This window comes from Hypomesus nipponensis, chromosome 28 (genome assembly GCF_054491055.1).
Source record: "Hypomesus nipponensis isolate SF chromosome 28, ASM5449105v1, whole genome shotgun sequence".
Taxonomy (NCBI): Eukaryota; Metazoa; Chordata; class Actinopteri; order Osmeriformes; family Osmeridae; genus Hypomesus; species Hypomesus nipponensis.
The window spans coordinates 9,740,282-9,862,177 of record NC_140388.1 but is presented as its reverse complement, the minus strand read 5'-3'; the positions used below and the strand labels follow the sequence as shown (position 1 = coordinate 9,862,177).

Here is a 121,896-nt window from a genome sequence, read left to right as displayed (position 1 = left end):
TTTGCATGAAGGGATGAGATGAAATACTAACATCACTGTAGGCTACCCAATGGCGTTTCTAGATTGAGTAATGCAGTCAATGCAGTACTCCATGGGTTGTTTACTTGTGTTTGCATGGACCAAAAACAAGAGCTGCAGTTGTTGTAAACTGTTATCTTGATGATACACGTCACGTTCTCCTCGTAGCCGTGACAGAGCTAATTAGGCTGGGTTACATTCAGGTTTCGCTTCATTCTCACTCTTTCCTGCCAATCATTACACTTATAAGAACTTGTTGCTCTCCGGATATTGTTCAGTAGTCTAACTGGGTTAGGCTAATTATTGACAGGTGTTGGGAAAAAGCCCGTATTTATGCCCCAGGTGATGTCTTTGATTGGACCATTGCTCTAAACGGATGTGTACAGTCTGCATTGCCATAATAGAGGGGGAGGAAGCGGGAGCGCGAGGTGCCTCAGCGAGTCAAAAGCATTCCTTCTCGAGCGTCTGCTTCATTTGGTTAGAGAAGACAACCTCGGATGGAGGCAATGAAAGCGCATTCCGGAGAGAAGCAGTGAAGAGACTCGTCGAACGAGGGTATGAATGAGTATTTTATGCACTTTTACTTTTACGATTGTGGCTGTAATTGTTATAATGTAGACTTCAATGGCTATAGGTGATTCTCGTTTAATTAGTCTTTATATTGTGTGAATTATGTTTTCTTCTCTTTTTGTGTGTAATCTGGATCGCCATGCGTGTCATGTTTTATGACAAATCTTCTCAGTCACGTAGCAGCTCGTTGTTTCTAAATTGTTCCCCTCAAAATCTGAACTCATCTTCAGTTAGCTTATCTTTCATTAAGTTGTGCCAGTAAGACAATGAATGGTGGATTGCATTCAAAAGTGTGAGTCTAATGTTAAAAATTATATTCAAATATTTAATACTAACTATACCCATTTCCACTTGTATAAACCTCTTGATGGACCTTCTCATTAAGAACGCGTCATTTAGGGTGTGTTTGAGCGTGCTCATAAATTTTCACCCTTGGGGTTTCTACGGGGTGTAATATAAAAACATATCACTGAGAATGTAGAAAACATCAATTTAGGCTTCATAATTTGATCATAGCTCTGAGCAACAACTCAGAACTGGTCCATGAATAAATAACTAGCAGTGGCAGCATAATAATAATGTGGCTGCAAAACCATCGTTCACTTCAGGGTAAGTAGCAGCGTTTGAATTAAACTTGTGATCCCTTCAAGGCATGGACGCAAAACAACGCTATCCAGAGAAGGATAAGTCATAATTAAAAAAGCAATAGACAGAATGTTTTTTTGTTGTTGCAATCAATAAATCCTAATTGGAAAAGAATAAATCTGTTATATTACAGCTTGCACTACACAGAACACATAAAGCCACCATCTGGTAGACAGATAATCCTTAAAGGTGTAAGTTTTTCTGTTGTAAATATGTTCCTTGTAACAATACTTACACATGTTGAATATAATTGTAGATACTCTGACTGACATTGTTAGAATACGGTTTGCTTGCAGGCCTAGAATGACTTTAGGGGCCTTTCCTGAATTGCTTGTTCATTAAACCAATTGTTCTCAAAAGCAATTGCAGAGCCTTGATTTCTACAACCGGGTTAATCAGTTCTCCATCTGAACTCCTGCCTTCCTCCCTCTCATCCTGCATGTAGAATCTGGTCAGCCAGTCGCTGTAACGATGTAGTGTTTCCCCCGGAGCTCTGCCCTCCTCTGGGACCGCACTAACCCTAAGGGATCCATGAGGACCAGGGTTTGATTTGCGTTATAAACGCAAGTTACACCGTGTTTTTAAAACAGAGTCTGCAGAGTTCAACACGGTCGACGCGTGGGGGAATGAAGGGGGGAATTAGCTTGGAGCGGCCATGGTGTTGGTGGTGGTAGTAAATAAGATATATCATGTACGCATCCCCCGAGAAAGGGGGAAGAAGAGAGTGAGGGAAATCTTTAGCATACTGTAATGAATGTTAGGACTTTTGACTGATGGGGCCCCTTGCCATGATTACAGTCACTGGCATGGTGGTTTGGCTGCCATTGGCATTGGCCACCATAGGACTTCTTTTATTCTTATACTGTATCTTGACCTACAGTCCAGTCTAAAGTCCAGTCTAAAATATTTTTTCCAGGTTTGATTTCAGACGGGTAACTGTATAACAGTTTGATGGCACATACTTGTTCTAAGACAGCTTATGATATCATTAAGCATTTTTACAACCTTGGAATGTGAAGTGTTTTTACTGTCAAATCCAATGGGAACAGATTTACAGTGTTGTTCATAATTCTCCCCCATCTAAAAATTGACTTTTGTTCTGTTTTCTCTTTCAGAAAGTAAACAAAGGCTAGAATCCATGTGGTTCCAATAAGCGTATGATGAAAAAATAAAATACACAACAGAGACTGAGAAAGTAGTTCCCTGGAGAGCTGAAACCACAGGCGACTCATTTATATTCCAGCCTATGACATCACAGTTGATGCTTCTCTAGCATGGAGTTAACCAATCACAACCTGTCCTTGATGAAGGAGGCGCCATGGGAAGACAAATGTTCCGCCTCAGTAGGCGGAACCACCTTCCTCATCATCACCTACAGCACCATGATGGCAGTGGGCGTCATCGGCAACGCAAGCCTGGTGTTTGTCATCACGCGGCAGAAGGAGATGCGAAACGTCACCAACATTTTCATCGCCAACCTCTCCTGCTCCGATATCCTGATGTGCATAGTGTGTCTGCCCACCACGATCGTCTACACCTTGATGGATCGCTGGATCCTGGGGGAGGCTCTCTGTAAAATCACCAACTTCGTCCAGTGTTTATCCATCACCGTGTCCATTTCCTCTCTGGTCCTGATAGCCTTGGAGCGCCACCAACTCATCATTCACCCCACTGGATGGAAGCCTGTGGTGGGACACTCCTACCTGGCTGTGGCCATCACCTGGATCTTGGCCAGCCTCATCTCTGTCCCTTTCCTCTCTTACACAATCCTTCATACGCCTTTCAATAACCTGAGCATTCCTTTTAACCCCTTCACTGACTACCACATTTGTATGGAGGATTGGCCCTCCCAGCACAATAGACTGGCCTACACCACATCTCTCCTGCTCTTTCAGTACTGCCTTCCTGTCCTCCTCATCATGGTTTGCTACCTGCGCATCTTCCTGCGTCTGAGGAGGAGGAGAGACATGGTGGAGCGGGCCAGGGACCCCAGTCAGAGGAAGATCAAGGGTTCCAAGAGGATCAACGCCGTACTGGGCTCCATCGTGTTCGTGTTCACGCTGTGCTGGCTACCGCTCATGGTCTTCAACACCGTGTTCGATTGGAAGCACGATGCCATCCCGGTCTGCGGGCACAACGTCTTGTTCTCCGCCTGCCACCTCACGGCCATGGCTTCCACCTGCGTCAACCCCGTCATCTACGGGTTCCTCAACAGCAATTTCCAGAAGGAGCTCAAGTCCACCCTGTATCACTGCCGTTGTTGGAGGATGACCGAGCGGTACGAGACCTTCCCCCTATCCGTTGTCAGCACCGAGGTGACCAAAGGGTCCCTCCTCAGCAAAGGATCCATCAGCATCAACACTTAAGACGCGATCGATACGATTTCTCTGACATGTGGTGTCGGTCACCCGCTGAAGCTTGTGTTTCCGTCAAGGCTCGAAGAAAGATTGATCTCCAGTTGTGCTGTTCAGTGATAACTAGCAGGGAGAACGCACAGCCCTAAGACGTGTGTGTCACAGGCTTCTATTCGCGGTTTTAGAGCTCGACCAAGAGGAAGTTGATAACAGAATTATGGTGCAAAGGTCTTAGTATTGTAAAGGATTCTAGAAAATGGCTTTGCAGAGGCATGCTATCGTTGTGTTATTATGTATATTACTAAATGTGTGCTGGTCAAACTTTTGTTACACAATGGTATTTAAAGGATTATCCCAGAGATCCACTGTATTGCCTTTTATCTTCTGTGGACTCGTTTTTAAGGGTCCGTAAAAATAATGACCTTGAGTTAAAGCTGAAGACAGTTACATGAATATGAATCTATATTTTAAATGTTTTATTCTGTCATTTTCACTGTAGAGCTCCTCTGGTAGGGAACACGTAGCACTGTAATACTGTCTAAAATTCACATTATGCACATATTATCCTTGCAACATGATTGTTTGTTCCTATTCATGACATTTTTGTGAGCAACCTTTTTTGTTGCTGTAAGTGGTTGTGGTATCTATCCAATTCTAACCAATTGCGTCCAGAGGCATTTTGGTCTGCGTCCGTTAATAACACCCCTTGGAAATCGAACATGAACTGAGAGGTTCCAGACAAATACACAGTGGCAAATTGGTTTGGCCAAGCCAGTTTGTCTATTCATCCTTTAAAAGAAAAATCCAATGTGCCAATCCATTTCAATGGGTAAACTCATAGGGGGTGAAGCAGTAGTTCACTGATAGTATTTAGAGTGTATTATTTACTACCTTGTCTCTATCCAGTACCTCAACTACCTACAACATAAATTACCTATTTTCCATTCAAAATATTCATGCATGATTTAGTGGTAGATAACATAAAGTCGATTTATGTTCAAAATAGGTTCATATATTAATAACTTTTTACAGAGAAAAACCTTGCCAAGGACAGACATTGAGAAATATTAGCACAGGCCACCATTGCTGCCGCAAACCATTACTGCCATTTTTCTTTCTATCCGCTAAGGTTTACAGTCAAATATATCACTGTGTTGGGAAGGTTGCTGTAATAAAACCTATGCGCCACAACACAACTATACATCAGTGCCTGAGACAAAACAAGAAGCAATGAATGTATGTGTACCCACTGTAAATAATCACCTTTTAGAAGACCCAGTGTAGACCTGGAGTCCAGTCAGACACAATGTGAACCATATTTCATGTAACTTGTACAAAAAGGTCTCAGAATAATAATGAAACAGTTCTCTAAATGTTCTTCTATCCTGCTGCTTTACATGTGAGGTTCATCTCTTCCTCTGGTCATCCCACAGGAAGGGTATAGCTCACCCACACCCCCGAGGCTTAAGCATGGATATGTTTTAACATGTTTGAATATGGTCCATTAATATGGTGTTAATGAATCACGTCAAATTGAAATTGGTGAAATACATTTAAAGTGTTATGCATTTTCTCTGCCTGCACACTTGTGTACTGACATTGTGTAGACATGCATGACCTTATATCATCACCCATTCATTAGTCCCACTCAAACACATTCAACAGTGTTGTCAAGATACCACAATTGTTTGTTAAGATATTCAACCTCTTCAAACTTAAACCTCATTAATTTTAATGGGAAACTGGCTCATAAGTTATTCCTGGTTCTAAAATAAGACAGATCACTTTGTGCTATTTTAAGAAAGATTGCTGAGTACACCTTTGATATTTTCTGAGTTTGCCATGCAAAGAAGGTTTATCATTTTTCTAATTACGTTACCTGGTGGGGTATGTACATACAGCTCTTCAAAGATTGTTATAATGTACTTATGGTTTATGATGGCTTATGAAAGATATGTTTTATGAAAGTGATATTCAAAGCTTATTTTTGTTATGTTTAATGAACTGCCGTTAAATGTTTGGGCACTTGTGGTGTATGCTATTGATCGTCATAAACATGATGTAACTTTTAAGTAAAGTAATACAACAAAACAAGACTGTGTGTTTATTCTTTAAGTTCAATTTAAGTTTAACAACTACATATAAGCATATACCCTGTTGCCAATCACTTTTTTTGTGTGTCAAACAGCAGGGAACCTCCTGTAAAGGATATGAGTTCAAATGTTAATGAATTTTCTTTGCAGCCTCCTGTGGTCTCACAAACTCACAACAACCTCTGTAACTTTGACTCCTTCAAAAAGACGGACAGGAACACCCGATGTGTTGTTCTGGCTCACCAGTAAAACAAATCACGTAGAACAAGCTTAACTTCTGAAACTCTAATCTAAAGTACTGTATGTGCAATAATGCAAAATCCACCTCAAGCTAGTGACTCCAGGGTCAAACTCGCTTACGACCTTGGGTCAGACTTTGTCAGTAATCTCTAGTTCCTGTATTGTGTTTATAAAATTGCCCTAATTGGTTAAGTGTTGACCACTCTGATGCCCTTCAGCTTAAATATGTTTTGTTTACTTCGGATGTTGAGTTTGGATCAGTACCTCTTAAGGACGTGCTTTTCTGAATTATCTGCGTCCATTCATCATGCATCATCAAGATTCATTGCAGACACTGCCCACTAATATTACCTATCATAGTATAGAGTCTGTGCCTGCTGAAACATCTCATGAATGTATTTCAGCACAACCTTTTCAAGTAAAATTCTACAGTGTGTAGAGTATTATTTGGTGGTAATATCATCTTAAATGCGAATGGAAAGTCAATTGAGACAAGGGCATCAAACAGTCATGGCAGGAGGGTGCTTTGTCCTACTGTGATTGTGTATTGAAGTACAGCATGTCTTTGTCTCCAGTCACGTACCCCAGGGGATCTCCCAAGGCAAGAGAAAGGAATCTAAACAGAATCTCCTCATGGGAAAATGACACATATAAAGAGGTTGGGCTACAGTTTACTCAGAAGGAGGTTGTTTCTATTTAGTACATTGGACTTTGATGATAAAATGTGACTGGCTTGTATATGCGTTGCATTGAAGAGAGCCCAGTACTACCATATATTTCAAATTGCTGAACTCAACTTAGCTGAAAACTCAACGAGCCAAACAATGATATGTAGCTTACATCACATATGATACAGTCCCATGTCATATGAAAAGAAGAAAATTGAATGTAAAGGATATATAAACTTTATTACAGGCTCTAGAGCCAGTAGCAAGACATATACCATAAATGAAAAAAGAAGAAGAAAGAAAACAGATACATAAACACATACAAACATACTCTTATTCATGAGAGTGTTAAAAGGCACCCATACCAATGTTTCCACAGATATGATTGATATCTGACTGAGCTACACCTGGGACTGGTGAGCATCATTATAATACAGTTTTGTGACTCATCAAGTCGAGACATAAACTTAAACATCAGGTTCCTCAAGAGAACCTGTAAAGTGCTTAGCCCCTGAGTCACAAAAGAGCGTACTAGCACTGCTACACCTGGGCTTTTTCAGCAGTATTCTCAGACAGTCATTGCATGCTACCTGAAGTTTGCACAGGGTTTCCTTTTTGTAGCTGCACCATAATGGGTCTGCATACATGGGGATGCAGTAAGCACGAAACAAGCTCACTTTCACATCATCAGAACAGTAGTGGAATTTCCTGACTAGCATGTTTGCTTGGACATACCCAAATCAGAACCAGAATGGGTTTTATTTGCCATGAAAGTTTGCACAGACAAGGAATCTGCTTTGGCAGGAAGGTGCATACATTAAACATATAGGAATCTTAAAAATTAAATATGAGGTCTAACTATACTAAGGATACACAAACTAGCAATACTGAGTGGATTTAGAATTAAAATAAAATATACAATAAAATACCAACATTCGTCCATGCCTGTACATGTCAGCATCATCTTCCATCTTGTCAGTGATGATGTGCCCAAGACAGGTAAAATATTGGAAAGTGGATAATCGAGACAATAATGTTTTAAATATCCTGGCATGGTTGAGGAAAAGATAACCATGACCATGTGCTAAATATCAATTGTTTTAGATTCTTGTTGTCAGACACAGAATAAATCATTTAATTATGACCAACTATTTTTGCATACAGTCCTTGATCAAAGCCTTGCCACTCTATGCATTAATTTATGTATGTGACTATGTTCTGCATAGGTGATGCTTAATCACAATAGTTGGCTTGATGGTACTAGTGCTGGGTACCACCTGTGCTTTAAACACACACAGACACACATTTGTGTCTGCAAATATCTATTCTTGTCCTCGCGTGTGACAGAAAGTCGAGTTACAATATTAGTATCATTCTACTTCTTTTTAATGAGATCTTATTCATTTTGTGTTTAGTCCATGGTATAATCAATGTCTACTTTAGCTGTGTTCATTACTTCGCTTTATCCTGAAGTATGGCTACAGAGTTAATAGACCTTGGACTGGTTGCCTGGTTACAGCTTCCACAGGTCCACCAGTAGGTAACCTTGTAGCTACGGAGCAAAATCTATCAAGCAGTCTTATTGGACTCTGCATCAGAAGAAGTAGCCCAAGCAGATGGCCTATCAAGAAGCACCCAATCTGATAACAACAATGTGTTTTCAGATATAGGAGGGGGGGTTTCAGTCATCACGACTGAACAGTGTTATGTGAAAAACAACCCTCTACCTAAGCTGTACCCCTTTGTCCTCCTAAAAAAACGAAAAAGAAATTTCTCTGCCAGGTTCTTAGCAATTGAGAAGCGATATTCAAGTGAGAGTCCTTAATTTCGATGGTTATCCGGTCTTTCCTCACCAGGTGTGTTGTTGTAGAGCTCTAGATCTCTTTCTCTCCAGATATTCCCAGCTTCTTTCCCCCATCTAATGTCACACCACTGTGGGAAACCAATTAGAGCAACCCGGAAAGACCTTGCAGCTTTCAGAAAGCTTACCAAGTGCCTGTCCCTGGAACATGTGATGTGTTTGAGGTAGGCTTTCCTGGCAGATCCTGAGGAAATCCATTGTCTTCTCATAATGAACAGTTAGTTATCATCTTGACTAAATAGAGTCATTACTAATGAGTTGATTTATTGATGTTCTCACTATCACAAATTGACTGTGTGACTTTCCACGTATCAAATCACTTTCAATAAAGGAGAATACTCCATCTACATGGTTCACAGTCTTCGATGCTAGTGGGTCACATTTCATCAACAGAAACTGATAATCTGGCTTTTGTGTTTGCCCAGAATCAGCTGGGTGAGAGATAGACTGAAACACTTTGAACAGCACCATTTATTTTGGTAGATAAGACTATATCCCCCCAACCTGTTCAATAGTCAACAGGATATTACATGGCATTGTTTCATTGTCAAATGTATTTTATGCATACAAGTGTAGTCTTGTGTTTGACTTCCATGTGCTATAAGATAATAACAGAACAACCTTGGCATAATAGATTAGTCTTTTCATTAATCTTGAGACACTGTCCAACGTCATCCCCAGAACCCCCATTTAAAATAACTTATAACAGTCCTGTATTTCTTCCGTTTGAGCAATAAACCTCCCTTGTATCGTGCTTTACTGTGTGCTGTGTGCAATACGAGGAGTTGCACTTGACGGATACTGCTGAGTGAGGTCGAGGTTTGACGACACTGCAAAAGCGGATGGTGTGCTCTGTGCTGTGCCTAATTATCGATGTCACATCTCCATTCGCTGTAACGAGTCCCATCAGATGTTTCGCAGTGTCCTCTAGTGGTCAAAAGCTGTAAGTACACCAGTCCCATCCCTTAACATGCTAGCTATGTCTTCTCCACCTTATGATGCAAATATCTCTCGCGTTGATTTTTTTTAAACGTATTTATCCGTTGTGTGGCAGTAGTAAGTGGACTGCTGGGTGTGGGAACGTACTCTGCTTTTATATGTCGGACACGGGCGTCAAGATCCCCACCATAGAGATAGCGCAGATAGATATAGAACAAATAGAACGCATCATGGAAACTTGCCGCAGTCAAATTCGATGTAGCTACAGCGTTTAGAATAGTATGTTTCTACATCCTGACCAGGCAGGTCTGGAGTGGAAGGGTGTATCGAGTCTAGTAGAGAGTGGAAGGGTGTTGCTAGCAAGTTCACAATGGAGTCCTACGATATTATAGCAAATCAGCCGGTCGTGATTGATAATGTAAGTTAATAACGTCAATTAAAAAGAACAATTCACGCTATGCATGTTGCTAGGCTAGTTTAGCTAACGCCAAGCGATATCAATGTACATATTAGCTCTAGCTATTGAATGCTGCTGAAACGCCAGTCCTGAACAATCAAAACGTAGCGGTGGCTAGCTAGCTAGCTTAGTTTTGTTGACATACTAGCTAGCTCGGTGGCTAAAGTTGGTTAGCTAGATTACGCCGGTAGCTAGCTAGTCAACGTTCCTTACTGGTGGTGCTGGACTATTGAACTAGCACCACCATATTCTACGCTGTGACTAAGCTTATTCGTGTGGCTGGCTAGCTACATTAGCCCATTCTCACCAATTAACATTATTTGGGGATGGTTGCTAGCTAGCCAGACAGCAACGTAACGTGAGTGTTAAGTCTAGTTAAGTTGACAATCGTGTGTCACTAAGATATGCATCGGCTTTTAAATTCACAAGGCGTTTTTAATGAACTGTATGCTGTATAACACTGTCCCCTATTTTGTGTCGTCTTATTTTTTTCAGGGCTCTGGTGTTGTTAAAGCTGGATTTGCAGGGGACCAGATCCCTAAGTACTGCTTCCCCAACTAGTAAGCCATCTCCATCTCAAGCATCTGCAGGCCCCACCTTTAATGAACCCAAACCCCACAAGACCCAAGATCCTTTCACAATAAGATATTAAATGAATTGTTTTTGTTTTAGTGTGGGTCGACCCAAGCATGTTCGGGTGATGGCTGGAGCACTAGAAGGAGATCTCTTCATTGGCCCTAAAGCTGAGGTAACTCGACCCATGACTCTACTGATCTGTTATGTTCCTGACGGTGAGAAGTGACAAGTGCTGTTATATTGGTATTCATGTCGGACAATCCCTTTCTGTCTGTGGTTCTAGGAGCACCGGGGACTGCTGTCTGTGCGTTACCCCATGGAGCATGGCATTGTGAAGGACTGGAATGACATGGAGAGGATCTGGCAGTACGTCTACTCCAAGGAGCAACTACAGACCTTCTCTGAAGAGGTAGGCCTATATATATATATATATATATATATATATATATATATATATATAGGATGCATAAGTATCCTTGCACCTCGCTGATTCACATACAGTAACCTTTGGATGTCCTGTCTCCCTGACATGTTTGGAATGTTCTACTTCATCCAGCATCCTGTGCTGCTGACAGAAGCCCCCTTGAACCCGAGTAAAAACCGGGAGCGGGCTGCAGAGGTGTTCTTTGAGACCTTCAACGTACCGGCCCTCTTCATCTCCATGCAGGCAGTGTTGAGCCTGTATGTTTACATGTTCCCCTTCAACCTTTACAATACACAACATGCCAATCGTGAGTCAGAAATAGCCACGTATCTGTGACCTACACCAACGCGCGGGTGTGGGTGTCCTGTGTTATAGCTATGCCACAGGAAGGACCACAGGAGTGGTGCTGGATTCTGGGGACGGGGTGACCCATGCCGTGCCCATCTACGAGGGCTTCGCCATTCCTCACTCCATCATGCGGGTGGATATCGCTGGGCGTGATGTCTCGCGTTACCTGCGCCTGCTCCTACGTAAGGAGGGCTATGACTTCCACACATCCGCAGAGTTCGAGGTGGTTCGCACCATCAAAGAGGTACTTACTTTGCAGTGACATTCTGTCGAACGATGCATGGCACATTTGAATTCCACACAGTTGTTCTTACAGTTCACATAGTACATTAAATCGTATATTTCGCTTATTTTTGTTGTTGTCTTTGGATAAAAAGTCTTACATAAACAGCAAAGGATCAAGAAGCTGAAGTGCCTAATTCTGACAGAATTTCAGTAGTCCCCTTAACCCTTGTCACATTTTCTTCTGTCTTTCTCCAGAGAGCATGCTACCTTTCGTTGAACCCACAGAAAGATGAGACCTTAGAGACCGAGAAGGCGCAGTACACCCTCCCTGATGGCAGCACCTTGGATGTGAGTCATGTCTGTGCTTGTTGCCGTCACCGTTTCAGTATTGCAGGGGGGGTGCTATGTTTCCTTTCGGAATCCGGAATCACATGACTGTTATGCCCCTGCCTAGATTGGTCCTGCCAGGTTCCGAGCACCTGAGCTTCTCTTCCGTCCAGACCTAATAGGAGACGAGAGCGAAGGAATCCATGAGGTTCTGGCTTTTGCCATCCAGAAATCGGACATGGATCTGAGACGAACTCTATTCTCCAACATTGTCCTCTCCGGAGGTTCTACACTTCTCAAAGGTATTTGCTGAATTTCAGTGTTTTATTTATTTCTGTGACTGCAGCCCACGTCACAAACATTGAAGGCCAAACTCCAAAGCATTGGGTCGTAGTTCATAACTCTATTGTTTTCTTTCTATTCAATAGGTTTTGGAGATCGTTTGTTAAGTGAAGTAAAGAAATTGGCGCCGAAAGATGTAAAGATCAAGGTACATACTTAGATTCATACGTATTCATGTTTTATTACATTACCCTTGGGAGTTTCGAGACAGAAAATACATTGTAATTCATGAAGTATGAAACAGAATCCCTAACAGCACTAAACAAATCAAATTGCTTTGATTTGTTCACTGGAAATCACAATGTGGAATTTAAGCTAAATAATAGATTTAGATTTATTTCCATCCTGAGTTCTCTCTGATGTCGTGTCTACTGTGTTTTTCCTCCATTGTAGATATCTGCGCCTCAAGAGAGACTCTACTCCACTTGGATAGGGTAAGTAAGGTCCTGTTTCTCCATTTAAGGTTTACAAAAAAAATAAACACATTTTAATTCCACATTTGTTCTTTTTTTGTTGTTCTAGGGGCTCCATCCTGGCTTCCCTTGACACCTTTAAGAAAATGTGGGTATCAAAGAAAGAATATGAAGAAGACAGAGCGCGTGCCATCCATCGGAAAACCTTTTGAGGGAGGGAGAGAGAGGGAGAGAGTTCTGTCTACAAGCCTCTGAATTGAGTCCACCAACTACTCTACACTGTAATACCCCTTCCTCTTCATCTGTGAGGAGAGGGGTGGCATGCCTTCAACAGAACCCCCTACACACATCCTAAACTGGGGAGACTGGACAGGACTGACGATGTTGGGCAGAAAGATGGACATAGTTTCTGTCCCAAATGACAGCTTTAAGCGGCATCTCTTGATTTTATTTTATTATTTTTTTAACGTTTATTGTTTAATGCAGTGCTGCATCATTTGAATGCAAAAGTATCATATTTATTGTGCTTCTGGTTTACTCCATTTGAAGTAGAAGATTCACCATTTGACATTGCTGTAAAGGTAAACGAGCTGCTTTACTTTAATGAATGGATTCCGTTAAGAGAAACCCAGTTTTTACCTATTTGGCTTTGTTACTATGGCACTGTGTATATACAGTAGGTCCCTAAAGAGCTTGTTATCGCTTCTCGTTTCACACTAAGACTTGACACAGTTACAGTGAATTGAAATTATACAATTATCAGTCACTCTCTGTTCCCTTGTCATTGTATGTAGTATCCAATGAACGGAAAAGAGAAATGACTGAGCAGAAGCCATGGCAGCTTGGATGATGGTGGTGGTATTATTAGATGTTTAGAAGTACAAGCCAAGCGTATGAAACATTTCCTGTATTTAGGTGATCATCATATAACCTTGTTGATAACAGTAGTATGGTAACAAATTCCTGAGGGTACCATAAAAAAGGCACTTTATAGACAGCAAATCAAAATAAAATGTAAAGTTGCTCCACACTGTTGTATACTAGATGACAAGATGCACCTCAATGATGGTATTTTACAGTGTAATTGAAAATAAGTGTTGGACCTTGGAATTAATAATTGGGCCTTGAAACATTTTGAACATGTTCTTGTTAGTGCTCTTTAGTTTAAGATTTAAGTTTGAAGTTGATGACCGCTCTAAGTGATGGTTATTCATGATTATGTTTTGTAAAATGGCAAATAAAGGTAAATTCACGTGTTATTGTGTTGTGGTTATTTTAATTGTACGCGTTCATGAATTAGACTATTATATATACGGTGTTGTGAACATTATCGAAAAAACTATAAACCGTTCTCTGACTGGATGCCACGGAACACTTAGCAATGCCCAGGCGTATTAAACGAGTATACGTTCATTCACTCGGGCCAGTGATTGGTTCACACAGTTTCTGATTCAAGATTCTATTGGTCCGTGATTGAGAATGAAAGTGTACTTCGTTTGTTATCCCTGACCATTCCGTGGTGCAAATGTCTTGAAATAAATAGCCAAAGAAATGTTATGAGATGTTTAAAGGACATGTTTACCTAGCATGGGCATACATAACTTCTTTTGAAATTTTACATCTATTTTAAATCTATACAACTTTTTAGGCCACATTAACAATACCTTTCCGAAATATTTATATCCTTCTGTACGTGACCGGATCGCACCGTATCATTACCCAGTTACACAAAACGAATAAACCTTAAAGAGGTGACTACTGTCATGTCTTGTCTGTGGCGTCTGTATTACTGACTGCGTTCAAATTAAAGACTCGATAGTTTTGAACTAGCTAGCTTCTAGAGCTACATTTGTTCACACGTTGCATTTGATAATCAGGACTTGGTATAAAGAATGAGAAGAGTTACCTTATTTGCTAACGGTACATCCAAAAATGGCAAGGTACGTAGCTTCTAGCAAGTAGGTATCTAGCTTGCTACACACTAGCCTACAGTACTGCTGCTGTCAGCTAGCTAGGTGGTTTGCTAACGCGGCCCATTAATAACGCATAGTCTATATCCATGTTATGTGTACCCAGAGTTTATATTTGAGCCCAAACTTAACAGCATGATCACTGTGCCTTCTCCAACAGGTTGTAGCTGTATATGGGACCTTGTCCGACTTGCTATCTGTAGCCAGCAATAAGTTGGGAATCAGAGCTTCCAATTTTTACAATGGAAAAGGTGGTCATATAGATGATATAACTCTTATCAGGTAAGGCTAGGCATCCTTTCTTGCTCTGCCCAGGACTTAATAATATTAGCGAGTTGGCATACATATAGTCTTAAATGTCTGTAGTTTGAGCAATTAACTTTAGCGCGTTGCCTTGGAAGCTCAACTTGCTTCCAAGAAAGTGATGATTACAGCGATATTGACCTGACACGTGAGTGTGTGTTTGCTTTTGATGTGATCTGTCACTCTTAAACAGGGATGATGACGTGTTGTATGTCTCAGAGGGAGATCCCTTTGTCGGTGAGTTTAGGTGTCTTTAATCATGCATATTCTCTCATCCTTGCAAACCACCTCATCGAAAAACGAATAACTCCTGTATACGTGTGTATCGTAGACCCACAGAGTGATATTAAGACGATTAGCTCACAGCCTGGGGCACAGACTGATTGGTTGACTTTAAATATTGGTGGACGTATTTTTACTACCACACGGTAAGATAAAAACCTTGTTCCGCGATTACCCACACCAGTAGTGTTGGTTCACCCTGGTGTTCATGAGATCTCACCCTTCACAGGAGCACCTTAGTCAGCAAAGAGCCAGAGAGTATGCTTGCACACATGTTCCAGGAGAAGGGTGAGTTAGACGTCAAAGATGAACACGGTTAGTGTTTCTTCTGTTGTGTTATTCATATTACTAAGTCCAGCTGTATCTTTGTGTCCACTGTAGATGTGTGGGGAAACAAGCAGGACGAACATGGGGCATACCTAATTGACCGCAGTCCAGAATACTTTGAACCTATTCTCAATTATCTGCGTCATGGCCAGCTCATTATAAATGAAGGAATTAATTTACTTGGTAAGTGTGGGATGCAGATTTGGGGGATATTTTTACTCATTGAAAGACTACTGGAATTTTACCATCAGCAATAAACTTGCTATATCTTCCAGGGGTATTAGAGGAGGCACGATTTTTTGGAATTGAACAGCTTGCAGAGCAGTTGGAAGTAGCAATAAAGGTGTGTGAACTGCAAACATGCCATGTTTATGTGCCGTTATAATTTCCCAAACCATATTCAAGGTACTTGACCTATTTCCACTGTGTCACTTAGAACATCCAGCCGGCTGATGACCACTCCCCCATTTCTCGCAAGGAGTTTGTTCGGTTCCTATTGGCCACGCCCACCAAATCGGAGCTTCGATGTCAGGTATAGGACAGGACAATTGCTCTAAAACGACTCCACTATTTAATACATATTCCTGTCCATAAGGTAATAACAAGTGCCTTTCTCCGATAAGGGTCTGAATTTCAGTGGGGCAGATTTTTCTCGGTTGGATCTACGCTACATCAATTTTAAGATGGCCAACCTCAGTCGCTGCAACTTGGCACACGCCAACCTGTGCTGTTCTAACCTGGAGCGGGCGGACTTGTCAGGGGCCAACTTGGATGTAAGTTCCTCCTATCGTGGTCCAGCAGAAGATCGCTATCGAAGAATACAACACAGATTCACTGTCCGCTGTACTCTCTTCTTGCTGTTATAGGGTGCTAACTTACAGGGGGTGAAGATGCTCTGTTCCAATGCTGAGGGGGCCTCGCTGAAAGGATGCAACTTTGAGGATCCGTCAGGATTGAAGGCCAATCTCGAGGGTAACCTGTTGTATTTACATTCCTATTGAGAGGCTATTTGGGATTGGTAGCAACACTGTTAAAACTGGATGATAGGTACATTATAGCCCAGTGGTAGAGCGATAGACTGCAGATCAAGAGGTCGCAGGTACAAATCCCCCCTGGGTTTTGAATGAGGGCATCTGCTGAATGTTAGAATGAATATGACATGACATAACCACCGCTTGTGGATGTCTGACTCCTCAGGTGCTAATCTGAAAGGTGTTGACATGGAAGGAAGTCAAATGACGGGAATTAACCTTCGTGTGGCCACTCTGAAAAATGCTAAGCTGAAAAACTGTAACCTGCGGGGTGCCACGTTAGCAGGGACAGATTTAGAGGTAAGGAACATGAAAGGGCTGTTGGAGGGGTGAAGGATTAATGGATGGTCGGTCCTCGCAACCCATATCTGCTTTTTAATCTTTGATTTAATATATTCGGCGGGCACCGTTTCCAGTTTCCAGTCTTACGGTGCCATCGTTGTGTTTGCTGACTTAATTCCAGAATTGTGACCTGTCTGGTTGTGACCTACAAGAAGCCAACCTGAGAGGCTCCAATGTGAAAGGAGCCATCTTTGAAGAGATGCTGACTGCATTGCACATGTCTCAGAGCGTCAGATAAGTCTGCTCATTAACCCCTTCCGATACATTCCACCTGGGCTCAGCCCAAACCGCCAGCCCTGCCCCGCCCAGTCACACCTCGACGCTGTACCATGGAACGTCCTGTTCCTCTACTTGATGCACGTCCATGGCATTCCACCCCATTCTTTTTTAGCTTTAAATCTCTTGCACTGTAGCACTCTCCATGGTTCTCAACCCTTAGTTGTCCCCAAAAACCAAAAATATCTAATATTGGAACGTGTGTTTACTCCTCTGTCTACCTTGCAATCCCTAGCAGTGACATATTTCATAGTTTATGCTTTGTACATAAATATCCATTTTGTAACTTGACAGCATTTCTGTAAGTAAAAAATGATGTTGAGAATGGGATTCCACCTTCCAAAGCCTGGCTTTATGGGACATAAAGCCAGGCTGGAAAGGCCAAAGACTGATGTGATGAGTAACTGTCGCTGTGCAACTACATTTATATCAAAGAACTTATTGTTCAGGTAGCCTATGCTTTAAGATGAACGTTTTTTTTTATGAACAAACAAGCCATAATAAAACATGGTCAACTTGGCCAAATATTTTATCAGAGTGCACCACACAAATACTATGCTATGGAATATTCTGGAAAGAGGCTCTAAACAAACTTATGCAATGTACTCTTTCCAGTATTCTCTTGTCGGCTTGTGATTCTCTTGAATAGTATAGTCTGTCTTTTGTTTTTTGTGTTCTGTGAATCTACCTCCTGTTTAGCCTGCCAGACTGATGTGTATTTGCATGCATTTCACTGTGGTTCTGCTTATCGTTGACGTGTTACATTGCATCTGCCATTCTCTATATTCAAATGTTAAGCAAATAATTCACCTGTAATGTGGTTTGATTGAAGGAAGAGTTTATGTTATTATATACTGTCTGTGTCATGTTCTAGCCCTGTTAAGAGGATAGTTGTGGAACCACAGTCCTCCAGTGTGGATCAACTAATGGACTGGGCATATCATTCAATCATGTTTTGAACTTAACGCTTTGCACAAATATGTACAAAATGGTCAAACTATTATGTCACACTTAATCAAAAACACCAAAAATGTGTATGGTGCTTGTAGATGGTAACCTAATGCTTTTCAAAACCAGGGCTTCCAAGCAATCAACGTCAGCAGGATAAATGTTATTACTGCTGGACTGTGTTAGTCACAGAAACAATCGTATCTTAGTTCTTTAAAGACAGCATCTGCATTTTTAAAGACTGAGTGTAATTATCTTTGATGAGTGAAGTTTTCTCTTGCATAAAGCTCTTCAGATGCAACATTTGCTCTGTTCTAAAGTAGGTACCCTGCCTATGCAGATAATGAAGGCAATCATGTGGAATACTGCACCTTGAGTGTGCAGTTCACACCAGGAGAATGTTATTAAACGAGCCATGGAATTTGTTTTGACACATACTGTATTCAATATGGCGAAAAGACAGTGGATCTATGAAGACTGTGGGATCCTCTCTGTCTATAATTATTGCACTCAACACGGAAATGTATTTCCATAAATAAAATGACTGTTATGAGTAAGGAATGTGTCAAGCTCCTTTAATTTTTTTGTATTTTTTTCCGCTAATTTTCGAGTCATTTTGCGTGCGGTTAATGTCAGTCTACTTCACTGTGTAGCTGTTCATTTGTATTGTTTAATGAAGAAAAGGCATTTATATTGAAGAGCACTGTCATACACAAGTAAACTTTAATCCTCATCTTTAATCTTTTATAATCTTTTGAAAGTCTCTTCGGGGTGCCAGTCCAGGGTTTAGGACCTTGTGGGTAAACGTGTCTGTAATCCCACTTTGTTTTCACCTGCACTGGTGAAAGGTGAAGCTAGGAGGATCCTATAAAACCTCAGAGGGAACCAGATGCTGTATCACTCACCCAGGACAGGTTAGAGAAGAACCTGTCAGGTACAGTATCATACTACCTTGCTGTTCTGCCTTTTTAGTCTATGTTTAGCCTGTCTAAAACAGGTGATGTCATCTCTGTTGTAGGATGGGAGAGAGGAACTTGGTGTTGTGGTTGCTGCTGTTGGGAGCATTGATGCCCCATGCCTGCTGTCAACACTGGTCTTTTGGCCTGAGCCCAGGGGGGAAGAGAGCTGCTGAGAGTTTATCAGAAACACTGGAAAGTGTAAGTACCGAACCTTGATGTTGGAGCACAATGCATTAATGCTGATAAGTGGTTTAGTTCCGCTGCCTCCGATTCTGATGATGCATTTCTGCAGATTGTCGAGGACCTTCCCAAGATGGATGGACCCTGCAGTCTTTATGACTGTACTAAAATCTGGCCTAATGTCAGACTGTACAGGCTGAGGACATTGCTTGTGAGTTACAAATGATCTGATATATATTTTAAAGGAAAGTATTTGCCTTAGATTCCTACAGAACATCATGACCTGATCTGCAATTGATGCATTTTTGTTTAGGCTGGCCTCACGGAAAAAAACAGTGGACGCCAAAATATTTAGCAAATGTATGCATTCTGCCAAAACATTTCTCCAATAAACTTTCACCGAATCCTTAGTGTGTCTATAATTTTTGCATCCAGGAAGGATCTGTAGTTCTGAATATAGATCATTCTTAAGCAAGTAATTCATGTAGTACTTTACGTGTTACGCTGGACTTTTATTTTGAAAGGTGAACACTAGGCAGGCAGGCAGGCAGCTAGGTAGGCTCGCAAATGCATGCTCTCAGACTTTTGTCCTGAAGTAGGCCTACGTGAGTGAGTAGTTTTGCTTAGTTCATTAAATACCGTGGATGTTGCTGCAGTTAAAATCCGTAATTAGTTTGTCTTGCTCAAGCCCAAGGGGTTTCCAAGAAAGTCATATGGCCAATTTACATATGTAGTGTTTATTCAAGCTAACGCTGCAGAGCTAACCTCCTTCCTCACAAAGTCTACTCGTTTTATACGCCGGGTTTGCCCGAATACGCCGATGATATAGGAGTCGCATGTTCTGTTCTCAGGATGGAGTCTACTCCGCATTGTGCGCATTGTAGCCTCCAAGCTGCGTCCGCAAGTACACACCAAACACTAGATGAGATGGATTTTGAAAGAGGTTAGTTTTCAGTCTAGGCAACTATTTTATTTGACACAAACTGAGGCCCTTAGTTATAATATTTCTGTAATTTAAAAAACATGCAGGCATATGGTCAGCTGCAATGAATGGCGACTTGGGGAGGACACAAGCACTTCTCCTGAAGGGAACAGAGCCAAACCAAAGAGACTCCTCCAATTACACCGCCTTGGTGAGGATAATTTAGTCAAGCCGTTAAATAATAACACAATTGTTTCTTTCGGGCAGGAAAAGAAAAGCGTTCTAACTGCGAGTGGGTTTGTGATTTGTTTCAGCACTATGCCAGTCGTAGTGGTCATGAGGCGGTTTGCAGATTGCTCCTTGACAGTGGAGCATGTGTCAACGCCTTGACGTTAGGTCGCGCTACTCCGCTCCATCGCTCTGCCTACTGTGGGCATCATGCCGTGGTGAGGATGCTGCTTCACCGCGGGGCTGACCCTCAACTGTGTGATGACGATGGATCTTCTGCCTTACACAAGGTACAGCAACGAATCCAATTGCTGAAAAAAAAGCCATGTCATTGGCAGCAATTTATACAAACTTAAAACAATTACGGTGTTGCACTGAGCATAATGTTTTTTTTGTGATCTCTGTTTTCATGAGCAGGCTGCCGCGCAGGGTCATCAAGAGGTGTGTGACCTTTTGATCCAGCGCTGTCCAAATCTACGGAATTTAAAAAACAACAAAGGACATTTACCTTACCAACTTGCACCAGAAGGACACCCATTGCAGGAACTTATAAGACCGCCTCTTTAAGTACATGAAACATCTGATGACAGTCACAACATATAGTTATGACATTTTATATTAACTGCGACAGCCACTGATTCAAGGGCACCTGTTTGGCCAATGTCATAAACGACGGAGACTTCTGTTTAGTGTCATTGTAGCCAGCAGGGGGAGCTCGTATACCAGCTATTGTTTTTCACAAAGTCCGATGTCATTGGAAGAAACTTGTTTCTGTGAATAAAGAAATGTAGCTATGAAAAAGGTGGACTAAGTCAAAGACAAAAAGTGAATGAGCTATCTCGTGAGAGCATTCTGTCAATTAACAGATGGTGTCAGACCAACCCACAAAATAAACAGTTTAATACATAATTTTATTATATTATTTATTATACTAATATGGTCTGAGGAGATTGTTTAGTATCTGTGTATGGTGTATTGAGTGTTACCTTGAACGGTCTGTAATGCTACAGTAGTTTATGTCTCACAGGCCCTGGATGTATTTGTTTACCAGTTGGCCGGATGTCTTTGGGTGCTTTTGCTGCTTTTGCTTGAATGGCTGGAGGCACAACATTAGACCCTGTCTGATGACTTTTCAGAATAGTCTCCTCATTGCTTCATTCATGTAAAACTGAGAATCCTGTTCTCTCTCTTTCTACGTCTCTCTCCCTTTTTTTCCTTCCCCCCCCCCCCTCCCCCCTTATTTTCATTTAGGGCCTCCTCCATCCAGTCTGACTCCTCCATCCAGCGTCCCACCTCACCCTCATCCCCTCCTTCCCCTCATCCAGTCCTTACCTTCCCTCTTGCCCGTCCTCCTCCTTAGCCACCGCGCCTCCCTCTGCACTCCCAGCAGACGCCGTGAATGTGGACACATGACAGAAACCACACGCTGGATTCGGGGGAACTTTCATTGGGCCCGCTGGTGGGTGGTGTTTCCACTGCGGCCGGCTAACCACATCCAGCGCCGTGACTGGAGGGGTGCCAGGCCACATCTGGAGCTCATTGCAGCTGACGCCACGCTGCATAGGGCAGGGGGGAGGGGGAAGGGAGGGGGAAGGGGGGAGGGGGAAGGGGCTGAGGGGGGGGGGGGGGGGGGGTTAGGGTTGGGGACTTAGCAAAAGGGGTTCTTTAACCTCAGTGGCAAGGAAGTCCTTCCATGTGGCTGTGGAATATAGGCAGAATGTATGGGCTATGGACTCGTGTCATTTCATTCTGTTGTCCATTTACGGTACATAGCGAGATATGGTGTATGCACGCTTACTGCGTGCCGTACAGGAATAATCTGCGTTTGTTCTTTGAGGATTCCATAGAAAGCATCATGTGCCACATGAAATGGCTGACTTCAGATGGCACACAGATTATCATAGCCATTCATATTTGATTGTTCCTTTGCCAGATTCTGTGAGAGTTAACCAATCACACTCAAGAGCTTGTGCTGTCTGAGGTTGGCCAATAAGAAAACTAATGAAAACCCCATGTGGAATCGGGAAACCGGAGGAATGTTAAAAAGCTTTTCTTTCTGAAATTGACTTGTTTTCATGGGCTGGTTTGAACGGTAGAATTTCTCTCTTTGATGTGTGAAAGTGGTGGATGGAAACTGGCTTGTGTTTAGCCCAATCTACTCCCTGTTTTACATGGATATGGCAAACTGTGTATACTGTACATTTCAGCGAATGCTGTTCACTTGCTTTCAAAGCCATAATAAGCCTCGTCGCCACAAACTGTGCTCATGGTTTTCCTGAAACCATCAACCAATCGGAACATTAGATGGGGAGTTCACCACAAGGAATGGGTATATGTCTCTTAAAGACATTTATTTGGAAAGATTTGAAACCTCCTGGCTGAAGATCACTCTTACTTGACAATGAGCCAGAGTTAAACCAGAACTGGAGGTCAGTCCTCATCGAGGTAGGCCTGAGAGCTTTGGTTGAGACGTATTTAGTTAGACCTGGAGAACTTACAAACAGACCACTGGGTGGTGAATAACAGCTGTGATTCCTGGACTTGACATAACAAAAAGTTGTATATGTTCTTCTGTTGTATCTAAATGACCTGTAATACGTTTTAGAACGTACACCTTTTTTCCAGTTTTTCTTCAAAAAAAGTTTAGAATTTTTGTGTTTTGAAATTAAAGTGGAGTTTATAAACACTGGTGACACTTCTGAAACCAGAGCTTGCCACGAATATGTTGCACTTGTGGGTTGGTTTGCTTTCACCTTTTTGTCCAGTACATCAGCTCAATGGGGTTAAAGTCTGGAAATTGCTGTCTGACTGCGTCCCATAATTTGAAGCCAAACGTTTTGTTCTTTTCTTCTAAGGTAGCTCTGACATAGCCTGGAGGTGTGACTTGGGTCATTATCTTGCTGTCGGATGAACCTTTGACCAACTAGAAGTATACCAGAGGGTATTACATGGCACTGCAAAATGCTTCCACAGGTGTTTTGGTTCAAGGTGCCACTCGCATGGTGCCCCTTGTTTACCATTTCAGTTCATCCACTGAATCGGACCTGCTGAAATGTAAACAAAAACAGGGGTGTTCTTAAACGTTTGACCAATAGTGTATATGTGTGAATAAAAGCGGTCTCACGTGTATCGGTCTAGCAGTTGTGAATGAAAAGAGCCACCTGGTTTAGATACAACTTACTCCAGGGCCTGGTCTCTGTCATCTCGACTGCGGGAAGCGTTCTTCTTCCACCTGTTCAGTTCCGGAGCCCGATCCAGGTCATGCAGCTGCGGAGCGGGGCAGAGCAGAGCACAGTAGGGCCTGTGTGACAGGCTGAGGTAATCAGGTAAATAGCTGGCAGATGGGCAAACGTTTAAAAAAGAGAGTGGAGTTCCAGACACTGGCACAGAGTATTTCCCCCATATTATCTGATGTACATTGTGAGGAGGCTGAGGTGGGCTGGAGGGGCATAATCAAATCTAAAGACAGCTGCTGCTTAGAGATCCAACTTAATCTAATTGTGCCCCCACTCTCGCTTCAAAGCAGTATGTTTTCTGATGATTGAAGTGATGTGGGAGATCTTCCCTTCCTTCTGTCCAGGTTAGCTGGGGATGGAAGACATGGGTCCAGAGGCAGATGGGTAACTAGGGGATCCTGGTTGCCACCCGGGTGCCTGTGGGGGTGTTCAGATAGTCATTTCAAATACACCTCAGGTTGAAAACTAAACCCAGTGTTACCCTGCCTCATCATGCCTGCTCATTAACATGATGAGAGCATACAAAATTACCAGGATTTTCCTAAATTGGTTGATAGCATTGACAATAAGGATGGAGAGACACACATTCTACTCATTTGAATAATAATTACACCTGAACAGAAAATGATGTGTAAACTATTACAACACCCCGTAGTTTCCAAATGTCGGGAATAAGACTAGTTAACATGTTGATATACAGACTACTGTAGTCTGTATTCTACAAGTCTGTAGTCTATAAGTTTGCTATGTACTGTAACAGAACATGGCAAACTTACATTCCAAAGCTATCAGAAATGTTTCTGAAACTCATTTTGTTTGTTCACCCTGTTTTCAAATTTTCACACTGTGAAACCTCTCGAGACTTGTTGTCAGTTGAAGTTTCACAGAGGATAAATAAACGTAGTTTCCAGACATACAGAGGGAGGGAGTACGTTTCACTGTATTGATTATGGAGATGCAATCTCCTCAAAAGCATGCCTATACAAGTAAACCCTATCCTCTTTGCCATCACTCTGAGGACAGCTTCGGAGTTCCTGTTGCATCACATGGATCATACATCTCCTTTTCCATCATGCAAAAGTAATTGACAATCGATCATCCCCTTATATAAACATTGGGGATGTCATGTGAAAATGAGACCCAGCTTAGCAACTAACCCAGGTTGTTGTCATGTTTAAGACAGTGGAAGAACACTAGTGTGGGACTGGACTGAGCATGCTTCAGCATCTTTATCTAAAAACACAACTTATTTGGGGGCGTAATTGTTAAATTCATTGTTGTTTGTTTGTTTATGTAAATATGTCTGGGGACAGGGAATAAAAAACTTTTGTTTTCACAGGTGTCTTTTTACAACTCACTGTCAAGCTGGCTCTACATATTGTATGAAAATTAGAAAGGCACAATGGTTGACTACATGTGTGGGCAAGATACTGTCAAAGAGAACTTCAGCAACACCCTACTCTTGTCCTCCTCCTCACCTCGGATTTACCAAGCAGGTGTCCTTTCACAGTCATGTACTGCCCAGAGCCTAAAGACAGATAAGGGACGGTAAAGGAAATCTGGGGGAAATAGGCTTGTTGAAAAAGGACGATCTGTTGCGTCAAGTGACATTGACCCCAGTTAGGACAATGAAGCTCATAGGCTTCTACTGCTACAACCAGCTGCATCCAGCACGGCAAGATCGAAAAACAAAACAATATGCGTGTAAACAATAGGGCCGCCTTTCACCCTGCGTACATAACAATTCCATGCTACACATGTAATTGAAAAAGATAATTGTGCTGATGAACTGAGAAGAGAAGGCACACAGGCTCTCTGTCAGCAGGTGCGGAGCACACACTAGGCCATTCATATGCGCATTCCTGTCCCTCCATTCTCTCTGTCCCAGGCCCAGCAGGTTCCCCCTGACCACTCAGGACAGGGGCTGACACACAAAAGGGTCTTCAATCTGTCTTAGACAACAGCCTGCATAAAGGCCCGGAAAAGCCACAACAGCGTGATGTCAAAGACCAAGCGTGGGGGTGGGTGGTTGGTTGGAGTTGGGGAGCTGCATGCGGGATGGGGGTGCTGCTGATGGATGGATGCTGGGCGCGTTTGGTCTGGGCGTAGTGGCAGGACTGACGGGGGGGGGGGGGCTTTTTGTTGTGCATAAAAAGGATATTTGTACATGCCTAGTGACAAGGGAATGCAAACAGGGAAGGGAAGGCATGGACGATTAAACACCCCTCCTGGATGTGAGGAGCTAGGTAAATCAGTATGCAAACCTACTCTGGGCAGATATTGTTCAATAAGTACTCCAGGAATCCCCTGCTTGTTCTCATGCTGATGAGTAGTTTTCCATCTCTTTAGGTTTCTTTAGTGGACAGCATTCGTGTATCAAACTGTCTCCTGGGTATTTTCTTACGCTGAAAAGTGGAGAGGGGTTGAAAGTAATGTGGTGCTCCACCTTGTCAAACAAACTGATTATCAGTCCCATTGTGATATAATGAAAGTTCAACTGACTTCTAGACTGACTCAGTCGAGGCCCACCTCGAATGGAGATTAGACTAGATCCCCGCGTGTGGGTAAACGCACGCTCATAAACCAGTCGAGACTTTTATGTTTCTATGACCACGGCGACATGAAAGCATTAGAAGAGAGAGTGGTTAATAATTTGTTAAAGGTGCATTTCAATAAACCTCCGATAACACAGGGTTTGGATTTTAATGGCCCCCTTGCATCAGTCTTGGGCTTCTTGTCTTTGTTCTGTCTCCCTGTGCTGTAGTTAACCAACATGCCGGTCAGATAAATCTATCACCATTCAACTCACATCACCATTCCAACCCCCACCCCAGACTTCAGTTACCATCATAATTCCTCATTAACTCATACTGTGTGCTACCCTCCTTTAAATAATGCAGAGGGAGAAGAGGCAAAAACAAAAAAAATCGAAATGAAAAGTTAGGCCTACTTCTCTGCTCTTACATTTACATTTATTAGACACTCTTATCCAGAGCGACTTACAGTAAGTACAGGGACATTCCCCCCGAGGCAAGTAGGGTGAAGTGCCTTGCCCAAGGACACAACGTCATTTGGCACGGCGGGGAATCGATCCGTCAATCTTCTGATTACAAGCCCGACTCCCTACTTCTCTGCTCTTACGACAAACTGGGTAATTGCCTAGCTTTACGGGGTGCATATCTGTCTCTTTACGTATTTTGCTGTCGCACGAATAGGTGGTGGTCTTTCATGTAATAAACACAGACAATCGTAATGATTCCCATTGCGTTCCTTTAAATCAAGTGACTGGAATAAAAAGACAAATAAAAAATAATGACAAGACCCACCAGCAGATGTGGTGGCTTTGAATCTGTCTCTCATGTCTCTGGTCGTAATATATTTATTTAGAAGTAAAGGAAATCATGCAAGATTGAGGGGTCCTTGGAATGAATAAGAACAAACAGAAAAGCATATCTGGTTTGAAAGCATCCTGTTTCCATAAGCTTTATGTTCTAAACCAAACGTTTGACACTGTGGATGGTTGTGAAATAGTCTGGAGATTTAAACTCCCCACTACTCTGCATTCTAGTTTTTTTTTTTTAACACAACCATCAGCTCAGCTTTCTGTTTATGATCTGCTCCCAGGTCTTCCTCCTCCTCCTGTTTGTGTGTGGACACTGAAAGAAAAGATATCAGGGTTTTGAGGAAATGGATCTGTCCAAAAGAAACTGTGTGTGCTTGCCTGGAGCTGTAACCAGTTCAGAATCCGAGAGAGATTTTGTTTGTTCACTCTCTCATTAAGCGTAAGGGGAGCACAATGCCATTGTTTGAGGTCTGTGAGATGGCTGGGGGCTGTTTCCACTTGTGAAGCTCCACACCCACGTTTCTCAGTGTCAAGTCATTCTTAATCTTCAGCCATAGGGTCTCAACTCCCTAACACGCACATGAAAACAGCATTATCCACATAAGGATGCCTATAAGTTGTGTTGAATGGTGAAATTATGATTGGGAATATAGTGAATGAACCCCCTCTTGTTTTAGCTGAACTGGGATCCAAGTCAGATGAAAATAATTAAATAATTGCAAAGTTAAAGAATAGAACATCAAAAAGAGAGAACACATGCTATCCAGTATAAAGTATGTGTTTGATCAGACAGCACTGGTTAGCGTTAGTGAGTAACAGGATCATAGGCCAATATTCTGATGATATTTGAAATGGTGCCAATCTTCATATGATGTGTTTTTTTTTATTACTTTAAAGATGCCATATGTTCATTACTGTCAATGCACATTGGGGATGAATGGATTTGTTTCATATTCAACATCTTGTTCCCTCAGAGATCCATTAAGTACTGCTCTGCTCCACGTTATGGAATGATATTCTGTTCTATTCTCCTCAACTCTATATATAGTTTAATGTGATTTCCTACAGACCAACATTCTTCATGCCGCACGGCCCTTCTCTCCTGACCTGTCTGACTGTGCTCCTCATTAGTCTCTGTTGGACTGGTTCACACCTCATTGCCACCTCCATTCACTGCTACATTTGGTGATAAGCTCTCTTTAGTAGGTCAATAGGGGTCTTTAAGATCCACATGTATGCTCTCAATAAGAGTAGGCTGGGATGGAGTGTGGGGGACAACTCCACAGATCTAATCTTTCTTTTACTTAGGAACTGTCCTGATCTACTCTTCTTCCAGAGAAGAGCAAGATCTGGAAGGCGATTATTGAGTTGTCTTCATTACAAAAGTATTCCTTGTCTGGTGTGTTAATGTTGTGATAGGCCTTCATTATAACCACACTCAGCATGGAAATATTTAACACATAAAGGAATTTCTTATTTAACAGTCTGACTTCCACAGACAGGCACTTCCCCTCCCAACTAGTTTTATTCTTGATTCTTTTTCCTTAAAAAAAAAGAAGTTTATTTTATGTTTCTAAATAATTTTTACCAAAATCAAGACAGTAAGAAATCCATGGGTTTCTGTACCTGTTATACAGATTTGGGGATTTAAGATTTGTAAGCACAACTACAATCCCATAATGCAAAGAGGGTAAAATGTAATGTCTGCACGATTTGTATACCAGCTCTTGCCTAATGAAAAGTGGTTTCCAGCGGGCAGATTGACTGATAAAGGTGAAAGGGGCACGGACAGTGTTAATATGGGATGGCAGAAAAGGAAAACATTACGTTTGATAAACGAAAATGATTTCCTTCAGTAAAAAGATAAATCATGATTCATCTATGATCCTAGATTTAAAAACTAAGGTCAATAGGATGCCTTCCCGGTGACAAGTTGGCTGTCTCCGGGATACAAAACGTGTACACCCTCTTCTACAGAGGTGTTGCGGATGGCAGGGGTTCCTTCCATCTGCTGCGAGATGCAACCAGGCTGTGCGATATTAGTGGGGGAGGCATCCGCGAGTACGGAATCTTGTTGTTTGAAAACAGTAATTTACCCCAACGACGGAAACAAACTATTATTGGAAAAAGTTACAATTGAACATCAAAGAAAGAAATGATCAATTTTTGCGTATATCGTTAACGGATAGTTGATGCACTTTTTAACTTCTGGAGGACCGATTTACTTTTTGTCAGGACGCATGAAACGACCGACTGTGCTCTGCCGTGGGTCATATACAACACTGTTAGCTGCTGCGGGATTTTCATCTTCGGAAAGACAGCCAGTAGGTCGATGCATTTATTAGTGGGCAATTCTGAAAAGTCTGTCTGTGCTTTCATGTCCCTATTATGTTTGCGGTCAAGTAGTATACTTTTTCCCCCCAAGCCAAGGGAATCAAGTATTTTGATAGTAAGCTAGCTAGCAGTTCTTCTTGCGCTTCTTTTTGTCGTTCTTCCGAACTAGTAGGTTAAAGATGCATAGAGGTTTTGAGTTATCTTAAATGTTTAATGTGTAGGTACATCGCCATTCACACTACTTTACTGTGGGAGATATACGGTTGGATATCTGTTATCTTTTTGTGAAAAGTTTACCATCAAATCTCAGACTCGGAGTCCGACATTTTTCTACGCTGGCTGTTCCGTCGCCCTCAGACAAGGTAAATTCGTTTCAAGGTGCAGGCATGGCTATCTTTACTGAACATGTTTTTTTCTTTTTCTTTACATATGTTGTTTACAGTTTTGGGAAGAAAAAAAATCATATAGACATACTCAGGATGTAATGTAGTTTAAATGAATCTTGTTTAGTAAGGACTACAGAGGGTAAAACAAGTTTTTTTTACGCGGCTTTTAATTATTCGAGACCCAGTGTTTGGGAAACCGAGATTTGTTGTATCAATTATTTACATTACAAACGTTGTTTTAATTTAACTGGTGTTTATTGGCATTCATTCACAAAACAATGTTTGGAGACCACGTCAACGCACATAACTTCCGATCAACATTGTATTCCGTTTCTTTGCTTGCTGGTCTTTATCAACCTCATCACACAACACTTAATGAATCTTTCTGCTCTGATAATTCAAGATAACAGAGGTTTTGTGAAATTAGACCAACCATTTGCCGTTATTGTTTACAATGATTAGGGGATCCCGGATCTTTATCAGTCGGTCAGAAGATGAAATGTGGAGTTTAGCGCCTCTCCACCGAGAGTTCATCAGGAAAAAGTCCTTTTAAATTAGTCTGCAGAAGAGGAAGTGAGGAATTTTCCTTCCCTCTAATTTACTAGACGTCTGGATTGGCAGACTTATTGTTGCTTAAGTTAATGATAGTCTGTATTATGTAGTGAAATATGACATTAGCTCTGTATGTCTCATCTTAGTAGACTTTATGTGCAATTAGAAAGTTTTGTGACAGGTCTTAAAACATGATGTAGTCCTAGACCAGTTTATTTCATAACAATACATTACATGTAAACATTACCAGTTGGAACTTTCAAACTTTCCCTGAAACAGTGGTGACATATCTTAGGTGGAATAGAAAGACAGTAAGTATTCTAAAAAGTATTCTAGTAAGTGGAAGCACTAAAAGAGCAGAGCTTAGTACTCTAGGCACAGACAGACTGCTTAGGGAGTGGAGGAATGACTGGGGTTGTGCCACAGAATCAAACGGGGAGCTGAGGAATTTTATGCATGGATGGCAGCGAACAGTAATTATGGGGCCATGCTTGAATCTCTTTGTAGTCCCAAGGAGGGGGAAAAAAGTGTCTTAATCCTTATCAACCAACAGGACTCTGCCCATCCCCGTTTTCTAGATCTGTACGAGGCTCCAGCAATCTGCTGTATGAGCCCCGCAGGCTGGGTCTCTTTACGGAAGGCTTGGTGCCTTTAGCTCAAACACGGTGCTGTTTAATCAGCCCTTATGGCTGGACTGTTGTCTCAGCGGCTGTGTTGTTATGGGAGCCCGGGGAACGTGGTTGTGGCTGCATGCTTTTCGGCTCGTCTTCTGTCTGGCAGCAGAAGTGGATTCCTGGAGCCTGACCAGGCGCTGAGTCTCTGTGATGACCGCTCGTCTTCTGCCCCGAGGACGCTCCTGAGGACCCTCCTGATTCATCTCAGCTGCCGGAAAACAAGTCGTCTTTCTTGGAAAAAGTGAAATTCAATTTGTTTTTGTTTTTATGAGGGCACACTCATCAAGGTTATCCGACGGTGTCTCTTGTTTGTAAATGAATCTCTTGAGACATTTCCTTCAGGTTTGTCACAGGTTTTTTTTTCGTTTTTTTACCCTGGGCTCTAGACCTTAGCAGCTACAACTTTCAAGTAGATGGCAATCAGTGACTCAACCAACTCAAGTGTTGTGACTCATTGTGGGAACATCGTAGCTTATTCATCCCAAACTACTATATCTAATTTGGTGCATGACCAGGCATTTGTTTAGTTTTTTTTGCTGTTTCTCAGATTAAGTGGTTTTAAAGTTGATTCTTTGTATTTTTTGTTCCCCTTCAGTGATGATGTGTTCTCTGAAACAACCCCCTTACAACAAGCATTTGTTCCACCCCAACTTGACAGGCATGAGAGCAAATGGTGGTTGGGGGTCGGGTCACGTCGGGGTTGGGTCCAAAACCAACTGTTAGGTGATAGATCTCAGAGTGTGGAAATGATGTCTTGGCGGCCAACATACAAGGGTGTCGTGTAACAGGCCTTCGTTTGGGGTCCTTTAAAAATTCCTCAGGGGGGATTATGAGGGTTACTGGCAAAGTGTTAATCTCGGAGGCCAGATGCAACAGGAGTGATGGTGCAAGCAGATGTGCACGGGAGGGTCAACCACAGCGGCGTGCCCCTCAGTGGTCTCTGCACCACAGGAGGAGGGTCCTACCCCAGTGATCCGGACAGGAAAACGTCACAAGAAACATCCATACTCATAGCCTACAGTAGTGCTTCCTCTAGGAATGTATGACTGTGTCAACCCGAAGGGCAAACGATCCGGTGCCGTTAATGGGACACATTCATCGATGGATCCGTGTTTGTTTTCAAAATCAACATGGCCTGCGGGTTTCACTGTCTGTACACTCCTGCCGCGTAAGCTTGTTGCTGTCCGCCAGTCAAAGCATTGCTCGCTCTCTGGGGTTTACATCTAAGCTCCTCACGATGAAGCAGCGTTTCTCGCCGCAGCCAAGAAAAAGGAGGTTTTTACACTTTCCCCATTGCATTACGGATCATTTTGTGTTATCGGGTATCATCGGATTGTTGGCTAATACCGTTGGCTACTGGTGTGTAGGATCGCATCATGAGGAAACTTGCGATTTACACCCCCTTGCTCCCCCGCTCTCTAAATCCCTGGTGTGACCTTGTCCTGCCCTCATGCCTCCTCCAGGCCCTCTGGGAATTCCTCCTCGTCACTTTATCATTTTGAGATGGAAGCGTTCTGCTACAGCATAGATGGGCCTTCCATGCAAGCTGTTACGGCTTCTTAAGTCGTAAAGACAAATGATCTACAAAGTTCTTTGTGGATTAACGAGAACCCACACATGCCAATTGTAGTGGCTCAGTGTCTGTTAGATTCTTAATTAAAGTTGGACTTCCCCAGTTTCTTTCATTCCGTGTCTTAAAAGAAGGTGCTCCTCCTACAAGTGTTCAAATGTATAGGAAATAAACCGCTATTTTATTTAATTTAAATACAAATTACCCATTAAAGGTTGGTGTCTGTGTCCCCCCCCCCCTCCAGGTTGTCATAGTGAGCGGCCCAGTGCTGAGGCCCCACAAGTCGTCATGGAGTTCCTGTCTCAGAGTGGTGAGCAGCTGTAGCTCCGTCAGCAGCATGCTGATGTGGGCTCCTCTGCTGGCCCTCGGCCTGCTCGCCCAGATCCAGCCGGCACAGGCCCGCCCTGCCGTCATCAACGAGGGTAAGACCCCCCGAGCCTTCCCCCCGGACCTCTCTGTCTTCCACGTAGACTCGCTCCTTTCCTGTACGTCAATCCCTCTTCTAGACGTTTTGAAAAGGAATCAGCTGTGTATGATGATTTTTTTCCCCTGCAGTGCGTGAATTTAGAGATGAGACATAGTTAGGGACATAAACTGTGGCCCACGTATATGACTTCACGTCTAGAGAGCTCCATCTCAGTACACTGCTGAAATTCATCTTGTGGCATCTTGTGGAGTAATGAGAGGCAGTGTCTTTGTGAGTCTATACTCTGTGTCTCTGGTCTCTGTGTGTCTGGTCTCTGTGTGTCTGTACTCTGCCTCTCCAGACCAGCATCCTACATTGAATGTTGGATTAGCTGAGCCTGCCTAAAATCCGTTACACTAGGACAGTTCCTTGAGCAAAAAGAAACAGTGTTTTCACTGGGCTGTTGTTAAAGTTATGATCGAGATTTTGGCTGGTGGACTTCTTTATGTTGGAAGCAGGTTGACTTTGGCTGTCTGGTGTTGGTTTACTGGTAGTGCACGGGAAACTGAAGAACTACTTCATCTTTTGGAAGAACTACATCTTGTATAGTTGGAAGCAAGAGGGGTATTTCAACCAAAACAGTAATTTACCTGTTTATTAACAACAACCCTCCCCCTCCCTAACTTAGACACAGTCTCTGTGTTCTCGAAAAAGGCTCAACTGGATTGCCTGCAAAAAAGACACCCAAATGGTTAAAGTTCATTGGGGGAGGAGGGGGGGAACCTTCCCCCCCTCACCCACCCAAGAAAAGGCAGTGAAATTGAATCCTGAAAAATGTATCCGTTGGCCGTGTTCCAGTAGTGTAGCCCGATGGCTGCCTGGACCTGTGGCTCGGAGCCTCGGGATGTTTACACCCAGCCAGTCGGAAGTGGAACGCTACAAAAGGAATATGATAAAGCCCCGGTATTATAATGACTGTAATTATGAAAAGGGGGGGTCTCTCTTGGGCAGAAAGGCCTGCCTAGTTTATTTTAAGACTGTGTTTATCCCTGAACCGAGGCGAGCTGGGAGGAAATGGCTACCATCTGTGGCTGAAGGGACGCTCTACCTGGCAGCCCCTGCTCGTCTCCTTGCCCCCCCTTTTGTAATGAAGAGGTTTTTGTTGTCATTGAGAGAAAGGGGAACTGACAGGGAAACTATAAATTATATAGGAAAAAAGAAGAAGAAGAAGAAGAAGAAGAAAAAAAGATCTTTAGTTGGAACCCTCCTCCCCACACCTCAGAGATAGGGTTTCGCAGAAGTGGATTGGTTTACGGACGAATCTCTTGGATATATTGCAGGGTGGGAAGTGTGATGCATTGTCTCTCCAGCCCAGTTTTCAATCACCAAATGGCCAGGTACTATCCATGCGCTCCCCTGATTATCCCCTAACGCCCCCCCCCCCTCCCCCCGGTCCACCCCACCCCCAACACTGCTTGGGTATGCATCACTTTTCCTCCGCACCCCCGTTGGGTGACTGATGGCTTCAGCTGTCGACAGACAACCACAGCAGAAGCATTTGGTCACATTCCTTTTGTGTTGGGGCGGGGAAACAGAACTGCTAAATGACGTGGAAAAAAACATGTTTTATGCATGTCTCTTTGGTGGGTTTCTCTGTTTGTCACTACGTTCACTTGAGAAAATATTTAAACGCTTGTCTAGTTACCATGTGCTGCAAATTTTTTTAAATCGGATATCTATTCAAGGATCATATCATGAGCTAGCATTTGTTTTATCATTTTCTTTTTTACTTGGCCAGTGACCATGCGAACAGTTTGACAAGCACTCTTAAGTCAATTAAATACCATTCAATTTTTAATTGCGGGATATTCTGACTGCGACCTATGTCGAGTCCCCCCCCCCCCCCCTCGACATATTCATTTATTGTAATCCCCATGAAAGAGTGAACTCTCTAAAGAAGAGGAGTCCTTCAGAGGTTCCCCCATGGGAGCTATGCTCATCCAGAGTCCCTCTGGCTCCCTGCTCCACTTCCTGCCCGGAGCCCTGCAGCTCTGTCAGTCACAGGAGAAGTGACCCTGCCTCTTCACTGAAGGGCTCTGGGAGCCAGGGAGCCGGTTCTGGGCCTTGAGAACGAGCTTGGGGGGGGGGGGGGGGCCTCTCCTCGCCTGAATATCACATAGCATGAGGCTAATGAAGTGGACTGAAGGGCCGGGCTTGTCGCCATCCTGTTCTATGGAACACCTGTAACCATGGCATTCTTACGAGGCTGAGGACTCTATGGTAGCCGTGAAGGACTGTTCTAAAGAACAGTGTGCTTTTGTTTTTTGTTTTTCTGTAGGACTTGTGGCTCTGCCTTGCAGTGGTTTTCAACAGAGGGAGTCGCCTCATTGACAATGCTAATGCGAGATAGAAAAGGCCATGTGGCTATTGTGGCTCTAGAAGACCCTCTTCTTGCCCCTCCACCCACTCATCTTGAGAATGTTCTTTCTGCCAGGGATGTGCTAATGTGAGAAAGTAGTTTTAGGGCTATTTTCATTCATTCCTTTTTTTTCTTTTTTTTTTTTAAGAATTCAGCCTTACAAAAAGAGAACATGGTTTTAAACAGCTTGAAAACGCCATGAAATATTATGTCTGGGTTTCCCTTAAAAAAATAAAATACAAGGAAGTTGTACGTTTTATAGTAAATGTTATTTCAATATGGTTGCTGATTTAATGCGCATCCTTAGTACTTAGTCATGTGCCGTGTCTGTGCTGTGTCTGTCGCAGTGTGCAGCAGTCCACCATTACTCCAACCAGAGCAGGAAATCTCTACGGTCGTTCACACAGTGTATTACTTCCTATTCTGAAGCCTAAGCAGGTTCTAGAAACTGCCGCCAACACACACACACACACACACACATACACACGCACACACTAAGCCCCACTCCTCCATCCATGCAAAATCTGGGGTTGCAAGTTTACTTCTTAAAACAAAATCTCTTTCATGGTTTGTGTGATTAGGATGATTTTCAGGGATGTCAATCACATTATTTTTTTTCTCAATTGCTTGGAAAGGATGCATGAGAGCCAAACTATTCCAGCTGGGTTGCTCTCCTTAATCCCATCATAGAATAAGAAGAACTTACAAAAACAAACTTCCTCATAGATAGACTGGAACTTCACCTAATTGTTCATTTGTACACACCTTGTGATATTATAGCAGGAAATGGTGAGGGAGCAATAGTTTAAGTGTTGTAAGATAGTGCTCTTTCACTTGTATGATCACACACACCCAACTGGAAGTATCATATATTCATGAGTAGGAAGTGTTGGGTGTGGAGTGACTCCGGTAATAAGTGTTGGACCTCATACACAAAGAAGACGGCCTTTGTCCAAGCACCAGCTCCATCTTTACAGCTCTTCATGGGATGTCTGTGGCTAGATAAATAGCTGGGATGTTGACATAGCCTTATCAGTGACATCAACATTTAGAGGGTGAGGAGGGGAAAACAAACTGCAAGGCCCCCCCCCCACACACCACCGAGTGGAGGGCTTCAGTTTGAAGCCGCGTGTCTCTTCTGGATGGTCGCCTTAATGGCTCCCCTGCTCTCCTGTCCCCCTTCTCTTTGGTTTTGTTTTTGAGGAGAAAGTTGATCCTACCCCCTGGCCTCCTTCCTGCTGGGATTAAGGGGCTGTCAGACATATGGGATCCAGGAAATACCTTTACTAGGCCCAACTGGGGTCACCATGGCAACTGGCACTGGAACCTGCCGCTGCAGGCTCTCTCGCCCTCGCTTGCTCTCTCTCTCTCTCTCTCTCTCTCTTTCTCTCTCTCTCTCTGTGTCTCTCTCTCACTTTCTGTCTTTCACTTTTCATTCAAAGTCAGTCTCTCTGTCCGTCTCTCTTTCTCTCTATACGTCTCTAGAATAGAGATATCTATACTGGAGACTCCATATCAGCTCTCACTATCCAGTTCTCTGTCTCTCTCGCTCTCCTGCACACGCTCTCGCCCCCCCCCCCCCCCATGCCCCGCTCTCCCCTTCATTGTTTGGAACCCTTTGTTGCGACGGGAGGGAGGGATTATTGTGATCAGGTTTGCTCATGTTGTCCCTGAGGGGACGCCGTCAGGGCTGCGCTCTCTGTTTGGACGGACGGCCCGGTTTATGTTCCAGACACGCACACACAAACAGTGCATACCCGGCCTTCGGGACATTAGATGCCGTCCGTAGATTTTTCCGAACGCGCGTCGGCACCCGTAGCGACGTGGCCCTCCGCCCGCCTTCACAATCTACCGTCTCAAAGCCCTCCTTGGTGATTATGGGCTGTCAGTGTGGGCTACTCTGCGTGTGGTCATCGATCCTGTGGCACGCCTAAGCAGGGAGGTTGGAGGCAGGACGCCCGCCCCCCCCGCACGCACGGAGGAAGAATCTCTGGACAAGGTGGCCCGCGACGCGCTCGGCCTCCGTAAACAGAAAGACGACACCTGATGGACATTGTGTCAGCGTAATCGGGTTACACCCCTTTCCCCCTCCACCCCCCCACCCCCACCCCCCTCTCCCTGCCTTTCCCAGACTCAGTAGCTGAAGAAGGGACTCAGGTGTCTAGCTACGTGAAGCCGCCCCCTATCCATTCCGCTAATCTAATTCCACCTTCCTCTCACAAGGAGCTCCCTGCCAGCCTGGCGATTGGTCCCTGACTAATTCAGGAAGCGATTTAATTTGGGGAGAGATGGGTGAGGAGGGAACGGACGGAGGTTGGGGGGGGGGTTGGGGGAAGTGGGAAAGGGGAGCTGGTGGCGCCGCTTTGGTGTTCTGCTCAGCGTGAGGCCACCCAGGGGTGGGATTCGATAAGGCTGGTGTGACGGGGGGGATTGGAGAGGGAGAGACGGCCGTCCGTCTGACCCCGTCTCTGGGATGGGAAGGCGACGTGCCTGTCGGTCCGTGTGATCATGTAAAACAGACGTCGTCGGCGTTTGACTTGGCACGGCGTGGTGTCAAAGTTGTGCTCTCTTTTTTTACTTTTGGCTCCCTGGATCTTCTAACGCGGGAAGGCCCGCCCCTTAAACTGTGTGTCGCAGTCAAGTTATGGCTTAGTGACGTCGCCGTGTAATTCAACTCACTTCCGACTCCCGCCACCCCGGGAAGCAGATTGTTTTTGACCTCCATGCTCCACCTCCCTCCACCCTCCCCCTCTCGGTGTCCTGCCCTGACGTTTGCCCCTTTGCCCTGCTGCTGCTCCCCAGTGCCCCCAGAGGCCCAGGCGGAGCAGTACACCCTGTACCCCGGGGACCGCCTGGAGCTGAGCTGCACGGCCAAGACGGAGTCGCCCCCCCAGGCGGCCAACTGGACCAAGGACCACGCGGCCGTGCTGGACGGCGAGCACACGCGCCTGCGCAACGGAGCGCTGGAGATCAAGGGGGTGGAGCAGGCCGACTCGGGCCTGTACGTCTGCACCACCTACGGAAACCACAGCCTCTACTTCTCCGTCAACGTTTCAGGTGACTGACCCGCACCGACGCATTGTGAACGTATTGTGTATTCGCTTTTTTGGGGGGGGGGGAGCTTTTGGTCTTTGTTCATACGTTCCTTGTTTGGGTGTGAAGAGTTTTCGTGTCTTCTCGTCCGTCCCCCCCCTCTTCGTCCCCCCTAGTTGACGTCCATGTCTCGTCTGAGGACGAGGAGGAGGAGGAGGAGTCCTCCTCAGAGGAAGCCAAGCTGTCCAGCAGTCAGCTGTTACGTGAGTACCTCACCTGACGCCGCCCAGCCATAACATTAGCATAGCCGCTTAGCGTTTTCCCCCCTGGGGGTGCTGAGGAAGGAGCACATCTCCATCGACCCTGTTAATGTCGCTCCGACAGCGGGCAGGAATGTCCGGACGGCGGTGACTAAGCTCTCGGTGCTGGAGTCTGCAGGGCGTTCTAAAGGCAGCCAGGCGTGCTCGTCTGACTGGCCGTCATGCCTGCGCCCGAGGGGGGTGTCACGGGAGCCCATTACCCCTGACCGTGACCTTCAACGAGGGACTCTTTAGCTGCCGCTCATGTACCCTCCCTCCTTTTCTAACTCCTTTCTTCCGTCTTTCCACTTTTTTGTTTGTGTTTTTTTCTCTCTCTCTCTCTCTCTCTCTCTCTCTCTCTCTCTCTCTCTCTCTCTCTCTCTCTCTCTCTCTCTCTCTCTCTCTCTCTCTCTCTCTCTCTCTCTCTCTCTCTCTCTCTCTCTCTCTCCTCTCTCTCTCTCTCTCCCCCTCTCTCTCTCTCTCTCCCCTCTCTCTCTCTCTCCCCCCTCTCTCTCTCTCTCTCCCCCTCTCTCTCTCTCTCCCCCTCTCTCTCTCTCTCTCCCCTCTCTCTCTCTCTCTCTCTCTCCCCCCTCTCTCTCTCTCTCTCTCTCTCTCTCCCCCCCCCCTCTCTCTCTCTCCCCCCCCCCCCTCTCTCTCTCTCTCTCTCCCTCCCTCCTCCTCTATCTCGGTACCCTCCCTGTCTCTGTCCCAGCGATGGCCCCTCAGTGGGCTCAGCCAGAGAAGATGGAGAAGAAGCTCCACGCCGTTCCTGCCAGTAAGACCGTCAAGTTCCGCTGTCAGGCCAGCGGGAACCCCACCCCCACCCTCAAGTGGTTCAAGAACGGCAAAGAGTTCAAGAGAGACCAGCGCATTGGAGGTTTCAAGGTAAACGGGGATGGGGAGAGCACAGTGGTTGAGCCTGCACCTTGCCTTTGGATAAAAGCAACTGCTGAATCAGTATGGTTTCGTAAGTGTGTCGCATTGGCAACAAACTATTGTGCCTCTGGAAGCTTTGTATCACAATACACGCATTAAGTTTTCCTTGAATATATTTTGATTGTAACTTTTCACATTTATTTTGGAAGTCATATTTGACTGTTTGACATAAAAAAAAATAGACAGACGACTCACTTCCCATCATATCACCACTGTCTCGCTTCATGAGAGGGCCCTTTCTTCCTCCCCTACCCAAGAGATACGAAGGGGATCGTAACAGCCCTCCTCTCCTCTCTAGGGACCCCCAGACGGTCCATTGAGTTCCCCTTGACCCCGTGTGAATCAGACCCCTGACCGTGGACGGAGATATGCTGGAGATCTCATCTCCACGCTAGCTCTCCCCCTATCCTCGCCAAGTTAGCCAGTGGAAACCAAGAGGCAAAACTCACACCACACTGGGGGAACAATGCAAGATGAAACCTTACTCCACGAAGGGAGGGGTCGGGCGAGAATAATAAACCCTGGAGCAGGGCTGTTCAGCCAGCCTGTGCAGGTGAAACACCCCTGGATGTCCTCATTACCTGGGCTGGGTGTCTGTTGTTGCCAACCGGGATCAGTTCGCTGTCCTGAAACAGAAGCCTGCAAACATGTCCGAAAGCAATGAGTCCTCTTACATATTATACCAGGGCCTGGGTGGCTACTCGATTCTGATTGGCTGGAAGGCTGTGCATTCTTTTGCTGCATGGTTGGAACCTCTTCATGGTTCAAAACGAATGAGTCTGTTTCGCTGTCACAGCTTGATAATGTATCACTGTTTAATAATGTCAATGATGCCACGACTGACAGTGATATAGCCACCACATATATTTGACATGGAAAAGTTCTTGATTTTGGGACACAGGGATGTTTGGTTGACAAGCCAGCGTTTTGATCAAACATACCGTCAGATCCTATTCACTGTTAAACATTAGACAAAGTTACTGACAGGTTTGCTGTCATAAAGTTCGTTTTTTTTTTTTTTTGGGGGGGGGGGGGTCAGAGTCACAGGCATCAGTGAAGATTTCAACCGTTTGTTGGTTGTGAGCGTGGAGAAGAACCACTATGATCCTCTGGAGACGCATGGGGTCTGCATGCTGAGTCCTTGGCTTCACCCTGCACCTCATCTGATACCTGCTGACAATACCGCCTCCTGTGGTAACGTTTGGGCCAGGGTATTTTCAGGGGGCTTGTCTCCCCCCAAACCCCCCCACCCCCCCCCCCCAGCACTCTCCTGCATCTGCTCTCCCCATCAAGGTGTTGGCCAGCCTTGCCCCCCCCCCCCCCCCCCCCCCCCCCATCCTCCAGCTGGGACACATTAAGGCATTTCCTCCCTGCTCTCCCTTGCTCGGCCAGCACACTCCACCATCTGGCTGCTGTTTATTCAGTCAAGGTGCAAAGGTCCGAGTTGGCGGCCAGGGAACGTCTACCGACACCACCCCCCCCCCCCCCTACACACACACACACACCTCACTTTTACAAACACGGTTCTATTGTTCATACGGTCAGAACTTAGGGAGACGGGACGGGAGCGACGGAGGGCAAAGACCACTTCCTTGTTTTAGCCGAGCTCCCCCCCCCACATCTGGGCGCGGCTCCTCCCACCTTCTCGGCTCCTCCCACCTTCTCGGGTCTCTCCGGAGCTGAATGAGGGGCGCTGCACGCCAGGGCCCCGTGTGGCCGTTTGATGTTTCCTCTGGGCCCGAGCGGTCTCTGGGAGTTTAATCACTCACTGCCGGTCTTGGCAGATTTATGTCGAAAAAAAAAATCATAACGTAAATACAAAGAGCCGAGCTCGCGGCACGTTAGCGGAGGGGGTAACAAGGCAGGCCCCCGCAGGAAACTTCAGTCTCTGTCTGCAGTCGTACAACCCGCCTCTCGGGATCGACAGAACGAGCTGTTAGAGAGGTCAGACCGGCTACAGGGAAGCCTTCACTCCAGAACCAACGCTGTGGATTCATATCATGACACAGCACAAGACATTTCTACACATCAGTCCCAAATTCACAACCAGGATAAATGTAATCCGGTCAGGGGAAGTTAAAATGCTGTAGATTGTGATGAGATATAACTGGTCCAGATGGTCTTCTCTGACCTGCTACCTGTATTACATCCCGGGTGGGGTAACCATACCCCTATATGAAGGGCCTCACATGGCCTTTTTGTGGTGCCGCACCTCCTCATACCCCCTCTCTCTCTGACCTCTGACCTTCGCAGGTTCGAGAGCACATGTGGACCATCATCATGGACTCCGTGGTGCCCTCCGACAAGGGCAACTACACGTGCGTGGTGGAGAACAAGCATGGCAGCATCAACCACACCTACCAGCTGGATGTCGTGGGTAAGCCTGCTCCTCCTCCTCCTCCTCCACTTCCTGTTCTTCCTCCTCCACTTCCTGCTCCTCCTCATCCACTTCCTGCTCCTATACTTCCTGATCTTCCTCCTCCACTTCCTGCTCTTCCTCCTCCACTTCCTGCTCCTCCACTTCCTGATCTTCCTCCTCCACTTCCTGCTCTTCCTCCTCCACTTCCTGCTCCTCCACTTCCTGATCTTCCTCCTCCACTTCCCGCTCTTCCTCCTCCACTTCCTGCTCCTGCTCCTCCACTTCTTGCTCCTGTCCTTACGAAATACTCAGAAAAATAATACTAATATGGTTCTAGTGCAAACCGTGTTAATTCTAGAATGGTGTGACAGCACTGGGGTTGGTTCAGGATGTCTGAGCATAGTGGAGACCCAAACCAAACTGATTAGCTTCAAGACGTCCTTCAAACCAGAGGACCAGAAGAGAACTCCATTTGGGAGATTGTTTACTTGCAGCCTGATGGATGAAGGGATTTAGAGGAGTGATTATCCCCACCGGGATGTTCCCTGTGAGGCTCTCGCGCACCAGCGGTTCTGTAAATCAAAGTTCCACTTCCAAAGACGGCAGAGTTCTCTGGGGCTGTTCCTGCCCCCCCCCCCCCCCCCCCCAGGTCCTGCTTACCTATCACACTGCATAACTTATTTGAGCTTTTACAGCTTATTTTATATTGTATAGTATTGTTTAGAGTAATTTAGAACTGTTGTACATTTTATATTTAGACTCTTGTATGTTTATCTTCTGCACCTTCCTGCCACAGTAAATTCCTTGTTTGTGTAAACTTACCTGGCGAATAAAGCTGATTCTGATTGTGAGTCAGAGAGCCGGTGAATGGGTGCTAGATTGTGCCAGGTGCCAATTTGAGCTGTAAAGTAAACAGGCTCACCGCATGTGTAGCTCTGCCAAATGCAGCTTTCTCAAACGTGGTTTTGTCGAGTTATCAGTCATCAGAACGGCGCCGGCACAACATTCTTTTCTCATGCCAGCAGTGTAATTCCTACATTTTAGTCCTAATGGCAGCAATTAGACTGAAAGACCCATTACCCTGGCTGTGACATCGCTCTCTGAAAGTTGTAATGTATTTTTTCCACAAAGTCAATTGTCTTTCAATGACTTTAGGCATCATCTAGTATCAAACTGATCTGTGTATGCATATATGTGTGGGTGTGTATCTGTGTGTGTGTATGTATCTGTGAATGTGTGGGTGTGTTTCAGAGCGATCACCACACAGGCCCATCCTCCAGGCTGGCCTTCCAGCCAACCGCACGGCAGTGGTGGGCAGCGACGTGGAGTTTGAGTGCAAGGTGTTCAGCGACCCCCAGCCTCATATCCAGTGGCTGAAACACATCGAGGTGAACGGCAGCCGCTTGGGAACCGATGGCCACCCCTACGTCCGTGTCCTTAAGGTACGAGCTAGCCCCGCCTCCGCCCTCAGCCCCGCCTTCGCCCTCAGCCCCGCCTCCGCCCTGACTCCGCCCTCAGCCCTGACTCCGCCCTGACTCCACCCTCAGCCCCGCCTCTGCCCTGACTCCGCCCTCAGCCCTGACTCCGCCCCTCCACCCTTACTCCACCCTCAGCCCCGCCTGCGCCCTGACTCCGCCCTCAGCCCTGACTCCGCCCTCAACCCTGACTCCGCCCTTCCACCCTTACTCCGCCCTCAGCCCCGACACGTAGCTTTTTAGCATGACGTATGTCGTCAAAAAGACGTAGTCAGTAATGCAACCGAGTAGTGTCGGATGTCAACTAAACAGTTTAGTTCTTTAACTCTTAAGTTAAGCTCTTTGTTGGGTTAGTCTGGATAATTTTCACTTCCTGTTATGCCATCCTCACTTCTCTCCTGAGGACAGGCTGCCAGTAGAGGGTGAGCACCATCACTCTGGAGAGACTTGATCTGGCCTCTCCTCCGCCCTGTCATTTCTACCCTTCTCGAAAGGAAAATAGACCCAGTGCTGACAATCAAAAAGTCTTATTCACTACCGTGCTCCTCCCCCCCGCCCCTCCCCCCCCTCTCCCCCCACCCTCTCCTCCCCCCACTTCATTTAGTTAATGTGACTAACAGATTTTGGTGTTCTTGTGCGTGACCTGTTTTTGTTTCCAGCACTCTGGGGTCAATAGCTCGGACACTCAGGTGCTGACCCTCTACAATGTGACCGAGGAGGAGAGCGGGGAGTATATATGTAAAGTGTCCAATTATATAGGGGAGGCCAATCAGTCGGCCTGGCTGACCGTCACCAGATATGAGCCCCAAGGTAACTGCCCGGCAGCGGCCCAGCACCCTACACCCACCCTCAGGCAGACTGGGCCCCTAGGAGCCCCCTGGAGAGCTAGGGCCCGATGTAGGGACCATCTCAGCAGCTCCTCTTCTCCCTCCCTCTCTCTCTGTCTCTCTCTCTCTCTGTCCCTCCTCGGTGATCCTGACTGTAAATGACGCGATGGAAAATTCTCCGCAGAGCGCTTGAAAGTGTTTGGGGCTAAGGTTTTTGTTGGACTCCTTCTGCATTCCTGCCCCTGTGCCTCTCCTCGCTCCCCTCCCTAACAAGGGCCCCTCCTGCCATCCGCTCCTGTTACTTTCACTCCTTTGCCCTTCACAGTCCTGTACTCCCTCTTAACTGCACCACACACACACACACACACACACACACACACGCTTCTTTTCCAGCTGTCTTACGCTTGCCTCTGTTTCTCCCTCTTTCTGTGTTTTGTGGCCAGACTGTGTGTGTGTGTGTGTGTGTGTGTGAGCTCTGCTGGGGACTTCTCCATGCATCCTGCATGTCATGATGTGAGGAGGAGACGGGGAAGTGTGTCATGTCTGGTGTGGGTCCGCCACAGGCTAACCGGTGCGGCCTCTACCTAACCAGCACCACCGCTAACCAGGCCTGAACGGTCCTTTCTTTCAGCGCCCGCCTGTTCTCTGGGGTTTATATGGTGTTGGACTGAAAGGTGTAAGGGGGGCATGGACCCCCCCCCCCCCCCAAACCACCTGCCTTCGTCCCCTCTTTCTATCTCCAGTCTGTCCCTGTCGGAACTCTCTTATACTCATGGCTGTCTCTCTCTCTCTCTCTTCCGGGCCATCTGTTGGTTCTCCTTCCATTGTTCTGTTCTAGACTGCGGGCCTTAACACCACGGACAAGGAAATGGAAGTTCTTCAGCTGAGAAATGTGTCTCTGGATGATGCTGGGGAGTATACGTGCTTGGCGGGCAATTCTATCGGGTTCTCTCATCATACTGCATGGTTGACCGTGTTCGAAGGTATTAGTGGTTCTCTCTCTCTCTCTCTCTCTCCCCCCCGTCTATCTAATATATCTAACTGTCCTTACTCCCCCCCCCCCTCCTCTGTCTCCTTGCTGTTCATCGCCCACATTGGTCAGAATGGGGTTCTTCACCCCAGGCTCTAATGTGAGAGAAAGCTACTAACCCCCCCCCCCTCCTCCTCCTCCCTTTCTTTCTTTCAACATGGCTTCTGACCCATCCAGTCTCAGTGGATGGGGTAGCACAACCCATGAATACAACTACCTCTGCGTATATTGAAATCTCAGCACATGCCAAACAACCTCCCAGACTCCTAATCTCCTAGCACGTTGTTTATCGACGACCTTTAAATCCAAAAAGGCGAAAGCCAGACTGTGGCCTATGTGTCTGAGGTAGTGAGCAATGGAAGCCTGGAGCTGGTTGTTTGGCTACGCTGATTGCGTTTCTCTCTTATCTGTGTCTCCCATTCTGGTTTCCAACTGGTGTTTACATTTGATTTCGTGCAAAGTTTTCTGACAAGCATGACGGATGACATGTATTCGTGATGTCATTTCCTGCTGTGAAGACAGCGCCTCGCTTTGATAATTGGGCTGGTCTCAGCGGATGCCTCATTCACCACGGTGGGAATGGGCATCTGGCCAATTATCCTGCTGCTTGTCATTAAACCTCTGAACACAAGGTCAGTTGACTTGTGTTGGCGGTGTTGGTACTATTGATTGTTGGTGTTTTCACCCAAGGGAAGAAAAGCATCTGAATTGGATTGATGAAGGTTGTGTTAGGGTATTTCAGATCAAAACAATTCCACCTTCCCTAATTTCCCTAAAATTAAGGAGACTCCATGTCAATTTACTAAATGTATATTATCACGCAGTTGCTGGAAGGCCTAGGTAAATGTATTGCTGAATTATAGACAGCCTATTACCAACAACCAACACAGTGATGACTAATCCTTACAAAACACAGTTCAGACCTCAACAGAGCTCAGAATGGGAGAACTCCACTAAGAGGAGCAGTGATTACTGAAACAGATTGAACACATACTATTGTATACCTTGTGGCATGCCATGTGAATGACAAGATCTGTGTTTGTGTTTGAATCGATGTGCAGTAGTTGTGTTTCAAGCGTGGTTTGTGTGTGAGCGATGTTCCGTATAAAGACCAGAGCCTTTGCACACCACTACTACCCCACTCCGCCTTTCCACCACGCGATTTCACCACCAAATTCCTCTGGAACTCTTCTAAATGATCTGGACCTCGGACTCACTTCTAGACGACCTCAAATCGTTAAAGCCTTTATGCATGTCTTGTGGGTCCCAGCCTTTTAAGCCAGCAGGTTGTAGCATGTGTCTAGACGGCAGCTTACCGACACCAGGGTCAAGGAGTGCCGACAGTCGCACTGAAGGAGAACGTGGAGTGAAACCTGGTGCTTGAGAGGAGGGGATGAGAGATTAGGAGAGAGGGGAGGAGAATAAGAGAGGGGAGGAGGATAGGAGAGGGGAGGAGGAGGAGAGGGGAAGAGGAGCAGGGAGGGGGGAGGAGAGAGGGGATGAGAGGGGAGGAGGAGGGGAGGGAAAGAAGGAGCAGGGAGGGGAGGAGAGGAGAGGGGATGAGAGGGGAGGAGAGAGGGGAGGAGAGAGGGGAGGAGAGAGGGGAGGAGGAGAGGGGAGGAGGAGAGGAGGAGGGGAGGGGAGGGGAGGGGAGGGGAGGAGGAGGGGAGGGGAGGAGAGGGGATGAGAGGGGATGAGAGGGGAGGAGAGAGGGGGAGAGGGGAGGAGAGAGGGGAGGAGGAGGGGAGGAGAGGGGATGAGAGGGGAGGAGGAGGGGAGGAGAGAGGGGGAGAGAGGGGGAGAGGGGAGGAGGAGGGGAGGAGAGAGGGGAGGAGGGGTGGAGAGAGGGGAGGGGAGGCCGCCACCACCAGAGTTTTTGCTCCCTCCTCCACGCCAGACGTGTCCCAGGCTCTGCTTTTCATACCGCGACCGAGTGCTCTTTGTGAACGCGTCTGAATGCCGTGTTTTGTAGCGTCCTTGACAGAGTCCCTACGAGGGAGTGCCGTGTCGTACAGTGTGTGTGTGTGTTTTGCTGCGTGGCGTGATTGCTGAATGTGTGGCTGTACTTGGGGGGGGCTGGAATGCACAGACCTCCCAGCGTTTTTTCATTTGACCCCGTGTGCCTGACCTCCCCACCCCCCCCTCCCCCTATCGCCCCTGGTTACCCCTCACCCAGCCGTGCCTCGCTTCACGCAACCCAGCCACGTGTACCTGGAGGTGGTCATCTACTGTGTGGGCTTCTTCTTCATCGCCGTCATGGTTGCCGTGGCGATCCTCTTCAAGATGCGCAGCACGTCCCGGAAGAGCGACTTCCACAGCCAGCTGGCCGTGCACAAGCTGGCCAAGCGCATCCCGCTGCGCAGACAGGTAACAGAAAGTAGATAGGGGGTTTGAAAATCTTTTTACACCCTTTCCCCCTCCCCCCTTTTTCTGTCCTTCTATAACCTCCCTCGTTTTCGTCTAGTGAATTCTAACACGCACGCAGAAAATGTGTATTGCAATGAGGTGATGCCGTTTTAACACACTGAGCTTCTAACCCCTCCCCCCCTCCCCGCCCAGAGAGTCCATGAGGTGAGTCAGGTGGGTATGTTTAAACAGCACATAGTCCTGTCCTGTCTTGAAACCAGGTTCACAGTTAATGAGCCATGAGCCCTTATGCCATGCTCGTATTCAGACTTTTCCGTCCACCCTGGACAGCCTTCTGAGGCTCGTCCTCCCTCTGTGCCCGTGTGCCTCTACGAGAGAGTAATGTGAGGCTCCCCTCCTCCCCCCCCTCAGGTGTCCGTGGACTCCAGCTCCTCCCTCCACTCGGGGGTGATGCTGGTGCGCCCCTCCCGCCTCTCCTCCAGCGGCTCCCCCATGCTGTCGGGGGTGTCTGAATACGAGCTGCCCCAGGACCCCCGCTGGGAGCTGAGCAGGGACAGGTACCACCCCTCCTCCTCCCCCCCACCTCCTCCTCTCCCCCACTCCTCCACCCTCACTCCTCCTCCCCCCTTTCTTCCTCCTCCTCCTTCCTCCTCCCACATCCCCCCCTCCTCCTCTCCCCCACTCCTCACTCCTCCTCATCCCCCCTTTCTTCCTCCTCCTCCTTCCTCCTCCCCCCATCCTCCTCCCCCCCTCACTCCTCCCCCTCCTCCCCCCCTCAATCCTCCTCATCCCTTTTCTTCCTCTCTTCCCCCCCCTCCTCCTCCTCTGCTCTGGAGGAGTTGCAGAAACCACACCAGCACCACCAACATGATTACACAGGCCCCCCCCGGTCACTTACTGTCACTTTTACCGCCTGATTAGGATAGACTGCTAGGAAACAGTCGAGGAGGGAAGGACCAGAGAATTCCATGTGTCCTGTACTTGCCACAAATGGACATGGAAAATAAACGAGGATGCATAATATTGACACCACCGTTCAAATCATGGTCAAAGCTGGTTTGGTACGACGTCAGTGGTGTTTTGGTTTCCAGGCTGGTTCTGGGCAAGCCTCTAGGAGAGGGCTGCTTCGGCCAGGTGGTGATGGCAGAGGCACTGGGGATGGACAAGGAGAAGCCCAACCGGGTGACCAAGGTGGCCGTCAAGATGCTGAAATGTACGTGGGGACCTTTTCTTACCTGTTTGTTGTCGGAGTGATGCTGAACAGATTCTCTTCTGCGTGTTGGTGGTGGTGGGTTGGATTTGGATCACACAAACGAGTCGAGGTGAACACACACACACTCTGAGCTAGTGGCCGGAACTTTGGAAATGGGAGACCAGAGCAAAAAAAATGTATGAGAGCCGCTGACTTTGGCTATACGACAAGGTTCATAAAACGCTGGAGAGCGAGGGAGAGCCGTTTACTGTCTGGTGCTTTTCTAAGTGCCTCTCCCCAAAGACCTACTTCCCCTGCAGCCTCTCTCCACCTGCATGAGCCCCTGGAGGAACCTTTCTCCCAGATCTGCCTAGCTGGTGTCCTCTCCCCTCCACAGATGATAACTTCAGAGCGTGCCCCCCCCCCCACACACACACACACACACTTCCTTTGTCTCTCAGATGTATTGATGAGATTATGAAAGTACATACTCTGCACTCCTACATTATGGCACGAGAAAGCGTACTATTTGAGTCGTAAAACATCAAGGAAGCAAGTCAGTGCTAGCGGCTCAGATCCCTCCCAGACGTTTTGGTCTTGTTCACACTTGTTCCTCCCAGCTACTCAGGGTGTGTGTGTGTGTGTGTGTGTGTGTGTGTGTGTGTGTGTGTGTGTGTGTGTGTGTGTGTGTGTGTGTGTGTGTGTGTGTGTGTGTGTGTGTGTGTGTGTGTGTGTGTGTGTGTGTGACTCTCATCACTGACCCACTCTAGCCCAATGTTCCCCCTGGGGAAAACGCACCATGGCCGAGCCACGTTGACCGTGTCGTGGTCTCATTGGCACCTTTTCTTTGACTGTTGAACACCAGAGGGTTGATAAACGTGTGTCCCAACGACGTATTTCTCTCCCCCGCTCAGCTGACGCTACGGAGAAAGACCTGTCCGATCTGATCTCGGAGATGGAGATGATGAAGATGATTGGCAAACACAAGAACATCATCAACCTGCTGGGAGCCTGCACGCAGGATGGTAGGTCCCCCTGACCCCTGACCCCCGTCAGCTTCCTGAGTTGTTTTACTGGGCTCTCGTGTTGTTGAGCTGAATCCGAAAAAAGGCCCTGCCTGATCAGATCACAAATGGGGAGGCGTGTGTGTAATAGCATGAGTAAGCGATTCTGACACTGGCTTCCGAGCTCTCAGTTTGAGATGACCACAGCTGCTGCCAGGGTTGCCAGATCTTTCAAATCCCCCCTGACAGGCTCTGGCACCAGGCTCTCGTTCCTGCAGAAGGAGATCAACATTAGCATCCACTCTCGGTTCTCACTGCTAAGCACACTCTGGGAACCTGTTCTTTGTTCCGCCTGTTTTGTGTTGGTGTGTTATTGTCTTTATTCCGTTCCTCTCTCATGTGCCAGACCCATATGGAGGTCCTCACAGTTTCTGCCCTTTGAAAACGTTTACGTTTGCATTTAAAAGAAAGCCATTTTGAAACAGAGTTGTCCCCCGTTACAGCACGTTAAGTCGTAACGGCTGAATTTGTAATGCAGTTTTTACCCATGACAATTGGTCTCCCAGTCCCTGCTGTTACCCCCCCCCCCTCCCCCTTAGCCCCCCTCCCCCAGTACCATTAGACGTAGGGCACCACTGGCCACACAGCTGTCAGAATATAACTCAAGTCTTCAACATGACATCTCAACCTCGAAAGAAACCCCCCCCCCCCCCCCGACCAGAGAACGAAGTCGAGCCCCCCCCCCCTTGTCCTCTGTCCATCGCCATGGTAACAGAGCACCGTTGCCGCTGTCACGTCCCGAGCGACCGAACCAATGGGACGCGTTCCTCTCGGCAGGCCCGCTGTATGTGATCGTGGAGTACGCCTCCAAGGGCAACCTGAGGGAGTACCTGCGCGCCCGCCGGCCCCCTGGCATGGAGTACTGCTACAACCCTGACCAGGTGCCCGTGGAGAACATGTCCATCAAAGACCTGGTGTCCTGCGCCTACCAGGTGGCTCGTGGGATGGAGTACCTGTCTTCCAGGAAGGTGAGGACGGGCCGGGCCCACAGCTGCCCCCCTCCGGGGACACACGCTGGTTCAGATCCAGGGATTTGAGTCAAGTCCTTTTTATTTATCCCACTAGGGGAAATGTGCTTGTAGACGGGTATTAAAACACATTCACTCCATCATAAAATACTACATGAACAGCATACCTGACACCACACAAGACAACACACAATACAGTACAATACAGTACAAGGATCACTTCATATTGAAAACCCAGAATGAATTCCGTCCATAAAAACTTCATGCCATTCATTTATGCACATTTAGCCTCCCAATAGCAAAACAAATAAACTGAAATTAAATAAATCAACTGAACTACGCTCATTCTCTATCGTTTTTTTTATTTTCTTTCTGTGTGTGTGTGTAGTGTATACACCGAGATCTGGCGGCCCGTAACGTCCTGGTGACCGAAGACAACGTGATGAAGATCGCCGACTTCGGCCTGGCCAGAGACATCCACCACATCGACTACTACAAGAAGACCACCAATGTGAGGACCCCAGTAGTTGTCTGCTCCTGCAGCGTCTGGTTATGGAGCGCTTGTGATTTTCACTAACACTGTAGGCACTGGTCACGGTGATCTCTCTTTTAACCCCAGCGATCTAACCAACAGGGTCGTTTACCAGTCAAGTGGATGGCGCCGGAGGCCCTATTTGACCGCATATACACTCATCAGAGTGACGTGTGAGTATGGACAGGAAACTGCGACCGGTTGCTGGAATACATGGACGAGGGCTTTGGACTTGTGTGATGTGGAGTGGGATTGGGCCTTAAACTGTGCGTGTGTGTGTGTGTGTGTGTTCAGGTGGTCCTTTGGGGTGCTGCTGTGGGAGATCTTCACCCTGGGGGGGTCTCCGTACCCCGGCGTTCCTGTGGAGGAGCTGTTCAAGCTGCTGAAGGAGGGTCACCGCATGGACAAGCCCTCCACCTGCACCCACGAGCTGTAAGCTGCCGCCATGACACCTAGCTATAGACCAGACCCAGTCATAGACCAGACCCAGTCATAGACCAGACCCAGTCATAGACCAGACCCAGTCATACACCAGACCCAGTCATAGACCAGACCCAGTCATAGACCAGACCCAGTCATACACCAGACCCAGTCATACACCAGACCCAGTCATAGACCAGACCCAGTCATAGACCAGACCTAGCTATAGACCAGACCCATAGACCCTCCTGGTTCTTTTGACCCTTCTCATTTTGGCGTTTCCCTCCCTCCTTACCTCCCTCCCTCCCTCCCATGCAGGTACATGATGATGAGGGACTGTTGGCATGCGGTGCCCTCCCAGAGGCCCACCTTCAAGCAGCTGGTGGAGGATCTGGACCGCACCCTGGCCATGACGGCCAACCAGGTGAGGAAACACCCCAGCTCCTCGCAGCAGGACGACGAGAAAGCCTCCGAGTTCGCATGTCGCCAGCGTATCTAACCACAGGCCTGTGTGTGTGTGTGTGTGTGTGTGTGTCTAGGAGTACCTAGAGCTGTCCGTGCCCGTGGACCAGTATTCCCCCAGCTACCCCGACACGCGCAGCTCCACCTGCTCCTCCGGAGAGGACTCGGTCTTCTCCCACGACGCTGCCGCAGAGGAACCCTGCCTGCCCAAGTTTCCACCCAACTCCAACGGCGTGGCCCTGAAGAAGCGCTGATACCTCACCTCCCTCCCTTCTCCCATCCCCCTCCCCTCTCCTACTATAGCAGCTGGGCTGGACTCTTCCACACCATCCCCTTACCCGCCTCACCCCGGCCCCCAGAGATGAAGCTAAACACTGGTGCTCTGAGAGAGAGAGAGGGAACTTGGAGGCTCTCACAGCAGCCTGTTACAAGGACTCAGCAGTTTCCTGCCTCCTTATGGCTGAAGTGGATATTTGTGTGGTCTCTTTTCTATTTTTTTCGGGGGGCCCTTTCTATCGCTGAGAGGGGTTTTCTCTGTCCTTGTACTGGAGTGGGACAGAACCCTGCTGTCTCTTCCCGTCTTGAGAGTTCTACAGGATGACAGTCCTACAGGATGACAGTCCTCCAGGACGACAGTTCTACAGAGGAAACGTAGAACAGGGATCTGGGTGCCTGTTATTGTGTCTGATGTATTTTTCCAACTGTTGCTTGTCGGTGATGTATGAAAGCGTTTTCCAAGACCAAATTTTCAGAATATATTATCAAGAGACATTCATATCTTGTATATGTTAGGGCGGTGATCCATTTGTTTCATTTAAATTACAATATTCTTGTAAATACAGTTAGAAATTTATAAATATGAATATATATTTACACACTACCCTTATTTTTTATTACCATATTTGATTTACTATTGTTTTTGTACAAGGATGCTAATGTTTTTTTTTTCTTTTTTGCATATAGTCCATAGGGGCCATTGCTACATGAAATTGTATTGAAAATTACCTGGCCAGTTTTTTGCTATTTGACTTTTCAGCTTTGCTTTTCTCCTTAGTACTGGTTTTAACGACCCTTGGAAATACCTATTAATTTTCCGTGTATTCAGGTCCGCACATTTCTTTCCCACGACACAACAAAACAGCATTCTTTAGTGTGTGAGGCTTGTGTAAAAAAAAAAAAAAGAGAAAAAAAGGCAGCCATTTTTCCTTATTAAAATCCATGCTGTAGTGTGCATGTGTGTGCGTGCGTGTGTGTCAGTGAGAGAGGTTGTGTGTGCATGTGTGTGTTTATGTCATCATTTGTGGACTGCACCAGAATCTCGTCTATTCATGATTGGTCCTTTGTTTTAAGTATGGTCACAACTGTATACTTTGTGGTTGTTAACCGTGCTTGTATAAGCTTCATAAAGCAGAATGCACTTTTACCGTGCATGCCATGTAATGAACAGATCCTTTAAAGGCTTTAAACGGGAGACTTGTCAGACAACTTCTGGTAATGGTTTGCAGAGCACATATGTCATTGTAAAAAGGATGACATAAAATAAAATGCTATCAAGAAAACAAATCGTTAAAGCTTTCAGAGTTTGAAAGAACTTAATAAACGGGTCCATAAATATCTCGACGTTGTCGTGTTTGTGACGTAAATCATTGTTCGTAGAGATTCGCCGACGGCCTTTTCAATCTCATACCCATTTAACACAGGTTACCAGGGGCGATCAAATATGATAATGCGCTGCTGACATCAGAAGAATCATCCGCTATTTCGCGGATCCGCTAAGTCGTAAACATGTAATTTATTGCACAGTGAAGTGCCCGGCCAGCTCTGGCTGCAGCACCAGCTCTCAGGCTCCATCCATCAGAGGCTACGGGCCCCGGTGCCCACGCCCGACGCTGGCTGTCTGCCACGGATTGATGCATCACCTGGACTGCCGTCTCCACGCAACAGGCTAAAGCCGGCCACACAGTGTGAAAACCTCTTTGTTTACCTTTTTTTAAGAGCTGGATTTTACTGCGGGGGCCAATGAAGCTAGTTTGTACATCAGTAGGGAAGAAGAAAGCATGGAGGGGTGCAAGATTGATTTCCAGACAGGTTTATTTAAGGGAGTGTGGTGAAAATACGTTTTGGCCTCGTGAATTGAGGTACTCTGACCAAAACGCCCAAAGGAAATAGCCTGGAGGAAAAAGGAAGTAGGAGATAGATTAGTTTGGTATCACCATCTTTGTTGTTCCTTTACCTCCCACACTGCCCAGAGGGACTGCCCAGAACCCCGCAGGCGGAGAACAGCCGCTCCCCTTTCTCGTTCCTGATAGCGTCGACAATAAACCTTCGTCTGAATGTTGTTGTTGGGGAGGGATTGTATTGATTCCTGGAAACGTGTCCCTATAAAAGCGGCTTGTGTGCGCGGTGACTGCGGCGACCATGAAGGACTCTGTATGGAAATGGAGTGGACAACGGAAACAGGGCTCTATGACAATATAATGGACCAGAGAGAAGGCATGAAGTGCTATTAGGTAGAGAGTGTGTTATCACTTCTGACAGATGGCCCAGGAAGAGATTGCTGGGGGCAAAGGTCGTCTAGGAGTGTTGGAAGTATGTTACCTTAAGATCATCTGTGTTCTACTAATAACTCTCTACCTTACAGGTACAAGTTTTAAGAGAATACAAAATCACAACCTGTTCCAAATATTTAACTTTGCCTTGGCAGTGTAACAATGGGGCTAGTTGGCCATTGGTAATTGAGGCATAGTTCAGAGGAGGTAAAAAGCAAACCGCATCTAATTATTGACGAATGGTCTATAAAAATGTACAAAGACAGACTACTGGCCAGAGGAAAATCAGATTATGGATGCTTACTGATTCTAGAGGGTTGGTATGCTTATTGATGTCTCAACACAAGTCCCACCCACAGCCCTGACGAATGGCCTTACTTCCTTGTTTACTTAAGTTGACTTGATTTATTCAGGTGGGCGCCCCACCTGTCTGCTCCATGTTTACAGATAAACCCCCTCCATTCTTTTCCACACTCTGTGGCGTGTCAGTGCTGACAGATTGACCTGCCCTTCACCTCGCAGGCACCCCTCTGAGGTGACGCTCTGTCAGTCGGGGGTGCATTACTCTGCCTTCATGGAGAGTGGGAGCCTGAGATGGTGTGGTGAGGGAGGGTGTCTGTGTGTGTGGAGGTGGGGGTGGGTGGTGGAGTCTGGTTGGTTGGTGTGAGTGAGTGGTGGCGGGCCGGGGGGAGGGGGGTGGTGGCTGGGAGGGGGGGTGGGGGCACTTGCTTATTAAAGCCTGTACTTGAGGGGACTGGTGACATCAGCCTGTCGTTGTGCGCCTCTGACACTGCCACCTTTGCAATCGAGCAGATTATTTATGGGAAGAAAGGAGAGAAGTGAGGGTGGGGGGGACGGGACATGAGGAGTAGAAGGGGACAGGAGACAGCAGGGCAATACAGAGACTCATGAATACCAGTCTGGCCAGCTTCCATCTGCTGTGTGGAGGAGAGACTGGCTGGTGCTCCTGGAGAAAGTCCTCCACGAGCTGAGCCGACCCCTGAGAGAGAGACAGAGAGACATAGAGAGAGAGAGAGAGAGGGGGGGGGGGGAGAGAGAGAGACAGAGAGACATAGAGAGAGAGAGAGAGAGAGAGAGAGAGAGGGGGGGGGGGGGAGATGGGGGAGAGAGAGAGACAGAGAGAGAGAGTGACAGAAAGAGAGAGAGAGAGAAAGAGAGAGAGAGAGAGAGAGGAAGGGGGGGAGAGAGGGGGGGGGGAGAGAGAGAGGGGGGGAGAGGGGGGAGAGAGAAAGAGTTAAAGAGAGAGAGAAAGAGAAAGAGAGATCCAAAGAGCTCACTATGTTGACTCCTTCAATGTTTAACTCCACCTAGACAGAATCACGCTGGTTGGGGGTGTTGGAACTAACCAGCACAAACATTTTTCTTTTCAGTTCTTAAAAAATGGTTGACATTTCTAAATGACAGTGTTATAAATGGAAATCATTGTTTGCTTGGGTTGTTTCTCCACCCTCTTTAGTGAGGATTTGTCTGGTCCTTTCTCCGCCATGACCACTGTGGCATTGGGTGGAGTTGACTTGCTGCAACACAACTTGCTGAATGGGACAGACTGTCAAATCCTGTTTTATTGTAATAGCACACACACACACACACACACACGCAAACACCGGATGAAAAAACAGGAATCTCAGCAGCCAGGAGAGCCAATCGTTCTGCATCTAAACTGACTGGCTCCAAGGTAGTCCCTGCCCTTTGGTTGTTTGGATGTGTGGCTCAGCGAGGAGGGTCTGTGAGATGGCTCTGGGCATGACAGATCCCCGCTGCCCTGCAAGCTCACTGGGACCCAACTGACAGATGGGACAAGCCCAGAGCAGGGCCTGTCATTCAGCGGACGTCAGACTATTGTCTCCTTAGTTCCTGCCCCGTCCCCTCTCTCTTCCCACACCACGCACGATGTGGTGTTTTGTGCTCTGACTAGTATAATGTTGGTGTTGAAAGGGCTGCAGGGAAGGACGAACAATGCACACAATGCCCTGCGTCCACCATCTTTAATTCAGAGCGTGGTGATGAACCAGGAGTCAAGGGAGTTCAACGAGCGTCACCATATAATTGGAATAAACGCACTGCATTCCAGCACTTTATGAAGGTGCTCTGAAGTTTGAAGTGTTGTTATTAAAGGTTGTTAAAAAAAAAAAGAAGAAGAAAAATAGAAAGTGAGCGTGTACTTCTGGGTGTTTTTATAGGGTCTAGTTCTGCGGGTGTGATCAGGTTGAGAAGGGGGACGCGAAGCAACCAGAGGCCGACCGTGTCTGGTCGAAAGGACGCTTTGGCATCTTCACAAAAAAAAGCGTCCGCCTGCGGGCATTGCCCCGCCCCTATCCCACCAGATCGACTTTCTTTAGCGGAGGAATGAGACACAGACAACTCCTCCAGGCGGAGACATATAATCTGGGCCTGTCAGGACCTTTATCAAACAGGATCAACTGGTATGCCGGGCCTTTCTCTTCCATCCCTACAGGCTCATGCATTCCTCCGTCTCCCAGGAGGTGGATCGTCTGTCGTTTGTGGCTCTTCCACTCAAAAAGCTTCGGATCTGAAACTAGGATGAAAAACATGGGGCTCGCCTTGAAGACTTCATTTTTGGTTGCTCCCGTGATAATAACACCCCAACCCTAAATATGAAAAAAAAATCTACAATTTTGATAATAATTCAACAATTTAAGAAACACCATCGAGTTAGAAGTGAATTCATCGTCCAACTTCAATGAAAGTCATCCGTAATCAGCTTAACGATTAGAAGATGAAGACAGTGGGTTATTGATCTACTGTCAGATAGATTTTGTTTGTTCCTCCCCTTTCTGAGGACGGTCTCTCCTCCTTGATCCTTTCCCTGCCGTCCCTGAGTCCTCCCCGTTCTCCAGGGCTGAGAGTCAAGGTAGCACAGGGGATGAATCAAGCCTGGGTCATCGTGACCAGGGCTCTAATCACATCACTTGCTCCTGAGCCATATGTCTTTGTACTCTCTTTAATTGAATTGAGTCCCAGATGGTATTGGCTGGCATACCTTCTTGTGGGCTTTGGTGTGAGTCTACAAGGGATAAAAGCTCTTTGAAATGGTTTTGTTGTGGTCTGTTTTACTTTCTGGAAGAAACCGGGGCCTCAGAACAGGGAGAACATATTGGATTTGTCTTGAACACTAGATATCATTACAGCCCACCTGCACCTCGCTGATCTGTTCAGTCCTGCAGCAACCAGGTGTCAACTCTCTGTCTGGAGACCTCCATCGAATTATATGAAATAATCATGATTTTTATAGGTGTGTTTGTGACGTCTGGATTGCTTGTAAATGACAGGCTCATCAAACCTGACAGATTTATGTCGGGTAGTGTGACAAACACTTGCCTTATTGGATTTCTGGGTCGTGTGTTTTTATCACTGCATGCGTATCCTTCCTACCTCACCAGTGATGATGCAAGCTCTGGGGGGTGTGATGTCACAGCGTGTTCTCGGACGGTTCTAAGCCCCTGATTCTGATACATCTATGTGGATGTTAGATACAGAGAATAAACAGTTCATAGCTTGGAGACATTAGGTTATTGGCAACCGTTGTTTTCTACTGCATTCATGTTGGAGAGGAAAAGAAGAAGAAGAAAAAAACATCCTGTTTCTCAAGTGTCCTGTGTCCATACAGATATTAATTTGAGTTCTGTAATTGCTATGTGACTGGAATCTTAAAGTTGACTGATGTCTCCTCTGCATAGCCGAGGGGCGGGAATCCTGTGTGAACCTGTCTGAGCAGAATCTGCTGAGTGAGACCATCCTGTGTAAATACATGACCTGGGGCATGTGGGATTTTCCACAGTAAGTGCACAGGAACCGAGGTAAAACTGGAAGCATTCTCGCTTCTTATGTTCCCTCCTACACATAGGTCCGGAAAAACTAGGCGGCCCAAAGCAAACAGATGTGAGAGTGAGGACAGAGGGCTCCTTTAACAGGCTGCCTGCCTCGTGGTGGGATGTGGGTTTCCAGATGAATCCAGCAGTGTTGGACTAACCCAGGTGACTCAGAGCAGCAGTAATCCAAACATGGTAGATATCCACAGGTAATGTGGTCAAGGGTCACTGAGGCTGGTCTGGTGTAGACATGAATACACGGATTTGGAATCAGCATGTGTCTCACAGGGAGGGGAGGGGGGGCGCAGTTGGATACAGCTCTGTAGGAGCGTCACATGACCAGAGCCAACACAGAATCTTTATACGCCTAAATGTAAATGTCTTTTTTTGGGGGGGATGAATAGTGTTCCGTGACTTGAATCAGGTTTACAGAAAAAGTTGACATGTTGAAAAGGAAACGAGCCTTTTTTTCCCCTTGAAAAGCACAGCTGGTGATGTTGTACCTGTGGAAGAGGAGGTGAGGCAGGGGAACTTGTAGGAACATGTCTAATCACTACGTTTTCTACTCAACGCTGCAGCTAGGATCTACAACTGCACCTTGTTTAGTCTAGAGTGCAGGATTCTACAGACACACACGCACGCACATGCGCACACACACACACAAAAACCTGACAGAGAGCACGTTTATATTTTTATGTTCGATTTTCCAAGTGAACAGGTGAAACCTGTGGTTAAAAAGTACAAAGGCAATTTGACTGGCAGTCTCTAATCAGGAAGTTGCTGTAGTAAAAGGATTCACTTAAAATACAATAGTTTCTCAAAGTTGTAACATTTCCCTATGAGGGTTCACACAGGATTTGGGTCTCATCCTCTTCTCTGTCCTGGACACGTCACAGTGTGCAAGGTCAAGGGTCATTGTTGTCAGCCCTCTGAATGAGTCCTCTTCCCTGAGCTCAGTCCGAATGCACACGCCTTTTGGAAATGACTTGTTGCTAATGGCTGGAACAGAACACTGTGTTCAGGCCTAGCATCATCGACATGTTGGACAGTCTGACGCTGGCTGAAAGGAGGTGGCCCTTTTCTCGTGACAACGATGTTGTTGTGAAGGAAAGTTGTCCGTGCCTGGCACTGAAGACCTCTGCCAGCCGCTTCTAGCCACCGTAGCCAGTGACCACACAACGGCTAGAGAGCTCCCGCTTTCTCTATTGTGTAGGCTGCAGCTCCCTCTAGTGGTAGAATGCAGTTGTTGCAGAGACGTTCAAAATTTCAGCTGAGGTGTGTTATAGGTATGGATAATAATAATATAATGATAATATAATAATATAATTGCACCACACTGACTTTTTTATTTTAAATTACATTACAAAATGATGGAGAGACGTGCAATTTATGTTTCTGTTATTAGTTCCAAACAAAATGGGCCATGGGAGATATTGTGTGTGGATATTGTAAACAGACAGGACAAGAACAATGGTCGTTGTTAACGTTGAATTCAAACCACTACATCCAAATATAAAATTACTGCATTATTCTGAACCTTTGCAGATATGCAGTACTTACTGCAGTATTTTCCCAAGACTTATTTGTAGATGTTGGCAGGAAGCCGAAGCACCTGAACGTTTCATCTCTCCTTGAGGATCTAGCCTACTTTCCTCGCCCTTAACTTCTGCTCCACCTTATACGAAAAAATTCCCCCCTATCTCCCTATCCTCACTCCTAAAAAACGGCCCGGAAAAGATGCTTTTGTGGGAGTGAGAAGAAAATATACCAGAATCTCCCCCAGCCTCCTCAGCCTCCCTCCCAGCTTTGACACCAGCCTCCCCCTTTCTCCCCTTTCTCCCCTCCCCCCTCCTGCCGTCGTTTTAAGGCTTCTGTGTACTATAGTAAATAATTCAGTGTCAGCGGCGCTGCGTACAGGTTCTGGTGCGGAGGATCGCAGCCCGAGCCTCGCTCCCGCAGTGTACTCAGACAGCATCTCCACAGAGAGTGCTCGCACACACGTACAACCCGGGAAGCTGCAGCGCGCACTCACACACGCGCACACCCACACACACTCTGAGTGAGCATACCACAGACTGCTTTTGCTCTCTCTCTCTCCCTCTTCATCCCTCCCTCCCTCTCTCTCTCTCTCTCTCTCTCTCTCTCTCTCTCTCTCTCTCTCTCTCTCTCTCTCTCTCTCTCTCTCTCTCTCTCCTCTCCTCTCTCTCTGTCTCTCTGTCCTTAACTCTTCCTCAGTCTTTCCACAGTGCAGCATCACAACAGCTGCTGTCGATTTCGCCGCTACCGGTTCTGTTCTCAAACCACTGAGGGGCAGAGCCTAACTTCCAGAAGCTGACAGCCCCGAGACACCAGGTGTCCCGGTCACTCTGTCCACCACTGAAGGAAGGATGCTGGACGCCGGAACCAGGAAAGTCCCAGGATGGCTGAGGCTTATCTTTCTAGTCAGCCTGAGCGTGCTTCTGTGTCTGGTGGAAGACTCGGAAGCCAGGAGAGCTCCCAAGATCCCCCGCTGCCCTGCCACCTGCTCCTGCACCAAGGACAGTGCCTTCTGTGTGGACACCAAGGCTATCCCCAAGAGCTTCCCCCCTGGAATCATATCCCTGTGAGTACATCACCTCACATTATCAATCTACCTATTCCCCGTCTCGCACTCGTTTTAGATGTGACATTTTAAATGGCCATAATCAAATACGAAGCATTCTTTATTAAGAATTTCAGGATGAATCATTTCCAGATTTTCTTCCTGATATCGTGGATGACATCCCCTCCTATTGATTTGTTTATTGTAATATCACACAAACCCACGCTTCTCCTCGCCTGGGGGATCTGCGTTTGCCGAGAGAGACCCCAGAGGGTCTGAAGACGTGCGTGTGACCATGGGGCCGTGTGATGAGACGGGGAGGGGGCAGGACAAGGTCAGCTTTGACAGGCTGTGAAAAGCAAGCACTCTGCGTCCCTGTGCCCCCCCATCTCTCCTCATCCCTGGAGCAGAGTCAGGCAGCGCTGGCTGAGATAAAGAGGATCGGAGAACAGCAGTGGGACATGTGGCCGGTCCAACAGGGACAGACACCTCACTTACAATAGATTCACCTCTGAGAACCCACGAGTGTTCGGTCCTCGGAGAGACATCCCCCTCGGCCAGGGTGGATGAGATACACTCTGAGTAAATGGAGAGCCCTTAAGGACATTGAAACAATTACCCTGAGTGCGGTTAGAAAAACAAGTGAACACAATGTGTGATTTAGCATCGTTAAGTGGAAGAGCATTCAACGGCAAATAAAGAGATTGCATATTAAATCTGCCCCTGTATGTCATTTTGTAGAAGAGCGTCTGCTAATTAAAAAAATATTACATAATTGAATAATCAAGATGTGTCTTTGAACTGAAGGGCTCAAGTAGGTGATGGTGGCCTCATTCTTTACAACTGCGAAGACAAGGATGTGGAATGAGGAAACTATGTCCTAGTTTTAAAACACCGAAAGTACAACAGATTTGCTCTGAGCTCGGGGAGCTCTTGATAAGACTACGTTTTGTAGTCCCGACAGGTCAGGTCGATACATTGACTAAAGCCCTGGACCCATGCAGAACCTGCATATTAATTTGGTGTAATGCAACTACATAGTCCATCAACTGGACAGGTTGCTTCTTCCACTTGTCCAAAAATTTTGTAAAGGCAGGCAAGAGGAGGCCGTTACATTTTTGGAATAACATATCTACTCGCAACTTCTTAAAAAGGTTTCCAACAGATGAAAAGCCATCTGGATTGTTACGAAGTATTGTTCCAGGATGAGCTGTGCGGTTCTGACGAATGTTTTCTGTTCCTGTTGTGATCAGGACGATGGTGAACGCAGCTTTCACGGAGATCCCAGAGGGAGCATTTTCTCATCTTCACCTCCTGCAGTTCCTGTAAGTAGACATGCCTGGCCCATCCCTTCCTCCCATCTCCTCCTCCTCTGCAGCAGACCGACCAAAACAAAACAAGCCTAACTTCTTCGTCTGAGTAGCATGACACATGGAATAAAAGCCAGAATGTAATCATTAAGCAGCTGGATATTTTACAGTCCAGACCAGCGCCAGGCAGATCATCTGAGCTGACTTTTGTTACGCATGGACAATAAAATCAACACAACCACTATGAAATAAATGGTTATTCAAGTCAGTGGTGGTGACAGAGCAGTGATGAGTGTCTCTGTATCAGTGTCATCGCCAAGGACTGACTCCCTTCAATTCTTCTGGTTCACAAAGGATCCTCAGTCCTTGCACATTCAATGGACTGTGTGTGTGTGTTTCAGTGTGTGTGTGTGTGTGTGTGTGTATGCATGCGGGTGCAAGGGAGTGTGTCACTGTGCGTGCCTGCGTGTGCGTGCATGTGTGAGTACGTGCGTGCGTGTGTGTGTGTGAAGCGTTTATCTGGGATGTGCAAGTTTACACCTGGCCGTGTCGAGTTTCAACCACAGCTAACCCCTCCTCTTTCTGTCCATGTCATCAGTCTGCTGAACTCCAACACGTTCACTGTGATCGCTGACAACGCCTTCGCAGGTCTGTCACACCTGCAATACCTGTAAGTACACCCCACCAAACACTCCCACCCCCCCCCAAAAAACAAAACTAATAAACACCTATACATTCTAGAACATATTTCTGGTCTAATGAAATTAAGTCTGTAAACCACAGAGCTGCACCAGATTAAGATTGCTTGAGCAATATTGAATATTGATTCCGTTCAAGCCACGGGGGAAGCCGATGCTTTCTTGGTACAGCCTGATAAAGCTGAGGAGGCCATTCGGTTAATTGATAGGGTCTGGGACATGCGAGGCTGCGGATGCTGATGGCTTGGTGTTTGCTGCATTAAGAGGTGGCGATGCATTAGGCTCCATAAATGATTTGAGGCTCTGGCTGTAGCGCAGGCCTCCTCCTCCTCCTCCCTCCTCCTCCCTCCTCCTCCCTCCTCCTCCTCCTCCTCCTCCCTCCTCCTCCTCCTCCTCCTCCTCCTCCTCCTCCTCCTCCTCCTCCTCCTCCTCCTCCTCCTCCTCCTCCTCCTCCTCCCTCCTCCTCCCTCCTCCTCCTCCTCCTCCTCCTCCTCCTCCGTCTTTCTCCTCCTCCCTCCTCCCTCCTCCCTCCTCCTCCCTCCTCCTCCCACCTCCTCCTCCTCCTCCTCCTCCTCCTCCTCCTCCTCCTCCTCCTCCTCCTCCTTCTCTTCAGCCTCAGGCCTCTGCATCACCAGCTACCAGAGAAAGCTCCCCTCAGGGAATGCTAATGAACACGTATCTTCACATCGACGGCTCCCTCACGTTTGCAGACTGGCTGCACGCACGATGGCTGGCTCGTAAATTCCGCTTACTTACACGAGGAAACGTAAAGAAGAGAGCAGATGTCAAGATCTTGGAAACGGGCTGTTTATGCAGAAATACTTTGTTGCAGAGGCAGCAGTAAATCCAGTAGATCATATTTCCTACTTAAAAGCTTGACAGGCTAATGTAGTCTTTGCCATGTTATATGCGTATTTGGTAGGACACCTGTTTAGTAAATCGATCGATAAATCTGTATGTACAGGACATCTGTCCCTTTAACTGTACTCTCCCTCAAGGTCAGTCTTACAGTACAGTTACACCCTGCCTGGTCTTTTCCCATCAAAGCTGATTCATATTCAGGCTGTGTTCCCTGCTGCCTCCTGTACCTTCAAGCATATTTGACATATATGTGTCCCCCAGTAACTTGAAGGAAATCAATAAAAAGCTTATATTGTGGAGAAAGAGTGTTGTTTTTAAGCGGTTATTGTAATGGGTGGCTTGATTAGAGTTGTGTTTGCCTTAGTAACCTCTCTCTCTCTCTCTCTTTCTCTCTGTCTCAGGTTTATAGAAAATAATGACATTCAAGCTTTGTCAAAGCACACCTTTAGAGGTCTGAAATCTCTGACCCACTTGTACGTATCTCCAATTCCTGTTGTGTGCAAGAAACTGAAATGGGTGTCACCGTGTTTGGAACAGTAATAAAACCATTGACACAAAATACGTTTCTCTCCTTTACAGATCACTGTCTAATAACAACCTGAAGGTCCTCCCGCGAGAACTCTTCAACCACCTGGACATTCTGACGGACTTGTAAGTGTGCATCACGTTACATTTCATCTCCATACCTTCAGAAGAGTTATGGAGTCAGGGTAACAGTTCTATTTCAAACGAGGGATTTTTCTTTCCATTGCCCAGAGATTTGAGGGGGAACTCTTTCCGCTGTGACTGTAAAATTAAGTGGCTGGTAGACTGGATGGAGAAGACCAATACTTCCGTGCCCACCATTTACTGCGCCAGCCCATTTGAGTTTCAGGGTCGAAGGATCCACGAGCTCAACCCACGAGACTTCAACTGCATCAGTGCAGGTTCGCCCTCAGCCAATGGCATCTCTCATTTATTCGTTAGCTCATTTGTTTGAATCAGAAGCAGTGATATACATGCCTCTCTCCCTACAGACTTTGCAGTCTATGAGACCTTCCCATTCCAGTCTGTTTCAGTGGAGTCCTATGAGTTCAATGGAGACCAGTTTGTAGCCTTCGCCCAACCTGATTCAGGCTTCTGCACTTTGTATGTATGGGACCATGTGGAGATGGTCTTCCGGAAGTTCCACAACATCACATGTATGTTTATCAAAGCTTTTCTGAAGTCAATACATTACATTTTCTATCTTCCTTGTTGGTGTCTATTTTCTCAAAATAAACTGCGAGACCATTAGGACGAAGCTGGTCGTACCAAAATGATAAAAAACAAACAAAATCCGTTGAAAAAAATAACGCCATATTTGTGTGTGTTTCTCAGCTCGCTCTGCTGTGTATTGCAAGCCTGTGGTGATAAACAACACCCTTTACATGGTTGTGGCTCAGCTATTTGGAGGTTCCCACATCTACAAGTAAGATGTGGTTTCCTCAAAACAATTTCCTCAAAAAACCTGCAAAGTCACACAATCCTGACTTTTTTTTTTACATTCATGACAAATCTTTGTCTGCAGATGGGAAGAGGACCCGCTGCGGTTTGTGAAGATCCAAGACATCGACACCACGCGTGTTAGGAAGCCGAACTTTGTGGAGACCTTTCAACTTGATGGGGATTGGTACTTTGCAGTGGCGGACAGTTCAAAAGCAGGCTCCACCAGCATCTACCGCTGGAACAGCAACGGCTTCTATTCCCACCAGTCCCTGCATCCCTGGCACCGTGACACTCACGTGGAATTCCTGGAGGTGGGAGGCAAGCAGCACCTCATCCTATCCAGTGCTTCTCAACCCCCGGTGGTCTACCAGTGGAACCGCAGCCAACGCCAGTTCGTCTTCCAGTTACAAATCGTAGAGCTGGCCGACGTGCAGATGGTCAAGCATTTCTGGGTGCGGAAGGTCCTCTACCTGTGCCTTACCCGCTTCATCGGCGACTCCAAGATCGTCCGCTGGGACGGCCAGCGCTTCGTAGAGATCCAGACCCTCCCGTCCCGTGGTTCCATGGCTGTGTTTCCGTTCACAGTGGGCGTCCGTCAGTATCTCCTCCTGGGCAGTGATTTCTCCTTCTCCAGGGTGTACCTGTGGGATGACCTCACCCAGCGTTTCCAGCCCTTCCAGGAGCTTAACATGAGAGCGCCCCGGGCCTTCAGCTTGGTGTCAGTCGACAACAAAGACATTCTCCTGGCCGCCAGCTTCAAAGGCAACACCTTGGCCTACCAGCACCTTCTGGTAGATCTGAGTGCCAAGTAGAAAACAGGACAAAGTGGATATTGTGCATTTGTTGAGAGTATTTATTAACACATGCTGTTCTTATGAGGAAAAAAAAGAACTTGTCTAAGCCATGTGACTAAATGCCTGTTAGCTACCATGAATTTAACCTAAAGTAAAGACTAATGGACAATGCATTGTCAAATTCAAATGTTTGCCATACTCTGATTACTACAAAGAGGAATTGAATCAAACGATGCCTGTGTTGTGATGTCATAATAGTTCACTATCTAGATATACTTATAATTATGCCATTGTAAATAAGTGTCATATCACTATGCAATTTCACTGCTTATTCTATCTACCAGGTACTTGGCAAATTACATGGGATGTGACAATGCTGATGTTTATGCACTGATCTTGGAGACAATACAAGTGAACAACGAGTGGTGTAAAAAGCATGTTCACCCTTTATGTTTTCTATGGTACGAATGCATAAGAGTACAAAATTACTAACTGTTCACATGGGATCGGGTTTAAAAGCCACAGGGTTCTTTTACCTTCGTAAAAAGCAATATTACTTGGACTAGATAATAATTAGCAGAAGTTTTCAGCAGTAATCAATTTTATAGGACAATTAAATTAAACAGCATTTGTTATTTATTTACAGGGACATTGATATTTATCGACACACAGTTTTTTTTTCACAAATCTGAAAGGACAACTGAGAGAAGAAAAGGGATTAAGTTCAGTAATGTTCCTGTAAATATATTTGGATATGCATGATATTGTTCTATGTGTCCTGCATCTTTTATGTGGAAGTCAATTCCAAGTGATTCTAAATCTGAAATCTATTGTGAATCAAATAAAGTGCAGTAATTGACATCTCAGTCAATATTATCTCATGGCAGTATGTGTCTATTTGGTGTTATGTCCTACAGTTATAAAATGTTAAAATTATTATTCAATCTAATTATTAATTAGATTAAGAGAATTTATGAAGACAAACCAACAGAGATTGGCTAGTCTAAGTGAATCTGAGCGTGTATCCATATTTAATGTAACATATACACACTCATATATACACGTTCATAGAATGCTGAAAGATATAAGGATTAACCATTAAAACTTGAACTAAAATAAACCAGTAAATAAACAATTGTATCTACTTTTTCTTCGTAATGTTTAGTACTTGCCACAATGTTGCGCAACCTAGAATTTAGTGATGGTCGTGAACATGATTTTTTTTGCGAAGACACAGCGCATGTCTGAGGTTAAGAGGTAACTCACTGAAAACAACAACACAGAAGTGAAGCACGCTGACCCAGGAGTGGGCTTTCCATCGTTTCAGTTGCTGTTTGACAGTAGTTGAATACCTTGTATTCATTAAGCAGCGTAGTAATAATTAAGTACGGTAAGTTGCTCGTTAACTAGTCGTGTAAACGTGGATATAGCGAGAGGAATGTCTTAAGAGTTAGGGTCGGGCTGCATATTCCGAACAAGACCCGAGTCCAGAGAGTAGCCTACTGAAACCGAATCCAAACCGGCCAGGCTTTCTGTTTCTGTCCAGTTGTAACTAAAGGTAAACTTACTTGTTTGAAGATCTATGCTGTTGACAATTTGTGATTTAAGAACCTACAAGCAGTATTGCAGTAATCGCTCCTACATTGCAAGGCGCATGGTAATGATCTTTTGTGTCTCTCACTAGGCCTATACTAAACGGTACAAACCGATCCTCGAAGAGATGTCTTCAGAGTCAACTTTACCACCGGAATGGGAGGATGATGAACGGATGAATTTCCTATTTTCTGACTTCAAAGAAAACCGAGAAGTAAACACAACGGATTGGGACAGTAAAATTGACTTTTGGACGTCTCTCATTGTACAGAACTGCAGGCGGTGTGGTACAGTGCTTGTTAATCTGCAAGATTTGAACGACACCTTCCGAAGAAAAGGAACTCTCCCTTTAGGTCTTGGCACTGTCATTCAAAGCATGACCAGGTATAATCTTTAAATGTCTTGTCATGGATTTGCACTCCTTGCCGAGTTGTTAAAACATCATGACTTGTCAGGATAATTTAAATTAACTGTCTGTCTGTCCACTGGCAGATGTGGCAGGATACAGAGAGAAGCGGAGTTTGCAGCAAATGTAGACTCTGGTTGGCTGTCCTGGGGTGTGGGTCTGTTGCTGGTGAAGCCTTTAAAATGGACTTTCTCCACTCTACTGGGCAGGAGTCACATTGCTTTGGAAGAGTCTTTTGTTGTTATTGAACTGGTGAAGGTGTGTGGATTAGATCAAATTTATTATAGAAACTAAATAACACGTGAATGTATTTAATTCGTTTCTGTTTATTTTCTGTTTCCTCTAGGAGAAGGCAGCGGAACTGCTGGCTGGGTACCGGAGCTCGCCATTGGCCAGTCGCTCTCTCCTGTCCTATCAGGAACTACGTACTTTAGCCTCCCACATTTGTGTTGATGAGAGCACCCTGTGCATGGCTCTGCTACAGCTGCAGAGAGAGAAGCAAGTGGCTGTGACGTTACAAGATGGAGAGAAGGTGAGGCCTCGTCTGTGAACTAGATCACAGAGTCAAGGACTAGCTGTATCATAGGATACATTTATCAGGCATATCTCCTTTTAATGTTTATGCCTTTCTACAAAAATGGAGAACCGTTTTCACTCGATCCATGTTTTGTGTTGTGGATCTGTACAGATAGTCAAGTTTTCGCAGCCGGGACAGAACTGTATCTCTCCTGTCAGCGATGTGGACATGGGCATCTACCAGTTGCAGCGCAGCGAAAAGCTGCTTGAAGAGAAGGTGGAGACGCTGGGTCAAGAGTCCGAGAAGTATGAACTTGTAGCTTACTTGTGATTTGGATGTTGGGCAGTATTTTTGGGGGCGGGTGAGTGACATGTTGTGCCATGTGTGTGTGCAGGTGTAGAGAAGAAGCTAAGGTGTGTTTGCGTCAGGGCAAGAAATCCCAGGTAGGTTTCCACCCGTCTGACGATCGAGCTCTGAGTGTTCCTGAGGCCTTGTAAACGAACGTTGGCTCTTTCCTTCCCACAGGCTCTGAGGTGTTTGAGGAGCAGAAAACGTGTGGAGAAGAGAGCAGACCGTCTGCATTCTCAGCTAGAGACCGTCAAGGGCATCTTGGACAGAATAGCACACTCACAGACTGAGAAGCTGGTGAGGCGCACAGCGCACAGGGGCGTTAAATCATTTGTTGTTGACGCCGGTTAGTTAGCTGTCATCAATGCAGTGTGCGTGTCTGTTTCAATGGGCTTCTTGTTCTTCACGCGTCTGTAGGTTGTACAAGCTTACCAGGCGGGAGTGGCAGCCCTTCAAGTGTCTCTGAAGGATGTGACCGTGGAGAGAGCTGAGAGTCTAGTCGATCAAATCCAAGAGGTCTTGCTCTGTTTTGAGACCGCCTGGCGGTGTTTTCGAGTGAGCTGTTCGGTGTCCACGTTGTATCATTAAAAGTGTTTGTCTGTTTGTGTTTCAGTTGTGTGACAACCAGGATGAAGTGAGCCAAGCTCTGTCTGGTGGAGGGCTCAACCCAAGTGAGTCGATATTCTATTCATCTCTATACTGCGCTTCACATCCATTTTTTTTTTCAACCTTCCAGAACTTTTTTCAAAAATACTTTTTCAACCTTTACAAACAAAATCCACATTTTCATGTAAATATTCAAGCGAACGTTCCTCCTTCTTTAGCAGATGGAGACACGGACGAGTTGGAAGAAGAGCTGGAGTGTCTATTGAGAGACTCGGAGCTCGTTGGGCCTTCCACTTTACCTGACGTTCCAACTCACCCCTTCTCACCTGCTACGGAGCCCTGTGTTCTTGGGGACAACCTGCTAAGCTCTTTGCCTTCGGTGCCTCAAAACCACTTCAATATCACAGACGAGGAGTTGGACACAGAGCTGAGTCGACTTACCTTGACAGAGTCAGGTTAGCTTCTCGTTTTTTTTGGAAAGTTCGTTTATTTAGTACAGCTAGGATTTGGAGACTTATGTTTTCTGTCTTTATCAACAGGTATGATCTCGACAAAGCGGCTTGAGCCTGCACAGTAAAAACACAAGCACTAACAGAAGGACGATTCTGCAATGGTAATTTCACACCCTCCATGAGTGGCTGTAAAAGGCCACCAATAAGTAACTGTCTGTTCTTGTAACATGTTTATTGATGCCTGTGAACGCCATCAGGGACTACCTTTTAAAATATATATTTTAAGTGGCCTTTTGACATTTTAATTGTACCACTCTAATAAAGAAAATATCATGATGCCAAATGTTTTATTGCAATCATCAGTTATATATATTATACGATTTAATAAAAACTTCAGCTGCAAGACTGGGGGATACATTAAATTATTCTCTGTGTTATTGTGGTGTCTGTTGACGCAATAATTACGCTTTGGGCTATCTTGGCCGACCAGAATAAACAGGAAAGCACAAACGTCCAAATAAAGCGTACCCAAAAGTCTTCACTTACAAAATTGACGCTTGCGCGGTAACCGATTTAGCTCGTGGCAGCAGTAGCCGTAGGGGTTGCTTAGCTAGCGGTTAAACTAGTTAAGCAAGCCTAGCCTTCCCAGTCTTTCTTGCCATTAATGGTTAGCTACCAAATGACATATTGATGTGAAGAAAGGCTTTTGAAAATCCGATGCAATGGTAAGTGATTTATTATAGCAATTAGCTACACTACCTTGCTAAATGGTCGTCACCGTCAGCTGATAAGGTAGCTGGCTAGCTACTCTAGTAGTGGTATGCTTACTAGCTAGGCGCAGCTGGCTAAATTTCCCAACTTGGCTGTACAGCACCGTAACATGTACGTGGCAGTTTAGGTTAGTAGATAGCGAGGTTAACACTTGGATCTACATAGCTGGCTGCTCTGTGTACTCTTGGCTGGCACTACATTAGCTAGCTTGTCAACTTGGTTGTACACCGTGTTTTAAGAAACGTCAGAAAACCATATACAGCAGAAGCTAGTGAACAACACAGTAATATGCAGCCAATGTCAATCTAACCAGTTAACGTATTATTATCTACGTAGCTAGCAGCTACTAACATTACGTTAACCTCTATGTATGCAAATATTATGAACAGAGGAAGAAACTTAGGCAATGGTGTCTCGAAGCCAACACCTCCAGTCTCCCCTATCCTGATTGTCATTCATCTAACTACCGTCTGATCGAAGATTGAGAACAATCCACACCATGGGAAGGTATGCTTGACATTGGATTCTTCCAAGCTTTGGGTTGTCCTATTGCCTGTTGGTGCTTAATGTTGTGGTTGTCTAAAAGCAATTGGTAGGACCATCTATCTTGAAGCCTGGCAACCCAGTTACTGGACAGCTACAGTCCTGTAGGTTTTTACTCCAACTCAAATTTAGCCCATCTGATTCTAATTTCAGATGGCTGATAATCTGAATCAGGTTATGTAGTTAAAACAGTGGTCGCAGTGAAAAGCAACTGGACTCCAGTAACACGACTGTGTATCCCTGAACAAGTTGAATAATTGATAGAACAGCTATCCTTATTGAGGGTTTTAAATGACCTAAGCACCATTAACATTTAGAGGTAATCATGGAGCATTCATTTGAATTCTAATTCTCTCCTGGCAGGATCAGTTTCTCGTGCCTTTTCCCTGCATCGTGGCACTTCAGCCTGTCCCCACAGGTTCTCCCTCGTTTCCTGCTGCCATCGTTCCGTCAGCTGATCTTTATCTGCCTCCTGGTTGGCCTACTGGGCCTGCTCTACGTCGTCCTGGTAACAGGAAAGGGCCAGGACAGCTGGATAAAAAAGGACAGCCACTTCCACAGGTATCTGCCAACAGCATGTCTCTCTGGATCAGTTAGGTGTTGTTCGTTTCGTTTTGGATCACGCTGGCGGTGAAGAAAGTATCTGTCTGTCTTGATGAAGACAAAGTTTTTGTTTTGTTTGTTTACTCGCAAGGCATTTGGCGAGGGTCACTGACGTGGAAGCAACTGACACCAGCAATCCCAACCTGAACTATGGTCTGGTAGTGGACTGCGGCAGCAGTGGTTCCAGGGTGTTTGTGTACTGCTGGCCCCGGCACAACGGGAACCCACACGACCTGCTGGACATCAGGCAGATGAGAGACCAGCACCGCAAGCCGGTGGTCATGAAGATCAAGCCAGGTTAGTCATAGTGGAGATGGCTCCAGCTCATTGGGAGAGCCTTGGACCGCAGATCAGAGTGTGTCACTTTGGATAAAAGTGTTTGCTAAATGAATATGTTACATGAATGCAGATGGGTGACTGCGCATTAAAGGGTTTACGACAGAAACGGGCGTCCTTCCCACTGTGTCACACGAGACGGTCGTGTTCATAACTAGTTTGACATTCCCAAGATCAAGCTCTGATTCCATGTCTCCTTTGGGCTTCCTGTTTCCAGGGATCTCTGAGCTTGCCTCGTCACCGGAGAAGGCCAGTGATTACATCTACCCCTTGTTGAGCTTTGCAGCCCTGCACATCCCCAAGAACAAGCACCAGGAGACTCCTCTCTACATCCTCTGCACAGCTGGCATGAGGGTGTTGCCTGATAGGTAGAGATTGCTTCAGTATTCAAAAACAGATAAGGAAATAACATGCCATTTACATGACAGCTATCCAGTTCTGCGCTTGTTTTCTACGTGGCGAGAAGGGATCTGTAAATACTGACGGTGTGACATTTATATTGTGCTCTGTGCTTCTCAGTCAGCAGGAGGCTCTCCTGGAGGACCTGAGGACTGACATCCCCGTTCGCTTCAACTTCCTCTTCTCTGATTCCCACGTGGAGGTCATCTCTGGGAAACAGGAAGGTTAGATTACCGTCATTCTACGTTACATTTAGTCATTTAGCAGACGCTCTTATCCAGAGTGACTTATAGTAAGTACAGGGACATTCCCCCCCCGAGGCAAGTAGGATGCCTTCCCCAAGGACAACGTCATTTGGCACAGCCGGGAATCGAACCAGCAACCTTCCGATTACTAGCCCGATTCCTTAACCACTCAGCCACCTGACTCCCGTTCTCTGAGTCAATGCTGTCGCGTGTCATGGATGTGTGTCAGAGCAGCTGTGAAAGGCAAGCTGGGGAGGAAGGTGTTATCAATAATCCACTCTTTGTGTTTGGTAGGCGTGTACGCCTGGATCGGCATTAACTTCGTCCTCGGACGGTTCAATCACCTTGGTAACGGTAAGTATATAAAGTGACACCCCTTAACTCACACACTTCAATTGTATTCTGTGAGTTGGTTCTAATGTTTTCGCTCATGCCTTTTGAGGGGATTCACGTTGAACCTGTTTCTCTCCCCTCCTCCGTGTGCCCTAGCTGACAGGGAAGCCACGGTGGAGGTGCAGATCCCAGGGGCCGACCACCAGGAGGCGCTGGTGAGGAAGAGGACCGCAGGGGTGCTGGACATGGGCGGCGTCTCCACGCAGATTGCATACGAAGTGCCCAAAACTGTAAGCTTTGCTTCTCCACAACAGGTTATTATCCACAATTTCCCTTTTTTTGTATTGTCTTTGGTTTTGTCACTCACCTCGTTTCTTGTGCCCCCCCCCCCCCCCCCTTTCCTCCTCTTTATCATTTCCTGGTTAACCCTGTATACGCCATGTTATTGCTCCTGGCGAGGAAGTGCTCTTTTGGACTGTTGGAAGCCTTCGGTCAAGATAAGCCTGTTGCATGGCCGAATAGCAGAGTTTGGACTTGAGCGTTAAGATCATTAGTGTGGCAAAAGACCCATGACCTTATGAATCGTACCATAAAACCTTCTATCCCTCCCCCACCTTTTTTATTTACCCGTTTCAATATCCATTCATACTTTTCCGATTTTAAGAGTCTATTTGTATATTCCCATCTTCTTTGTTGTTTTCACTTTAAATCAGACACAGTGATCTCAGTTTAGTCCAAAATGAATCGAACAAGCTTACAATGTTACCTTGTGGTCGCACGTGCTCAGACGCTTCTCCTTCAACATTCAACACGACATGCATGTTACTAATTAGACGTGAGTGTGTCAGTGACACCGTGCCAGATGTAAGTGGATCGGTGTTCTGGGACGCTTGCCATTTAGTTGCTGACTTCCTATGCCTCGCAGGAGGAAGTGGCCAAGAACTTGCTGGCGGAATTCAACCTGGGCTGTGACGCTCATCGCACCGAGCACGTTTACCGCGTGTACGTGTCCACGTTCCTGGGCTTCGGGGGCAACGCCGCTCGACAACGATACGAAGAGAACCTGTTTAGGAACACGATCGCTCGGAATAAGTAAGAACCCACCGCACAGTCCAGGTGTAGGGCATGGTCCATTCCAATCAGCGTTAGCTGAGTTGGAGGTGAAGAGTGTATGATACAAGTGGAACTGTTTCGATGCACTGCTGTGACATAGCAGTTTCCCCGTAAGGGAGGAAGAAAGTCATCATTCATCCGTCCCAATGTCTCCATGATACTCAGAAATCAGAATCAAAAAGGGTTTTATTTGCCATGAAAGTTTGCACAGACTTTGGCAGGAAGCTGCATACATTAAACATATAGGAATCCTAAAACTGAAATATGTGGTCTAACTATACAATACGTCTTGTTGTTTTGGGTCCAGGCTCCTGGACCAGCATGTCGGTGACACGGCGGAGTCCCCTCTCTTGGACCCGTGTCTGCCCACAGACCTGCAGGACGAGGTGGGCCCGGGTGATCGCAGGCTCCACCTGAGGGGAACCGGGGACTTCGACCAGTGCAGACGGCTTCTCCAGCCCTTCCTCAACCACACCAACCAGACTCACTCCTCCCTCAGCGGAGTCTACCAGCCGCCCATCGACTACTCCAACAGCCAGTTCTACGGCTTCTCCGAGTTCTACTACTGCACCGAAGATGTGCTGCGCATGGGCGGGGACTACAACTCCTCCAAGTACAGCAGCGCGGCCAAGGTTAGACACACCGCACCACCACCACCTTCTCTGTGGGAAAACGCATCTGACGAAGGGGTTGGCAGGACATTTGCTGTTTGGAGATCACCATAGGAGGGGTTTTTTTCCCCCCCCCATTGTGCTTGCTCTGCAGAGTTACTGTGCCACCCAGTGGAGGACTCTGAAGGAGAGATTTGACGCCGGCTTGTATGCTTCTCATGCTGATATGCACAGGCTCAAGTATGTCTCACCAGTGGAACATCTTAGAACGTGTCTGGTCTCCCAGAAAGTAAAAGTTGCCGACAGCATACAATTGAATATATATTTTATTTAATATACAGTATAAGCACCCAATATTATTTACATGAATATTGTCTTAAATACATTTGTTGTATTCTGTATTTGTGTGGCAGTTGAAAAGTGCAATGTGCAATTTTTGCTTGACTTTAAATGTTTGTTGTGCCCAAGAGGTTTGCACAATACACTACTGCTTTTGAGTAAATACGGAAGAGCGATCATTTGATTGAGTCCATGTTTTGCTTGTGTGCAGGTACCAGTGTTTTAAATCGGCCTGGATGTATGAGGTGTTTCACTCTGGTTTCTCCTTCCCTGCGGATTATAAAAACCTCAAAACGGCTCTCTTGGTCTACGACAAAGAGGTGCAATGGACTTTAGGAGCCATTCTTTACAGGACCCGCTTCCTGCCTCTGAGGTAACATAAGGATACACATACAGAATGGAAAGTCCATACCCTGTCAGAGATTTTTCACATTATTGTGATTTTAGATGTGTGTTTGTTTTTGTCAGTGGAAAAGAGCATTATTTCTATCATTTGTTTAGTAAATATTTCAATATAATTCTTTTTTTTTTTTTTTTTTTGTGCTTATTATTTTTACTTGTGTCTAAGATTTTTTTTGCAGTATCGTATTTCTATTTTATAACATCCTCTGACGGGTCATGATTAAATCATGTGAGGCTCCCTAGCTCTATCACTCACTGCTGAGCTGTTCTGGTCACACAGGGATATGCAGCAGGAGAGTCTTAAAGGAGTGCACTCTCACTGGCGACACAGCTTCTCCTTCGTCAACAACCACTTCCTGTTCTTGGCCTGCTTCCTAGTGGTTCTCCTGTCCATCCTGCTCTACTTGCTCCGCCTACGTCGCATCCACCGGCGCACGGCCCAGCGCTGCAGCTCTTCCCCTGTCCAATGGCTGGAGGAGGGATTGGTCTCCCCCTCACTCCCCATCACCCTATAGGCTCCTTCACTTGTCACTCAAACAAACTGTTCTCCTTGCCCCACCCACCTCAGTCCATCTGTGTACACCTTCATCATAAGGCCTTGTTTATTTGTGTGTATATCCTGAAAATGGCTACCTTCTTGGTTGGGAGCCTAGGGAACTATGAGAAGCAATGTTGAGATTCAGGCAACGCTAATGTAAAACATGTTGCATGTTGAATTTGTAGCCTTGGATTGTCTTCGGTTATTTTTTCTTCTCAGTTTATTTATTTTTGTTGATATGAAAGAATTCTGCCTTTTTCTATTATGAGAAATGTGAATGAGGTACAGAGAGACTGTTCTTGCCTGATGTTTTAGTGTTCCTTGTGTCTGGATTATACATAGTTAAAATGGCAGCTGCCTTCTCATTCCCACTTATAAGTAATGTCATAGACAAAGTTACTGGACAACATCTGGCCAGGTAACATAAATAATACTATAAATACTGTAGATTTCATGACACATTTTCATGTTATTTTATGTATGCCTTTTTGGATGTGTGATTGATGAGTGTTTCTGTATTGGGATAAGTCAAGTTTTAGACCCGAATGATCTCATACTTGGTTTGCTCGGCACAACGTATTTTTATATATTTTGTGATTCTTTCTACTATTGTTTATGAACTTATGAAAAACGGACCTAGCTCTTGGGAAATTACGGAAAACATTTCTTTAGTGAATGAGTTTAAAAGGAATGGACTGAAGACACTGGGAAGTGTAACTACCATCCCTACCAGTCCAGTGCTGTTAAATTATTTACAGGTAATTTCCACGGGTTAAACGATGGGGTCCGAGTTCAGCGTAGGTCGTCTCTCCCAGATCTTTCATGCTTCCTGTCCTTGATTGGTTGCTGAACAGGTTTAGCTTGACTCCATGCGAGCTACAGCAGTGCAATATTTATTCATGTCTTATCACTGTGGAGCGGTCATGGGGCTCCAAGCCACAACAGCTGATTCTCCTGAGCCATGAGGCTCCGGCTGTGGGGTGAAGCCTGGTCAGCAGGCTCGGTCAGTGGGGTCCTGCGATGGTGTGTCGGTAACGATTCAGTTAGAAACTCCTTCAGATGTATTCCCAAACGCACTGCGCTTCATTTTCAGAAGCTGGGAAGTCACTGCTGATCTGTGGGGTAGTTACTGAAAGCACAGTCACTATATTTATATTCAAGTAGGTGAATTACTGTTTGCACAGACCCTTTGTCAAATCATCCCATTGCTGTTGGAAAAATAAAAAGAATCCAAAAATGTTTTTTGCCATTGGTTGAGTTATTCAGATTAAGTGTAAATGATGTGCTTTCCCAAATTCATCCTTCAGCTTGAATAATTTCCTCTTCAGAGGTGAGACTACTTTTTGCATGGAGTATGTCTCTTGTAGAAACAGCCAATCAAGAACATATAGATCATGTGATCATGATCTTGCACTTTAACTGTTGTGTATAATGTCCCTTAGTCCTTTGCTTCAATTGAACATGATTGATTTGAGTGTTGAGTGAAGGGCTTGTCATGATAACATAAGGACTGCAGAAGCATACAGACATGCAGCACCAGAGTTCACAGCTCCCCAGCAGGACAGGAACAACAGAGCTGTAACCCCAAATGTCAGTCCAACTCACTAAGCTGCAGACAGCCACTAATAGCCAGGTCAGCCAACCACATGTCACATAGGAGGCTGCGTTATTGGAGCCAGCCTGTCTCTGAGTGTCTGGGTGGCCAGGTTGGACACACACTGAAGGAGTTTGTTTTCTGTCCACTCTCGGATGGGTTACGTTTCAGGTCTCCTACTGACAAAAGAGGGATGAACTAACAGTGGAGGTAAGCTGTGAAGATGTGTTTAGAAATAGACTGAACTGGTACTGGGAAAATAATATATAAAATATTTATACATATATATTTTTTTTAAGGATAATATCATGGATTTTCTGTGAATGTTTGACTTGTTACATATTTTGTAGGAAAAGCGACTGTTGAATTTCTCAATGTGTGAGTGTAACATACTGGATCCAAATTATTAGTAATCATATGGTCATATTGGTTTTCTTTTTCAGTGTGATATTCAAAGTCAAGATACCAGTCAATGGAGGTGACAGAATATAATTTGGCGGATGCATCTGACATTATTTCACATTGCAAGATGCATACTGTGTCTTAGCAACCAGCTCACTGAGGACACACTCTAAAAACTGAACAACTCTCACAATAAATTATGTATCTCCTGCACAAGCAGCGGCTGTTAAAAAGCAACCACTGCAGTTATTTATAGGTGTTCCCTGTTTACCTCATTTGGCATGCACTGATCGTATTGTATATAGTCAGACTGTAAACCTTTCGACTATAAACTGTAGAATACAATTATTTCTAGACACATATGTTATTTACATTTAGTCATTTCTTATCCAGAGCGACTTACAGTAAGTACAAGGACATTCCCCCCGAGGCAAGTAGGGTGAAATGCCTTGCCCAAGGACACAACGTAATTTGCGCAACCGGGAATCAAACCGGCAACCTTCTGATTAATAGTCCGATTCCCTAACCGCTCAGCCATCTGACCCCACTGCTATGTAAACAATAGGTTTGTGCTGAGTCACTGTCCCTATGCATAGGTCAAGCCTCGTGCCCATTGAGAATGATACAGCAGTCAGTTAAGTATTCACATCCGGGGGTGGGATGTTTATGTTAGTGGTGTTTCCACCAGGGGTGAAGCCAGATCCATTGGGAAAGTTATAAACTATGAATCAGTTAAATAAGTTCTAGTTCTTTCCACAGAAAAACATGTTTATTGATTGTGATGGCAAAATAACTGGCATTAGATTGGCACCCATGGAGAACAATTTAATCTTCAGGTGAAATTCAAACTTCTGGTATGCAACAAGAGTAGGGGGAGACAAACAGATAGCAGATAATACATTATTGACAGATGTAAAGTAGGAAATGAAACAATGGCTTAGCAGAAAAACATTCTGCAGCATGATTTGTTTCTTTTGGCCCACTGGAATGAACCTCTAAGAAACTAAAGTGCAAGATACTTTTTGTGTCATTGTTGTTTTATAATCAAACCTTTCTGTAAATAAAACCAAATGTCAGTACTTCTGCAATTTGTGAAGTATTGATCCAAGTATTGATGACTTGTTGCACAATGCTGACTTGTTAACATTTTGTGAAGGGGTTTAAATAACCCAACAAATTAGCACAATGTGAAAACTAAAGGATTGTACCCACTTTAGGCTAGTTCATAAGACTACTGTTCACATGACTAGCTATGGGGGAGAGTATGTGTAAGTCAGGAGAACAAAGCAGGATTGATCAGTCTATCAGGGCATAAGAAACCAAGAAATTCAGTACCCTTACTTGAGACCGTAGCAACCTGATGCTTATGAAGAAAACGATATTTTCACAACCATCCAAGGTAATAGGGAGACAGAATTTCCACACTCCGTTTACATCATGTGTGCGACACTTGATACGTTTAGACTTACGATGTAGTCCTAAATTAAAATGACACAAACCCAGAGTTAGATTTCATGATTACTGTAGTAATTTAAATAGGCCTACACTAGATCTACATTATGTAATGATAGTAAATGATGCAGATGTATTTTACATGATCAGATTTTGCTATAGTGAAACAATATGAACGACCAAAAGAGTCAAACTATTTCCAAGAAGGGTGGGGAATATTGCCTTCTTGTTTCTTTTTGCATAATTTAGCTCTATCCTTTTGAACAGATGTTGTTAGACAAGCGTACCACACCCTACTAATCTTTCATTAGTTCGCCCAATGACAGCTGGCCCGATGGATCCAATTAAAAGTTATTATACTATGTAATTTTTCTGGTATCTACCAGTTTATTCACAAATGACTGACAGTGGCATTTCACCAGTCTCACTACTATTTAATCGAAAATCTATATAAGAAGACCATGTTAAAAGGAGACCCTTCAGTGAAATAAGTTACTGACGGAACTGTCAAACTGTCACTTTACAACAGTGCATACAGAGGGCCACTTTTCATTGGCCAACCACGACAATGAGTCCGCCTTATTTTCAGTTTTCTTGATTTTCATTGGCTAAACTCGAAAGCAGATATCGTTCGTGTTGCTGACGTCATCAAGGCGCTGGAACTCAGTGATAGTGATGTTGTGGTTGTCCATGCCGCCGAGGTCCCCGGTAGCTTACGTGTGAAAATCTATTTTAGACCAGTGTCCCCCCGCATGGAGTTGAGCGCGGACCCGGTGGTGGCAACGTTGGAGATGTCGGAGATTAAAAGTAAAGATACCGAGTCGTCGGAAGGCGACGGTGACTACGAGAGTTTGCCACCTCATGTCTCAATAACGACCCACATGACAGCAGGAGCCGTGGCAGGAATACTGGAGCACACGGTGATGTACCCTGTAGACTCTGTCAAGGTAAGCTTAGTGCACTACTCTGGCCAGCTAGCGCATCGTTAGCCTGATTCTCAAAATGCACAGCAATGTTTTTACAGCTTCCTCACCTCTTTCCGATTTAAGATTTTGTCCGATTCCATAGGCAGCAGAAATAAAAGCTTTATGCTAGCTAGCTAGTAAGTGCTGCTAGCAAACTTGAGTAGCCAGGGTCAGGGAAGAGCCGCCCTTGTTGGCTAGCAAGCTAACTGCACTGCCATGTACACGATCATGATAAGAGTAGCCCCAACGTTACGGACATTGGCAGCTTGAAATTGACATTCTGTGTTTGACAAATGCTTGAAAATGTCAACTTGTTCCAAAGCCACTCGACTGATGGCGGAGTCCTTTCGCCAGCTAGCTACTAATCAATCTACCGACATAAATCTTGCATCAAGTTAGCCAACGTTAGCTAATTACTTGGCTACTTGCTTAAATTGTCAGAATATTCAGATTTACTGTCGTTTGTTCAGTTAACTCTTACAGAGTATACGATTCTGCTCTGTCTTCTACTCAGATCATTCTGTCCCAGTCCAGCAAGTGAAGGTCACATTCTGGTCAGAGTATTGTTTGGCTTCAAAAGCTGCTAATATGGTGTTAAATCTGCAAGCATATACGTGTTTCTCATTGGATCCAAATAAGTCCATGAAATCCATTGGAGGTTCTGTGTGTCACTGTACACCCCATCCCCCTCCACCCCCCCCCCCCCCCCCCCCCCCCCCCCCCCCCCCCCGCAAAGAAAAACAAAACTATGCAGTATACTTTATGTAGTGACTTTGTAAACTTTGCCCCCTGCCATGTCCTCTGTGCTTACATATTTTTTCCGGCTTATTCCGATAGGTTGAGGTCCTGACACCAGTGTATTCGTACAGTTGCACAACATACATACACATTGTCCAAAATCTTAATCACTGTCCATTTATCCATGACAACGAGATGGTTTTGACATGCTCTCAAATAAGTCATTGTTTCTATTGAATAGGCTTACACAAGCTATTGTGGCCACTTCCTCTACTCTAGCTGCCAGGATCTGCCTGTTGGGCTGATAACTGTCCATCATGATACCAATGGTTCGACTGGTTCATTTTTCTTTACATACAGTCAAACAATGCACATATCGTGTTAATAGATAACCTGGAGACTTAATACCAACTTTGGAGAAGCCTAAAATAAATAATGAAACATTCTTGATGAGGCCAGATGCTGTTTTCCTTGCTGAAGAGAAACATGTACCACAGTGTAGCAAGAAGCCTTTCATAGAATTGTGGTATAGCTAACGAACAGAAGGCTTGTCACTGAGAATCATTTGATTTTCCTGTGGAAGTTAAAGACTTGTTTATTATTTGACAAACAATAAGCCATTCTGTGACTGCAACGCCAAGGCCTGTTTAGTTGCGGGGGGGCGGCGATGCAGGGAGTAGTCGAGAAGTGTAAAAAACGTTGGATAAAGGGGACGTAATCTTTATGGAACATACGACTCCTATTTGTGACTTTTGGAATCGGAGGTATGCAGAAGTAGTGTACTAGGGTGTGTAGACGTAAAGTTGCTGCTCCACCTTCACAGCTGATTAACAAACGGCCATGCAGCCTCTCCCAGTACTGCCTTCATATCATGCACCTAAGAAAACCTTCATCTGTCAAACACAAACTCACCCCAGACCAGCTGTATTCCTCTCCAGTCCAAACTGGCAGGGTGAACTGGAGTGGAGTTTCAAAAAAGGGGATTTCCAACCAAGATACCAACCACATTGTTGGTATTTCACAACCCAGGCAGAGTTGTTAACCATGAGTTGTGCACCAATGTGTGGTCTGGATTTTTAATATCTTGGAGAGTGTTTGGCCGCTTGGCGTGAGCATATTACACAACCATGCTTTTTTATTTGATCGCCGTATAGAATGTCAAGAAAATGTTTTTCATTCAGGGATTGCATTTCGTGTAAGTTTGCACAGAAACATTGCAACAGTATTTAAACCAGCCGTATCAGGTTATTGTTACATTTCCCGTTTCCTTGAGACTGCCGAGTATCCATCTTGAAGACCTGAGGCAGTGTAACGTCACGGGAGACTTCAATGTGATATAACCAGTTGTCCATTGTGTTAACCATATTGTGGCAACTGTATCTGTACAATTTGTATCTCCTGTAATATTTGTATTTTAAAATGTAAATTACGGAAACTTATATTTTATTTTATTGTGTATTTTATTTTAATTCTATTCCACTTACTATTGCTAGTTTATGTACCTTTAGCATAGTTAGACCACATATTTAAATGTAAGATTCCTATATGTTTATTGTATCCACCTACCTGCCAAAGCAAATTCCTTGTCTGTGCAAACTTTCATGGTCGAATAAATCCCTTTCTGATTCTGATTGTCCAATGCGTTCAGATAGATAGAGACAACATGAGCATTAGGTAATGAGTCATCCTCTCTGGCATCTCCTCCCAGTGTTTCCGTAACTCTGTCTGCACACCTGAGGATCTGGATCACCAATACTCAGGTGATAAACACCCTGCTCTTCTCCTTAGCGCTCATTACGCAGAGATAATCCCACGTTGTCAAGTGCATGGGGTTTATCTCTGGAAAAAATCTCTTAAGTAGTGCGTGCTTGGATAGGGCGATTTGATGGTGAAAGGTGAAAAATAGTCTGTTAATTAGAATAATCAGGTTCATGTTTTGTAACCGCACACGGATACTGGTCACATAATCACATGACGGCAAACAGATTTTTTAGGACAAACAGACGTGTCAGAGGTTAATAACTTTGATATGTCATTGTTGAAAAGAAGGAAGGAAACACAAGAAATATGTTGTGGAAGATAGACGTGGTCGGCCTTTTTAGTTACCCTACGCTTTGGGGCAAAATACAAACATTCTTTGTGCTGTCCAGATATCTTGGCTTAGAGGAGTAAAACAAAGATGTCATGCCCCCCCCCCCCCCCTCCCGCCCTGTGCTTGTGAGAGACACGCATCACTTAGAGGGGACTGGATGAGTGTTGTCTCACTGGTAGAGACCTACAGCAGAACTGTGGAAGACCGTGCTTCCACAGCCATTGGTCCATCCTGGCCAATCAGGGTCCGAGTTCTCTTTCTGCGTCTGCATCCGGCTTGCTCGTGCAGTCCTGGCCAGGCAGGTTACCACAGTGTTTTATCAACATCCAACCACAGACCTAAATCATAGCTCTGGGACGTTTTAATACTTGGAAGCAAGGCAACATTTAAATAAATAATCACGTTTTTTCCCATCTTTACCAAGGTCTGACCCTTGGGTACCTCAGACACTGCCCTGCTCATGTCTCCTAAGTGATTGTTTCCTGTTCCTCCAGACCAGAATGCAGAGCCTCCAACCGGACCCCAAGGCCCAGTACAGCAGTGTGTACGAGGCCCTGAGGAGGATCGTCCGGACGGAGGGCCTCCTCCGGCCCTTGAGGGGCCTCAACATCACCATGATGGGTGCCGGCCCTGCCCACGCCCTGTACTTCGCCTGCTACGAGAGGGTGAAACGCAAGCTGAGCGACGTCATCCAGAACGGAGGCAACAGCCACATAGCCAACGGTATAGTCACTTCCCCCCCCCCTCTGGGCTCTCGCTCAAAACACTTCTGTTTCCCTCTGTTGTTCGGCCTTGTGTCTTGAGGTTAGGGTTGTATTAGGTGTGTGTGTGTGTTCTAATGCTGGTCTCTGGTCTCTGTCTGCACCAGGGCTGGCTGGTAGCGTGGCAACAGTCCTGCACGACGCCATCATGAACCCTGCGGAAGGTAAGGCAGGCGGGAGGGAGAGGTGGAGGGTCGGCTCTCACTGTTAAATACAACCAGCCGTGGTTGACCAGAATATTCTGACGGTCTGTATGTTTGTGTCTGTCTGTCTGTCTCTGTGTGTGTGTCGTTGCTGCGTGCCCGCGACCCAGTGGTGAAGCAGAGGATGCAGATGTACAACTCTCCCTACCGGGGCCTTCTGGACTGCGTGCGGACGGTCCATCAGACCGAGGGCCTGGCCGCCTTCTACCGCAGCTACACCACCCAGCTGACCATGAACATCCCCTTCCAGGCGGTCCACTTCATGACCTACGAACTGATGCAGGAGCGCCTCAACCCCCACAGACAGTACCACCCCGGCAGCCACATCATCTCCGGGGCGGCGGCCGGGGCCGTGTCAGCAGCTGTCACCAACCCCCTGGACGTGTGCAAGACCCTGCTCAACACGCAGGAGAACGTGGTCCTCAACTCCATGCACATTAGCGGTCACCTGACCGGCATGGCCAACGCCTTCAGGACGGTGTATCGCCTGGGGGGCATGTCTGCCTTCTTCAAAGGGGTGCAGGCGAGGGTGATCTACCAGATGCCCTCCACAGCCATCGCGTGGTCGGTCTACGAGTTCTTTAAGTACTTTTTGACCAAGCAGCAGTTGGAGTACGAGGCTGGGTCTGGGCCAGCCTGAGGTGGGGTGAGTGTGGGTGGAGGACCCCCCCGCTCCCCCCACCCCTCCCCCCCCCCGGACTGGAGATAAAAATCCGCCAGTAGAATCAGATCAATGCAAAATGCCTCTGAAGAAAAGGCAGTGTGTTTCTGTGTGCTGTTGTATAATAATGTCAGTGTATTCTCTCAAAAGGGAAGCCACTGGGGTCCGTGGAAGTTTCCGGGGCATCGACAGAGCGTGTCCCTTGTGAAACTTACCTACCCAAGCAGCTCGGAGCAGAAGCAGAGGCTGTTACGTGAACAGGAAACGCACAAAGATCATCCATCTTTCTGGAAAAGCAAACAAGAGTAAAGGGCATCTTCAAACAACGACACTCCTTTTTTTTTTTTTTTTTTTTTTTTTTGCCAGAGCTCCTTACACGACATTCTCCTCGCTGTGTGTGTGAGATTGTGTTTGGCTTCATTTATATGTTTATACATCTGAAATGGAAGTGTTTTATTTATTTCAGTTGATTTCCTGGACTTGACATTTTATGGTTTTGGAAGAAACGCACAGTTGTTTGCTTGTTTTATTTCCTTGTATATTTATAAAGGACTGTTTGATTGAATTCCTTAGTTTCACTGCACAGTTACCACAGAACAATTGGGCTTTTAAAGTGCCTCTTAATTGTTGAAGGCTGCCTCTTCAACTAAGTTTGTTCCCTGGTAGAAAGGATTGGTATAGATCCTTATCACCCTTATCTCTGCTTTCAGAAGGGCTTCTTATTATATTTCAGTGTCTTTCTCATCTGATTCAACTAAATACATCATTTCCCTAAACAAAAGAATAGTAACCAACTGTGCTTGTGAGAACAAGATGTACCAAATAGAATCCTGTCATTTGTCTTAATAGAGAAAGGTTGGCAACTGATTCATATATTTTCTACAGCTGCTCTGTGCTTTCCCCTACCAAGGAACAGTTCCTGTGATACCTACTGTTTTGACTGCTTCGCAGTTCACACCCTGAAATATATAGCATATTCCCTGTGGACCAGTGCTTTTAGCCTAAATACAACTGAAGGTGTCTGATCTTTTGACCACAGGAAGTGATTTGTCTCGTTGTATTCCTGGATTCCTTTGCATATCAAAGGAATATAAGCCGCAACGGGTCCAACGTTAACCTTGTTTTAGCGAAGTATGATGCTCTTAAATCACGCACAATATTATTTAGTGTTAGCGTAAAGGATATAAATATCTTCGATGTTGCAGAGTAAAGGCAGCTTTTTATATATTTTTGCAAGTGATCGTTTCCTAGGGACTTCATTATGCAAGTGCACCAGACCTGTCTGAGGCTGCCTTGAAGCTTCTGTCCGATACATCTGTGATGTTGTTAAGAGAAAGATTTTAAATATGAATTTAGTTTGTTATATAGATGGTTTAAAGCTATGGAATATTTAACATGAAACTGGGCAAGTTTAGATTTATTCCTACTGGAGCAGCATTGTGTTCTCAGTGTTCCTGAGAGAACTTTGTGGCGTGAGTTTAGCTGGGTCAGTTAATCAGTGGAGTTGGCCAGTTTGTGACCATGGAAACCGTAATAACGGCAGGCCGAATCAGCTGGTTGGCAGACTGCGGTTCTCCTCTCCTCTGTCCCATTTCAGTCACAAACTTCCTGTTCTCTGCTTGCTCTCTCGTCCTCTCCCCTCTCCCTTGGTAGTCAGACATTCCTCCATAGCTGTAATCCACAAAGCCGCAAGATTTGTTTGTTTGCCTTTCATTAAATGCTTAGTTTTCTTGTCTTATTTTCTTCCGCCAGTGAAATACAGAGGTTTCTGTGATATTCACTCACGCACATGTATTCCTAGATACTGACCCAAAGATAGGCCTTCAGTCTCCTGCTTCTCCCTCAGAAAACCTCTAGTTTTGATGTTGAAAGGAAATTGTGACGCAAACTTTGAACTGAACTACTTACGTCTGTCTTTAATATCCGTTTAATTTTCAGGCCCTCATTCCATTTGTTCTCTACTGCCAAAATAGCTTTACCATTTTAGAGTTTCCTTTCTGCTTTAACTAAACTTGCCATTTAACTGTTTCTAGGCTCTGATGTATGAAATGTTACGGTGTTGCCTCAGCGCATTATGACGGGTAGGACACCTTCTGGATGTCTCCGTGGAGATGATTGGTTGTGGTAAGCTGTGTTTCAAGTGGGGCTGGTAGGTTACGACGCATTGATGCTGCAGTATTTATTATGGAGAAACAAGATTACACAGCGCTCCTCGTTTTATATTGCTTCCGTTTTTTTTTTTTTCGTTTTTTTTTTTCCCCCACCTCATTTTATAGACCCTATATGCAATAGATCATATCTGTCTGTCATGGCAGTGTCAATATGCAACATAATAATCACATTGGTAGCTCAGAGGTAGCCTTATTCTGTGGAGTCTTAAACCCTACACTGAAGGCCTTTCTGAATTGATTCAAACAAATACTCTCAAGGCCTCTTTGTATAAATCCCATAGGTCATTCAGGACTTTAAGGATCCCATCGCAATATTGTTTTAATGTTCGACCACTACTCATATTTCCAAGAAATATTGGCTTAGAATTGGGCTTTGATGGTCACTGGTTGAGCTACAATTAGGGACATCTGGTTCGTCATATTCATGAACCATTCAGAACAGGCTACGGGACAGTGTCTGATCCGTTTGTACATGCCCAGTAGTCTTCCCACTCCTCAATGCTGGTCTGGGGCGGAACGAGATGACTGTGTTAGTATGGGTGGTCAGAGTGTGCTTGTTTTGTTTTGTTAGTCAAGAATTAATAATTATACATTCCTTCCAGGGATGTTTGTCATGTAAATTTCCAGCTGCTTTGTACGCACAACGAAATGATGGTGAAACTGGGATGATTTGACATTATAGTGCCATCTACAGTACGAGAATGTTTAACATTTTGAATTAAGACCATGCAGATGTGAAATAATTGTGGTAGCTGCTACAGTATGTAACACTGGAGCCGAAATAAAATACAGATGATTAATGAAGGAACTCCTGTTTAATTTGAATGTAAAAGCCTCTAATGTCAGTTAATGCATTTTTTTTCACACGGATGAGAAGTTCCACTAATAAGATGTGGGATTTGCTTGGTACTGTTCTTCATTTTGCTTTTGTCATCTTTCCAGAGAGGATTGAAAGCAGGCTAACATGTTGCATCTCTTTACCAGCCTGTACTGACAGGTAGACAGATTTATACAGTGGTGACAGACACCTATCTACAAGGCTCATCACTTCAAATGAATCCACTCAGATGAATGGATGCTGTCATACAATTAGAGGACAATGCAAGTGCTGAAATTACTTCACATTTGCTGTCTGACTGCCATCATTCGCACCAGTAGGGGGCAATAATACAAAACCAAAGCCTCGAAGCATTGAGGGCCAACGGGAATATCAATCATGTCTCATTACCTAATGTAAGAGATGGCTGAAGACAAGTGTCATTATGTAATGTATATTAAAATATGTATCAAATTTGTATTTGACATGTATGCAGGTGTATGTATGCATTAAAAACATACCGTTTGATTAAACATAGTTATCAAACCCAACCGCCGCCATCCCGACAATGAGGACCTGTATGTCGATGAACGGCTAAGATATCGTACATGTCCCCAGCCACGTACACGCTGAGAGCCTCCTGGAGCTTTCTGTGTTTTGTTTTGCTCCCTGTGCTTGCTGTTTATCTGGATCGTACGATGAAAAGCCCCACTGCCCACACGCCACTGCTGCCGAAGGATCTCTGCGACTGTAAAAAACTGTCCCGTCACTGTGCTAGTCCTTAAGTCTGCAGGAGGGTTTCAAGGTATTCCGTCCTTTTGGGAAGATTTAGTCAGGCAGAGGAACAAACAAAAATATGTATTTATTTCTCTCTCTCTCTCTGTCTCTCTCTCTCTCTCTGTCTCTCTCTGTTTCTCTCTCTGTCTCTCTCTCTGTCTCTCTCTCTGTCTCTCTCTCTCTGTCTTTCTCTCTGTCTCTCTCTCTCTCTCTCTGTCTCTCTCTCTCTGTCTCTCTCTCTGTCTCTCTCTTTCTCTCTCTCTCTCTGGGTGGTTGTTGGTCTCACCCAATCTGCTCACATACACCACCTACGTACCAGTGCCTATCAATGCCACCCATCAGATGTGTCGGATGTGAGGGAGTATCAGTTGATGAAGAATAGGAGCCATGGTGCTGGTACCCTCAACATCAGGGATCCAGTTCCACACAGCTCTCCCTGGGAGTTTGAGTTTCCCTCGTACATGGATATGGGCTGTTTTAACCGGCCTTATCAGTTCCAGCAAATTTGTTAGCCAGTCAGGGCATATTGGAGCGCTGACAATGGTTGTCTTTGTCTGGTTGTCTGGTTAGGGCCCCCCTCCATTTAAACGTGTTTATATTCCAAAGCATGAGTGGCCGCTGTGAGGAGCAGCAAGATGGCTGCAATGCCACACTGCCAGCTGGATCTTAAGGACCAATCAGATCCCAAAGACCAGACAAGGAACAGAAAATAAAGAATGGGTGAATTACAGTTGAAACCGAAAGAAATTTGCATGGAGAAACAAACCTGGAGGTCTGTCGATGGCAATAATAAAGCAGATTTGTCAAGTGCAATGGTCTTTGTGTGTTGATTTCATTTACATTTTTTAGGTTAGCTGATGCTTTTGTACAAATAAACACAAATGCTGCAAATAAAAAGTATAGATAATCAGGGATTAGAAGTGCATAGTTCTTACTGTATTTTTGTCAGTTAAGAAATACAAAGCCATGGAAATACAGGAGAACTGTAAATTAAGTAAAAATAAAACCTTTCTTTGGGTGTGTTTTCTTTCATTTGGAGAACTGTAGAGTTTTGAAAAAGGCGACACCTTTTTTTTTATCCTAGCCCCTTATAATGCTTCACAATAGTGAAATTCTTGTAGCTAATGTACCGGTAATGTTAAATACTATTCATGGCTACCCCTATCTGAAAGTTTGGAAAAGCCAGTTTGGCTGGATGGTGTGTAGAGACACACTCAAAGACACTCCCTCCATCTGACACTCAGGGGAGATAATGAGGAGGAGGAAGTGGTTTCACTTGGCGGCGTTTGTGAATCAACGTACCGTGTCCCTCTTAGCTTGTGGAAGTGCAGACATCACAAAGCCAAGTGGGGTAATAATAGTTCTAACCTTCAGCGGTGCCCGTCATCAACCTCTTTTTTTATCTGATGGGCATGTCTGTACACCTTGTTGCCTTAGACACACTGAGCGATACTGTCAGATGTTGTAATGCCGTCAAAACAGATGCTATCTCGACTGTCTTGTCTTATTAGTTGTTTTCACTGCGTATATTTTGAAAGCTCAGCTCAGTGCACCAGTGTACAGCAGGGGTAAAGTGACTCTTTTGTTGCACCCAAGCAATGGATAACACGTTAACATAACACAGGTGCAGGATCTTGACTCAACTATGCATGTGTCTTGTTGATCGACAAGGGAGTGTTCTAAGAACTGTATACATGCATGTCCCAGGCCCCAAAGAATGACATCTTAAAGATCCAGTACCTGTCAAAACATTTCTGTAAAGCAATGCTTACAATAACTATTTTTGGTGGCGGTGGGTGCAAACAAATGGACAACAACTCACAATCAAGAGAGCAGTACATGAAGTTTATCCAAACGCTTTGTTTACTGTTTCACCCGTCCAATAGACACTGTGTTAGTAATTTAAATAGATTACTTGTTGATACTGAACACATATGGCACATTCTGTGACAAGGAAAGGATATCTCAGAGATATCCATCAAGTCCAGTTGATACAGGGAGTCACCAGCTGTATTGTGACACTGTCAACTTGAGAAACCTTCCAAGGTCATTGAGTCATCAGACAGAGGAAGGTTGCTGTGGTAACAGCTCTGACCCCCAGGATGCAGATTAACTATCTGATCAGGATCAGGCCTCTGCTCACAGGGATGTATAACTGTAAACACACCCTTCCTAAAACTGCACAGCCACTAACTCAGCTAATCTGCAATGTGTGGAAGGGACTGGTCTTGTTTCTCTTATTCGTGGCTTTAAAAAAAGAAGGTCTTCAAAAAGACAAAAATAAATGTATTCCTTTCATTTTTGTCCGCTGGCAAGCGGTGGATTCCATCCATGTGTTTTCTTATTGGGGGCACTCTATATTGTCATGGTTCATTATGGCAACATTGAACAGGAATAAAGTATTCCTATTCCCAAGGAACCATAGATCTTGGAAAACAGGATCTCAGCACTGCAGCTGTTATGCAAACAACTCCTAAACCCTTTAGTTGGGTGCAAGCACCTGCCAGATTAAACATGGATAATATCAATTGGCCCATACTTCTCTTTAGAAGCATGCAACTGGACCAAGTGCATTCCACATCTACCACTGAGGTCAATGGGGTGGCAATCCACTCATCTCGTTAACCATATCCTGGCTGTCCCAATGCTTATCTCATCATGAAAACAGTGTCAACTGACAGATTGCAATTATAAAGCAGCATGACATTTGAGCAAAGAGATCACAATGCATTCTGCATGCTCCACCACATGCTAAATGTGCAGGCAGAAGTACCTTCTTCTGAATCCCAGATAAGCAATCAGAAATCTTTCAGACAGAAAGATACACCAGTCAATCTAGTGCCCTGTCTATCCAAAACTTTTACAATAACAAATCAAAAAGGAATGACTGAATTCCTTTAAATGGTATGTTTACGGCTCTGCATCCAATGTGACCCCAGCAGTTTGTTGGAGGAGATATTTAAGAATTTCTCTTTGCTGTGCGGTACACAGTTTCCCTCTCCACTTCACCTAGCTTTAGTGGTGGGTCATACTCACAGCATGGCTTTCAGTAGAGGGCACCGAAAGCCATGCTTGTGAGTATGATTCATGATGTCACCATAAAGAAACTGTGAACCACCTGCAGGGCAAACTAAAAACATCTTGATTTTGAATAGAGTCTCACTTTAAATAGATGATAGGGGCTCTTTTATCAGTTGGAGAAGTCATGCATCGTTGTTTAGAGTGGGCCCTCATGTTTTTTTTTAAAGATGCCTGTCTAGTTCTTATCTTCTTGTGTAATTTGCCATTTTATCAGTTTAACTTCAGTAAAGCCATGGTTTTGAATGGAGTTGCACTGAAGTTTCACTTCACTTCAATAGTTGTCTTACAGCAAAGCATATGACAAATGTTTTTTGTTTTTTTTACCAAAACTTGTATTAAATAATTTTCACATTATTTATTTTATTATATTATGAGTCTACAATAAGCATCGAACATGAAATAATAGTTTCTGTAAATATCCTCAATATGTTTTATATGGAGACACGTGATAGAATTGATTAACAAAAAGCACATCTGATTCCAACAAGCTCTTAACATCTTATTAAATTCGATAGCAGTCAAATTTGTTTTGGGCATGCAGCAGGAATGCATAGTCCTCATTCTGTTTTGCTATTTATAATTAAAACTACTGTCTACACACAATAACAAAAATCGACAAAACACATTATGGAAAAATACATTTAGCCTTGTGGAGACGTTATATGATGCTCTCAAAAGTTGTGAAACGAAGTTACATAATTAGTAGCCCACATACAGGCCTGCGCATTGTTTTCTGGTTTTCTCACCAAACCATGGGTCTCCAGACACCTCCAAAGTCACACAAATACGGTCGATATTGGTAGGATTTGTAGAACGTGTCAAAAAGTGATGCTCTGACACAATCGTCCTCTAAACCAAGTCCTTCTGATTTCCTTGTGTCTTTATGTAACTCCGTGGCTTGTTTCCTTTTAGTCTTGTATCTTCTGTTCTGAAACCAGATTTTTACCTGGGTTTCAGTTAGTCTTAAAGTGTTGGCCAGGTGAGATCTTTCGGGAGCGGACAAATACTTCTGGTGATTGAATTTCTTTTCCAATTCAAGAACTTGCAGATGCGTAAAAGCAGCGCGAGAACGTTTCTGCTTCCCCAATGATGTAAAACCTCTCGCTGCTTCGGAGTCGTCGAAAGGTCTGTCACTAGATTCTGAAAAAGAAATATGCCGTTACCCTTAATTTCTAAGTAGGCTACAAAATGAAATCAGTGTAGTAATAAAACATTTCAGATAAGTCTGAATAAACAGTAAGCAATGTAGGCTGTTAATTGAATAAAAGATGCTCACCTTTTTGTGCTACAAATTCGCTGTCCTGCAAGTTAAAGCGATCTGAAACCTCGCCAGACCGTGCATCAATCCACAGCGCGCACCCATCCGGAGACTGATTTGAAGCACACCTGGTGTTACATTGTGATTTTTCCTTGATTGACAATATGTCTTCGATAAAAAACGAAGTCAGAGGCTTAATAGACATTTTTGCCTCAAATAATCCACGATTTGGATGACAGTTTACAAACTTGGCGCAAACCAAGAATGTCGCCTCTCAACAGAGTTTCTTCTTTGGGACAGTAGGCTTTTGATCAGTGACGACGGAATTTATACCCGCGAGTTCTGACTGTACTGTCAACCTCTGTGGCAGAAGCACTGGGGCGGTCCTTACACGTCACGGCAGCCTACCTCCAGACATGCCATCCTCTGTTTTGATTTAGTTAGATGTCTGTTTGCCAGATGTTCTATTTATAATCTATCAAGCAGATTGTATTATGTATGGCCTCTTCAGAATGACTAATTGAGGGACATTCTTTCAGCAGTCTTATTCATACTTCAGGACGCGCGTATGATAAATACATGTTTTTATTTTATTTTGGTGAACTGAAAATTAACTGCTTACAAATCTCAAAATGGTTTCAAACTATGTTGATTGCCTAATTCAACATCTAATGAATATTCATTCGGCTATTGGAATCATGAGATTGTGCTGAATGGGTGCAACAGGATATTCAGATTGAGCCCTGGCCTGTGTTTCAGTCCCTTAACCCCCAAGGGCAGGGGAGTGACCTCAGTGTCTACGCCTGCAGGGGGTGGCCAAGGAGGGGTCTGGGTGGGTGGCCAAGCCTGATGGAGGGCCTAATGTGTTCAACACATTTACACCGGCTCCTAAACTGACACATACATTGTTCGGCGCCTGTTTGTTTGTTGTGCTCCATGCTTCTGCCTGACCTCCTCCCAGGAATGGGGTTTTCACAGGGACACCAGCCCTCGCAGAACCCAGTCTCTGTTTGCAATAACATGAATCTGAGATGACAAACACATCTCCTGTCTCCTGGATGCCCCCTACCATATCTACTACCCCCATCCACTGCCCTCAATGCTTTCCTTTTTATAATCAGGGAGACCAGTGCCTGCCCCCTATCCTCCAATACGGCAAAGTAAACATGGCTTCTGTAGTTCTACTCTCGTCATGTGTGCTGGTGCTCGGAACACATGAACTCAGAATTTCATCTTGATCACTTGTTGCTTGCTTGTAAAACCTCATCTTAGTTTTGTAGCTTAATGTGGTTCTGCTTGATTCCCTTCCCCAGGTCCTACTGAGTGTAGCTCTGAATCAACAGTCCTCATACAAGAGACCACAGTACACCTTTGTAAAGCTTCTTTCCTGTTTTATGTTTTTCTGATGCCTATCTTAATTGTCAAAGCCCAAACTCTGTTTATCAAGCGTGCAGTATCATCCGCTTTGTCATCCCCAGCATCATCCAAGCTGTGTGATTAGCATCGCTCATGTCATGTGGACACTATTCTGTCTCACTTGGAAACCCCTATGCCAAACGATATATCACCAAAGGTAACAGATATTTTGGTTGCTTATGTAGCTACTCTTCTTGACTGGGCCTAGACCAGATGTTGGCTTGTTAGAATCTGACCCTTCAACCCAGGAAGTCGTTTATCTTCCACCATGGATAATCCAAGAAACTGTTGTTTTGTTTGTACCATGTCAAGATGCCTGACTGAACTATCAATCATTGTTTTGTTTTCCATTCAGGACTGCAGCCATTTTCTTGATTGAAATGAAAGTGTAGAGCCAAGAAAACTTTGTGTGGGCAATGGCATATTGAACACCATTATCGATGTAGATGAATTGAGAAAGATTAGTGTGGGCAAGTCTTTTACCTTTTATTGTTGCTACAACAGTGCTATATGGTGGACGTGGTTAGGATGAAAGTTCTAATTGCTGTTGCAGTGAAGCCCTTTAGAAAGCATTTTCTTAAATTCTGTTTATAGTGAATGCAGAATGTATAAGGGGACAAGGGGAGTCAGGTGGGACGAGGGGAGTCAGGTGGCTGAGCGGTTAGGGAATAGGGCTAGTAATCCAAAGGTTGCTGGTTCAATTCTTGGAAAAATGAAGTTGTGTCCTTGGGCAAGGCACTTCACCCTACTTGCCTCGGGGGGAATGTCCCTGTACTTACTGTAAGTCGCTCTGGATAAGAGTGTCTGCTAAAATGTAACAAAAAACAAACTACCTATGTATCAGGATTCCTTGAGTGTCAGGGGGCTTATGTGTTAGTCCAGGGTTTGACACATGACACCAGCTCCTCTGGAGCCAGATGAAGGGCTATCCTTCTTTCGTCTTTCATCACCTCTCGTCTGCCGCATAGCATCCTGACTCGCCCACGCGCAGCCATGTTATGATCTAATCTTCCAGCAGAGGGAGCTCTAAGGGTACCTATGCCTTGGAGACTTGCTTAAATAGAAAAATAATAATAATATGATATATATGTTTTGATATATTACATATCAACGTTTTTTTTTAAAATTCGGATCCAACAAAAAGGCTATTTTAATGGCATTCAATTGACTGATTTAAAATATCTGTGTATAGGCCTATACAGTATATTTGATGACAATAAAAATAAGTGACTGGTTATTCAAAAGATTTTAAATTATAGCAGTTGAATATATACAATTTCTGTCTGGATGAAAAAGACACATAGAGGATTTTTTTTATTTTTTATGACCACATAGAGGAAGTGAAAACAGCTAAAGGCCTAAAAAAGGAACGAGGACCTCAGAGCAGAGAAAATGATTCCACTCCTAACCTAGTCAAGGCCCAATCAGGGCTATCTGATTTTGTAATATTCTTCGGCACCTTTTCAACATTGCTCATCGTGGGACGCAGGCTCGTGTTATCTGCTTCTTACTCTGATGTCAGGTGTATGAGCTCAGTCCCTTGGAAAGACTGTTTAATTCATCCCTATTCATGATGTCTCCTCTAACTCTTAACAGCGCGCCTTGTTGCAGTTCTTTCTTATACACAGACACACACACCTTATCTGTTCATCTCGAGAGGCCTTGGTCTCCACTCTGTCTACTGCTGAAATCTACTCATAGCCCCTTCTGGCCTTATCTCCGGTGTGATGGACGTCACTATCTCTGGCCCGGAGGCAAACAGGGAATCCACATTCAAAGTCACGAAGGCCCGCTAACAGGGAGCTCATTAGTGGAGTTTGAGAAGGAAATACATAGCCTTACATCACTGTTCATTTGTAGATTTATCTTTATTTTATAAAATGACATGGTAAAAACATCTTCAATTCATCTAAATACCCGGTCCTGCATTAATAGTTACATTTTTGCAACTGGATAGTCAAAATAAAAAGCCTATATTCACGAATGGTAGGCAATAATTGCGCTATCAAGTCAACTCAAGTCGTGGTACACCTATCACTGGCAGACAGTGTAGATTGGAACGTTTCCCTATTTGATTGAAAGCTAAGAGGTAAAGAGTCGCTGTGTCTACGCGTTTGTTTACCTACCTAAGGCCCATGACAGGACAAGCTCTCAGGCCTTATCGGGAGTGGCATTGTTCACCGGCTTTGTCAATGGAACAGGAATGACCTATTGGTTTGATAACATTAAGATTGTGGAACCTCGTTTAGCTGTGCCTATTTTCGTCATTATAGACATGTAGCCCAATGAACGGGTTGTATTGCATACAATACAAGTCCTCACGTTCACATTTTGTCGGGAAATTAGTCCAACAGCTTTTGCCTATCATCACTAAACTGCAATCCTCACTTTGGCTAATTCGTAAATAAATATATAGCCTAATCAAAGATCCAATAACCAAAATGTAGACAAATAATTTGCTCTAACATTGGATATTTGAGTTCTATTTAACATTTCTACATGGAACCTAGCGTCCTAAAAATGGGTTAAAAAAAATGAATCTACTTTTTTTTAACGGGTTTTCTTATTGTCTATGGGGCTCATATGAGGAATCTTTAAGATAAATGTATTCGTTGAACTATAGGCCCAAAAGAGGTAGAAACATTTTCGGTTTTGCCACTCACCGAAATTAGGCATGTGTCCTTTTTGACGCATAATATACAGCCAAATACTACTACAATGTAAATGACTACAACTCATACACTTCTACTAACAATAACAATAATGATAATAAAAATAATAATGTTTTGAGGGATATCATATTGCCTTAATTATAGCAAAATAATGTTCAATAATTGCCCAAAATCATTAGCCTGCTGGTGTTGACATTTTAAGTTAAACACATCAAACATGTTTGGGTCTATTTGTAAGTTATTTTTAACTGAAGCAGGTTCGTTGAAGCCTAAAGAGGTTATAGGGCTGTAACCAAAAATAGGCTAACATGTAAAAGTACAAATTCGTTGAGAAATTTAAAATAAATAATTGCCTAAATAGTGGACAAAAAAAATCACAAACGAAATAACTATAATTTTGTACATGTTACGGTTCATGTGGCCTTCATGTCTATGTGAAGTGATTTATTTCTTGTAGGCTATATAAAAAATATGTAGGCTAATTTTAAAAAATCAGTCTAAACGAATCTGACAATTCGGGGTTTACTCTGAACTGTTGATCTAGCAAAAATAATTCACATTGCTGGAGAGAAAGAATCACTTACGAGAGTCCATTTCGTTCCTCACCACGCTCTAACCCCTGACAAAGTCTGAAAGTGTGCCGGCTGACAGGGTCCTCCGTCGGCACGTCCCACTGTATCAAAATCTGTCAAAGCGTTGTTTATTTGCGTTGTATTTATAGATGATACACAGGGAATAGATGGCATACAGTGATAGTTACAACTATACGAGTTTTTTCCATATACATGGTAAGGATTGTAGGAGCCAATTGTCATTTTGTATGGTGAAGAAGACCCACCCATGCAAGGTTTGCCATCTCGGACCAACACGGGCACCGCCACCCGCCTTGGTGGCGGCGGGTAACTTGCCATTTCCAAAGATTTGTCTTGTCTTTGTCTCTTGCACTTGTACCTTCTGTTTTGAAACCATATTTTGACCTGAGTGGAAGTTAGCTTCAGAATGTTGGCAAGATGATCGCGCTCGGGCGCAGAGAGGTACCTCTGCTGTTTGAAGCGCCTCTCCAATTCAAACACCTGTGTCTGAGTGAACAGCACTCGGGGCTTTCTGCGCAATCTTGATTTTACTGTTCCTATTTTCTCAATTTGTCCGTCACAGCCGAGCGATTCGTCAAGACTGCACATAGACCTACCTGTAAAGACAAAAAGTATCCTATTCTTAATTGACAGTAAATCCTTGATCATAGGGCTAGCAGAGCTACATTACACTATAAGAAAGCCTATCCCGCCAAAATGAGTTACATCAAATAGGCCTAATTGCATAGGCCTATAGGCAAAACAATTATTCTGAAATTTGATTATATTATTGATTTATTAATGCTTTATTTAATTTAATTGTCGGATGTTTGAGTGGAATTGCAAATAGCATTGCAACTAAACAATATCAACATTCAAAGTATTCTAGACTATTTGGTTTTCAATGTAACCTACTAAAGATCGAAAGTGTAGACTAACTGAAAATGCATTTTCTAAATAAGAAATTGTTCATTCATTAATAGATAGATAGATATAGGCCGACATAGTTTATGTTCATTTCTTTAATATATTTAAGTGCTCAAACCATCCCCAGCTGAATTCCTCAGCAGTTATAAAATATTTATTAAAAACGTGCCTACCTGGGTCCTCATTCACCTCATCTTCTGTTGAAATGAAACTGCCCCTCAGGATGTCAACAGCGTCCGAATCACAGATGCCTTTCACCTGCTCCCCAGAGACGCACAGGCTCTCCTGGCTGTCGAAAAAGTCCAGCCTGCACAGCGTATTGTTGACCTGCTGCAGATACACAGAGTCCTGGTCTGGCATCATAAATCCTTGTTGGCTCATAACATGGTAGGAGTTCTGATGATCCAGTTTTAAGATATCCTTAACAGAGAAAGGCGTTGAAGTGACTGGACTGGGAAACATCGCTCGGTGATTTAGTTGCAGAGCTGCAACTGCTATAAGGCCTGAATGTTATTTCAGAGCAGGTGTAGTCTCCGTAATAGGATGGTCCTCAAAACGATTTGTTATAAGAAGCAGGTTATTCTGAAGACAGCTCTCCACTGAAGTTTGCGACCAAGACACATTGCTGCTTTCATGTAAACTCTCCAATGAAATATAGCCAATGGCCGGGCGCGTGATGGAAAAACAGCTCAGTCACTAACCACTCCTTTTTACTCATCTTACAGACACTGACACGAGACAACCCACACACTTTTCTTAGATTATAAATAGGGAGGAATCCCTTTTATATTTTGTTCCAAATAATTTATTGTGGTTTTAATTTGAATGTTGATAATTGATTAATATAACTGGATCTGGATCATAAGAGAAACGCTTTTTTTGTGAGAAGTCAAGATGGATACGTATTAAGGCCTTTACGTGGCTTAAATTGTATTTAAACATATTAATGACCAGGTGCCTCATTGATGGCACACATGCCAAATCACTTCACCCATGCCCTCTGCTGGAACTGCTTGGTTGAAACAACATTGGCACCACCATTGCACCAAATTAGTGTGCAGGTCCTCGCGGTTGAATGACCTTTGGCGTCTCGGTGGATGTCGGACGAGTTTACACCGATGCTGACTTCCAACGACCTATTAGTGTGCTTAGACCACAACAAACAGTAACATTACACCTTATGTTGTGGAAGTGGAGAGGCTACGGCGCCAGTCTGCGATGCTTGGCTGATGCCCAGACGCGCCGGAAGAGAGATAGACCCTACCTTTAGCAGGAAAGATTCTGAAACACACTAATGAGTTCGGAGCCAGAAAAATACCAATGTTTTTCATTTAGATGCAAAATTATCATTTAACATTAGTTTTCATATACATTTCAGGGTGGTTTAAAAATAGCCATATCCATTGAAAATAGTAGCCTAGCAGGCCACACGTTTTAGACCATGATGAAACGTAGTGCAAGTTTAATTTCTATTTCTTTCAGACTAGTTTGACTATTGAATGAAAATATCCCTTTTTATTGTGGGGTAATAAACATTTAAAATCTCATATCGTTTTCAACAACTTTGATAAATAATTGTTGAAAACGATTTTTGATATCTAATTTAATCACTTATCACTTTAGTCTTCTTAGTATTTTTTTCAGGATGGACAAATCAGCCACCTTTTTCCACTCATGACAGAAATGTCGATATGTTCTATTTATTGGATACGTTATTCATAATACTTTATCAGAAATAGCCTACGGTTTGTGGGAAATTTGTATTCACCACAATGCGGCATGAGAATATTTCGGGGTGGAATTCCATATGATGTATGAAATAATTATTTTTTTCACTCTCAAGTAGCGACATATAATGATGTCTCTCTTTGTAAGGACAAATATGTGACATTGCTCTGTATTGTAAAAAAAAAACATGAAATAGGAATTAAAGAGAGGCACCTGACATGATCAGGATAACAAGCTCAAACTTCAAAAGCTTCTTTACAACATTTCACAGCAACAGGCAGGCATTAATTTCGGGGAAATTGATAGGGAGGTTTTGAGGAGAGACAGAAGGTTACCTAGGGGATTTTAGGGTGTTCAGATTGATGGCTAAATTACACTACGTCAGTGTTCTCTGAACGCTTGGAGGTTCCTTAGAGGCCAGGACGTTTCAGCAAAGCCTCCAGAGAGCAAAACAGCCCCTCTAATTCAACCATTTGTCCCCCTGCTGTAACGTAAGAAGCCAGTTAAGTGCCGTTTACCACAAACTACCCTAATTCATCATACTGTAAAAAGGAGGATGATAGCAGCTGAAAGAAGAGCTGGCCTCATCTTGCTTTGAATTAAGTTGAACCCCATCTCTTTTGACCAATTTGTCACCAAGGATCTTCATTAAAATGTTACGTGAGATTCCCCTTCATGAAAGTGGGACATTTGTGTCGAAGAGCCCCACTTCATAGCCTCTCTAATCCCATCCAGTAGAGCAAATACATGTTCACAGTTTCAAATGACAACATAAACATGACTAAAATGTTGAATATTATAAACCGTGAATAAAGTCTCGCTCCTTTGAGAAGACAACTTGATATTTTTGCGTCGCGCTGACTTTTGCTATTGAAGGATGTCTTTGACAGACTACCCGCCTAATTTAGCCTGCTTGCTGAGAGCAAGGTTATCAGTTCAGTCTTTTATGGGACCGTGCACAATTACAGTTGAACCTGTTTGAATCCAGCTGCATCCCTGTACAAGTTGATCGAAAAGTTGATTTTGGTGAGTTGTCTGTGTAGGATTCACATTAGGCAGGGGGGAGGGCGACAGACGGATCCTTGTCAAGTAAATAGGCTGTCGTCTGTGTTGCTCCTGGGCAGAAGACGCATGAAGAGACGCCCACACGTCTTCAAGTGCTGTCAGTCAGCCGGAATCTCTCCATACAGTCAACACAGGTCTGGTTGCGCCTGCAGCTGGAGAGTTTAACCTAAAATAAGATGTCTATTTTCTGCATTTAACTGTTTAGTCACCGATGTATGCGTTCAGACGTAGAGAGATTCACCTTTTCTGTCACCACTAGATGTCTCTCCTAGACTGGAAATATGTAATGTAAATAACAGCTTTTATAATCAAAGAGAGAAAACGAATTTTAATAATTTCAATTCAAGAAAAAAAAGAGTAAGACATCTTTGTTATCAATTATTCTAAAATATAATACGTAAGTCTGGAACAATCGTTAGGGAAGTACAATCAATCGCTTAAAAATGACATGTGCATGACAAACTATTTTGTGATCTCATAGCAATGCTCTTTCTGCAGGATCTCATCACAGCGCATTGTTGGTTACATGTTACATGGCAATGATGTTGCTGTGTGATGGTATTACTGGGGATAATGGCAACGTGCTTTGACAATTAAACATCACCCTCTGGTGGTGAAGATGGTCGGTTCACTTGTGGTTCCACCCCATCTGGCAAGTTGGCAAAATTGTGAAGAAGGCTTTGAGGGTGCTTTCAGTGCAAAAAGCCTGCGAGTGGGACGTGTTCTGTAACGTGCTCAAATCTATGTAATTCCACAGCTCAATCATGAGTCAGGATGCGAGAATAGCATTGACTATGTAGCACGTTTTGATGTTCGACATGGAAAAATTGACTCCACAACTGACACACACTGTGTACAGTCCCTCTCCGCCATATCTACTGTATCTTTAGTCAGATCTGGTTTCTCATCTTCAGTTACTTTCTGACAGAAATGAAAGGATTGTGGGAAGACTGCTGGATGGGTTGGAGTAAATCTAATCCCCTCTGCGCTCAGTCACACTCTGTTTCACTGCACAAATGATTTGTCATGCTGCCGAATAGTGCACCACAAATTTCTTGGGAAAAAGGAAGACAAATGAATTTGTAAAAAATATAAATATGTACCCAGTCTGAAATACAGGACCCACTTGGCACACTTATGAGAGCACATTTGACTATCCCATTGAATAGTTGGTGGAGGAAGGCAGCATATTTGATGGATGTGGACACTACAGTTGACAGTTCAAACATGACATATACTATGAAACTGGATTCACAGCCAACGTGTGTGTGTGTATGTCTCTTTAAATCACGAGTACTAGAGTGTTTCTGTGCAGCACTGTGGCATCACCTATCCCCAAGACTGGAGAGCCGGAGATGAGAAAACCCTCCAGGCCTTTTTTTCTTAATTGGCATGAAATTATATCTCCCCCCGCCCGAGATATCAGCACTTCCACCAGCGTAACTCTCTGTCTTTCCCCCGGGCTCCCCGCTGAAACAGGCGCTCTGCAGTTTCGGCTCATTTGTGCTCAGATTTCAGAAAGTTCATCTTCACAGGGATGCCCTTCGTTCTTACTTCGTAGGTCCAGCTCGATTTGTCACACCCTGCATGGGCGTGGAGGAAACTAATTGGTTAATGTAATAAGATTCGGTATCTTCTTTCACAGCAGAGATTTTCTCTGTTCTTGTAGGGTTGTTTTCTATTCAGTGGAGTCTGTGGCTTCAGACCAAAAGATTATCGTGCCATAGTTGTATTTTTGAACCACGACCATGCAATAAGAGAGGTTGCAGTACATGCACTTACCGGTTTGACATGATGTGTTAAAGAGATGAGGAGGGGCATGAGAAAATGAGAGCAGTCAACCAAGTTGATACCATATGCCAGATATGATATTTTATTTCTTGTCAGCAAAAGACACTGAGTTGATACATTTGTATCTTTCATAGGTTTTCCGAACAGAGAAAAGCCCATACACATATACAGTACGGGTGTATAAGAAGATGGGTATGTTTAAAGTGCAAGTGATTCACAAGGATCGATCATGCGTATCAGAGCTATACTGTATCTGGAAACATTAGCCTCAGATTCCTCAGTTGCCTGATTACGTTTGAGTTTGAGAGCAAAGTAACCACACAGGGTTCATTAGCATCAAAATACTCCTCGTGATCGGAGAAGCGTATATTCTGGCAGAGAACTGAAACATACACACACACACACACGTATATATTCATATTTCAAGTCTTAAGAGGAAAGAGTACCTTGGAGTTCCAGAGTTAAGGGAGCCAACCTCTGTTATACTAGTCTGGGGTGTGACAGGAAACCTTAGTTGCTGATGTCACAGATTTTGCCATGAGTACAATTATGCATTTAGCATGAGTACATTTAACCACTACTGTCCCATCTCCCTAGAGCACCAACAATGCGGACATCTAACTAACATTCAACTGAATAAAACTGAACGCCCTAAATTTAAAAACCGATTTACCTTTTCAATTGCTCTGTCTCAAGATTTCATACAACCCAATAGTACTGACACACATTCCTGATCTACACTGTTGAACCTTCAGGGTGAGGGCGTATCTGCAATACACCAGACATTCATAATAAGGTACATTCTTTGAAGTTACCCAGACCTTGGATTTGAAACTATTAAAAAATGCCCTTGGTAAATCAATCATTGAAAGCATTATTCAGAAACAAAAGCACAAAAAAAAAAAAAATACAGGGACACTGGATGATACAGAGTAAAAAGAAATACAGTATTAGATCGATTTGTGGAAACATAATGTATATCTCTGACATTGGTAGATACTGGAAATAGATTACATTGTAGAATGAGGTGGGGATGTACAGTATGTTGGGTGGACAGTCTCATAAGGAAATAAGCTTGTTTAGCAGCATCTATTTGGTTCTGGATTCACTCAGGGTCAACACAGACATAGAAACAGTACATATACTGGTAATAGCCCCAGCTCTTTAGAATGCAAAAATATTTCAACTAATAATATCTGGCTATTGGGTAAATAAAATAAATGTTTACGTTTAACAAGTGCTGAATGTTTCAATGCCCTTTTATAGAGGTCATAAGATGCAAAGTGCATATTTAACTTGATATACTACAGTGTGAATACAGTCCTTGGATATCTGAGTTATTTGTTTTAAACTTGTCTCTTTTCCCCTCTGCACCTCGTTACTACAAAGAGCAAGGTTTTATCATATTCACAGGAAAAAAGAAACTTAAAAATGAAACCACAACAAAATTAGACAACAGCAACAGAACAAGCGACAGAACAGGACTTGCAGGTTGTATGTCCAGCAGACAACACTGTTGCTATGGGGATAAACAGGCTACTGCCCGATTCAAATGGTATCATCTGACACTAGATGCAACAAAGGGCAAGGTTCTATTTAACTGTGAATCTTCTTTGTGAAATATTATTGCATAGTTTATGAATTCTGAACGCTGTTTATCATTTGGTATCGTAAAAATCCAACGCATGTCTTTGCAGTAAATTCTCTGATCCTTTCCGTACTGTTGGCCTCTAAAAGCTCCTCTTCCGCCCAAACATAAACGATGTACAAATACACACTTCCAAAGTCTAGCTCATCGTATTTTCAATGAAGCACTTACAGACTATTTCATAAGAATAAACCATCGAAGATAACTGGATTTTCGAACGTGTTGTATGTTACACTAAGGATGCGCTCACCTAATTTCCTAGTTAGATTTTCTTTGAATAAAAGACAAACTGTTTTAAACTGTGTGTTGCTGTGTTCTTATCAACACTCTTAAAGAAGATCACTTGGGGTTAATGACCAGGTTGTTTCCCTATGGCCAGCACAGGGTCTTGACACAGGTTCTATTCAGTCAGCAGAGGATCGCGTAGAGGAGTGACAATTCATCTATTTGATAAACCTCTATTCAAACACAGGAGCCATTATCAAACTGGACTTATTTTAAAATTGTATATCCGCAAACTAACTAAAACTATGACAACATCACAAAATAAATTTTTAAATAATATGTAGTAGGAAAATAAATATCAATATTATACCAGCAAGACTTATTAAATAGTCAATCTCAACACTGGAAGTCAGTGTGTATATTCATCCACTCCATGTCAGTTTTGCCCAGGAGAATGTAGTTCAACAGTCCGAGAAGGTAACTTCTCTTATCAGCCTGTACCCTGCTCATAAATGTAGACCACACCACTGTTTCAAATGAGAATAACGTGACTACCATACATCGTCCCAGGGACAGGCCTTGCTCAACTCGTTACTCTCTCTGAGGGGTACTGCAGTCCACTTACAGATTTGGCATAGTCCTAGAAATGTTTATCAATTGTTTTTTTTGTATTAGATGAGGCCAATTGGAACCCAGGACACATGAGGCCCTGAGCACTCAGCACATGCTCCAGACTTGGTGCTGTATGCGTTGGCATCAACGCTAGTTTCAAGTTCCTTCTGAGGATCTCACTATGGCTGTCTCAGATAAATATGTACACATAAAATAATCTGGTGTGTCGGGACCATAAACGTAAGACACACATTTCAACACCTCATGCTCACTAATAGCTGGTCTCATCATACAGAATGTGATAAAATATCTGATCACATCTAACAGTAATTCTTCAATGATCACAATACATTTTCTATTGAGAAACCGAATTGATGAACTCATATTCTATTTATGGATGGATGTCTGTATCCTGCAAGTTCTTTTCCTCAAACTGGGGACCACTTGTGCTGTAGAGATCCTGTCAGACAAGGTTAATATTGGACCATATTCAATAGAAGTCTACAGTTTAAGAGATAGTTTAGGTGAGGGGTGGGAGACATTTAAAACTAAGATAATAGAACTATATATCCAACAACAATTTAAAAAAAAAATCGGAACAAATATTCTTGTTGGACACTCTTTTGAAGTGCATAATATTCTGTTGTCGTTTGATAATGGAATGGAACACCCAGGAGAATAGACCTCCCTTTTTCTGTTTTAAGGGTTTTTTGAGGAGGGTGTTTGTGAGCGTCAGGTGGGGGAGTTAGGAGCTGTCGCCTGCAGGGCGCTTCTTGCCAAAGTGACTGGCAGAGTCCCTGTTCCGCAGATTAGGCTGGATCTTGTACATGGACCAGCGCCAGTTTCCGGCGGGTTCCGCCCCAGGCGAAGCGGCGGCGGCGGCGGCAGCTGAGGGGACCTCCCCCTCAGCTGAAGGGCAGGGCTTGCTCTGTAGCAGCTGGAACAGCATGGTCATCTCTGGGCCCAGCCTGGACAACATGCTTTCTCGCACCAGGTCCACCGTCTCCTCGTCACAGTCCATCAGGCTCTGCAGGAGCTTCCCATAGAACCTGCAGGAGCAGTGATGTGTATCATGTGTGTAGGAGCTGTGATGTGTATCATGTGTGTAGGAGCTGTGATGTGTATCATGTGTGTAGGAGCTGTGATGTTTATCATGTGTGTAGGAGCTGTGATGTGTATCATGTGTGTAGGAGCTGTGACGTGTGATGTATGAGGTGTGCAGTGTATCATGTGTGTAGGAGCTGTGATGTGTGATGTATGAGGTGTGCAGTGTATCATGTGTGTAGGAGCTGTGATGTGTGATGTATGAGGTGTGCAGTGTATCTTGTGTGTAGGACAACATTGCGTAGCATTTCTGACACATCAGTAAAAGCTAACCAACAACCCTGACACAAATTCTCTTTGAGATTGTTCATAGACAGACTGTACTTATTATATTCATCGTATACATTACATTTAGACATTTAACAACCATCTTATCCAGAGCGCTCTAATCCAGAGCGATTTACGGTAAGTACAGGGACATTCCCCCCGAGGCAAGTAGCCCAAGGACACAACGTCATTTGGCACGGATGGGAATCGAACTGGCAACCTTCACATTACAAGCCCGATTCCCTAACCGCTCAGCCCCCCGACTCTCTATATTGTATACATACTGTATACTCAAAAGCCCATCCACTTCCACTGTACAGTTGGTACATGTCTTGGGGGCTTACCTGTTTGGGAAGTGACTGGGAATCTGTGCCACTTCTCCTATGGCGTCAGGATTAGCCCTGGCCACAATGCAGATGTCCAGCTTGCTGTAGCACTCCTCCTGCACCTCGGAGATCATCCTCTGGAAGGTGGAGCATCGCCGTATTGAGGGGAACAATCTGGAGGTGATGCCGTTGGCGATGCACTTAAGGCTCTCCTTCACGAAGGCTTTACCCTGCAAGACAAGCCCAGCGTCGCATCAGGCTCACCGTGTTCCAATCGGGTGGCTTCGGAATTAGTTTCACACCTTGAAAACGGATCCCTCACGACATCGTACTGGGTTTTTACGCAATGACACCGAGCTGAGCGTGTTTTTGCGTTTGTTCAACTTCTGGAACGATAATCTTCTGATTCAGCTTTAGGTTTCTGAGATGTTGTGGAGAAGGTATGAAATAGGTCAAACCTGAGTATCGAACTTAGCAGCGCTGTAGAGGAAGGACTTGCAGATGTCGTGCATGCCATCTGTGTCGCATGTGGAGTTCTCCAGACAGGCGAAAGTCCCACAGCCTACCTGGAGGGCACTGTTCAAGCAGCGAGCAACGTCTGCTGTAAACACACAGAATCCACCATCAAGAAGCGTGTGCGTGTGTATGGAAGTAACAGGGTGTGTGTGTATGTGAGTGTCTGAGTGTTGCCATGTCTTGCTAACTTGATATTCCTTCACGTCATTTAAACTAGTGACAACGTGACTGGTTCCTAGACACCTTAAACTTTTAAAGACCCCTGATACTATTTAGGATAATTTTCTCTTTTTCTCCTGGCAATGAATTTTACGAATATTCCAGTGTTTTGGTTCTGGAAAAAGGCTAATGATCAACAGCACCAAAAATACCCTATTCTCTCTGGGGAGTATTTTGAGGGTTTACACACACACACACATACATACACACACAATGGTACTGTGTGAAGGGTGCCAATTTAGTATCAGGTTCTGCTGACTGCGACTTTTGGCATCAGATCTTTGTTTCTTTTACATGACAAGACAACAGCATGACGCTCAATTGGCAGGCGTGTACAATCACCTCTGACTCGAAGCAGATCTACACACACACACACTCACACACACTTTGGCTCTAGGCCCATTCCTTATAAATAGACTTAATGTTTAACTACAGTATGTTGCAGAGACTTCATCTCAACAGCAAGTGGGTATTCTTCAGCAGCTGTTGAAGACTCTAAACAGAAAAGCTTTTTAGACAGAAAGAAGTAATGTTTCCAATTTAATGAATATGTTATACTGTCAGTGACGGTTCTAGACTAATTTTACTGGGGGGACCAAGGGGGGTGGGGGGGTGGGGGGGGGGGGCAGTGTTTAATCAGAGGGCACATTAAAAACGGAAACAAATGATATTTAAACATTAAATACTTAAATTTCATTTACATTAAAATGATACTAAATGCTCTGGCTCTCCCTCTTCCAGCTCCTCAGCTCTCTCAATACCTTGATATGTTTCTCTAACTTCTTTATTTACTGGGGCAAAAAAGGCTGCAATGTCCCTTCCTCAGTTCAAGATGACTACTAGAAGAAGAAAAACGTGTAAAAAAAAAAAAAAAACGTTTTATTTTTTATTTAGTCAACTCAGGGGGGCCACAGGGAGGGGGGGACAGGGACATTTTTACAGGGCCTCAGGCCCCTGTAAGCCCCTGTGTAGAAACGCCCCTGTATACTGTAGCATTAGACACTTGAAACTGCTGACTTATAATGCTACACAGAAAAGCAAAATGTGATACAGTACATCAGTGTATAACAAGCTTTTTAAGAGTATTGCTGGCAGAGATGCTTTCATAAAACGTGCAGTGTGCCCATGGTGCTGCTGTAGATATATCAATGATAATACCATACTTGGCCCAAGATCAGTAGTTTAATGTGTTCACCGGAGTAGCTTTCACTTTTGCAAGCCAAGTTCACCAAATTGTGTCTTACAGCCCAGTATGATGTTGAAAATTCGGATTGATTTACAGTATCCTTTAACATCCTGCAGTGCACTAAGTTGGTATGGTAAAATAACCTTATCTTCTAAAGAAATAGGTTTCAGAGTAACATTTGCATTGCATTGTCCTCACACCTGTAATTCTTTACATTTTTCCACCTATTGCATAGTAACATTTAGGCCAGGTAACACTCGATATCTGATGGAAGAATTTGTCCAATCATTGACAACGTTCTCTAAATATTCAAACTATGTGTGACAGCTTAAAATATTTAAACACAATTGCATTAGGCTACCTCTCACTCATAGTTTTATATGACAATCCTCGCGCGCAGGTGTTGAAGAATAAGCTTGCGCTCATCTGTTGCCGGCGAAACGCCGGTACACCTCGGCACAGCTTTTGTTTGGGCTATATTCAATTATTCTCCCTATCAAGGCGTTTACTTGAAAAAAACGTTGCTTCTATGGGCTTATGGCAAACATTGGTCCTTAGAGTGAGCTATGTACAAGGTATAAGACCAGCACGTTCAAAGATAGGAATGCAGCATGCACTCTGACAGATTTAGTGAAAGGGTAGCTGTTACTTACAGGGGCTATTTACAGAAAAGCGTGCTCTTCTTGGTGAATATGACTCGTTTTGATCCAGTTCATATGCAGATGCTGTTAGCACCATCACAAAAAGAAGTCCAGTCCTTAGATGCATCGCTTCTGTATCACAGCCGATCCAAAAAAATACTAAGAAGAGCGTTTTTTTTTTTTACTAATAGTTAAAATATATCTAATGACGTACGACACCGGGTTCTCTACATGTAATGATTCTACTTCAAGTAGGCAGAAGGCTTTTCAATGCGGCTAAGCCTCAATATTGGACAAAGCTCAGTTCTTTTGACGTGTGTGACAGATAGAGCTACGGTCGGCACGGGTTTATATGCGACTGCTACACATTACGAGTCTCTCTTTCAGCCCAATCAAATTACAGCATTCCCTGCCATGCTCGGAGTCTCTGGTGCCCAGGTTCCTGCCTTCATTTGCCTATTTCAATTAATTAAATGGCATGTGCCAATTGAAAAGTTTTTGTCTACTCAAGGCAAGCGCGTCAAGGCTATTTCAGTCATCATTAGACTATTTGATGTGATAGTTAAGTGTTTCTGGCAACAATTTGGTTCCAAAAACAGAATGAACCTTCTATACCTGTATCTTTAACTGTTTAAACTGCACAAGACGGGTCATTTGATTGTGTTTGCAATAGGCAAAAAAACCTAAAACCAGTTCCAATATTAGCAATCTCAACAGCAACAAAATCTGAAACATGAGTGTGACAGTTGACCATGCATAATGCTGTACAATGACACATTTAGGCCATTTAGGTGGGCATGGCGCAAAATTTCAGTTGAACAAACCTTTTTTGACCGGTTTTGTCCACCAAGCCCCTTACTGCTCGAAGCTCAGTTTACAGGTTTATAATGTTGATTAAGTAATCTGTGTATCTAACCAACCTCGTGCGTTTTAGTCAAATGTAGTAGGCTCTTTGGCGTACTTAAATGCCTTAAAAAAAAAACATCAACAGAAAATATTCAAATCATTTGTCTTTTATCGCATTGGCATTTTCCTGAACCATGGTCAATAAACTAGAATATGTTGCTTTAACTTACAGTACGACATGGAGATAAACTACGTTTCATTGACATTAAATACATTATATTTGGATATCCATCTTTGCTGACGTGAACATCAGCCTCTCATGTAATTAGTCAAACGAGATTGCACGTGGTAGCGTGCAGCCACCGTAAATGACATGTCAAGGGAGTCCAATAAGTACATGATATTCATACACGTGTCATCATTAGGTGAGCCATTCTACAGTGATCAATAAGGGACATGTTGAGCTACACGAACTAGGATTCCAGGGGTCTGTTGGATATCGGTTCACTTAATTTAAGTTCAGCTGAGGGAAGCAAACGTATTATCCTGACAAGCTGTCTCTTAAATATGTGATATTGAGTAGTTTATGTACTGCCTGCTATATTGGAGCCAGATTCCTATTGGCTCAGCATTTTGACAAATTATTTGTATCCTTTGTTGCAGTTTCAAAGAGAAACAAGGTTTTTAAAGGTGCCTTGTTTTCTGTGTTTTGTGATTCAGATTCATAACATTGGTTGTACCCTGAGGTGCTGTTAGACAAACAGACATTTTGTCAAGTCCTCTCTTGGAAGTTTGTCTTATTTGGATAATACAGTAAAAAAAAATGGCAACCGACTAATTTACACAAGATGTGCACCTTGATGGAAAATCTGTTGGCTGGATAGTGTTGTGATCACACAATATAGCACTTTGTTTTGCTATGATGGCATTTCAATAAACTATTCTTACAGTCGCAACTCCTAAACGTGTTTATATCTGATGATGATTCCACTGTCTATCCATTTCTTCTTGAGCAATCTACTGTGATTTATGATTTTTCATAGTACACCATAACATGTAATTAGGTTGTAGTACATATTTAATCATCTATTGACTGACATTTGAGGAGTTTTCATCTTTTTCCTTTCCATGTGGCTGTCAAATGTCGGTCAGGCCTCGTGAGTAGACAAGCACAGACTCTGCCATTGGGAACGTGGCCATACCGCGAAACGTATTTGAGAGGAGTATATCTGTGTCCTCAGCTTTAGAAATAATGAATCCCTTTGTCGTGGCTGGCACAAGTGTTGCCGCTCAGTGTAAAACGGATAGCATAGGAGAGGGCCTAGTTCAGATAGAGGGCATGTGCTACTCAGAGTGAACATGTCACCAGTTTCTGCATGGTGGTGTAGTTTTGCATCAGTTTGCATTGAGATAGTTAAGCTGATTCCCTGATTAGAGGGCACTTTGCATCTAGTCCATCCCAGGATGTCCCTGTCACTTCCCCTATAGGGCTGAAAATTACTAACATTTTAGGAGGAGGAAATAAATCGGATTTAACAGCTGATTGAAATGGTTTTGCCTTTGAACGTTGCTCTATTGTGAAACTTGAAATGTGTAAATGTCTTTGACATATTTTATCCTTGTTTCCACATCAATTGTGTTTTTTTGTTTTTTTTATGTGGCAATAAAATGTGGATGTGTCTGTCAGTTTGTATGTCATGCTATGTTTCCCCCCCCCCCCCAAAAAAATAGTCATGCTAAGTGTCAATAATTAACCCCAATGTAATAGGATATGAACTGTACAGCTGTAGCAACACCGCCCGAAGGTATTGTAATTATGCCTCTGTCCACTAGAGGGACTTTGAGTAGGCGGTCTTCTCACACAGGTAAGTTTTGGGGTTGGTCAAGGGATGCTGGATGCAGCTGCTAAAACAGGAAAATAACTGTAAATATAATATATTGTATTGATGAACTTGCCAAAAGCTCATAGCAGTATGACATGTTTTGTAATATTGCTAAAGTGCTCCTTCCTTCCAGAATTTTAGGGCCTTTTCCAGGAGTTCAAAAAGTCAGCAATTTATTTTCTCCAGAAAAGTATTGCCAATATTTATCCTGAACATAAAACTGCCATGGCACTAGAATCATAAACTACTGCATTATTTTGTAGACAACAAACTCCCATCTCCAGTCCAAGATGTTACAGTTATTATCCTAATAACTACATAGAAACTGTACACATGAAGGTTTTCATGAGTTCATTTTGGCGCTGGCATTACTCAGGGTCCCTACACCCTCTCTCACGACAGTGATGCTGTTCATCTTGACTCTATGAACTGATCACATTCAGGATGCTTCTTTGTCTTCCACTGTAAACAAGCACCTCTCTAGTAGTAATGCAGTGTCCTACCCCTGCTCAACACTAGCAAGGGATGAGCGAGGCTGACTTCGGTTTAGAAGAACCAGAAGACTTTACATTTACATTTAGTCATTTAAGTACAGGGACATTCCCCCGAGCCAAGTAGGGTGAAGTTCCTTGCCCAAGGACATAACGTCATTTTGCACGGCCTGGAATTGAACCAGCAACCGTCCGATTACTAGACCAATTCCCTAACCACTCAGCGACCTGACTCCCTGACTCCCTGACTTTGATTTAGAAGATGCACAATGCTGCGAATCCCTACCGTGTGTGCAGTGAGAGTGGACCTCCTCCATCTCCTCTGATGAGACGCTGCCAGGCTGACACACCCATCTCTGGTGCTGCAGGGTACAGGTTTGTAAAACTGCGTTGGCAATTCTGAGAGGTGTGACCCTGCTGTGTGCTGCGGTGCCACGCAGAGAAGGAGGCTAGCAGCTGGCAGCGGAAAGAGAGGAGAGAAGGGAGGAAGGAGTAGAGGGAGGAAGGAGTAGAGGGAGGAAGGAGAGGAGAAAAAGAGAGGTAAGAATGAGAAGAGAGCGGGGCCGATTGTAGAGATGGAAAAAGGAGAGAGGAGAAGAGATGATGGAAAAGAGAGAGGGAGAGCAGAGAGGAAGGGAGAGGAATGGAGATGAGAGAGAGGAAGGAGGAGAACAGTCAATTTAGAACCATTCAAAAGTTTGAATGGTTTGTTTACTGTAACGCAGAGGAAAAGTGTTCTGATGTATCAAATGCCTCAGAACCCTTTGATGAAGCTTTAAAGTAAAACCATAATTGAAATGCAGTGCAAAGTGACATTGATGCAATACAGGAGATGGTTCCTTTACACCTGACCAAGGAATGTGTGCAACATTGGAGCAGTGTGAAATGTGTCAGAAGAACAGTTATCAACAAGTCCACTTCCTCTTGATAGAGTGGAGGAAGGATTTGGCCTCTTGTACACTCTTGTACTAGCCTGGCTGCCAGCCCAACTTAGCCCCGCCCATAAAAACATTAGGTTGGGAAGTTGGGTCTGGGGCAGCTCGGCTGGGGAAAAACTATGACAGAACAGGAGCTGTTCGGACCAATGAAATTGTCAGGGCGGGCTTTATACGATGATGGACAGATGATCAACAATAAAGTAATCAACCACGTCACCAAAGAGCGCTTGGGTTGAATTTGTTTTCAACAAACAACATATTACGTTGCTCTGATTGGTTGTAGGTCTATCCAATTGAGCGAAGTGGCATTTGTTTTACAAGTTCGTTTGAAACACGCCCCACACTCACAGCCCAACGGAGAGTTATCAGACTCATATTCTGACTACAACGTCAGGCTACTCTTGTACAGTACTACCTAGACTGTGCTCCTCTTTGAATACATCCTTGTCCCTTGTCCCAGCCCACCATCTGGTTCCAGTTCAGGACCATCTGGATTTGTATCCAGCCCAGGAATTTCAGGAATACGTTTTGGATCAGTGCCCACATCCGTTCACTCAGACAAGTGTTTTCAATTACTCTACTCTAAATGTCTCTAAACCCCAACGTGATTCTTTTTTTTTCTTTTTTTAAGGAGATAGCGCTGGTGGTAAATGAGTTGCTTCAAAGAGTAAAGGTGACAGAGAGCCGCAGAGTGACTTGCACCATGAGTGACAAGCTGTGACTTCAGAGACCAGAGAGAGGTTGTCTTGCCCGGGGCTGGTTCCTGGCTAGTCAGCTGTAGAATCAGGAAACAGATAGTTAGCCAACGTAAGAGACTATATTAGTGACCACAAACATCCTGTCAACCGAACATGAATGCACTCCAGACTAACAGTCCTGGCAATAATAAGATCTGGGTATATGTCTTAACTGTCAACGTCTTTGAAAGACACTCTCCAACAGGATGGTTTTGCTAGGGTTTGACAGTGAAAAAAAAACAGTGAGCTTTGAATTCTTCCAGTATGTGATGTCATACTATGAGGCAAACTGGATGCATAAATGTTTTTGACTGAATCCATACTGTTACAAATGCATGAGTGGGTATTGAAAATAATTGCTTTGTGAAATGTTCAAACAAACAGCACCACAGTCCTTGCTTTGGAATTGGACAGTACTGTTGACTGTGTGTATGCGTGCATGTGTGTGTGAGTAAATATACTGTATGTCTGTGTGTGTGCATTAGTATGAATCTCTATTTATGTCTGTATCCATGTGTGTGTGGGGGGGTAGGTATACTGTATGTGTGTGTTTGTATTCATGTTTATGGGTATGTGTATCTGTGTGTGTGTGTGTATGTGTGTGTGTGTATCTGTGTGTGTATCTGTGTATGTGTGTGTGTGTGTATGTATGTGTGTGTGTGTGTGTGTGTGTGTATGTGTGTGTGTGTGTGTGTGTGTGTGTATGTATGTGTGTGTGTGTGTGTGTGTACGTGTGTGTGTGTGTGTATGTGTGTGTGTGTGTGTGTGTGTGTGCAGAACACTGTGCCATGGGCAGTGTTCATTCCCAGCTCTCAGATTACAGCTGTGGCAGAGCATTGCCTTCGTTACCTGGATCTATTTTAGGATGTGACCCAGTAATGGCTCCCAATGTAATGAATTAAATCACTAAACAAGGGTTGACCTTATTCTGGAAGCCCGCAGGTTTGTACTCATCTTGGTATGTCACTTGCTGTCTGATAAGACCTACACAGACAGAAGCAGAGAGTTCATCCAAGAGATACAGTAAAAAACCAACTTTTTTCCAATTTGCATGCTGATGCAGTTCTTGATTTCATCAGTGTGCAAAGTTATATCTTGAAGGTAAAGAGGTTGCTATGTCATTCACACCAGCGTAAAAAAAAACAAAACTGCAATATTGGTAATATGGTCTCTCTCTATAACCCCAGCATCTCCTTCAAGGCTTCACAGCTGCAGCCGTGACCTCTTAGTTGCCTAGCACCGAAACAGTCAGCTGTTTCCAAGAGCTGGCTTGCACCACTGGCCACCCGTCTGAATTCTAGAACTTGCTATTCAAGGCAGGAAGTGTAGTGTAGTTTTCTTCACTGCTGGTGACTAACTACAGTTGTTAGATTGTATGTGTGGTAGTTTGTAGCACAGACATCCACTCATATTTGTACTTACAACTTCAGGTCATAATAGAAAAGGTAACTAACTGCACTATTCAGTCGGCCTCATCAATTCACAATGCCCCCTGGGGATCAATTAACTACCTACTTCTACTACTGTTTTTATCTTTTATTCACGCACTATACATTTTGCATGGTACATTCCTTCTCATCATGACCAGTGAGCTGCTTTGAGGTTTATTCACTTTGTGAATCCGGAGTGTTTCTCAGTCACCTGGAGGAATGTGCAACATCTCTGCATGATTCTCAGTCAAGCATGTGCATAAAACTCCATCATGTAGCCTTGACAGTGTTCGGAGAACGTAGACCTGGTGAACTTGAGCATGTTGCATGATGGGAACACAAGCCAGATGTGGAGATGTTTACAGGGACGTTGTACTATGGGCACCTCTGTACACAACCCTCTCATCACGCTTCACCAACCTCCTACTCCCATCCCTGCCCCCCCCACCCCCTTCTCCCTGTCTTTCTGCAGAATTATTTTTCCATTACCCATCATCTACTAACCCTATTCAAAGAATATTGCAAATGCACATAATATGTCATGCAGCTAAAGCCAGGTTGGAATGTTTTGTGGCAATTATAGCAACTTTTATAAAGTATCATAATGATGTTGAAGGATTACTTACTGAAGCTTCAGATTGACTATTTTTTGTGCACAGCTGGAGAAAATAAAGACTATTCTCATATTGAGTACTTGTGCTGTCTGTGCCCACACAATTCTCCCACTGTCAGCCAAGGTTAATGATCATTTACTTTCTTGCTTTCTGCAGAGGGGTTTGGTGCTTGGCATATAGACTACAGCTCATTTCACTTTCAGCCACAGTCCAAACATTTAGTTTAGCAATTACAAAAAACAGCCTCCACCTAACCTCATTATGCTAAGTTAAAAGAATAAAGTTCAGACTTTTGACGTTGAGTTGGTTTTTAGATAACGTGACAGTCCACTGGTCACAACCAACTCACTCTCTCAACTCACAACCACTGAGGTGAATCATGGAAGCAGCTTTGGGATTTGTAACCGACACACTGCATCTCCGGGCTGTCTCTTCTCAGGCCCCATCAGCCAGGCTGATCACTGTGAGTGAACACAGATGCTAGTGATGCCCAGCAGTGGAAAAAGAGGAATAAACGGATTTAATGAAAGCATCATGGTGCAGTGAAAAGCAAGTCCAAGGCATCAGTGAGCAGGCCCCCGGGGTAGGAAGATGGGATGGTGTGCGTGCTGGGGGCTGGATGCATGCCCACACCCAGGAGCAGTGTTGGCCCTTGTGGGCTCCTGACTGTCCCCTCCCTCCCTCACCACACACCACCTCCTGGGAGCAGGAAGAAAGCAGATCCACCAGGCTACAGGTTCAAGCCTAATGTAAATGGCATATCAAGGACATTTAATATGGTTGGAAACAATGAAGATTCCCTTCCCCTGGTGGATTTAATGCCTTGTAGTGTGTTGAAAGGAAGGGTGAGGTCACTGAATTCATTCACAGGAGATACTGACTTCTTATACTGAGATACTGTGCTCATAATCCTGAGCACTTCCAGAACTGTTGTGTGCTACAGGCTGTCAGCTGATGTGCAGTATGCACAAAGTTCGAAACCTGTTTTTTTTAAAGAAAAGAGTAAGGTTTTAATGGCCTTAGCCATTTATGGAAGAAGTAAAACAACCAGTTTGACAGAGACTCTCTCTCAGCTGGTGAAAGTTGTGTGTAGCTAGGGTAGCGTGAAGCATTTTCCCTAGTTGCCACTTATCACCCCCCTGGCATGAAGTGCAGCAGCCGGGCAAGAGATTAACATATGTATGTATTTTGGCATTTTTACTGTTTATCTTTGGAAAACGTAAGAGAATTTATCTTACTGCTGAACTAAATTAATTGCCTTTGGATAAATAATAAATTACCTGTAGACTCAATGACATTTACTCTTACATAGGATAAGGATTTGTTTATTTAAAAAACTAAATTTAGAACCTCCAGGAGAAACTGTCAGAGCAGTCCCAAAAGTTCCAATTTACTTGTGCTTGAACTTGTTACAAATGGCAAATCAACTTCAAACTTGAAACTCCTGTTCAGCTTGAGAGAAATGCATTTGAGTTTGGGTGAGAGGGTAGAAGAACCTAAAAAAGGTTTAAATATCAGTTTTTTTTCTCTGTGCCCTTTCAAAGAAACTGGACACAGTGTTTTGTAATGCAGTTCCACGGATGTTTAGATAAGTTCTCATGCCCTCATAAAACACATGCAGTGACACAAAAACCCTGCATATCATGCATGCTTGCCCAGTGTAGGGGAGAATGACATAAATCAAACCAATTGGTTTTTTTCCAGAACTCTTGCATGGCCCTTTTCATTCTCTGAGAACTTCAATGGACCTATCTTCCTATTAGATATTGATCTTTTAACAGTGAAAACGGGTCTTACCCGTGAGGGAAGATCATTCCCCACCCACATATTGCAATCACAGCTGACGTCTAAAACACTGATTCATGCAAAGACCTTTTCATTCGGTGTCCTTGTCTTACGCTTTTTTCCCTCTGTTCCTTATAGATTATTTTTCTGTGCTATGAATAAAGTCTGGTTTTTAAAGCATCCTCTTCAATAGGAAGCATTGTTCCGTCTGCCCAGAGTAAGCTCTAGGTTTGTAATGTGTTCCTCCAGTCTGAGGTCACACATGCACAATGGTGCCTTTTCAGATGGCTGAGCGGTTAGGGAGTCGGGCTATTAATTGGAAGGTTGTTGGTTTGATTCCCGGCTGTGCCAAATGACGTTGTGTCCTTGGGCAAGGCACTTCACCCTACTTGCCTCAGGGGGAATGTCCCTGTACTTACTGTAAGTCGCTTTGGATAAGAACGTCTGTTAAATGACAAAATGTAAATGACTAAATAACACGCTCCTCTGGAACTGTTCCTTTGCTTTTGGATTGACGTCTTTATCCCTGTATTCTCTAATCACAACATCCCATCCCTACTGCAGATGCTCTGTCACCTTCATTTAAAAAGGTAGCGTTGTCTCATTTACCTGAAAGTCGTGCGCACCACACTCGTGACCGAAAGATTTCCACGCAAGGAGTTTTAATCGTGCCAATCGTGCGCCATTGGTCACACCCATGCCACATGCATTTCAGGGAGTGCAATATCTGGTTGGTATCTCAGCAGCTGTAGACAGCATGGGAAGCTTTCCTTCCACTGTGTTGGGTGATGTCAAGGGTATAGATGGCAACTCTGTTTACAGCTACCAATTAAAACCTACAGCAGCCTCAGAGCTGACAACCAGGAAATGGTTGCCGTGCATTTTTCCACAGATCCATCAAGCTTGAGACAAACTGTACAGGGGTCTATGGAGTGGAAACCAAACTAGGAAATGGCCTCCTCCCTGCTTTGTTGTTTGGGAGGAGCGGATATTCTATGTGAATTTGAACCCTGCGTGCTGATGACACAGGTGAATTACGAAGTGACGGAAAGGAAGAGAAAGCATTCAAAGCTGACAGGCTACAAAAAGGAAGCTTTTCCATATAAATCCCCTTCAGGTGTCAGCAGTTACAGTCAGGTGGATGAGCAGTTACAGATTCAGACTCGTAATCAGAAGGTTACCGGTTTGATTCCCGGCTGTGCCAATGACGTTGTGTCCTTGGTCAAGGCACTTCACCCTACTTGCCTCGGGGGAATGTCCATGTACTAACTGTAAGTCGCTCTGGATAAGAGCGTCTGCTAAATGACTAAATGTAAATGAATCTTCATGCAGCAGAAGGTGAGGACTTTTTATTGAAAGATATTTTAGCATGGCTGTATACCGTATTTCCTTTGGTCTAATTACTGTAAACCATATAGAACATGTACAAAGTGATGAAGGACAAAGATGAAAACATCTACAAAGGTCGTTATGACTCTGTATTCTTGGCTCTCAAAGAAGCTTTCGATTTCAACCTCCACACGAGAGAGTGTTTGAACGTACCGAAGCAAGGATGCTGTAATAGTTAGTCATAAAGTTCAGGTGCTGGCTGTTTGCAACAACTTCAATCACTGCTCTCCAGTCCAGCTGCCTTCATCACAGACCTGGGAGGACTTGGCCCGCTGACCACAGCTGCAAATAGACACACATAGAGCCCACACTTGCTGCCTCCCCCCTCTCCCCTTATTACTCTTTTTCTCTCTATTTTCCTCTCTCCGCTTCTCTCTCTCTCTCTCTCTGTCGCTCCCTCTTCTTCCCTCTCTCTCTCTCTCTGTCGCTCCCTCTTCTTCTCTCTCTCTCTCTCTCTGTCGCTCCCTCTTCTTCCCTCTCTCTCTCTCTCTGTCGCTCCCTCTTCTTCCCTCTCTCTCTCTCTCTGTCGCTCCCTCTTCTTCCCTCTCTCTCTCTCTCTGTCGCTCCCTCTTCTTCCCTCTCTCTCTCTCTCTGTCGCTCCCTCTTCTTCCCTCTCTCTCTCTCTCTGTCGCTCCCTCTTCTTCCCTCTCTCTCTCTCTGTCGCTCCCTCTTCTTCCCTCTCTCTCTCTCTCTGTCGCTCCCTCTTCTTCCCTCTCTCTCTCTCTGTCGCTCCCTCTTCTTCCCTCTCTCTCTCTCTCTGTCGCTCCCTCTTCTTCCCTCTCTCTCTCTCTCTGTCGCTCCCTCTTCTTCCCTCTCTCTCTCTCTGTCGCTCCCTCTTCTTCCCTCTCTCTCTCTCTCTGTCGCTCCCTCTTCTTCCCTCTCTCTCTCTCTGTCGCTCCCTCTTCTTCCCTCTCTCTCTCTCTCTGTCGCTCCCTCTTCTTCCCTCTCTCTCTCTCTCTGTCGCTCCCTCTTCTTCCCTCTCTCTCTCTCTCTGTCGCTCCCTCTTCTTCCCTCTCTCTCTCTCTCTGTCGCTCCCTCTTCTTCCCTCTCTCTCTCTCTCTGTCGCTCCCTCTTCTTCCCTCTCTCCTCTCTCTGTCGCTCCCTCTTCTTCTCTCTCTCTCTGTCGCTCCCTCTTCTTCCCTCTCTCTCTCTCTCTGTCGCTCCCTCTTCTTCCCTCTCTCTCTCTCTCTGTCGCTCCCTCTTCTTCCCTCTCTCTCTCTCTCTGTCGCTCCCTCTTCTTCCCTCTCTCTCTCTCTCTGTCGCTCCCTCTTCTTCCCTCTCTCTCTCTCTCTGTCGCTCCCTCTTCTTCCCTCTCTCTCTCTCTCTGTCGCTCCCTCTTCTTCTCTCTCTCTCTCTCTGTCGCTCCCTCTTCTTCCCTCTCTCTCTCTCTGTCGCTCCCTCTTCTTCCCTCTCTCTCTCTCTCTGTCGCTCCCTCTTCTTCCCTCTCTCTCTCTCTCTGTCGCTCCCTCTTCTTCCCT

The 121,896-nt window shown here is 44.7% G+C and overlaps 13 protein-coding genes across 18 annotated transcripts; 10 read left to right on the top strand and 3 right to left on the bottom strand.

Moving 5' to 3' along the window:
• Positions 1-429: 429 nt before the first annotated feature.
• On the top strand, positions 430-5,647 carry npy8br (neuropeptide Y receptor Y8b). Its single transcript, XM_084695199.1, has 2 exons — positions 430-573; positions 2,349-5,647. Exon 2 carries the CDS (start codon positions 2,508-2,510, stop codon positions 3,597-3,599), a length of 1,092 nt encoding a protein of 363 aa, XP_084551325.1. The 5' UTR covers positions 430-573; positions 2,349-2,507; the 3' UTR covers positions 3,600-5,647.
• A 3,823-nt stretch (positions 5,648-9,470) lies between these two features.
• Positions 9,471-13,759, top strand: LOC146219949 (beta-centractin). The gene is made up of 11 exons (XM_084694974.1): positions 9,471-9,806; positions 10,341-10,405; positions 10,518-10,593; positions 10,705-10,830; positions 10,978-11,102; positions 11,221-11,437; positions 11,674-11,766; positions 11,873-12,047; positions 12,174-12,235; positions 12,481-12,521; positions 12,610-13,759. Exons 1-11 carry the CDS (start codon positions 9,759-9,761, stop codon positions 12,710-12,712), a joined length of 1,131 nt encoding a protein of 376 aa, XP_084551100.1. The 5' UTR covers positions 9,471-9,758; the 3' UTR covers positions 12,713-13,759.
• Positions 13,760-14,246: 487 nt separating this feature from the next.
• kctd9a (potassium channel tetramerization domain containing 9a) lies at positions 14,247-18,536 on the top strand. Its single transcript, XM_084695176.1, has 12 exons — positions 14,247-14,440; positions 14,631-14,752; positions 14,967-15,010; positions 15,105-15,201; positions 15,285-15,343; positions 15,437-15,565; positions 15,658-15,725; positions 15,819-15,914; positions 16,006-16,155; positions 16,249-16,354; positions 16,580-16,713; positions 16,877-18,536. Exons 1-12 carry the CDS (start codon positions 14,393-14,395, stop codon positions 16,991-16,993), a joined length of 1,170 nt encoding a protein of 389 aa, XP_084551302.1. The 5' UTR covers positions 14,247-14,392; the 3' UTR covers positions 16,994-18,536.
• Positions 18,537-18,864: 328 nt separating this feature from the next.
• LOC146219947 (progonadoliberin-1-like) lies at positions 18,865-19,528 on the top strand. The gene is made up of 4 exons (XM_084695047.1): positions 18,865-18,913; positions 18,998-19,136; positions 19,231-19,329; positions 19,432-19,528. The coding sequence occupies exons 2-4, from the start codon at positions 18,999-19,001 to the stop codon at positions 19,471-19,473; spliced, it is 279 nt and encodes a 92-aa protein (XP_084551173.1). The 5' UTR covers positions 18,865-18,913; position 18,998; the 3' UTR covers positions 19,474-19,528.
• A 115-nt stretch (positions 19,529-19,643) lies between these two features.
• On the top strand, positions 19,644-21,177 carry ankrd39 (ankyrin repeat domain 39). Of its 2 annotated transcripts, none has more exons than XM_084695046.1 (5): positions 19,644-19,673; positions 19,970-20,061; positions 20,148-20,251; positions 20,355-20,558; positions 20,686-21,177. In XM_084695046.1, exons 2-5 carry the CDS (start codon positions 19,971-19,973, stop codon positions 20,833-20,835), a joined length of 549 nt encoding a protein of 182 aa, XP_084551172.1. In that variant the 5' UTR covers positions 19,644-19,673; position 19,970; the 3' UTR covers positions 20,836-21,177. The 2 variants fall into 2 exon arrangements, with proteins under 2 accessions (XP_084551172.1, XP_084551171.1); XM_084695045.1 differs by having other exon boundaries at positions 19,649-19,727.
• A 7,695-nt stretch (positions 21,178-28,872) lies between these two features.
• fgfr1a (fibroblast growth factor receptor 1a) lies at positions 28,873-53,715 on the top strand. Of its 2 annotated transcripts, none has more exons than XM_084695357.1 (18): positions 28,873-29,171; positions 32,608-32,785; positions 37,991-38,245; positions 38,398-38,484; positions 39,233-39,405; positions 41,710-41,833; positions 43,067-43,257; positions 44,956-45,100; positions 47,324-47,514; positions 47,926-48,071; positions 48,606-48,727; positions 49,621-49,731; positions 50,548-50,738; positions 51,127-51,249; positions 51,373-51,443; positions 51,565-51,702; positions 52,009-52,114; positions 52,230-53,715. In XM_084695357.1, exons 1-18 carry the CDS (start codon positions 29,040-29,042, stop codon positions 52,404-52,406), a joined length of 2,661 nt encoding a protein of 886 aa, XP_084551483.1. In that variant the 5' UTR covers positions 28,873-29,039; the 3' UTR covers positions 52,407-53,715. The 2 variants fall into 2 exon arrangements, with proteins under 2 accessions (XP_084551483.1, XP_084551484.1); XM_084695358.1 differs by lacking the exon at positions 44,956-45,100 and adding an exon at positions 43,950-44,100.
• Positions 53,716-60,794: 7,079 nt separating this feature from the next.
• Positions 60,795-67,039, top strand: lgi3 (leucine-rich repeat LGI family, member 3). Its single transcript, XM_084694759.1, has 9 exons — positions 60,795-61,154; positions 62,387-62,458; positions 63,042-63,113; positions 64,404-64,475; positions 64,582-64,653; positions 64,759-64,928; positions 65,019-65,183; positions 65,362-65,452; positions 65,552-67,039. The coding sequence occupies exons 1-9, from the start codon at positions 60,940-60,942 to the stop codon at positions 66,279-66,281; spliced, it is 1,659 nt and encodes a 552-aa protein (XP_084550885.1). The 5' UTR covers positions 60,795-60,939; the 3' UTR covers positions 66,282-67,039.
• A 485-nt stretch (positions 67,040-67,524) lies between these two features.
• Positions 67,525-70,609, top strand: chmp7 (charged multivesicular body protein 7). Of its 2 annotated transcripts, none has more exons than XM_084694922.1 (11): positions 67,525-67,821; positions 67,948-68,240; positions 68,349-68,520; positions 68,609-68,794; positions 68,951-69,084; positions 69,174-69,222; positions 69,305-69,424; positions 69,545-69,643; positions 69,741-69,798; positions 69,955-70,188; positions 70,273-70,609. In XM_084694922.1, exons 2-11 carry the CDS (start codon positions 67,984-67,986, stop codon positions 70,308-70,310), a joined length of 1,347 nt encoding a protein of 448 aa, XP_084551048.1. In that variant the 5' UTR covers positions 67,525-67,821; positions 67,948-67,983; the 3' UTR covers positions 70,311-70,609. The 2 variants fall into 2 exon arrangements, with proteins under 2 accessions (XP_084551048.1, XP_084551047.1); XM_084694921.1 differs by having other exon boundaries at positions 69,952-70,188; positions 70,273-70,607.
• A 139-nt stretch (positions 70,610-70,748) lies between these two features.
• entpd4 (ectonucleoside triphosphate diphosphohydrolase 4) lies at positions 70,749-77,657 on the top strand. 2 transcript variants are annotated; one of them, XM_084694920.1, is made up of 13 exons: positions 70,749-70,910; positions 71,346-71,463; positions 71,863-72,060; positions 72,194-72,399; positions 72,656-72,806; positions 72,958-73,061; positions 73,377-73,436; positions 73,572-73,705; positions 74,341-74,507; positions 74,836-75,160; positions 75,294-75,379; positions 75,690-75,851; positions 76,161-77,657. In XM_084694920.1, the coding sequence occupies exons 2-13, from the start codon at positions 71,456-71,458 to the stop codon at positions 76,393-76,395; spliced, it is 1,836 nt and encodes a 611-aa protein (XP_084551046.1). In that variant the 5' UTR covers positions 70,749-70,910; positions 71,346-71,455; the 3' UTR covers positions 76,396-77,657. The 2 variants fall into 2 exon arrangements, with proteins under 2 accessions (XP_084551046.1, XP_084551045.1); XM_084694919.1 differs by having other exon boundaries at positions 73,572-73,729.
• A 2,876-nt stretch (positions 77,658-80,533) lies between these two features.
• Positions 80,534-88,265, top strand: slc25a37 (solute carrier family 25 member 37). Of its 2 annotated transcripts, none has more exons than XM_084695021.1 (4): positions 80,534-80,813; positions 84,156-84,384; positions 84,530-84,586; positions 84,736-88,265. In XM_084695021.1, the coding sequence occupies exons 1-4, from the start codon at positions 80,619-80,621 to the stop codon at positions 85,263-85,265; spliced, it is 1,011 nt and encodes a 336-aa protein (XP_084551147.1). In that variant the 5' UTR covers positions 80,534-80,618; the 3' UTR covers positions 85,266-88,265. The 2 variants fall into 2 exon arrangements, with proteins under 2 accessions (XP_084551147.1, XP_084551148.1); XM_084695022.1 differs by lacking the exon at positions 80,534-80,813 and adding an exon at positions 81,573-81,898.
• A 4,609-nt stretch (positions 88,266-92,874) lies between these two features.
• nkx3-1 (NK3 homeobox 1) lies at positions 92,875-93,595 on the bottom strand. The gene is made up of 2 exons (XM_084695044.1): positions 93,409-93,595; positions 92,875-93,272 (listed from the first exon to the last, which is right to left on the bottom strand). Exons 1-2 carry the CDS (start codon positions 93,593-93,595, stop codon positions 92,875-92,877), a joined length of 585 nt encoding a protein of 194 aa, XP_084551170.1.
• A 2,948-nt stretch (positions 93,596-96,543) lies between these two features.
• Positions 96,544-99,439, bottom strand: nkx2.7 (NK2 transcription factor related 7). The gene is made up of 3 exons (XM_084695333.1): positions 99,151-99,439; positions 98,264-98,667; positions 96,544-96,549 (listed from the first exon to the last, which is right to left on the bottom strand). The coding sequence occupies exons 1-3, from the start codon at positions 99,437-99,439 to the stop codon at positions 96,544-96,546; spliced, it is 699 nt and encodes a 232-aa protein (XP_084551459.1).
• Positions 99,440-103,616: 4,177 nt separating this feature from the next.
• stc1 (stanniocalcin 1) lies at positions 103,617-110,609 on the bottom strand. The gene is made up of 4 exons (XM_084695111.1): positions 110,318-110,609; positions 108,202-108,344; positions 107,762-107,973; positions 103,617-107,095 (listed from the first exon to the last, which is right to left on the bottom strand). Exons 1-4 carry the CDS (start codon positions 110,430-110,432, stop codon positions 106,792-106,794), a joined length of 774 nt encoding a protein of 257 aa, XP_084551237.1. The 5' UTR covers positions 110,433-110,609; the 3' UTR covers positions 103,617-106,791.
• Between the last annotated feature and the right edge of the window lie 11,287 nt (positions 110,610-121,896).

Coding starts and splice junctions, on each gene's coding strand:
- lgi3 (XM_084694759.1), top strand. CDS start 60,940: ATGCTGGACGCCGGAACCAGGAAAGTCCCAGGATGGCTGAGGCTTATC. Junction 64,654..64,758: donor CTGGACATTCTGACGGACTT/GTAAGTGTGCAT, acceptor TCCATTGCCCAG/AGATTTGAGGGGGAACTCTT. Junction 65,184..65,361: donor GAAGTTCCACAACATCACAT/GTATGTTTATCA, acceptor TGTGTTTCTCAG/CTCGCTCTGCTGTGTATTGC.
- LOC146219949 (XM_084694974.1), top strand. CDS start 9,759: ATGGAGTCCTACGATATTATAGCAAATCAGCCGGTCGTGATTGATAAT. Junction 9,807..10,340: donor AGCCGGTCGTGATTGATAAT/GTAAGTTAATAA, acceptor TATTTTTTTCAG/GGCTCTGGTGTTGTTAAAGC. Junction 12,236..12,480: donor CGAAAGATGTAAAGATCAAG/GTACATACTTAG, acceptor CCTCCATTGTAG/ATATCTGCGCCTCAAGAGAG.
- npy8br (XM_084695199.1), top strand. CDS start 2,508: ATGGAGTTAACCAATCACAACCTGTCCTTGATGAAGGAGGCGCCATGG.
- kctd9a (XM_084695176.1), top strand. CDS start 14,393: ATGAGAAGAGTTACCTTATTTGCTAACGGTACATCCAAAAATGGCAAG. Junction 15,726..15,818: donor AGTTGGAAGTAGCAATAAAG/GTGTGTGAACTG, acceptor TGTGTCACTTAG/AACATCCAGCCGGCTGATGA. Junction 16,714..16,876: donor TAGCAGGGACAGATTTAGAG/GTAAGGAACATG, acceptor ACTTAATTCCAG/AATTGTGACCTGTCTGGTTG.
- stc1 (XM_084695111.1), bottom strand. CDS start 110,432: ATGCATCTAAGGACTGGACTTCTTTTTGTGATGGTGCTAACAGCATCT. Junction 108,345..110,317: donor CTTTTCTGTAAATAGCCCCT/GTAAGTAACAGC, acceptor GTGTGTTTACAG/CAGACGTTGCTCGCTGCTTG. Junction 107,974..108,201: donor CTGCTAAGTTCGATACTCAG/GTTTGACCTATT, acceptor CTTGTCTTGCAG/GGTAAAGCCTTCGTGAAGGA.
- nkx3-1 (XM_084695044.1), bottom strand. CDS start 93,595: ATGTCTATTAAGCCTCTGACTTCGTTTTTTATCGAAGACATATTGTCA. Junction 93,273..93,408: donor CGAATTTGTAGCACAAAAAG/GTGAGCATCTTT, acceptor TTTCTTTTTCAG/AATCTAGTGACAGACCTTTC.
- fgfr1a (XM_084695358.1), top strand. CDS start 29,040: ATGCACTTTTTAACTTCTGGAGGACCGATTTACTTTTTGTCAGGACGC. Junction 48,072..48,605: donor TGGGAGCTGAGCAGGGACAG/GTACCACCCCTC, acceptor TTTGGTTTCCAG/GCTGGTTCTGGGCAAGCCTC. Junction 51,250..51,372: donor ACTACAAGAAGACCACCAAT/GTGAGGACCCCA, acceptor TCTAACCAACAG/GGTCGTTTACCAGTCAAGTG.
- ankrd39 (XM_084695045.1), top strand. CDS start 19,690: ATGCTCTCAGACTTTTGTCCTGAAGTAGGCCTACGTGA. Junction 20,252..20,354: donor CCTCCAATTACACCGCCTTG/GTGAGGATAATT, acceptor GATTTGTTTCAG/CACTATGCCAGTCGTAGTGG. Junction 20,559..20,685: donor GATCTTCTGCCTTACACAAG/GTACAGCAACGA, acceptor TTTCATGAGCAG/GCTGCCGCGCAGGGTCATCA.
- LOC146219947 (XM_084695047.1), top strand. CDS start 18,999: ATGGGAGAGAGGAACTTGGTGTTGTGGTTGCTGCTGTTGGGAGCATTG. Junction 19,137..19,230: donor TATCAGAAACACTGGAAAGT/GTAAGTACCGAA, acceptor GCATTTCTGCAG/ATTGTCGAGGACCTTCCCAA. Junction 19,330..19,431: donor ACAGGCTGAGGACATTGCTT/GTGAGTTACAAA, acceptor ATTTTTGTTTAG/GCTGGCCTCACGGAAAAAAA.
- entpd4 (XM_084694919.1), top strand. Junction 72,400..72,655: donor GGTCATGAAGATCAAGCCAG/GTTAGTCATAGT, acceptor TCCTGTTTCCAG/GGATCTCTGAGCTTGCCTCG. Junction 73,730..74,340: donor GCTTTGCTTCTCCACAACAG/GTTATTATCCAC, acceptor TATGCCTCGCAG/GAGGAAGTGGCCAAGAACTT.
- slc25a37 (XM_084695021.1), top strand. CDS start 80,619: ATGGAGTTGAGCGCGGACCCGGTGGTGGCAACGTTGGAGATGTCGGAG. Junction 80,814..84,155: donor ACCCTGTAGACTCTGTCAAG/GTAAGCTTAGTG, acceptor CTGTTCCTCCAG/ACCAGAATGCAGAGCCTCCA. Junction 84,587..84,735: donor CATCATGAACCCTGCGGAAG/GTAAGGCAGGCG, acceptor CCCGCGACCCAG/TGGTGAAGCAGAGGATGCAG.
- nkx2.7 (XM_084695333.1), bottom strand. CDS start 99,439: ATGTTTCCCAGTCCAGTCACTTCAACGCCTTTCTCTGTTAAGGATATC. Junction 98,668..99,150: donor TGAGGTGAATGAGGACCCAG/GTAGGCACGTTT, acceptor TTGTCTTTACAG/GTAGGTCTATGTGCAGTCTT.
- chmp7 (XM_084694921.1), top strand. CDS start 67,984: ATGTCTTCAGAGTCAACTTTACCACCGGAATGGGAGGATGATGAACGG. Junction 69,223..69,304: donor GTCAGGGCAAGAAATCCCAG/GTAGGTTTCCAC, acceptor TCCTTCCCACAG/GCTCTGAGGTGTTTGAGGAG. Junction 69,425..69,544: donor ACTCACAGACTGAGAAGCTG/GTGAGGCGCACA, acceptor ACGCGTCTGTAG/GTTGTACAAGCTTACCAGGC.